The sequence below is a fragment of the Moschus berezovskii genome, chromosome 22 (genome assembly GCF_049115385.1).
Source record: "Moschus berezovskii isolate FMDL1 chromosome 22, NW_MosBer_1.0, whole genome shotgun sequence".
Lineage (NCBI taxonomy): Eukaryota > Metazoa > Chordata > Mammalia > Artiodactyla > Moschidae > Moschus > Moschus berezovskii.
Window position 1 is genome coordinate 37,857,416 of NC_142481.1, and position 113,705 is coordinate 37,971,120.

Consider the following 113,705-nt stretch of genomic DNA (forward strand, 5'->3'; position numbering starts at 1 on the left):
GACTCGGATAATAGCTTTTGAATACACTGCTGAATGGGATAACAGTTTTCTGTTGTTTTGAGCTATTCACGACATAACAGCCACAGACGTGACACACTGCACTGAATGTGCCCTACCACCATTTTCTCCACCACTTCCTTAAGTCTAGCGAGATGATCAACAAAGCAAGAAATCAAGGCCTGATCTGTATTGCAACATGTACAGATTTCCATGGTATAAATACTCCCTCCATGGACCATTTCAAGGTATTGGACTGACCAAAAAGTTTGTCCGGGTGTTTTTCCATGAGCTGTATCACGCTTATGGAACGTGGAACTGGAGGATAGCGCCATGGCTCACTATTCTACGGCATTTCTTTAATGCCAGTGTGATGGATGTCACAAACCACAAGCACACGGATGACTCGCTTGCTAAAGCTGCCGTGACCAAGCACCACGGGCTGAACAGCGGAGATCACAGAAACGGGTTGTCACACAGTACTGGAACCTGCGAGTCCAAGATCAAGGTGTCCGCAGGGCTGGTCCCTTCTGCTGGCTGTGAGAAAGGGCCCGTTCTAAACCTTTCTCCTCGCTTCTGGTGGCTCACTGGCTATCTTTGGTGTTTCTTGGTCTGTCGAAGCATCACCCTGATTTCTGTGTTCATCTTTCTATGACATTCTGTCTGTGTGTGTCTGCATCCAAATGTCTCCCTTTTATAAAAACACCAGGGATGGGGGAGCCTGGTGGGCTTCCGTCTATGGGGTCACACAGAGTCGGACATGACTGAAGTGACTTAGCAGTAGCAGCAGCAGCCAAAGAACTAGTCTCTGCCCTGATTAGGTCAAGGCCGTTGATTAAGGCTGGGTCAAGGATCAAGGGTCCTGCAGGGTCAAGCAGGAACTGTGCAGAAGTCCCCCAAGGCAGAGGGCAGGGCAGCCTCCCACCCCATCCAGGAGGGAGACACTGAGTCTGGTTCATCCACAGTAGCTAGTTCCCGCAGAGCTGGAAGGCTGGCATCTGTTCATCCATCAGGTAGTCTCCTGTCCATCCATCAGGCAGTCTCTCTGTCTATCGGGTTAGGGCCCACCCTCACGACCTCATATTAACTTGTATCCCTCCCTAAAGGTCCCCATCTATAAATAAGGTCACATTCTGAAGTCCTGAAGGTGAGGAATCCCACATAAGAATCGAGGGGAAGGATACAATTCGGCCCATAACCATAGATAATAGCAAAATGTGGCATAGTAATTAGAAAATAGTGTATTTTGTGGAGACGGCAGTGGCAGCCCACTCCCGTGTTCTTGCCTGGAGAGACCCAGGGGCGGAGGAGCCTGGTGGGCTGCCGTCTATGGTGTTGCACAGAGCTGGACACGACTGAAGCGACTTAGCAGCAGCAGCAGCAGTGTATTTTGAGCATTTAATACCATTTTGATTATAGTTTAATTGTAAGTTTATGTGATTTAATGCTTAACAAGGACTGTTTCATAACCAACAACTGGCTCTTGCAGGCCAGTATGAACAGGCATCTAACACATCGGAGGCCCTCGCCTCCTTCAGCCCTGTCCCAAGTCCTGGACTGACCTCCCTGCAGGCTCAGATGACGGACAGGTCAGAAAAGCTTGGGGTAAGTCCCGAACATCTCCTCTGAGGATCCCTGATAGCCCAGTCTCTTCTTACCAGGAAAGGGTCCTGAGGGAAGGATGCTCCAGTGACAAGCTGTGGTCACAGGGCTTCCCGACCTGACTAGCCAAGAGCTGGAAACAGTCCAAGTGCTCAGCGCCAGGAAGTGGCTCAGAAAGCACAGCCCAGCTCATCCCACTAGGGTGACCAACCATCTCTATTTGTCCCAGACTGTCCCTGCTTTCAGCCCTGGATGTTCTGGGTTCCAGGAAATGCCTGAGTACTGGGCAACCGGGACAGTTGGCCATCCCCACCTTATGGTCAACCTCCCCAAAACTGCTTATAAATACTAAATTCAGTGAAAACAGAGCTTCCCTAGTGGTCCAGTGGTGGACAGTCTGCCTGCTAATGCAGAGGACACAGGTTTGATCCCTGGTCCAGGAGGATCCCCCATGCCACGGGGCAGCTGGACTCATTCATCACAACTACTGAGCTTCCACCTTAGAGCCCACCAGCCACAACAAGAGAGGCCCACCACGATAGGAAAACCATGCACTGCAACTAGAAGAAAGAAAGAAAGAAAGTGAAGTCGCTCAGTTGTATCCGACTCTTTGTGACCCCATAGACTGTAGCCTACCAGGCTCCTCTGTCCATGGAATTTTCCAGGCAAGAATACTGGAGTGGGTTTCCATTCCCTTCTCCAGGGGATCATCCCGACCCAGGGATCGAACCCAGGTCTCCGGCATTGCAGGCAGACACTTTACCATCTGAGACACCAGGGAAGCCCATGCACCACACCTAGAGAGTAGCCCAAGTGCAGCAACAAAAATGTAGCCAAAAATAAATAATAAAATAAATTTAAAAAAATTTTTAATAAAATAAATTCAGTGAAAATAAGCAGAAAACAAATGTGGCATCTCTATCCATCCCGAGGACCTTTTTGTCTGCTCTGAGGTGAGGCTGGTACCCAGAGTCTACTCAGAAATGCTCTGCAAAGCCAGTGGTGTCAAATCTGTGTCTCTGGGTCCAGCTTCAAATAGCAGAGATGTGGGGAAAGGAGACCCGACCCTAAGGAGTGGGTAAATGTGGGACCCTGGGGCCCATTCAATCCCAGTTCTATCACACACTTGCTGGGTGACCTTGGGGAGGTGATCTGACAGCTCTGCACCTCAGTGTCTCCATCTGTAAACTGTTCCTACCACCTTGGGAGGTTGTGCAGCTTCAGCAAGATCGATCACAGAAGGCATAGTGCCTGGCATGCAGCCGGCACTTAAACAACGCTGTATGTATGGTAGCAGCTCAGTCATGTCCGACTCTTTGCAATCCCACAGATTGTAGTCCGCCAGGCTCCTCTGTCCGTGGGATTCTCCAGGCAAAATTACTGGAGTGGGTTGCCATCTCTTTCTCCAAGGGATCTTCCCGACCCGGGGATCGAACCCTGGTCTCCTGCATTGCAGGTGGATTCTTTACAGTCTGAGCCACCAGGAAAGCCCGAAACAATGCTACCAGGAAGCAAAGCCAATTGGAAGGATTGTGGGTGTTTCTTTCCATTTTAGAATTATTTCCATTATGGCTGTTCTAAAATTGTTTTGCACAACACAATCAAAGTAAAACAAAAACTGGAGGTATCTATGTACCTGGGTGGATATAAATAGAGCCTGAAACCAAATGTTACACTGTGGTGAGGGGGTATGATGGAGGGCTGCTCCCCAGACACTGCGGCTGGCCCCAAAGCGTGCCGTTCCTGGAGGTGTATCTTTAGAACAGCTGACAGAAGATGCAGCTGGCTGGTTGCTCTCTGAGGTTATGCTAACCCATGTCAGGACTAAAAACCTGAGCAGACTGAGGAAATCGGAGGCGGGCAGGCGCAGCTCCTGAGTCAGAGAGGGTGTCTGTTGTTGCTGGGGAAGCCCAGCACAGGCGCATCTTGGGCCCACCTCCACAGCTGACACAGGTTCCATTCCCCTCAGCACTCACCGCGCCTTGCAGAGATCGGCCTCGGCAACTTGGGGAGCCGCCTTGGTCCCCAAGGCAGGAAAGTCTGCCCCCACCCCATCCCTGTTCATAGACAGGGCAGCTATCTCTCCTCCCAATCTTCTTTCTCCCTGGTCTCTGAGCTCCTGTCCTGATATTAGATTTGCTAGTGCAGGGTGGGGCAGGGGGTAGGGGAAGGGGCAGTTCAGGTCCAGAACGTAGGGAGGTGCTCACCGCCAGGAGCCCAGGACTCAGCACTTTCACTAGAATATGCCTCGGACTCTGCGAGGCAGGCTTTCTTATTATCTCATCTCAAAGTCAAAACAAAACAAAAAGCACAAGCCCCAGACAGCATAAGGTGAATCACCCTGGAAAGCAGCAGGGTCAAGATCTGAACCCAGGCTTGCCAGGCTCCAGTGTCCACTGGCTTAACCACTGAGCCATTCTCCCCGCTCCCTCCACCCCGACCCCAGACCTCCCCAGGCACGTGGACACCTGCCTGCACCTCAAGCGTGGCAGAAACAAGCCCAAGCTGAGTTTGCAGGTTGGAGTTGGGGGCCCGACTCTGCCCAGGCCTACCCGGTGACCCTTGATCAAGTCCCTTTGTTTCTCTGTGTCTCAGCTACACTGTCTGAATCTGATGGAGCAGGAGGTACAAACTGCAGTGGCCGCCAAGGGCCGGGCAGGCAAAGCTGATGAGAGCAGGAGGGAGAGGAGAATGGGTGGGGGAGCCCTGGGTGAACTGTAAGGGCCGTCTTGGGGAGTGCTGACCAGCTCCAACCAAATGTCACTTGAAAGGGTTTGGGCCCCGTGTGGCCTGATCCTTCAGTTCTTTTGAGAAAAGCTAGAACTTTTAGTTTGGACTTTGCCTTCCAGTGCAGAGGGTGCAGGTTCGATCCCTGGTCAAGGAGATAAGATTCACGTGCCTCACAGCCAAAACACCAAAATATAAAAAAACAGAAGCAGCACTGTAGCAAATTCAATAAAGACTTTAAAATTGGTCCACATTTTTTTTTTAATGGAAGTCATTTTATTAAGTCCAAGTTAATTGTGAAATGGTCCACATTTTTAAAAATTCTTTAAAAAAAAAAAAGGTTGAGATTGATTTCAAATGGATTTAAAGCCCTTTGAGAGTCAAAGCCTATACACAGGGCCAGATACCGCCATGGGCCTCTCACTGACAGCAATGTAGACCCCATGTCAGAGCCTTGGGGTGTTCCCCGATGTCCATGTGCCCCTTTAGTGGAATGGAACCTCACACTTTTGGCAGGGCTCACAGCTCTCCAGAATAAAGACATTACTTCCGAGTTTCCCTGGCAGTTAAACATGGCCACGTGACCGAGTGCACCCGTCTGCCCCACCGGGAGATCACAAAGGCTGACACTGATATGGAACACCTGCAGCTGTCAACATGTTGCTGCATTAACCTCTTCGTGCTCACAGCAGCCCCACGGCAGATACTATTTTGTCCTCTTTTTTCAGGTGAGGAAAATGAAGTGCAGACGCCCAAGTTCACACAACCCAAGAGGAACAAACCCAGGATTCTCCCCAGACAAGCATCTCTATGGGTCTTGCGATCTCTGTGGGTCTTGTCGCTCCAGAAGAGTGTAGGCATGGCAATGGCAGGGATGGGGTTCAAGACAAGGGCACACGTCCTGTAGCTCCCAGCACAGAGTCTGGCCTGGCTGAGGAGCCCCGTCTCCACAGAGGGGAGCAGAAGGGCGCAGTGGACAAGAGTCCACTTGGAGCCCCCAAGATAAGAGGTCCCTCCTGGATAAGCCTCCCGTGTCTCAGTGTCCTCATCTCTAAAATGGGCACATCAGGAGCTTATGGCTGGTGGGAATAAAGGTACATGCAAAGCGCTGAGCCCAGGGTCCTGCAGAGTCTGAGGAGAGTGAGGATCTAGGACTGTTCTAGTCCAGCCGAGCCCCCAGGGAACCAGAGAGAGTTTGGGGCGTGAGGGGCCTGCAGGGGGTGGGGATATTTCAGCCCACCTGTGCCAGGGCAGGTACCGGGCAGGGGTCAGAAAATGTGTATCTCGTGCTCCTTCCTTCAGCAGCCCCAACCTGACCCCCAAATCTGCAGGGCTCCCCAGAGACCCCAAGGAACTTCTGATGGGTAAGAGGACCAGACTGGCAGAGGGCAAGCCTGGGGAGGCTGGGGCCCATCCAGGACCCCACCCCACTTGAGAGCCCCTCATTGCCAGCCCTGCCCTGCCCTACCCTCGTTTGCCATCTGCCTGGCCCCCGGGGTTCTGGTCCCCCCAGCTGCTGGGTTTGCTCATGTGATGCCCCAGCTGCTGTGAGTCAGAATACAGAGTCATAGGGCCATCCCAGGGTCAGAGTTGGGGGTGCTGACCCTACAGTTCAAGAGGAGGAGGAGGCAGCGGGGTTTGGGACTGAGGGGGGCCACATTTCTCCCATCCCGTAACCTGCACCCCCAAAATCCCACTGCCTCCTCCGTGTTCTCTCTCAGAGCCCTGCCATGTAGAAAAGCCCACTTGCATCCCTGAAAGGGGTGCAGCCCCACCACCCACCATCCACACACGGCTCTTGCTGAGGATGCAGTGACCCGGGGCTTGGTTTGGCTGGATCACCGTCCATGTGGCCCCCTTCATGGCTGTCCCTGCCCTGCCTCTCCTGTTCTGTCATGCGGGACCTGGCTAGGAAGGCCACCCACACTGCACACAGACCCGGCTGTCGTGGCAGTCTGAATAGAGTATCGCAGAAAAGAGTGAGTTTATTAAGAACAAAGAGCAAAGATAATGCGGCCACTGTGAGCACAGTGGGCCGGCATACTGACAAACTAGGGAGAATCAGCTGGACAGTGTTAGAACAGCAGGCCGACTCGAGGGAGAGTCAAGGCTTTTCGTGGGTTAGTGGCCAATTTTTATATCCTCAAGAGAAAGAAAATTCCTGCTGGAAGGGTGGCATTAGATGACCGGTTAGGGCGGTATAGGCTGAGGACCGGGGTGGGCATTTTTGCCTAATTTGGGGTCAGGGAGCTGGCCTGTAAGGACCAGGGGCTTTTGGCAATGGTTACAAAGGGGCTTCCCAGGTGGTGCTAATGGTAAAGAACTCACTTGCCAATGCAGGAGACACAAGAGATGCAGGTTCGATCCCAGGGTTGGGAAGATCCCCTGGAGAGGGAAATGGCAACCCACTCCAATATTCTTGCCTGGGAAATCCCAGGGACAGAGGAGCCTGGCGGGCTACAGTCCATAGGGTCACAAAGAGTCAGTCATGACTGAAGCACACCCACGCACAAAGAGTCAGTGCCGGAGGTGACCTTGGTTCTGGGACTCCACTTCTGTGGCCTTAGGGGCAGGATTCCATACAGGCCACAGCCCTGCCTGCTCTTTCACCTGCCCTTCCGGGTGGCCACCTCCACCTCTGCCCCAGCCCTGCATTTCCTCAATGACCCCACTCAGCCAGCTTCTCTCCAGACTGAAGCGGCCTTCAAGACTAGACTCCTATGTACTCGTCCGGCAGCAGCTGTGTGGCCTCTGGCCAATCACTGCCCTCTCTGGGCTCCTCTCCAGCCAGACTCAAGGCCTCCTGCCGCAGGGATTCTGCATTATTTGATTTTGGATAATGCCTGTGCATGCTAAATTGCTTCAGTTGTTTCTGACTCTTTGTGACCCTATGGACTGCAGCCCTCCAGGCCCTTCAGTCCATGGGATTCTCCAGGCAAGAATGCTGGAGTGGGTTGCCATTTCCTCCTCCAGGTGATCTTCCTGAGCCAGGGATCGAACCTGCATCTCCTGTGACTCCTGCATTGCAGACGGATTCTTTACTACTGAGCCACTGGGCAAGCCCTGGATAATGCCCAACATTAGTCATTTATTTTCAAGCCTCTCCTACCAAGTGACTTCATGTCAGCTAAGGGGGAGGATGGTATTTTCTTCCAGAGAATCTTGGGTATCAGGTTACCATTTCTCACTGGCTCGGCCTTTCCCCAGGAGATACAGGGTACATAGGGATAAGGATCTGAAAGGTAGAGGCCCCAGAAGGTCAAAGTCTGCGCCCATCAGAAGTAGAGAATGAAACCCTTGCTGGCCAAACACCCAGAGGCTGCACCTGCTGCTCCGCAAACATTCCTCTGAACAGCAGGAGGCCTGAGGCCAGGCTCCCGCAGGCACATAACCAGGGCCACCCTACCCCAGCCGTGCTGAGCCTCTACCAGAGCACAAGAGGCTGCTATGAGCCAGGAATATACCACAGTCACCTGTGGGGTGGGCCACAGGATGTCACAGAAACAGCCCGGTCCTGGAGACATGCAGACCTGGGGTCCTGTCCCCCCTCCATCACTGACTCACACTGACTTTGGGCACAGCCCTTTCAACTCAGCCTCAGTGGGCCTAATCCTAGCAACAATACGGTAAATGAAGTGCCCAGCCCAGGATCCAGCCTAGAGTTAGAGCAGAAAACCGCACCATAACAGGAAGAGGGGGGAAAAAAGATAAACTGAATTTTCTTTTTTCCAGTGCTTACGGAAGTCAATAAAAAATGTCCAAGGCTAATAAATCAAAAAATAGCAGTATAAGCATGCTATTTATTCCCCTGGAGGTAACCACGACATAAATTAAAACTGCTAAGTGGTGGACTCTGAGGAGGGGGTTGGCAGGAAATCGGGCCTTTTGATAAGTACTATTTACCAGTTCATGTTTTAAAATATCTATCTCTTAAAAGTATTTGTCAAAAAGGGACTCAGCCCTTCCAGTGTTGTTTTGGGAGGTCGTAACTCTTGTAAAGAATCCCCATGCCAATGCAGGAGATGCAGGAGACCTGGGTTCAGTCCCTGGATGGGGGAGACCTCCTGGAGGAGAAAATGGCTACTCGCTCCAGTTTTCTTGCCTGAAGAATCCCATGGACAGAGGGCCCTTGCAGGCTACAGTCCACAGGGATTGCAAAGAGTTGGACATGATCGAGCGACTGAGCACACACGCACACACACACACACGCAACTCTTAACAAAAGTATTTGGGGCCTATGAAGCCAAAATAATGTCAAGTGCTCAAGTTATGGAATCAGGTTGCTAAGATTCAAATCCTTGCTTTGCAACTGGCTAGCTGTGCCTCTTTGGGCAAGTTATCTAACCACTCTGTAGCTCAGTTTCCTCATCTATTGGACAGGAATAATAATAGCTCCATGCTGCTGGCATATAATTGTGAGTCTTTATTATTATTAAAGTAGGCAGAGAGCCGAAGTATTGAGGCTTTTGAACTGTGGTGCTGGAGAAGACTCTTGAGAGTCCCTTGGACTGCAAGACGATAAAACCAGTCAATCTTAAAAAAATCAATCCTGAATACTCATTGGAAAGACTGATGCTGAAGCTGAAACTCCAATACTTTGGCCACCTGATGCGAAGAGCTGACTTATTAGAAAAGACCCTAAAGCTGGGAAAGATTGAAGGCAGGAAGAGAAGGAGATGACAGAGGATGAGATGGTTGGATGGCATCACCGACTTGATGGACATGAGTTTGAGCAAACTCTGGGGACTGGTGATGGACAGGGAAGCCTCCTGTGCTGCAGTCCATGGGATCGCAAAGAGTTGGACACGACTTGGCTAATGAACAACAACATCTATGATTCATAAATGCAATTGGTTTATAAAAATAGTGTTATTATGCTACACATAGTTTTTTGTAACTTGCTTTCTCTTCTCTTGCCAAGATATAATGGACATTATTCCAGACCAATACCAACAGTTCTATTTCATTCTTTCTAACTGATACAAGAATTCTATTGCATACAATATAAAATGTATTTAGCCATAACCCCCTCTTGAAGGAAATTTAGGCAGTTTTCAAGTTTTAGTAAATATGCTTGGCAGCAATGAACATATATTTTGGGCACATGTGTGGCTATTTCTGAAGAGTAGATTCCTAAGAGGGGAATCGCTGGGTCAGAGTTTGTGCAGTTAAAACTTTTATAGATACTGTTAAATTGCCCTCCTTAAAAAGTAGTACCAATTTAGATTTCCAGAACTCTGTGAAAGTGTCCGTTTTCCCATACTCTTACCACTGTTTTATGCCAGTCTGGAGGGGGCTGATGCCATTGGGTCTTGGGGGAGAGGGTTTGTTTGTTTAATTTTATTTTTATTTATTTTTTGGCTGCACTGGTTTTTTATTGCTGTGAGCAGGCTTTCTCTAGTTGTGGAGCACAGGCTCTAGGGCATGTGGGCTTCAGTGGTTATAGCACATGAGCTTATTTGCTCTGGGGCATGTGGAATCTTCCTGGGCCAGGGATTGAACTCATGTCTCCTGCACTGGCAGGGATTCTTAACCACTGAACCATCAGGGATGTTCTGATGCCATTGTTTTAATGTGCCTATCTATAATTGTGAAGGAGTCTGAACATCTTCTCATAACTTTATTTTTCATTTTTATTTCTTCTTGTGTGAAGCAAATGCATATATCCTTCACCCATTTTTAATGGGGTTTTTTGCCACTAATTTATTTTCTTACTAATTTACAGGACCCCTTTTCATGCTAAAAGTTTTAATTCTTTAATATATATGAGGCAATATTTTCCAGTGGTCTACTGCATGCCTTTTAGCTAAATTCTCAGTATCTTTGGTCATAGGATGTTTTACATTATTATATAGTCAAACATAGGGCTTCCCTAGTTGCTCAGCCGTAAAGTATCTGCCTGCAATGTAGGTGACTCAAGAGATGTGGATTCGATCCCTGGGTCGGGAAGATCCCCTGGAGGAGAAAATGGCAACCCACTCCAGTATTCTTGCCTGGAAAATCCCAAGGACAGAGGAGCCTGGTGGGCGACAGTCCATAGGGTCACAAAGAGTCGGACATGACTGAAGCCACTGAACACGTAGTCAAACATAATGTTCTTTTATGAATTTTGGCCCTCATGTCTTAGCTCCTATTGGCTGGACCTTATTAAAAGTATTCTTCTAGGGCTTCCCAGGTGGCTCAGTGAGTGGTAAAGAATCCACCTGCCAGTGCAGAAGACATGGGTTTGATCCCTGATCTGGGAAGATCCCACATGCTGCAGAGCAACTAAGCCTGAAGCACCAAAGCTAGAGAGTAGCCCCCACTCACCACAACTTGAGGAAAGCCCATGCAGCAAGCAACAAACACTTAGCACAGCCAAAAATAAATAAAATTATAAAAAATAACCTTCTATATTTTATTTTAATACTTCTATAGTTTTTTAATAACATTTAATCCGTTCATCTTTAATCTATCTGGAGTGTTTGTATGTGTGCATATGGTGTGAGGTAGGGATCTGATTTTATTTCCTTCTAAATGGAGAGCCTGGAGAATCCCAGGGACGGGGGAGCCTGGTGGGCTTCCGTCTGTGGGGTCGCACAGAGTCGGACACAACTGAAGTGACTTAGCAGCAGCAGCAGCAAATGGAGAGCCAATTGTCCCAACAATCACTTGTGATGTCCCTTTACCAAATATAACTAACTCTCTGACTGTCTAAACACCTTTGTTGTGATCAGCACATGGCAGAACACTGTAAATGCTGATTTGGGGGAGCAACCAAAATAACAGCTAAATGAGACTAGCATATTCTATCAGGCAGCAAAGCACAGGTCTCAGAATTTAGAACTAGCATTGAATACAAGGGGCTCCCAATATAAGTGAATACTTGTGGCTTTGGTTTTTATTGTTTTCAAATTGGCTTTATCTCCCTGCAGAAAATCTCCACGTTTTAAGTGTACAAGTCAATTACTCGACAAGCGTTCCCACTTGTGTAGTAAACACCTCAATCAAGATACAGAGTATTTTCATCTTTCTAGAAACTTCCTTCATGCTCCTTTGCAGTCAACCTCCCCGCCACTTCCACCCCAGGCAACCATGATGCTAAACTGTGTGTGTGTGTGTAGCACATTGATAACATTTTTAGAGAAGTAAATAACCTGGCTGCAGCACGAGTCTGTTGGCTGAGGAAGAAAGCCAACTTCCCCTCGAGGAAAGGACTACCCTCTTGAGACTGACAAATACCTCCCTGGACCTGTTTGGTTAAGAAGGGGGCAGGGGTATCCCAGGCTAGGTATCCCCAACTCAGGAAGGCAAGTTTGTTCTCACAGTTTTTTCCAAGTCCAGAAATTAAATCTGCCAATTTTTTACTTAATATTTTAGATCTATGGATCTTTTTAAACTTAATTCAAATGATTGCTTTTAAAAGAAAACACAATACCCTGTGTTAAATGACCAGGGTCACATGCCTTAATTAATGAAAAGCTATTCATTAGACTAATATTAAAAATTAATCTCCCTTGGAACTTTCCTGGTGGTCCAGTTAAGAATTCTGCCAATGCAAGGGACATGGGTTTGATCCCTAGTCCGGGAGGATCCTGTGTGCCATGAGGCAACTAAACCTTGTGCCACAACTACTGAACCTGCGTTCTAGAACATGCGAGCTGCAACTACTGATCCCACACAACTACTAAAGCCCTCATGCCTAGAGCCTGTGATCCACAAGAGAAGCCACTGCTGAGAGAGGCCCGTGTACCTCAATGAAGAGGAGTCCATTCACCACAACTAGAGAAAGCCCACATGAAGCAACAAAGACCCAGTGCAGCCAAAAACAAATATAAAAAAATAATTTCCCTGTGCCATCTAAAATTCCATTCCAATTGCATCTTATGGAGAGAGCTGCAGACACAGAATAGGTAAGTGAGCTGCAGAGGAAGAATCCAGATCTCAAGGATGGAGGCTGGTGGTTTGGGGGTCGGAGAGTGGCTGGTGGGGGAGGGGACAAGCCAGGCTCAGCGTGTTTCAGAACCTAAGGGTTCCTTTTGCACTGAAACAGTGGAATTGCTTTAGGAAAAGACCCGAGTCCACATACCCACTTCCTGCAAGCCTGTGACAGTTTCTTAGCTCACAGGTTCTGAGACCTTCCATTCATAAAAGGAAACATGTATTTTAGGGACCACTCAAGGAGAAAATACTTTTGGAATCAGACAGACTGGGATCCATTTGTACTTATTAATAGTTACGTGTCCTTGGAGAAGAGAATCATCTTTCAGAGCTTCAATTTTCCCATCTGTAAAATGGGCATAATAATAATACCTTATTCAGGTGGTTCTAGTGGTAAAGAACCCACATGCCAATGCAGAAGATATGAGATATGGGTTCAGTCCCTGAGCCAGGAAGATCCCTTGGAGGAAGGCACAGCAACCCACTTCAGTATTCTTGCCTAGAGAATCCTAAAGACAGAGGAGCCTGGCAGGCTATAGTCCATGGGGTTGCAAAGAGTCAGACATGACTGAATGACTAACACTTTCATACTGTAAGGACCGAATCTGGTGGGATTTGCAAAGCACACCGTTTGGCACAGAGCAGGTTCTCTATAAATGAGAAGCAGTTATTCTATATCTGCCCCCCGCAAGGATCTTGGAGGATGCAAACCACTGATATCATCAGCCTTTGGCTGAGTGATGAATTGGTTAATGAAATCAGTCCTTCCTGAAAGAAGCAGCTCTGGGAGTCACCAGTTTTATTAATGAATTGCTCACTAAAGTTCTTCCTGTTTTGCTGATAGGCGCAATTAACTGCCTGCAGGCTGGTGGCCCTAACTAAATGATAACCAGTTTGGGGGTTGGCCTGGAGGCAGGATATGGGTGTGTGGGAGCCCAGCCCTCTGGAGTAGGGGTTGTAGCACCTGCTTCAAAATCACCACAGCCAAGGCCTCTTCCCAGGTCTGGCTCCCTCTGGGCGTGGAGGCCTGGGGCCTGCGAGGGCTGGGGAGCTGCCTCTAGCTCCTGAGGCCCGGTGGCAGGGGATGTCGGGGAGTGGGAATTACTTTTTGCACTGACAGCTGCATCAAGCCCTGGGTTTATCTCGGGGAGTCCTCCCAGCCCTGTCATGCTGGTGTTGCCACTTTCCTCGTGCCCAGGTGAGGAGCCCTGAGGCTCAGAGAGGTCAGACAGTAGGCAGTCAGGGCACTCAGCGCTGCCTTTCCCCTGTGGTGGGGCCGGGTGGAGGTCCTAGGGTCCACACATTAGGAGGGACAGTCACACTTTTGCCTGATGGTCAGATCACGTGGGGCCTTGGAGACGTATCTGTGCTGTCTCTGGTCCCATTTCACTGATGGGAGACTGAGGCCCAGAGAGAGATAGGGACTGGCTTGAACCAGAGTCAGAAGCCAGAGCCTAGATGTCCTGCCCCAGCTTAGGGTAGACAAGACTGAGTAGGGCTCTGTGCCTGCCTGGGGCCCCCCAGCCAGAAAGCTGCTGTGAATTCTCACCCCTCACTGCTGTCTGTCCCTTCCCCCACACCCCTCTCCTTCCCCCCACCCACCCCCTGACCCGTGGGAAGCTACTTACCCAAGTCTGTGTCTGGGTAACACCTTCCTAAGTGCTATAAGTGGTAGATGCAGCTGGTTTGAGGCTGCAAGTTCTCAAGCTTCTGGGTTCCTGGAAGGCAGCTCTCATGACCCACTGCACATCCTCCCAGCCCGCTTGGATCCTTGAATCACTTCGGCAATTGCAATCCCCCAAAATCTCCCAGAACAAACCATGGGGCTTGGTCAGAACATCCTTCGCTGGTCAGATGGAGCTGGAGGCAGAGGGATGACTGGCCTTTCCTCCTGGCTCACCAATGGGGAAGCCAAAGCCCAGAGAGGGAACAGACCAGGCCACAGTCACACAGCCAGTCCAAGGTAGCAGAGGTGGAGCTGGGACCCTGCGTGGCCCTCTCCAGGTTAGGGAGATGGTGGTCTGCTGGGCTGCTTTGTGGAATCCCTGCCCTCTAAACTGAAGGGTGGCTAGAGATTAAAAGAGCAAATGCAACAGTAATATTGTGTTTATTATTACAGTTGACCTGGAGAGGTACGTGAGACCTCATCCCATTTTTAAAAGATTTTATAGAGCCTACTATGTTGCAGGCACTCTCTCAAGGGGCATTGCAATTATTGGCTAGTTAATTCTCCTATCAGCTCTATAAGCTGGTTGCTATTATGACCATCCCATATTGCAGATCTGGCAACTCAGGCCAGGAGAGGTTAGGTCGCTTCCCGGGTTGTATAACTTGTATGGGAGGCAGCTGCGACTTCTGCCCAGGGGGTAGTGTCCTCAGGCACAGCACTGCACTCATTCCACCAACCATCCACGGAGGAGGCGGCAGGAGGTCCTTACAGTGGCAGTGTGGGGACAAGAGGGCCGAGGTGAGGTCACTGAGAGACGTGCCAGGAATTGAGGAGTCAGGCTCCACTTTCCTGCCTCCATGAGGCATCTGACCTTTCGCTGAGTTCTGCCGGCCATATCTGACTCACTTCTGTCACTCTGTCTCAGAGGATGCCAGCACCCTGGCAATGGTACCCTCCAGTGCAGACAAGCTGTAGGCTGGATGTGTGCAGACACTGGCATCATTGTAAGAGAAGATTTGCTTTGATGTAACCCAACGCAAAACGTCCCCTCAGACCCTCCAACACATTAGATCTAAAAGTGATCTTGAAATTTTTGTTTGCAGCGACAGCAGACTTCCTTTTACCCCTGAACACAGTTTAAAATGCTGAGTTAAAAACATTTTTTTTAATTGAAGAGCTAGAAAGATCGTGGGGAAGCAGCAGGCTAAATCTGAGGAGAAAATATCACCCCAGAGAGGTAAACAACATGACAGAAACACCAAAGCCACTTCCGTACGAAGGGTATTGACAGATGCCACCCATTGGGGCTTCAGTCTGGGGGCCTTCAGAGTAAGCAGGACAGAAGTCAGGGCCAAAGACCAGTCCAGGGAGGGAAGATGTAAAGCAGACCCTTCCCATGTAGGTTGGGACCCACCCGTCCTCAAGAAAAAGGTAAACCAGACCTAATTCATGCCCCTCCCCTTGGCCCCAGAAAGCAATTTGGGATTGAGAAGAGCAGAAGCAAGGGAAGAGGCCCACTCTGAGAACTCCAGCTGTAGACTGGCAGGCATGCACTTCATCACCCCGAGTTCAACAGACAGGGGCAGACAGGGGGCCTCAAGCTGTGAACGTGTCTGACATTTTTCCATCTGTAAGTGTCCCAACTGCCTATCAGAGACAAATGCAAGCAGGGGAAGGTGGTTGGGAAGGGATGGAGTGGGAGGTTGGGGTTAGCAGATGCAAGCTATTAAATACAGAATGGAAAAACAACAAGGTCCTGCTGTGTAGTGGAGAGCACTATATTCAAGACCCTGTGATAAACCATAATGGAAAAGAATTTTTAAAAAGGATGTATACATATGTATAACTGGATCACTTTGTTGTACAGCAGAAATTAATACAACACTGTAAATCAACTATGATAGGGCCCACATGGGGTCTCACTGAGAGATGGCTCATTATGTCAACCTCGCAAATAAAGAATAAAATCACGGTGATCCGCTTGACTGACCAAACTGCCCAAATCGCATCCTGTTTTTTCACTGGCATCTATCCTCTCAAAGCTGCGAGCCTACCAGGTTCCAGACCTCAGGCTCCGTGACCATCCCTTCAGAGAGTTTTTCATTGGTGGAGTATAAGAAGGACCCACCCCATCAGAAAGGAAGGACGCTTGGTCTCCTTAAGAGCCAGTCACCCTCTCTTTTCCCTCTAATAAATTTCCCTTTTCTTGCCTGACTGCCCAGCTCACTCTCTTTTTCTCTGCACTCGCCTTACAAACTAAATTTTTTTTAAATATTAATAATTAAAAAAAGAAAAAAATACAAGGCTGGAGGGGAACACATCCATTCCTTGGGGGAAGTCCCACAATAATTTTTCGAATCCAACGGCCATACCCTGGTCAAAGATGACAGACTACACAAAGGGGAGTGTAAGTCAGAATCAGCAGGAGCAGATCCACGGTTACTGCAGGTATTGTAATAACCAGATAAAGAGGATTAAACAACTATTCCTACTATATTCTACAAAAATGAACAACAATCTGAAAATAGCTTCAGGGAATAGTAGAGTCAAAGGAAACTTCTAGAAACTTTAAGATGGATCAGAGGAAATTATTGAGAATGTACTCCATAAAGACAAAAAGATGGAGGATACTGATAAGATGGTAAGAAACACGGAGGATATAGTGAGAGAAAAACATAGTGTATATTTTATCAGAATCCCAAGGAGAGAGGAGGAAATATTTAAAGAGATGGTGGTTGAATATTTTGAGTATTTTTTCAGAATTGATGCAAGGTACAAGTGGCCATGGGGTCGCAAAGAGTCGGACAGGACTGAGCGACTGAACTGAACTGAACTGAACAAGTGGCCCTGAAACCCCAATACTTTGGCCACCTCATGCGAAGAGTTGACTCACTGGAAAAGACTCTGATGCTGGGAGGGATTGGGGGCAGGAAGAGAAGGGGACGACAGAGAATGAGATGGCTGGATGGCATCATCGACTCGATGGATATGAGTTTGAGTGAACTCCGGGAGTTGGTGATAGACAGGGAGGCCTGGCGTGCTGTGATTCATGAGGTTGCAAAGAGTTGGACATGACTGAGCGATTGAACTGAACTGAACTGAACTGAACTGAACAAGTGGCCCAGCCACAGATACAAGTGGCCCAGAAAATCTCAAACAGAACAAATACAAAAAAATTTATATTTAACAGAAATAGAAAAATAAGGAGAAAATATTAAAAACTAGCCAGAGAAAAAAGACCATTTACTTTCAAAGCAATGGCGATTAGACTTACAAATCATTCTCAACAGCAATGAAGGAAACCATAGAAAAGTGGAATGAATGAAATCCTTAATGTGATGAAGCAGAATAACTGCCAACCTAGACTCTATACTCAGCTAAAATATCTTTCAAGAATGAAGGCCAAATAAAGACATTTTCTTTTAAACAAAAACTGAGAGTCCATCACCAGCAAACCCTCACTAAAGAAAAATTTAAAACATGTACTTGAGGCAGAAGGAAAATTATCTAGATGGGAGGGTTCAGTTCAGTTCAGTTCAGTCGCTCAGTCGTGTCCGACTACAAAGAGATCCAACCAGTCCATTCTAAGGGAGATCGATCCTGGGTGTTCATTGGAAGGACTGATGCTAAAGCTGAAACTGCAATACTTTGGCCACCTCATGCAAAGAGTTGACTCACTGGAAAAGACTCTGATGCTGGGAGGGATTGGGGGCAGGAGGAGAAGGGGACGACAGAGAATGAGATGGCTGGATGGCATCACCGACTCTGTGGATATGAGTTTGAGTGAACTCTGGGAGTTGGTGATGGACAGGGAGGCCTGGCGTGCTGTGATTCATGGGGTCGCGGAGAGATGGGAGGGTAGAGGATATAAAAAAAGAATAGGGACTAAAGATAGTGGCTAAAAGAATACAGACAAAGGACATCCCTGGTGTCCAGTGGTTGAGAGGCTGGCTGCCAATGCTAGGATCACGGGTTCGACCCCTGGTCCAGGAAGATCCCACATGCTGCAAGGCAACTAAGCTGGTGCAGCACACCTACTGAAGCCCATGTGCCCTAGAGCCTGTGCTCCGAAACAAGAGAAGCCACTGAGAGGAGAATGCCGCACACCGCAGCGAGGGAGTAGCCCCCGCTTGCCTCACCGGAGAAAGCCCACGCAGCTATGAAGACTGAGCGCAGCCATAAGTAAATAAATAAAATACGGGCAAATGTACAAAATATTGTATGGAATAGTAATCATAAAGTCTAATGGAATTTAAAATGAAATGAAAATATCAAACAATCTAACATAAATTGGGAGTGGGAAACAAATTGTATCAAAATGTTATAGTATCAATGGGGTATTCAGGCGAATGATAAAGGTTTGATTAATTTCAGGCTTTAATAAATTAAGTGTGCATGTTACAATATCTAGGGTAAACACTCAGGCCTCCCTATCCATCACCAACTCCTGGAGTTCACTCAAACTCATGTCCACAGAGTCGATGATGCCATCCAGCCATCTCATTCTCGGTCATCCCCTTCTCCTCCCGCCCCCAACCTTTCCCAGCGTCAGAGTCTTTTCCAGTGAGTCAACTCGCCGCATGAGGTGGCCAAAGTATTGCAGTTTCAGCTTTAGCATCAGTCCTTCCAATGAACACCCAGGATCGATCTCCCTTAGAATGGACTGGTTGGATCTCCTTGCGGTACAAGGGACTCTCAAGAGTCCTCTCCAACACCACAGTTCAAAAGCATCAATTCTTCGGCGATCAGCTTTCCTCACAGTCCAACTCTCACATCCATACATGACCACAGGAAAAATCATAGCCTTGACTAGACGGACCTTTGTTGGCAAAGTAATGTCTCTGCTTTTTAACATACTATCAAGGTTGGTCATAACTTTCCTTCCAAGGAGTAAGCGTCTTTTAATTTCATGGCTGCAATCAGCATCTGCAGTGATTTTGGAGCCCCAAAAAATAAAGTCTGACACTGTTTCCACTGTTTTTCCATCTATTTCGCATGAAGTGATGGGACCAGATACCATGATCTTTGTTTTCTGAATGTTGAGCTTCAAGCCAACCTTTTCACTCTCCTCTTTCACTTTCATCAAAAGGCTTTTGAGTTCCTCTTCACTTTCTGCCATAAGGGTAGTGTCATCTGCATATCTGAGATTATTGATATTTCTCCCAGCAATCTTGATTCCAGCTTGTGCTTCTTCCAGCTCAGCATTCCTCATGATGTACTCTGCATATAAGTTAAATAAGCAAGGTGACAATATACAGCCTTGACGCACTCCTTTTCCTATTTGGAACCAGTCTGTTGTTCCATGTCCAGTTCTAACTGTTGCTTCCTGACCTGCATACAGGTTTCTCAAGAGGCAGGTCGGGTGGTCTGGTATTTCCATCTCTTTCAGAATTTTCCACAATTTATTGTGATCCACACAGTCAAAGGCTTTGGCATAGTCAATGAAGCAGAAATAGATGTTTTACTGGAACTCTCTTGCTTTCTCCATGATCCAGCGGATGTTGGCAATTTGATCTCTGGTGCCTCTCCCTTTTCTAAAACCTGCTTGAACATCTGGGAGTTCACGGTTCACATATTGCTGAAGCCTGGCTTGGAGAATTTTGAGCATGACTTTACTATCGTGTGAGATGAGTGCAATTGTGCGGTAGTTTGAGCATTCTTTGGCATTGCCTTTCTTTGGGATTGGAATGAAGACTGACCTTTTCCAGTCCTGTGGCCACTGCTGAGTTTTCCAAATTTCGCCTGCCAAATAAGAATGGTTTCCACATATGAAAAGGGCTATAAAAATCCAATCAGAGAAGAATCTATGACAGACTATCAGTGGCACGCAAAGCCTAAAATATTTACCATCGGGCTTTTTACAGAAAAAAGTTACCAGCTCCTGCACTAAAGGAATAGAAAAAGAGTATATCATTTCAAACTTATTAACAGAGTAAATGATATGAGTTATAAGATAAAACATATACAGACAATTCTTTCAAGGCCAGAAAGAAATGAAAAAAATAGGATGAGTAAGATAAGTACCACAAAGTAAGATAGTAGATTTAATTCTAAATGTTTACAGTAGATGTACATTACATTTACATTTACCTATACACAGTCATTAATTATAAATGGACGAAATGCTCCAGTTAAAAGGCAAAAATTTCAGCCTGGATGGGGGGAAATTTATGTTATTCAACAATGAACAAACACATCTAAAACATAAGAATAGAGAACATTTTAAGGCAATAAAATAAAAAAACTAGTTTTCAAAAAGCTAGTATAACTTTATTTGTAAAAGACAAAGTAGACTTTAAGGCAAAATGCATTACTAGAGGTAAAGATAATAATAAAACTTAATTTCACTGACTCAATGAACATGAGTCTGAGCAAACTCTGGGAGGCAGGCTGCAGGACATGACTTAGCAACTGAATAACAACAAAATTCTAATGATCATTGCAAAGTATGAAAAAGAGATGTTTGACAAAATTCAATATCCATTCATGGTTTTTAAAAAAAAATCTTAGGAAACTAGAAATATAAGGAACTTCCTAAATCTGATAAAGGGTACATACTGAACAAAACCTTACAGCAAATATTATACTTCAGGGTGAAACTGTCAAAAACTTTCCCTTTGAGTTTGGTAGCAAGATAAGGAAGCTTGCTATTACTATATTCTGTATTGCTCTGTAAAGACCTAGCCTGTGCAATAAGAAAAGGAAGTGAGATAAGACAGACAAACATCGAAAACAAACAAACCTCACCATTCATAGATGTGACGATGAGTATATTTTAAAAAATTGAAAAACTATTTTAAAAAATTGACAATCTATTAGAATTAACAAGAGAGTTCAGTAAGTTTTCAGGATACAAAAACCAATGTTAATACATCATTATGTAATACTATATAGTAGCCACAATTGGAAAATACAATTTTTAAAAGGTCACAGTAACAGGTTCTATTTATTATATGATGGTCCAAAATGATTCTGGCCTCCTGCTAGTCATGCCTCTGTGTAATCCCCTCCTCTTGTGTGGGCTGCACTTAGCAACTTCAGTTGCTCAGTTGTGTCCGACTCTTGGTGACCCCACGGACTACAGCATGCCAGGCTCCCCTGTCCTTCACCATCTCCTGGAATTTGCTCAGAATTATGTCCACTGAGTCAGTGATGCCATCCAACCATCTCATCCTCTGTCATCCCCTTCTCCTCCTGCCTTCAATTTTTCCCAACATCAGGATCTTTCCCAATGAGTCAGCTCTTCGCATCAGGTGGCCAAAGGATTGGAGCTTCAGCTTCAGCATCAGTCCTTCCAATGAGTATTCAGGGTTGATTTTTTTTTTTTTAAAGATCGACTGGTTTGATCTCCTTGCTTTCCAAGAGACTCTCAAGAGTTTTCTCCAACACCACAGTTCAAAAGCATCAATTCTTCAGTGCTCATCTTTCTTTATGATCTACATTCTAATGAATAGAACATAGCAGAAATCATGACATGTCATTTCTGATATTAGGTTATTAAAAGGCTGTGGCTCCCATCTTGGGTGTTCTCTCTCCCTCTCAAATTACTTCCCTCCTGGGGAAGCCAGCTGTCATGTCATGAGGCAGCCCTACAGGTCCCCTTCACAAGTCAAGCTGAGGTAGGAGGTAGATTGGCCCCAGGCTGAGCAGCTGTAGCTGATCTCCTGCTGACATTTCAAAATGGGATACCTGTGGGAGTATTGGGTCTCAATTGGATGCATTCTTGTGGATTTCCCAGCCTGACGCATGCACAGAGAAGGCCTTCAGTCTGGGGGAAGGATGAAAGGATGAGGAAGACCCCTGCCGGAATCCATCTAGCTGAGAGATGCATGTCCACACCAGGACCAAATATGGAGACGATTGACTAGGAAATCAAACAAACAGAAACTACCCCTATACAAGCAACCTAAGCTGCCTCTATTGGGCTGCTCACCTCGAGGTCACCTCTCTGCCTTTGCACACATGTATTGTTTTTTCCACACATACTTTACTTCTTCCACACAAGCAATGCTTCTAACTTTTTCACAATATTGGTCTCTTTGCTGAATTCTTTCTTCAAAGAAGACAAGAACCGAGCCTCTTCCACCAGCTTTTCATCATGGGAATCAAAGCCTTTAGATAAGACCACAGTCCTAGTACATGGACTTATAATATGACTTTGCAATTTCAATCCTAGGTATACACTCAAAAGAACTGAAAATGTATATTCACACAAAAACTTGTACATGAGTACCCACAGCAGCATTATTTAAAATGGGGAAGAAAAGCAAAATACTTACCAACAGATTAAAGAATAAATAAAAGTGTGGTGGGTCCACACAATGACATGTTATTCATTAATAAAAAGGAATACATGCTACAATACGGAAAAACCTTGAAAATGTACTAGGTGAAAGAAACCAGTTATAAAGGCCACATATTGCATAAGTCCATTTCTATGAAATGTACTGAACAGGCAAATTTATACAGACAGAAAGTAGATTAATGGTTGCTTGATGCTGGAAGCTTGGGTGAAACGGAAATGAGGTAATGGGTATGAGGTTTCTTTCTTGGGGTAATGAACATATTCTAAAATTGACTGTGGTGATGGCTGCACAATTCTGCACAACCAGATCTTATGGAAATAACCCAAATGAACTTTTGGGCCCACCCAATACTAGAAACTATTGAAATTGTACACTTAAAAAAGTAAGACCACAGCCCTAGCTATCAACTTGACTGCAACCTCATAAAAGACCTTAAGGCAGAGCCACCAGCTAGGTGCATAACCCACAAAAACTAAAAATGATAAATACTTGAGGCTTTGCCACCGAGTTTGGGGATAATTTGGTACATGTTAATAGAAAACTAATACAACCGCCACCATTTACAACACTTCAAAAATAGATCAAATGCCTAGAAATAAATTTAACCAGAAATGCACACAATTCAGATAAAATTCTAAAATTTAATTGGGACATGCAGAAATAGACCGGAGCACTCACCAACAGTTCCACACATAATGTGGCTGCCTGATTTACAACAGAGCTGGCATTTCTGAGCATCGAGGAAAGGCTGGAGTTTATACGAATGGGGTTCCGACAGCTGGGTATTCATATGGGGCAAAAACAAAAACAAAATTCAACCCTAACACATACAAGCCACGAATATCAATTGCAGGTAAATTTAAAGACCTGACAGTGAAAAGCTACAAAACTTCTTGGCAATGATATAGAAAGATATCTTCCTGACTTTGAGTCAGCGAAGAATTTAACACAAAAAGCACTGGCCATCAGGTAAATATTTAATCACCTAGAACATAATAAACGGAAGAGTTTCTGTTCCTCAAAAGATGATGGGTGGGGTGGGGGGTTGGGGCTTCCCTGGTGGCTTAGTGATAAGGAATCCACCTGCCATTGCAGGAGACACAGGTCTGATCCCTGATCCTATATGCCACGGAGCAACTAAGCCCATGTGCCACAACTCCGGAGTCTGAGCTCTAGAGCCCAGGAACCATAATAAGAGAAGTCACCACAATGAGACCCTGTGCACCCCAGCTAGAGAGCGTCCCCACTCTCTGCAGCTAGAGGAAAGACCATGCAGCCATGAAGACCCAGCACAGCCAAAAGTAATTATTTAAAAAAAAAAAAAGACTGTAGGGGAAAAAAGTGAATAAGATCACAGAGTGGGAGAGTATGATTGCAATAATATAACCAACAAAGAAGTCATATCCAGAATATACAAATATCCCCTCAAAATCAATAAGAAGTAGAGGAGAAGGGAGTCTGAGACAAGGTGTCTGGAAGATGGTGCTCAAGGCGGGAGTGAGGGGTACAGAGAGTGAGACAGGGCAGGTAGACATCCCAATACCAGGATGCTATCAAGGTCACTGCTGTAGGCGGTGGGACCTCCAGGACTCCTGAGACAGTCAAGAGCTGTCTCCGTGAAGGTCAGGAGCTGGGGCGCCCGTCCATCAGCTATCATGCTCCCATTCCAGTCTTTTCCACAGTGTCGGAAAAGACCCTGGATAGAACCTTGACAGACTGGCTCTCTAGCAGTGGAAGCTTTGTACCCTGCACAATGGCCAAAATCAGAGTGATGCTGGCACCAGGGGCATATGTTACAAACAACCCAATAGAAAATAGGCAAAAGATTTAAACAGATGCTTTTAAAAGGGGGAGGGACGAATCCGACCAGCCAATAAATATATGAAGAGATGCTCTACCTCATTAAATTGCCTTGGAAATGCAACTTACAGTAACAATGAGATACCACTACACACCCAGCAGATTAAGCAAGGGCTTCCCAGGTGGTGCCCGTGGTAAAGAAACCACCTGCCAATGCAAGAGACCCAGGTTCAATTGCTGGATCAGGAAGATCCCCTGGAAGAGGGCATGGCAACCCACTCCAGGTTTCATGCCTAGAGAATCTCATGGACAGAGGAGCCTGGTGGGTTACAATCCATAGATAAGATCACAAAGAGTCGGACACAATTGAAGTGACTTAGCAGGCACGCACGTGTGGCACCAGAGAGCCACGGGGATACTCATCAGAGCAGAGTGGAACTGAAAATTTGTTCAACCACTTCAGAAGACTGGCATAGTCTAGTAAAGTTGAAGACACATATGACCTGTAGTCCAGAAATTCCACTCCTAGATACATAGCTTGGAGCAACACAAACATGAACACGCACCTCTGTGTACATAGAAGAACATTCATCGCTTACCATACCTCAACCTGCAAGCATCCCAAATATCTGTCCACAGGAGAAAGGATTCAGAGCTGTAGCGTGGTCCCGTGCTGGAATAGCATATAGCAATGAAATTGAATAAAACGTATTTACATACAACAACACAGATGAATCCCACAAATTTAATGGTAAGTTGAAGAGACGTGGATTTTGTTTATATAAACTTCCAAAATAAGAAAAACCAGAACTATGTCATTCAGAGATGCAGATACAGGTGTTAAAACGGTCAGTACAAGTAAGGAAGTGATGCCTCTAGACATCAGGATGTTTTCCTGCCCCTTGCAGGAAGGTGTGGGGTGGAGAAAGGAGGATGGAGGTTTCAGGGCGTGGAGGAGGGGCGTCACATGGCGATTTGCTCTATAATTTTGGCTAAATTGTGTGTGTATCCTGTGAACTCTCTATAGTTCACAATCAATAAAGGATTACATCAACAAAACTGATGCACACACACCACCTGCTCTCCCTTTGTGAGTTCCGCACCGCAGTTACAGACAGGCCACCCCACCATTCAGGACCCAACTATCAGACTTGATGACTCCCGCCCAGCTGGTGGCCAGTCAAGCTTTCCATCCTATGGGTTCCCCCTCCCGACGCCCCATTGAGCCTCGCCCCTCCCTCCATTCCTGCTGTCAGCACAACTCTGGATGTATTTCAGGTCCACCCAAGGACAACCAGTCAGCTGTGTCTCCCTGGATGTCCTTCCAACCTGTCTCTACCCACAGCCAGTGACCGTTTGGAAACACCACTCAGATGGGGGACTCACCTGGTCAAAGAGCTTCAATGTCTCCCCACTGCCCAAGCTGCATAATGGGGCCCCTTCTTCTCCCTCTGGTTTCTTTCTTGCCTCTCCTATCTTCCCCCCCAAGCCCACATGTCTGCACACTCTCTCTCTCTCTTCCTTTTACCCCCAAACCTCCCCCTCCCCCTGTCCTACTCTATTCAGCTAGAAGCCCTCTCTCATAAGAAACCTTCCTGATGGACTTCTCTGGTGGTCCAGTGCTTAAGAATCTACCTGCCAATGCAGGGGACACGGGTTCGGTTTCTGGTCTGGGAAGATTCCACACGCCGCAGAGCAACTAAGCCCCTGGGCCACAACTACTGAAGCCCGTGCGCCTAGAGTCCGTGCTCTGCAACAAAGAATAGCCCCCGCTCACTGCAACTAGAGAAAGCTCACATGCAGCAACAAAGACCCAGGGCAACCAAAAATAAAAATAAATTATAAAAAAGAAAGAAGCCTTCCTGCCACCCTGGGTTACACTCCTCACCCTCCCCTAACACCCCGCCAAAGGAAGCAGCCCAGCCCACAGGCTCCAGGCTCTGAGTTGGTTTGTGTTCCTGAAGCCTGGGTTCCTGGGGTGAGAGAGCGAAGCCAGGACCCGCCTGAGATCAGAGGTTCCCATTGCTGGAGAGGAAGGTCTGGGATGTCTTTCAACAGGTAACTCCTCATCAAAGTATTCCAGCAAACCCTGGGGAGGAGCAGGGAGCCAGCTGACTAAGAGACCCCATAGGCTCCAATACAAGAACATCAAAGTAGTAACTATGAGGCTGAAGTTGAACCAGAGGCCCTTTCCCCATTTTCCTTCAACAAGCAACATAAGCCTCTCATTTTTGTTTAATTCATAGGCCTTCTCCACCAAAGGCAATCCCCATGCAGAAGGTGGGAAAACCTTGGAGTCTAATGTGATATTAAAATTAATAATGAAATGTGACATTTTTGCTACCCCAATTTTGTCCACACACATCATGTTATGTTATCATTGCCTGGTATATCCCTGGTCCCACCAGATGGTGAGCCTGGGGGAGAGGGGTGGTGGGAGCAGCAGCTGGGCCTCCTCCCTGCATGGGGAACCCCAGGTTGAGCAAGCCTGCCTCAACATAGTCTCTCTGTGTGTGGGATAGATAGAGGGCAGATAGACAGAGGTTGGGTATTGGGCGGAGGGAAGGATGAATGGATGGATGGTCAGGTGAATGGCTGGATAAAAGGACAGATAAGTGTCTTCATGAACAAATGAAATGGGAAATAAAGGAATAATGAACAGATGGACAGACGGAAGGATGAATGGATGGACAGATGAGTGAATGAACAGAGACAGATGGGTGGATAAAAGAACAGCAGACATTCCCACAGAAGGATGGGAAAATCTACCAGTTTTCTTCTTTAACAGAGGTGGGAAAGCCAGGTCAGGGCCTCAGATGCACTCTTGCTGGAAATGTTCCCATCTTGCAGTTGGCAGGAATGTCGGGGTCCCCCCAGGTCCTCTGCAGGCTGCCTCTGGGCTCTGGGACCAGGCAGAAAGGCAGGAGTGGTCAACCGCGACCCCTGGTGGTCACGATAGGAATGACCGCCCCAGGGCCTGGCTTGGCAGCTCTGGCCATCCTGGCCCTGCTAAGGAGCCTACCTTCACCCTAATTCCAGGCGCTGACCTTCTGACCCGTCGGCTGAGGTTCCCATCTAAATGTCCTCAGACAGCTCACAGCACCAATGGTGTGCGAGGCAGCAGGCCAGGCATTCACTCACACTCTGAAGGGCCTTCTCCTGACCAAGTCACACTTATCTCTCCCTGACCCCTCAGAGCAGCCTTGGAAATAGCTCCATTTTACAGGTGAGAAACCTGTTTCAGAGGGGCCTCAAGAGGCTTGCCAAGGTCTACGGTGAGTGAGTCGCAGAGCCAGGACTTGAACTCAGACTGTCTCAGATTCCCTTCTAGGCTAGCTCCCTGCCTCCCTGCAGATCCTGCTGGGACAATCGCGGCTGACTCTCTGAGCATCCCCGGTGGGTCCACAGTGCAAATACACACAGCCCCTGGCTCCATGGAACTCGCCGTCTGGTAGGCTTGTTCCCACCCCTTCACAATCTGATAAGGAATCAGAGGCTGATTTGAACCTCAGCTCAGGCACTGGGGAGCTGTGCGGCCTTGGGCAAGTCACTTAAGCTTTCTGTGCTTCAGTTTCTTCACAGGTGGAATGAGTCTGATAATAATCAAACTTACATCACAGGGTTGTTGTGAAAATTAAGTGAGCTAATATATGTAGGAAGTATCGGGTACATAGTAAGTGTCCCCTCTCACCATTATGAGCAAGAGAATGGGGCTCTGAGGAAGAAAAGCCTGAAAATTCACAAGAGCAGCAAAGCCATGCTTACTTTCATTGTTTTTCAGAAGCAAGATGGAGACGAGGCTGGGCAGCAGAATGGGGAAGTTGGCAGCTGCGGGCTCTGTGGTGATGGTGGCAGTGGAGTACGTCTTCCAGAAGCTTTTCTGCTTCTACCTACAGAGCCGCCCCGGGGACCACAGCCCTGGGAGGGGACATGGACTTCCCGCCAGCTCACATCCACGGCACAGGGCCTGGTGCCCACAAGGTGGTCAAATCTCAGCTAAATGTGTCCCCAGTCAGCGACCACAGCGCCTACAGAGCAAGACTTCAGCCAGTCAGCAAGTGGCGAGCCTTTGGACTGCAAGGCTAGCTTGGATTTCTTTTTATCCCACACCCCTTCTTCCCAGGTTACCAGCGGCACTGCACAAAACCCTGCCTTAAGTCAGCGGTCCCCAACCTCCTTGGCACCAGGGACTGGTTTCATGGAGGACAAATTTTCCACAGACCAGCATGGGGAGGTATGGTTTGGAGATGATTCAAGCAGTGAAAAAGTGAAATTGTTAGTCACTCAGTCGTGTCCAACTCTTTGTGAACCCATGGGCTATAGCCCACCAGGCTCCTCTGTGAACTTCTCCAGGCCAGAATAGTGGAGTACTTCCTTCTCCAGGGGATCATCCCAACTCAGGGATCGAACCCAGGCCTCCCGCATTGCGGGCAGATTCTTTACCACTGAGCCACCAGGGTACATAACATTTATTGTGCACATTATTTCAATTATTATTACATCAGCAGCCCCCCCGCCCCAAGATCATCAGATGTTAGATCCCAGAGGTTGGGGACCCCTGCTTAAGTTATATTCCCAGAAGCCTAATGTATGTAACCTGGACAAACATATGACTAAGGAAGAGACCCAAGATTTGTGGGACCATAGCAAAGAGTTTCTAAGGTATAAAGAAGTGAGTAAATGGAGATCTCAAAGTTTATTAGAGAAAATGCATTAAGTGACCCTAGGCTACCATTACTTTAATGACCTGACTTCAACCTGACTTTCCTTTCAGAGTAAGTGGCTGCTGCCTATGTATTTCAGGGTTTTTGAGCTGGAGCCTTGGCATGTTATCTGGCCAGAGCTCTTTCAATTTTTTGGAAATGCCAGTTCATGGTTTTTGCTCATTTTTCTCCTAAGTTGTTTATCTTTTCTTACTGATCCGTTCCGTTCCGTTCAGTCGCTCAGTCGTGTCAGACTCTTTGCGACCCCGTGGACTGTAGCCTACCAGGCTTCTCCGTCCATGGGATTCTCCAGGCAAGAATACTGGAGTGGGTTACCATTTCCTTCTCCAGGGGATCTTCCCGAACCAGGGATCGAACCCGGGCCTCCTGCATTGGAGGAAGACGCTTTAACCTCTGAGCCACCAGGGAAGCCCTCTTACTGATCCATAGGGTCTCAATACCAACTCTGTGCTACATCTTTTCCCAAATATGGCTTGTCTTTTCATTTCCTTTAAGGTGTATTTTGGGAAATAGAATTTTTTATTGGAGTATAGTTGATTTTAAATGTTGTGCTAATTTCTGCTGTACAGCAAAGTGATCAGCTGTACATATACATACGTGTGCGTGCTCAGTCACTTCAGTCGTGCCCAACTCTTTGAGACCCCATGGACTGTAGCCCGCCAGGCTCCTCTGTCCATAGCGATTCTCCAGGCAAGAATGCTGCCATGCCCTCCTCCAGGGGATCTTCCCAACCCAGGGATCGAACCCAAGTTTCTTGTGTCTCCTGCGTTGGCAAGTGGATTCTTTACCACTAGCACTACCTGGGAAGCCCACGTATATATATACCCACTCCTTTTTTAGATTCTTTCCCCATATAGGTCATTACAGAATATTGAGACGAGTTCCCTGTGCTTTACAGTAGATCCTTATTCGTTATATTTAATCTATATAGTAGTGTGTGTATGTCAATCCAGTCTCCCAGTTTATCCCTCCCCTGCCTTTCCCTCTGGTAACCATGTTTGTTTTCTACATCTGTGACTCTGTCTCAAACACCAATTAGCGTGTGGTCAATTGTATCCATCTTTTCATCATGGTTAACACTTTTTTGATGTTTTCTTTAAGGGTTCTTTCCCCATCTTGAAGTCAGGAAGATGTTAATCTATATTTTCTTCAAACAGGATTAAAGTTGGACTTTTGACATGTAAACCCTTAATTCATCTAGAGCTAATTCTTGTTTTTTGGGTTTTTTTAGTGGTTTTTTTTTTTTTTTAGATTTTTGGCCACTCCGCAAGGCATGTGGGATCTTAGTTCCCCAACCAGAGACTGAACCTGCGCCCCCTGCAGTGATACCTGAGTTTTAACCACTGGGCCACCAGGGAAGTCCCTAGAGCTGATTCTTGAGTCCACTGTAGGCAGAGATTCAAGTGGACTTCTTTGCCACACGTGTCTCCCGCTCCACATGGTCTCTCCCCTTCCCTGGTCTGCAGCTTCCACTGCCATATGCGAGTCCCCCAATCCCTTCTCCTGTTTCCAGGCTCTCCTTTCCATTCCTTTGGTCAATTTGTTTATCCCAGTGACAAATTTCCAAACACGTGGGGATTTTTAAATTATATTTTTGTTATTACTAGCTCCACTTCATCAAAATCAAAGAATGTGGTCTAATAGCAATTCTTTGCCATTTTTTTTTTGAAGCTTGCTTTCTAATCTAGTCTACTGTCAGTTTTTAAAAATAACCCTTAAGTGCTTAAGGAGAATCTGACTATGGGAGACAAAATTCAATTAATGTCCATTACATCAAATCTGTTTCTTATGTCGTTCAGATCTTCTGTATCTTGGCTAGTTTGTTCAGCTTTGCCATCCGTAATTAAGAGAAGCATCTGAGGGACTTCCCTGATGGTCCAGTGGCTAAGACTCCGTGTTCCCAATGCCAGGGATCCCAGTTCGATCCCTGGTTAGGTAATTAGATCCCATGTGCTCCAACTAAGACCCAGCAAAGCCAAATAAAATAATATATATTGTTTTTAATAAAAGAGAGAGAGAGAAGCATTTGAAACATCCCATGTCACTGGAGGATTTGTCAGCTTCTCCCTAGTCTATCAATTTTTAAAAGTCAGATTGGTTGAAGTAAACTTGCAGATGATAAAATTCACTTTTTAAGTGATATGGATATCCACAACTACTGTCATAAGGGAAGGGCAAAGGCTGTGGAGCCAAGAGAAGGCCCCATCCTAGCTTTTGAGGTAGGAGATAGATGTGGCCCCTGGGCTGGACAGCTGGTGTTTGTCAAGTGGAGTAAAACTGAAGCTTTGTTCTCACCCAGACACTACAAGGACAAAGCTAGTTGCAAAAGCTGAGCTCTGCTAAAGTAAAGAGATAAGGTGCCTGCTCCTGAGGTCAGGAAAACTTTCCTGTCTGCACACGTGCATGTGTGTAATGTCCAGGAAGGACACTGGGGAGCAGGAAGGGGCAGGAAGGCTCCCTAGGGATAAAAAAGGAGAGGGGCACCCTCCATAATAAGCATGGAATGCACCTTTGGAGAAGGAAATGGCAACCCACTCCAGTGTTCTTGCCTGGAGAATCCCAGGGACGGGGGAGCCTGGTGGGCTTCCATCTATGGGGTCACACAGAGTCGGACACGACTGAAGTGACTTAGCAGCAGCAGCAGCACCCACAGGCCTCTGCTGTAGGACCCATCTTAGCAAATAGTTGCACATGCATCCTGGGGAGGGTGTTAGGACCAGTCAGGTATAAAGAAAAAATGAAATAACTGGCCAAATGTAAACAAAGACCCAGAAGGACTATCTTATAGAAGTGATCTGAGTCATCTCTTTACCACGCCCTGCATTCAGGACGCCAGGACTCCTCTCTAGGTGTGTGTCTCTGCCTTGCTTCTGTCTTAAATAAACAAACTGCTTCTATGTGCACTCCACACCTTATGCTGTGTCTCTAATAATAAACTTTGTATCTGTTTTTACAGTTTTTGTCTTCTTGAAACATTCTTGCTCTCAAATGGGGGGAAAGAGCCAGGGTCCCTTTGCTTCTCACCTTCACCCCTGGGGACTAGGATTCCTGGTTTTCATCCAGGGTTACCTAGGTTCTATTCCTGGGCAGGGAACTAAGATCTCTCTTCAGGCCCGCTCACTGCTATCTCTCCAAAATCAGCTTTACCGGTCAAGGGCAGCTTCCTGGTCCAGGCAGAGAAATCGGGAGAGGCTGCCAGACTGAGATCATTAGGGTGTGTTGTCCTCTTTCTGCAAATGAAAGACCTGAGGGATAGTGTTCCAGGAAGCTTGTACAAGGCCTGGAGGTGAGAAAGGACCTGTTCAGAGAATGTGAAGTAGTTGAGTATGGCAGGAGCAAGGAGGGCAAGCAAGGAATGGCGGGAGACGTGAGCACAGGTGGGACCCCCAGGGCCTTTTGAGCTCCAGTGGGAAGTTTGACTACAAGGAGGGGGAGCGTATGGAAGGGTGTCAGCAGAGAAGAACATGTCAGCTTACAGGATGAAAAATTCCCTCTGGCTTCTGAGTAAAGCTCAGACTGGGAGCAGGAAGCCAGGGCGGGCTGTGGAGAGGAGGCTGGAGGCCGGGTCTGGACCACAGTTGGTGGGAGGGGCACAGAAGGCGGAGCCCTCAAGCATCCTGGTGGCAACCTTGACTGGCAAGGGGAGCCCAGGAAGAGAAGCCTTGAGTGGAGCTCAGGACTCACCCAGGGGGCAGAGGGTTCCCCAGCTGGCACACAGAGAATAGATGTGAAGGGTAAAGCCTGCATGCCCCAGACCTCCGAGCCACTGCTCCTTCCTAAGCAACATAAACTAAGCCGGTATGCCACTACTGCTGAGCCCCCATGCAACAGCTAACTACTGAAGCCTGGGAGCTCCAGAGCCCATGCTCCGCAGCAGAAGTCGCCACAGTGAGAAGCCCACGCACTGCAACTAGTACTGCTGCTGCTAAGTCGCTTCAGTCGTGTCCGACTCTGTGCGACCCCAGAGACAGCAGCCCACCAGGCTCCCCTGTCCCTGGGATTCTCCAGGCAAGAACACTGGAGTGGGATGCCATTTCCTTCTCCAATGCATGAAAGTGAAAAGTGAAAGTGAAGTCGCTCAGTCGTGTCCGACCCTTAGCGACCCCGTGGACTGCAGCCCACCAGGCTCCTCCATCCATGGGATTTCCCAGGCAAGAGTACTGGAGTGGGGTGCCATTGCCTTCTCCGACAACCAGTACTAGCGTCCCGCAACTAGTGTGCACAGTAGCGAAGACCCAGAGCAGTCAAAAATTATTCTTAGAAAAAAAAAAAGCGCGTTGCCAGGCTTAGCAAAAGAACTAAAGAAAAAATAAGCAGATGGAGATCTATAGGATGAAATTTGAATTTCAGATAAACAGTGAACTTTTTTTGTATCTGTCCGCCAAATCGAGCATCTTGTGTTTTATTGGGCAACCCTCATCCAACACTCCTCCCCCCGTACACACACTATGCCTTTCTGAAAAAAACAGCAGCAAAGCAACACAGAAACTGCTAGTCTGTGGCCTTTCTGGCTTGTCATCCCTCACCAAGTGCCTCCTCGGAGTCTCTGGCCCTGAGCAGCGGCCCTGCCCAGACACCACCCGCGCCATCTTCCTGCTGAGTTCGTAAGCCCCTGAGAGCTAGGCCCGGTGTGGAGTCAGGGCGAGGGGAGGACCCTGCTGGGAGTAAGAGGAAGGCACAGAGGCCCGGCAAGGGCGCCCTCATCCCTGCCCCCACACCCAGCCAGGGCATTTCCAGGAAGCGGTCCCTGCACAGAGCATGAACCCCACCCGGGCTCAGGGCCACATGCCTGGGGCCGTTTCCTAGAATTACTAGCCCCATTCCGTGTCACTGTGGCCACATCCTCTGTTGGGCAGCCCAGGCTTGGTAGGATCTAACAGGCCAGGTCTGGGCTGGGGTGGGGATGGGGGAGGGAGTTCCCAGGCAAGGCCCTGCTTTACTGGGCTGAGAAGTCAGCCTGGGACACCACTCCCTGGAGCTGCCCAAGAGAGGGGCTGGAGATCCCCATGATCCTCAGGATCCTCATTGGAATGGGGACCTATTCCAAGGCCTGGGGAGCCTGGTACAAACCAGAGCTGGCCAAACCAGGGGAGCTCGGATAGGGGTTCACATCACCCTGATAGAGGCAGGGGGACACTCTGCCTAGAGTCAGAGTGGGAGAGAGACCTTCTCTGTGGGAAAATTGAAGCAATTTCATGGGAGACACGATAACTGAGCCACTGAGAATTTCACTAGATCAGAGAATTGGGAGACGGAGGGATAGGGTGATCGGTGGCAATGGCCTGGAGGCTGTGCCGCATGGAGAATGTTTCTAAAATGACCAAAGGCCAGCAAGGCTGGGGCAGAGGCAGCTCTGGGGAAAGTGGCAAAGCCAAGGGACACAGGATGTACCCAGAGAGGAGCTGGACCTGTGAGGACGAGCAGACCTGGACCTTAGATGGATTGGCCTCTGAAACTCAGGTGGCACTGCTAACAATAATAATAAAATATGAATGATAGCAGTAACCATTCACTGAGCACTTACCTTCTGCTAAGCCTCTTTATATGGGTCATTTTATTTAACCTTCTAAATAGGTACTACTATTACCCCATCTTACAGATGGGAAAGCTCAGGCTCAGACAGGTGGAATGGTTTGTCCATGGTCACACAGCTGACCAATGATAGGGCTGGCATTTGAGCCCAGGCCGTCTAGCTCTGGAATTGAACCATTCACCACCTAGTGAAAGGCTATTCATGTAAGAAATGAACAGAGGGCAGAAGGTCCCCCTGGGAGAAAAGGGATCTGGCTCCAGTTCCCGCCCTGTGATGTTCAAAGTCACCAAAATCTGATGGCCCGGAGCCAGTCCCTGAGAACCTGTCCCCACCCACTGCTCTAGTGCCAGATATGCCCAGACCACAAGACACCAAGAGCCAGAGCGGGCGGCTGTGTTGGGAAAGAGAAACGGCTCCGTAGGCAGGACTGGCATCCCTCCTGCTGGTCACTCAGCACGCACAGTCCTGGAGGCAGGGCCCCTCCATCCGGTGCGCCATGTCCACAGACAGGCGACCACAGCGTCTCCACTGGTTTTGGACCCAGCGGCTTCTGATGCGGGCCAACATCGCCCCCTGGTGGGCAGCCTGGGAAATGCTCTGGCTTCATGAGTGGTCTACTCCGTCTATCAGGACAGGTCAAGGGCAATGGTGATTCTCTACAACAGTGCCAGCTAACATAGCAAACAAGAAGAAAACAAGAATGTGCAGCATGACAAAGACTTGCATAATTTATACCAATTTATAAATACTGAAGGTGCTTCCCAGCTCCAAGAGTATAGACCAACAAATGTGAGATTTAGAACACACATCCTCATACCTACCAGGGGAAATTCAAACCTGCCCAGTCATCAAAATGCCTGGCCACTGGAGCTCAGATGGAGGGGAACGAGGCACTCCCCTCCCATCTCCAGGAAGTCCTATGGCCCCAGTCACTAGTCTAAATGGCCTATAGGGGCCTGGGGAGCACTGGAGGAGGAGCCCCAGGGAAGGACAGGATTTTCTGATCTTCGTGAAAGGTGGGCTTGGAGTTAGTCCACATAATCTGGGAGCAAAAGGAAAAGAAACTTCGGACACAGGCTGATGAGTTCTCAAACACTAGGTGGGTCTCTAAGCACTGGGCTGGGGACTCCCGGAATGGGATGACCCTCTCCCCAGGGAAGGAAGCAGGTCCCAGCAGGCCCTTCCAGGACAGGCTGATCAAGACCCTGCCCCCAGCTGCCCGAGGCCAGCTGCCCCACCCCACTATGGCCTCTTCCTCCCTGGTCTCATTCAATCTGCATTGAGCTCTGGGACAGGGCAGACCAGAGCCATCTGTCCCCATGTTACAGATGTGGAAACTGAGGATCAGTAAGAAATGACAGGTCCAAGGTCAGACAGTGAGACTCAGAGCCAGAAGCTGAAATATGACCTTTTGGCTCCGCGACCAGTGCTCTGGTCACAGGCCTGGCCAGCGGGGCCCAGGCACCAGGGGCGAGTTGGCTGCCCCCAGGTGGGGTTGACCTGCCTTGGAGCAGAATGCCAGAGAAGGTAGAACAACATCCTGCCTTCTGGGCCTGGGGAAGCCATGGAGGTGGCAAAGGCCCCCAGGAGATGACAGTGGCCTCTGGCCTCCAGCAGCTGGCCTGCCATCTTCTCTTCTGCAGGCAGCCAGAGAGGCTGGGAGCTCCAGGCCAGAAAGTCCAGGTAGTCCAGACTACTGCACCATCTGGGAGGAGGTGAACGCCTCCATCTCTGCCTCTGCCTCTGCCTCTGAGCGGCACCTCTGAGAGCAGAACCACAGGAAGAGGAAGAAACCTGAAGGCAAAAAACTGGTCAGTGGGAGCATCACGGGGCAGCGTGGGGTCGCCCGCCAAACCCACCACCCAGCCGCCAGGGGTTTCCTCCAGGCCGTCCACAAGCCCTACCGTAGAGCGAGTTGAGGATGGTGAAGAGGAAGAGCTGGGGCAGCAGGAAGACACTGAAGGAGAAGAAGGCCAAGGCCCAGGTGGTGCCCAGCAGCACGGTGAGGCCCAGCACAGTGACGGTGTCCTGGCAGGCCCGGGCGCCCGGCGCCTTCTCCTGTGCCCGCAGTTTGTTCAGGACCCTCAGCGCCCAGGCCAGCACCACCAGGTTGAAAAGGGACGTGAGGCCACCGTAGCCCATGACCAGGACACTGTGCACCCAGGAGTTCTGCACCCAGCATCTGCAGGGGAGGGGTAAGCACCGGGGTGGGTATGGCTCCCAAGGCCCGAGGCGGGGAAGCCACGGTCTCCTAGGCCTCTGGACTGTCTCCTGAATCCTGTCCCCATCATTTCTTGCCTGACCGCACACATGGCAAAATCCTGAACCTGGCTTTCCAGCCATGCCACAGGGGTTGGGGGTGGGGGGGTGGGGAGTGAAAAATGGGTGAAGTGGGTCAAAGGTACAAAATTCCAGTTATAAAATAAATAAGTCTTGGGGATCTGATTTACAGTATGAAGACTATCGTTAATAATACTGCATTGCAGGGGAATTCCCTCGCAGTCCAGCCATTAAGGGTCTTTCTTGGAAAAGACCCTGATGCTGGGAAAGACTGAGGGCAGAAGGAGAAGGGGTGACAGAGGATGAGATGGTTGGATGGCATCATTGACTCAATGGACATGAGTCTTAGCAAACTCCCAGAGATAGTGAAGGACAGGAAAGCCTGGCGTGCCACAGTCCATGGGGTTGCAAAGAGCTGGACATGACTGGGCAACTGAACACTAACAACCACCAGCGGTTAAGACTCCACGCTTCCACTGCAGGGGGCACAGGTTCAATCCCTGGTCCGTGAACTAAGATCCCACATGCTGTGAAGTACAGCCAAAAAGTTAAAAATAAAACAATAATAAATAATAACACTGCATGGCATATTTGAAAGTTGCTAAGAGAGTAGAGTTCTTACCACAGAAAAATAATTCTATAACTATATGTGGTGAGAGATGTTAACTACACATATTGCAATGGCCATTTTGTAATATATATATAAATATCAAATCATTATGCTGTGTACCTGTAATTAACATAGTGTTATATGTCCAGTGTTATATGGGCTTTCCTGATAGCTCAGTTGGTAAAGAATCTGCCTGCAATGCAGGAGACCCCGATTCTATTTCTGCGTTAGGAAGATCCATTGGAGAAGCGATAGGCTACCCACTCCAGGATTCTTGGGCTTCCCTTGCGGTTCAGCGGTAAAGAATCCACCTGCAATGTGGCAGACTTGGGTTTGATCCCTGGGTTGGGAAGATCTCCTGGAGAAGGGAAAGACTACCCACTCCAGTATTCTGGCCTAGAAAATTCCATGGATTTTATAGTTCATGATTGTAGCAGACAACTGAGCGACTTTCACTTTCACTATATGTCAATCATACTTCAACTTAAAAAAAAAAAACATGTAAAAAAATTTGTAAAGAATACATACATATGTAATAAGGGTTTTTTTTAATGCAGGTGAATGAAAGTAGCAAAATCCAGGGTGAGAGGAGAGGGGGAGAGGTGAGGAAGACTCAGGAGGGGCCAGTTCTTAGTGGGGGGTTCACTAACACCTCTGCATTGACCCACTTCCTGTCCTATGAAAGTGTCACTTCAGTTATTTTGCCCATGTCAGCAAATTATATAATAAAACACACATTCAAAGAGTCCTAAGTCACACTTCCTCAGAGAAACCACTCGACCCTCACAGTGAGAGGAATTAACCTCAACTCAGCCCCACTCTCAAACGTCCTCTTCAACACCACAGTTCAAAAGCATCAATTCTTCGGCATTCAGCTTTTTTTTGAACTGTGGTGTTGGAGAAGACTCTTGAGAGTCCCTTAGACTGCAAGGAGATCCAACCAGTCCATCCTAAAGGAAATCAGTCCGGAATATTCATTGGAAGGACTGATGCTGAAGCTCCAATACTCTGAAGACCCCGATGCTGGGAAGAAATGAAGGCAGGAGGAGAAGGGACAACAGAGGATGGGATGGTTGGATGGCATCACCGACACCATGGACATGAGTTTGAGTAAACTCCAGGAGTTGGTGATGGACAGGCGTGCAGCATTCCCTGGGGCCACAAAGAGTCGGACACGACTGAGCCACTGAATTGAATTGAAAAGCCCCACACTGTGCCTAGGACCCTCACTACCCAGAGGCTGGGGTGGGCAGAGGTTGGGGACCAGGGAGTCAGCCTGCCTGTGACCAAGTCCCACCTCTGCCTGCCCCCGCTGGGTTTCCCTAGGCAAGGCTCCTCAGCTGCCTGTGCCTCGGTTTCCCTGACAGTAAACAAGAGCTGACAATAGGACCTGCTCCCGCTGTGAGGCTCAGTCAGCCCTGAGCAGGCCTGAGCTGATCTCAGTCAGGAGAGGGGAAAAGGCCACATGGCCATCTGCTGGTGATGGGTCTACAGGGGGTTATTAAGCTGTTCCTTCTATGTCGCCTGTTAGAAACATTTCATCACAAGGAAAAGATTAATGTCCTAGGACACAGGAAGGAGGGGTAGAGTCTGTCCCTCAGAAACCCCCAGAGACCCCCTTCCCCCCACATACGCTGTGCCCGGTCCCTGGGATGTTCCAGGCCCCCATAACACTCTCTTCTCCGACCAGGAGGGTTTGAGGGCTGGCGGTGCCATCCTACGCACAGGTCGGGGGTGGGGAGAAGCCAAGAGAGTGAGTGAAGCAAGGTGATGAGGAGAAAGGAGAGTCAGGTACAAGCTGAGCTCCACAGCAGAGCATGAGAGCCGGAGCGGGTCTGGCCAACAGCTGCCAGGAGGCAGGTGCTTCCTACAGTTAGCTAGCGGCGATGTAGTAACTCATCCAGCAGACCTTGGGGATCCAGCGGAAGGGGCGTGGCAAAGCCCCCTGGAAACCACGCCCTCTGGAAGCCGCAGCCAGCGCCCCGCCCACAGGACGCCCCATCTAGAGCCCCAGGACCTAGTGACCCTGCTGCCAGAGCCAGGGAGCCTGCCGCAGCCTTGAGTGCACTCACATGGACATGGGCTTGAAGCCCGTGCTGTTTCCCTGGCTGTCGGAGAGTCGGATGCTGCAGGGTCCGTAAACGGAGCTCTTGACGGCAAGAAGGAGCAGCACTAGGAAGGCCGGGAGTCCTGAGGAGTGGGACAGCGGCTCAGTGTCTTGTCAGGAGATCCCAGAGATACACTGCTATAACAGTTCTACTGGCCAAGTAGTGGGGAAGGAAAGGGACTGCTCTGAGCCCCCAACCGCTGTCAGTGTGGTCCAGACTGAGAGGAATTAGCCCGCCTAATGGTCTTAAAGAAGGCGATCTTCCCAGGTAGTGCAGTGGTAAAGAATCTGTCTGCCAATGCAAGCGACGTGGGTTCGATCCCCGGGTCGGGAAGATCCCCTGGAGAAGGAAATGGCAACCCACTCTAGTATCCTCGCCTGGGAAATCCCACAGACAGAGGAGCCTGGTGGGCTAAATAGTACATGGACTCGCAAAAGAGTCAGACACAACTGAGCGCCCTTGCTCATACACACGCTTAGAGAAGGTTGATATGAGTGAGGGCTCTAGGGCGGGATTATAGCTGTAGCAGTAGTGGTCCTGCTGGGAGGTAATTGGAGAGAGGATTTGGGAACTGGTTAGGGATGCTGATGACGGTGGTACGAGAGATGGTGGTGAACACGAGGATGGTAGTGGTGATGGAGGTGGAGGTGATTGATGATGGTACGGAGATGGTAATGAGAGTCGTTCTGGAGGTGGAAGTGGAGATAAGAATAGTCATGTAGGAAGCAGTGGTGGGTGTTGGCAGGGATGGTGACCATGGTCATGGCAATGGAGGAGAAAGAAAAGGACAGAGGGAACAGACACCCAAGACCTGAGGGAAGCCTCGGGAAGCAAGAGGGCAGGGAGACCGTGCTTACCCCAGCCCACGGCACAGAGCTTGAGCACGTATCGGCGGATGTAGATGTTGTAGACGCGCCCGAGTAGGAGGTAGAGGTTGAAGCCTTCGATGGCCATCCAGGTGAGGCAGCTGAGCAGCGCGTAGTGCAGGGTGGCGGCCAGCACCACGCATGCTGCCCCGGGCACTGGGGGCGTGGCCAGCACAGGGCTCAGCAGGAAGGCGATGTTGAGGAGCAGCACGGAGGCGTGCAGGTTCATGTGGATGCGTGTCACGGAGTCACTCTGCTTCCTGCGGGTGGGAGCATGGCCTTCCGCGACCTGGATGTCACCAGGCAGCGCCACCCCCTGGGCTCATAGACACATAATGACCGGGACACAGGTCAAGAGGGGCAGGGACCCAACAGCAGGCACACACAATGAGGCTGGTCTCCTGACTCCACCCCCACCCGGCCTTCCGCCTTCCGGGAAAGCCCACCTGACTCTCGCCGGGCCAAGTAGAAAAGAAGGAGGCATTCTGGGCAGCAGTGGGTGGGCAAGCCCAGCATGAGGGCAGGGGAATACCTGGCCTGGAGGTGCAGCAAGACAGTGAGCAGCGAGGCCACGATGGAGATGCTGCAACCCACCAGTGAGATGTAGGTGAGAGGCGCCAGCAGCTCTGCAGGGACAGGGGCCTGGGAGAGTTGCTGTGGGGAAAAGGCAGGGGCAGAAGCATGGAAATGCCGTCCCCTGCCTGAATCCAAGACCTGCCGAGATTTCAGCTCCAAGCCCCCGTCCCCCACAATCCCACCCGCGCTCCTGACTTGAAGACAGCTGTGGCAGACACAGTGGCTTTTCTGTCTCTCAACTCCCATCTCTCCTTCCTCCCCACCTTCACTCTCTTAGGCACTGGGGTAGACCCTCCCCTGCTCCTGCTATGTGCAGTCCGGTGCACCAGGCCTGGCCTATCAGAGCCCGCCCTCCTTCTGCCCACAGTGATTGGTTAAGGGATGGACACGTGACACACTCTAGGCCTATGGGATACAGTCCCAAGATTTTGGCTGGCAGAATTGGTAAGAAACCCGAACCCCAGTAGGACCTACAACAGGAAACACTAGCAGCCGTATCATTATTCCGTGGGAAGAGCCTATCTGAGAACTAAGCTAGCACAAAGCAAGCACAGTGGAGAGACAGAGTCCTGTCTTGGTAATATTGAGTCCCTGGATCAAGCCATGCCTGAAGCCTAACCCAACCTTTTAGGGAACATGAACTCATAAGTTTCTTTGTTTTTACCCCCCCTCCTTAAGTCCCTTTGAGTTGGATTTCTGTCCCTTGCACCAACTTTTACCTTTCTGCTCTGTCCTAGATATGGGGCCCTCTGCAGCTCTGACCACCCTCATCCAGACTGGATGCACACATACCATAAGAACAGCAAAGTAGGTGAGGTGGTCGCAGCGGCAAAGCACCTGGGAAGTTGAGGGCCGCTCTGTGCGACAGCCCTCAGGGCTCCAGGCCCCCCAGTGGTGCTCGCTGGCTCTCTCCTTCCAGAAGACACAGGTCACTGTGTAGCCTTCCTAAGGGGAAATGCTGGAGTTGGGTGCATCAAGGGGTGGAGGGGAAGGCCATAGATCAGGGTCTGGAAATTGTAGGAGACAATTGCTGCACCCTTGTCAACATTTTACCAGGCACCAGCTGTGCTTTGGCATCAGACAGACCCAGATTCAAGCCCCACCTCCACCCTGGACTCTGAGAGGGACCTGGGAAAGTCATAGAGGTTCTCTGAGCCTCAGTTTATTTATCTGCAAAATGGGATCATTTATACTCAAGATACGGGCTTCCCAGATGGTGTTAGTGGCTAATGCAGGAGACGTAAAAGATGCAGGTTTGATCCCTGGGTCAGGAAGATCCCCTAGAGGTGGGCATGGCAACCCACTCCAGTATTCTTGCCTGGAAAATCCCATGGACAGAGGAACCTGGCAGGCTACAGTCCATAGAGTTGCAAAGAGTGGGACATGACTGAAGCAACTTAGCACACATTCTCAAGTTACACGGATGGTGGAATCATCAAAGACAATGAGGAATCTTGAGTACCCAGCTCTGGCCGATACAGCAGGTGCTCTATGATCAACTCTCCCGTTACCCTCCTCCCCATGGGGAACGATGATGGTCCAGACCCATCCCAGTGAGGGAGAGAGTCATTTACAGACAACCCCGATGCCAAGCCGTGTGGTTGGAGAGGTGAGGGAAATGAAACAGGCACGCCATGGAAAGCCGTGGAGGGAGGGATGAAGGAGTCCTGAGAAGGGAAGGGACAATTGGGGGACTAATGCCTTAAAGAACACATCAGATTTTCTCTAAGTGGAGCAAGGACATACCAGGTGGAGGGAACTTCAGGGGCAAAAGCTCAGAAGAATTAAATTAATTGATGATGGAGAAATTGGGAATGCAGAGCAGTTCTGATGAGACTGAGTGAAGATAGGGCCAGAGTGTAGAAGCTCTGGGCTTTTCAGGAATGCCATCAGGGCTTGTGCCATCCAGCAGCCCTTCTTCCTTCTTTTGGTATCAACATGTGTACTTTCCTTGAGGACCCACCCCTCTCCCAATGACAGGTCATATAAATCCAGTCTAGTCCCTGGGCCATGTGACCACAGCCTGGCCAGTCCACATGTTCCATCCCCCTGGGAACAGTGATGGTTCAGGGATGGACACATGATCCAACTGGACCTTTAGGATCTGTTATGGGATCCTGATTTGCACTGGCAAGAAAGAGCCCCCTGAGAAGAGGGGAAGGAGGTCCAGCACTTCAGCTGCCATCTTGCCACAGAATGGAAAGCCAAGGCAGGAAACCACTGCTGAGAAATGGAAACTGAGCCATTATGGCATCATATCAGCTCCTGGATCCAGCTGTACCTGAAGCAGTCATGGACATTTCATGTACAGGAGGCAATAAATTCCCTTTTGTGTTCAAGCTGGCTTGAGCTGGTTTTCTATCATTTGTGATTCAAAGAATCGTGACCAATGTAGTGACTAAAAGCTTCTCTCTCATTTCTTTGGCAGGAATTTTCAAAACACTTCAAAATTTAAAGCAGTTTGTTTCTAAGATAGTTCCACAGGGTTGGGTTTGCTCAAACCAATATTCAACAGGATAGCTACAAGAGGGTAGGGATGGGGTGGAAATGGGGGTGCCCCCCAACAATACCAGGCTTTGGTTGTGCCAGAAGCTGATGTTCACTGGTTCACTGAGGTTGCTCACGTGTCCATGGCTCAGCTGGGCCCCCAGAACATAGTTATTGAGCAGAGATGAGTTGATGTCTTTCTGGAAGGGAAAGAGGAGAAGGGCTGACTGGAGGGACCACAAGGAGACCCTGGATGAGGTCCAAGAGCCCCTTCTCCTGCCCCTCCTCCCTGGACGGGAGCACGCAGCATGGCTCTCATGTGCAGAGCTGTGCCAACCTCCTAGGCTTTGCACACGCTGCCCCTTTCACCTGGAGCCCTGTCTCCTCACCACCTCTACCCTCACTTCCCATTTGTTAAGTGGATTTCAGCCTTGTACCTTCCACCTCACCCTACCCCAGCCAAGCTTAAAAGGCACCTCCTCTGGAAGCCCTCCTGGACTGCCCACTGGGAACCATCCTGACCCCTCCCTGACTCATTCATCCCTTTGAATCTCTATGATTATACTTAACCTTGAGCTAAAATTAAGTCTCTAAGGTCCTGGTCTAATTGTTGAGATAGAGAGTTCTCTGAGGACAAAGATCTTGTGACCTACTTGTCTGCCTCCCGTTTAGGGACAGGTGCACACACAGAAGATTTCTTAAGTCTCATTTTGCCCATTATAATGGTGCCTTCCTACTATTCTGCTCAAACGGAGGCCCAGAAAGGGGCGCTGACTGGCTGAGGTTGCAGAAGGCCAGGAGGAGACATGGATGCCTGCAATGCCCCCAGTAAGGGGCAAGCACCCACCCTGCATGGCCCACCAGCAGGGGCTGACCTGGAAAAAGCGGGTGCTGGAGAAGTAGATACAAATGAGACGAAGATCCCCAGAGCGGGTCCTGCAGGCATTCCGGGTCAGCTCGGCTGGGAACTGCATGGCGTGTTGGGGATGGGCCTGCAGAGGGCCAGAGACAGGTTGGGCCCTGTGTCCACAGTCCTCCAGACCCACCACAACACCTTCACTGTTCCCCACTCCCTGGGGAACCCTCCCGGCCTTGCCCCTAAGCATTTCCTTTCTTGGAGCCTCCACCCACAGAACCCTGTCCTGCCTGGCTGCGCCTCCACCCAAACTTTCCAAAATCCTAGGCCTTCCCTTCAGGCTGTTCTGGTCTTGAGCTGGGGTCTTTTCTCCCACTCAAGTGGTGCCCTGAGGATGGAACATCAACACCCAACACCCAGGCATTCAGCAGGAATCACACCAGAGCCCTCAAAGGGGTCCAGTGCCGCTGGCCTCTCCCCAGGCTACCTCACCCCAGGAGCCTGTAAAAGCAGGAAATCAACCCTGAATATTCATTGGAAGGACTGATGCTGAAGCTGAAGCTCCAGTATTTTGGCCACCTGGTGTGAAGAACCGATTCATTGGAAAAGACCCTGATGCTAGGAAAGATTGAAGGCAGGAAGAGAAGGGGATGAGAGGACAAGATGGTTGGATGGCATCACTGACTCAAGGGACATGAATCTGAGCAAACTCTGGGAGACAGTGAAGGACAGGGAAGCCTGGTGTGCTGCAGTCCATAGGGTCACAAAGAGTTGGACATGACTGGGCGACTGAACAACAACTCACAGCTATTAAGGCAGAGTCCGGAGCCCGGACTGGTGGGGAGGTGGGTGATGGACCCTGGGGAAAGTCCAGACCTTCAACCCTTGGAGCATTTCTGGGGTAGAGGCTCTGGGCATCAATCCCTGGGCATCTCTGACCTGGGGGACCTTCTCCAGAGCAGCACTGCTCAGAGAGAGGCCAGCAAAGTTGCAGTTCAGCTTGAAGGCCAGTGCCTGGATGTTGCGCGTCTGCAAGGTGAGGTTGTGGCCCCAGAAGCTGGCATTGAACAGCTTTAACTCTAGGCCATGAATGAGCCTGAGGGTGAGAGAAATGGTCAGAGCCCCGGGGTAAGGATAGAAGAAAGAGGGACCCTCCACAGCCTCCCCGATCCCACACCCCTGTCACTCCCATCTCCAAACACCTGCACACATAGTGTTCCTGGCATACCCTTACCTCTCCACCCCACCCATCTCCTTCTCTCATTAACTCTTGCTTGGATCCCAGTTTATTGCCACCTCCTCCAAGAAGCCTTCCTGGCTGCTCCCCACTGGTTGAAGTGCCCCACAGTCCCTACACTTCCCTGTTAAGTCATCAGCATTGGCTTGTCACCCGGAGCACTTAGGGTTTTGAGTCAGAGACCTTGGAGAGCTCAGCCCATTCTTGGAGCCCCTTCCCAGAAAAATGCACAGAGACCCATGATTCTGCACTGGTTTCATGGCACCCATGGCTAAGGGCCCCCAACCAGACAGTAAACTCAATGAGAACAGGGGTGCGCCCATCCCACATCTCCAGAGCTTGGTGCCGGGCACACAGTAGGTACTCAGTAAATGAGTGTTGAATAAATGAATGAGCAGTCTACACTGGAGTGACCCTGGGCCACCGGGTCAAGATACAGGCTGGGGGTGGAGGCACAGCGGACTCTGGGCAGGCGAGGAGGGACGTCCGACTCACTCAGCAGAAGACATGCTGCTCCTGCCCCTGGCTGCCACCTCCATTTTCTCCATCCAGTTCAGGGTCTCCTGGGACGCCTCTGTGAGGAGCGAGTCCAACAACCGCCTCAGCCTCTGTCCGCAGCTGTGCCCCCAGCATCCCCCACCCCTGGCCATCCCATGGCCTCTGGCTCTTCTGCCCCAGGCTGCTGCCCCAGGGCAGAAGTGCCCTCTTTTCAATCTCCCTTGGTTTGAGGCCACCCCCGCTTCACATCAAAGTCAGGGGTCCGGGCTAGGATGGCTCTTGCAGCTCAGGGAAGCCCTCTTACCTGCCATCCTGCTCTGAGACGCCAAGAGGCACAGGCAGAGGAAAGGGGCCCAGCAGCAATCCATGTCGTGTATCAAATCTCCTCCAGAAACTGGCTCCCACCCTGGAAAACGTGCATGTCTCTGTGACCACGGTAAACGAGCCTCCTCTCACCCTAGGCATCTGGCCTGTCCCTAGATTAGTAGGGCAGCATCTTACCTGATCCTCACACTCCTGCATTCCACAGATGCAGAAACCGTGGCTCACAGAGCAAGGGGCTTGCTTCGAGTGAGGCTGCCTGAAGCCAGATCTCCTTGAAACCCAAATCCTGGACCATTTTTACCAAATCCTGCCATTTGCAGTTCTGTCTGAGTCACTCCCTCCTCCCAAAAAATGGTCTCTCTGGGGGCCTCCCCAGGACTCTGACCTCACTCATGGGAAAGTTGGGATTGCTTGTCATTAACCCTGTCCAGCCCTGTCATTCACCCACCATGTGACTTTGGGAAGGAATCTGTCCCTCTCTGATGAAACTGCCAGCAGCAGCTGCTGTGGGGAATTGGAAAGTTAGAAGGGAAAAAATAAGAATGAAGAGTTTTGGGAGAAGGATAGTTTTGATGATAATCATGGATGGTCAGAGGCCACCAAGAACCACGACAGCTGGAGGACAACAGGAAAACCACTGCCTTTGTCCACAAAGAATTCCCCCAATGCCCATTTTAAAGTAGATCATGATTCGAACATATTGTTAAGTACTGTATTCAACATTTGCTTTGAAACCTCATCTTCCTTTTCACCTATTTTTGTGACTGCCAGAAACCACAGCAGCTGCTAGTTATGAATTAAGATGTCAGGCTCAAATTTGTGAAAATAAATCCAATAATTTGGAGACGCGAGAGACGCCCGGCTCCCGGCGGCGCAGACGCGAGAGACGCCCGGCTCCCGGCGGCGCAGACGCGAGAGACGCCCGGCTCCCGGCGGCGCAGACGCGAGAGACGCCCGGCTCCCGGCGGCGCAGACGCGAGAGACGCCCGGCTCCCGGCGGCGCAGACGCGAGAGACGCCCGGCTCCCGGCGGCGCAGACGCGAGAGACGCCCGGCTCCCGGCGGCGCAGACGCGAGAGACGCCCGGCTCCCGGCGGCGCAGACGCGAGAGACGCCCGGCTCCCGGCGGCGCAGACGCGAGAGACGCCCGGCTCCCGGCGGCGCAGACGCGAGAGACGCCCGGCTCCCGGCGGCGCAGACGCGAGAGACGCCCGGCTCCCGGCGGCGCAGACGCGAGAGACGCCCGGCTCCCGGCGGCGCAGACGCGAGAGACGCCCGGCTCCCGGCGGCGCAGACGCGAGAGACGCCCGGCTCCCGGCGGCGCAGACGCGAGAGACGCCCGGCTCCCGGCGGCGCAGACGCGAGAGACGCCCGGCTCCCGGCGCAACCGACCACGTGCAGAATCGTGGCTGAGAGGAGCTGCCCCGCGCCCAGAGTTAGGGCGGTGGCCGAGAGGAGCTGTACCACGTCCAGGAGGCGGTGGCTGCTTGGGCACTGGAGGGCCGGGAGGAGCTGATCCACATTCAAAGCAGGAGGGGCGGCCTTGAGGAGATACCCCTCGTCCAAGGTAAGCTGCAGCGGCTGCGCCTTGCTGGAGCAGCTGGGAAGAGATACTCCACGACCAAGTGGAATATAAGAATCCAGTGTTCTGGGGAGGAAGGAACAAGACGGCGAGACCACTTTCTTCCCCACAAATTCATCAGAAGAACATTTGAACGTGGAGTAAAGTCCACAAAACAACTTCTGAATACTGGCAGAGGACATCAGGCTCCCAGAAAAGTAGCCCATTATCTTCTAAAGGAAAGAGAAGAAATCCAGCTCCACCCACCAGAACACTGACACATGCTTCCCTAACCAGGGAACCCGGACAAGTCACCTGTCCAACCCCACACACAGCGAAGAAACTACATAATAAAGAGAACTCCACAAACTGCAAGAAGAGGGAAAGGACACCCCAAGCAACACAATATAAGCAAGTTGAAGAGGCAGAGAAATACCCAGCAAGTAAAGGAACAAGATAATTGCCCACCAACACAAACAAAAGAAGAAGATATAGGGAATCTACCTGATAAAGAATTTCAAATTTTGATGGTGAAAATGATTCAAAATCTTGAAAGTAAAATGGAGTTACAGATAAATAACCTGGAGAAAAGGATTGAGAAGATGGAAGAAAGATTTAATAAGGACTTAGAGGAAATAAAAAAGAGTCAATATACAATGAATAATGCAATAGATGAGATCAGAAACACTCTGGAGGGAACAAACAGTAGAATAACAGAGGCAGAAGACAGGATAAGCGAACTAGAAGATAGAATTGTAGAAATAAATGAAACAGAGAGGAAAAAAGAAAAACGAATTAAAAGAAATGAGGACAATATTAGAGACCTCTGGGACAATGTTAAACGCTCCAACATTCAAATCATAGGAGTCCCAGAAGAAGAAGACAAAAAGAAAGACCATGAGAGAATACTTGAGGAGATAATAGTTGAAAACTTCCCTAAAATAGGGAAAGAAATAATCACCCAAGTCCAAGAAATCCAGAGAGTCCCCAACAGGATAAACCCAAGGCGAAATACTCCAAGACACATATTAATCAAATTAACAAAGATCAAACACAAAGAACAAATATTAAAAGCAGCAAGGGAAAAGCAGCAAATAACACTCAAGGGGATTCCCATAAGGATAACAGCTGATCTTTCAACAGAGACTCTTCAGGCCAGAAGGGAGTGGCAAGATATACTTAAAGTGATGAAAGAAAATAACCTACAGCCCAGATTACTATACCCAGCAAGGATCTCATTCAAATATGAAGGAGAAATCAAAAGCTTTACAGACAAGCAAAAGCTGAGGGAATTCAGCATCACCAAACCAGCTCTCCAACAAATGCTAAAGGATCTTCTATAGACAGGAATCACAGAAAGAGTGTATAAACTTGAACCCAAAGCAATAAAGAAAATGGCTACGGGATCCTACTTTTCAATAATTACCTTAAATGTAAATGGGTTGAATGCCCCAACCAAAAGACAAAGGCTGGCTGAATGGATACAAAAACAAAACCCCCATATATGTTGTCTACAAGAGACCCACCTCAAAACGAGGGACGCATACAGACTGAAAGTGAAGGGCTGGAAAAAGATAGTCCATGCAAATAGAGACCAAAAGAAAGCAGGAGTAGCAATACTCATATCAGATAAAATAGACTTTAAAACAAAGGCTGTGAAACGAGACAAAGAAGGAAACTACATAATGATCAAAGGATCAATCCAAGAAGAAGATATAACAATTATAAATATTTATGCACCTAACATAGGAGCACCGCAATATGTAAGACAATTACTAACAAGTATGAAAGGGGAAATTAACAATAACACAATAATAGTGGGAGATTTTAACACCCCACTTACATCTATGGATAGATCAACTAAACAGAAAATTAACAAGGAAACACAATCTTTAAATGATATAATAGAAGAGTTAGACCTAATAGATATCTATAGGACATTTCATCCCAAAACAATGAATTTCACCTTTTTCTCAAGCGCACACGGAAACTTTTCCAGGATAGATCACATCCTGGGACATAAATCTAGCCTTGGTAAATTCAAAAAAATTGAAATCATTCCAAGCATCTTTTCTGACCACAATGCAGTAAGATTAGATCTCAATTACAGGAGAATAACTGTTAAAAGTGCCAACATATGGAGACTGAACAACACGCTGCTGAATAATGAACTAATCATAGAAGAAATCAAAAGAGACATCAAAATATGCATAGAAATGAATGAAAATGAAAACACAACAACCCAAAACCTCTGGGACACTGTAAAAGCAGTGCTAAGGGGGAAGTTCATAACAATACAGGCATACCTCAAGAAACAAGAAAAAAGTCAACTAAATAACCTAACTCTACATCTAAAGCAACTAGAAAAGGAAGAAATGAAGAACCCCAGGGTCAGTAGAAGGAAAGAAATCATAAAAATTAGGGCAGAGATAAATGCAAAAGAAACAAAAGAGACCATAGCAAAAATCAACAAAGCCAAAAGCTGGTTCTTTGAGAAGGTGAATAAAATTGACAAACCACTAGCCAGACTCATCAAGAAACAAAGGGAGAAGAACCAAATCAATAAAATTAGAAATGAAAATGGAGAGATCACAACTGACAACACAGAAATACAAAGGATTATTAGAGAATACTATCAGCAATTATATGGCAATAAAATGAATAACCTGGAAGAAATGGACAAATTCCTAGAAAAGTACAACTTTCCAAAACTGAACCAGGAAGAAATAGAAAATCTGAACAAACCCATCACAAGCACGGAAATTGAAACTGTAATCAAAAATCTCCCAGCAAACAAAAGCCCAGGTCCAGACGGCTTCACAGCTGAATTCTACCAAAAATTTAGAGAAGAGCTAACACCTATTCTACTCAAACTCTTCCAGAAAATAGCTGAGGAAGGGAAACTTCCAAACTCATTCTATGAGGCCACCATCACCCTAATCCCAAAACCTGGTAAAGACCCCACAAAAAAAGAAAACTATAGGCCAATATCACTGATGAACATAGATGCAAAAATCCTTAACAAAATTCTAGCAATCAGAATCCAGCAACACATTAAGAAGATCATACATCATGACCAAGTGGGCTTTATCCCAGGAATGCAAGGATTCTTCAATATACGCAAATCAATCAACGTAATACACCACATTAACAAACTGAAAAATAAAAATCATATGATTATCTCAATAGATGCAGAAAAAGCCTTCGACAAAATTCAACATCCATTTTTGATAAAAACTCTCCAGAAAGTGGGAATTGAAGGGACATACCTCAACATAATAAAAGCTATATATGACAAACCCACAGCAAACATTATCCTCAATGGTGAAAAACTGAAAGCATTTCCCCTAAAGTCAGGAACAAGACAAGGGTGCCCACTCTCACCACTACTATTCAACATAGTTCTGGAAGTTTTGGCCACAGCAATCAGAGCAGAAAAAGACATAAAAGGAATACAAATTGGAAAAGAAGAAGTAAAGCTTTCACTGTTCGCTGATGACATGATCCTCTACACAGAAAACCCTAAAGATTCTACCAGAAAACTACTAGAGCTAATCAATGATTACAGCAAAGTTGCAGGATATAAAATCAACACACAGAAATCCCTTGCATTCCTATACACTAATAATGAGAAAATAGAAAGAGAAATTAAGGAAACTATTCCATTCACTGTTGCAATGAAAACAATTAAATACTTAGGAATATATCTACCTAAGGAAACAAAAGACTTGTACATAGAAAACTATAAAACACTAGTGAAAGTAATCAAAGAGGACATGAATAGATGGAGAAATATACCGTGTTCGTGGATTGGAAGAATAAATATTGTAAAAATGAGTATACTACCCAAAGTAATTTATACATTCAATGCAATCCCTATCAAGCTACCAACAATATTTTTCACAGAACTAGAACAAATAATCTCACAATTTGTATGGAAATACAAAAAACCTCGAATAGCCAAAGCAATCTTGAGGAAGAAGAATGGAACTGGGGGAATTAACCTGCCGGACTTCAGGCTCTATTACAAAGCCACAGTCATCAAGACAGTATGGTACTGGCATAAAGACAGAAATATAGATCAATGGAACAAAATAGAAAGCCCAGAGATAAACCCACGCTCCTATGGACACCTTATCTTCGACAAAGGAGGCAAGAATATAAAATGGAGAAAAGACTCTTTAACAAGTGGTGCTGGGAAAACTGGTCAGCCACTTGTAAAAGAATGAAACTAGAATACTTCCTAACACCATACACCAAAATAAACTCAAAATGGATTAAAGATCTAAATGTAAGACCAGAAACTATAAAACTCCTAGAGGAGAACGTAGGCAAAACACTCTCCGACATAAATCACAGCAGGATCCTCCAAGATCCACCTCCCAGAATATTGGAAATAAAAGCAAAAATAAACAAATGGGACCTAATTAAAATCAAAAGCTTCTGCACAGCAAAGGAAACTCTAAGCAAGGTGAGAAGACAGCCTTCAGAATGGGAGAGAATAATAGCAAATGAAGCAACTGATAAAGGATTAATCTCCAAATTATACAAGCAGCTCCTGCAGCTTAATTCCAGAAAACTAAGTGACCCAATCAAAAAATGGGCCAAAGAACTAAACAGACATTTCTCCAAAGAAGACATAAAGATGGCTAATAAACACATGAAAAAATGCTCAACATCCCTCATCATCAGAGAAATGCAAATCAAAACCACAATGAGATACCATTTCACACCAGTCAGAATGGCTGCTATCCAAAAGTCTACATGCAATAAGTGCTGGAGAGGGTGTGGAGAGAAGGGAACCCTCTTACACTGTTGGTGGGAATGCAAACTAGTACAGCCACTATGGAGAACAGTGTGGAGATTCCTCAGAAAACTGGAAATAGAACTGCCATATGATCCAGCAATCGCACTCCTGGGCATACACACCAAGGAAACCAGAATTGAAAGAGACACATGTACTCCAATGTTCACTGCAGCACTGTTTATAATAGCCAGGACATGGAAGCAACCTAGATGTCCATCTGCAGATGAATGGATAAGAAAGCTTTGGTACATATACACAATAGAGTATTTCTCAGCCATCAAAAAGAATGCATTTGAATCAGTTTTAATGAGGTGGATGAAATTGGAGCCAATTATACAGAGTGAAGTAAGCCAGAAAGAAGAACATCAATACCGTATATTAACGCATATGTATGGAATTTAGAAAAATGGTAACCTGAACCCTGTATAAGAGACTGCAAAAGAGACATAGGCATTTAGAACAGTCTTTGGGACTCTGTGGGAGAGGGTGAAGGTGGAATGATTGGAGAGAATGGAATTGTAGCATGTATATTATCATAAGTGACCAGTCCAGGTTCGACGCATAAATTTTCCTCTGTTCATTTCTTTGCATTTGTGCTTTTTTAATAAAATTCTTTTTTAGAAATAAAAATAATAAAAATAAAAATAAAACTTTGTTAGCAAAAAAAAAAAAAATCCAATAATTTGGTGTTTTTTAAAAAAGGATCCTGTCCCTTTCTGCCCTAACTTCCCTCAGTTTTAAAATGAATGGACCAATTTCTGCTTAAACATAGCAAATTTACGTCTGCCCCTGAAACTCCACTAAAATGAGACTGAATGGGACATCCTTGGTGGTCTAGTGGCTGAGACTCTGTGCTTCCAGTGCAGGGGACATGAGTTCAATCCCTGATAGGGAACCAAGATTCCACACGTTGTACAGTGAGGCCGAACATTTGTTTTAATTAAGAAAAAAAAAGAAAAATTTCTAAAAACTAAAAAAAAACCAAAATGAGAGTGAATGAATAAAACAGACACAAAGCCACGAAAGACCGAACAATGGGAAAGAAGACAGCAGCAGATGGGAGAGATCAGTAAGACTTTGGCACTTGCAAAGCGGGTGGCCACCTGGTTTTAAAAAAATAAAAGCAGACCATGAAATGTTGAACCTGAGTGCTTGCGTCAGGGAGAAGTGAGTACAGGGGGTGTGGGATCAGTGAGGGACAGGGAGAAGGCAGCAAGGTCAAGCCTCCCAACTATGGGGAAACTTAGGAACTAGAGGCTTTGGAACCTCTGAAGGCAGGATGGAGGGTGAGGCTAAAAATGGGGGTGGGGTGGGGGTTGTTGGTTGTGAATCTTTAAAATGACCAGCTGGGTCTCCATATCTCCTCTGTCACCTGGAACATCCAGGAGCCTTCCTCACCACCCTCCCCTCCCCAACACTGTCCCAACTCAAAGTGCACCAGAGAGAATCGGAAGGGTCCCATTCTGTGGGGTGCCATTCTGGTACAGGAAAATGAAGCCATATCCCCTCTCCACTGCCTCCTCCAGTCAGCTTCCGGAAGACTGCAGCAGCCAGGTAATGATGCTCCAAGGCAGGAGAAAATTTTTCTCTGAAGAACCAATCATGCCAAGAAAATTATTCTCTAGTTACTGACATTTTGGTGCTCCTTAATAAAACGGCCAAGACCAAACTTAAGGTGAAGCTTCACCAGTCACCAGGACCTACCAGGCAATTAAGTTTTTAGTGATCAACCAAGAATCCCTAGGTATTTTAAATATAAACCTTTCTCAGAAAGCTGCTGGAGGATGTGCTCCAACAAAATGAGAGAGTAAATCATGAAAGAACACATAGGGTACAGGAAAACCCACCAGAAGAGACGTGAAGCTACTCCCCAGAAAATGCATGAAAAGAAGGCCCAGGCTGATGGCTGGACAGCAGGCCTAGGGCACATCTTGTCCAGACGAAGCAGAAGACAGTAAGTTTCCAGGAGGGAGGTCTCAATGTGTAAAAGAAAGTGGTGAATATACAGATTGTCTAACAGGTCTGAATACATAGAAGGATTATTTTGAGAAATGTCTTACAGAAAGCTTGCAAATGAAAAATAAAAAGCAATTAACTTCAGGAAAACCAAGTTGTACAGAAAAGGAAACATAATCTTGCTACACAAATTGATGTAAAGTATAAGATGTTTATAGCATTATAAAAACATTTTTTTTTTGGCTCTGTCACTCTGCATACCGGATCTTAGTTCCGTGACCAAGGATTGAACACCAGGCCCTAGCAGGGAAAGTGCCAAGTCTTAACCACTGAACTGCCAGGGAATTCCCTATATTTTAAAAATTGTATAAAAACCATATAAAAATGATTTGACTTCCATTTATGATGTAGAGTCACAAGAGAACATCACTCCCATCTTGACAATAGAAAAGGCCAAATGATGTACAAAACTGGTTTTTTGAGCCTGTTAGAGAACTGGAGTCACAAAATAATCAGATAAACTGGTTTCCAATGGTTGATAAGCCCTTCAAGGATGAGGTGTTTCTCCTCGGTGGTTGCCAAAAAAGCAGATGAGAACAACTGATACCGTAATGGATTCCTTTTTAACTTGTTATTTTATACTGGAGTATTGCCAATTAACAGTGTTGTAATAGATTCAGGAAAGGGACTCAGCTATACATATACATGTGTCCATTCTCCCCTAAACTTCCCTCCCATCCAGGCTGCCACATAACACTGAGCAGAGTTCCCTGTGCTATACAGTAGGTCCTTGTTGGTTATCCATTTTATTTTTTCAATCATTCAGAAACATTGTTTAATAATATTCTCATCAAAACAAAACTTATAGAAAAGTTCACAGATCATGCATCTTGGTGAATTATCGCTTGGGTTTCCTGGTGGCTCAGGCAGTAAAGAATCTGCCTGCAATGCAGGAAACCTAGGCTTGATCTTTGGGTCAGGAAGATCCCCTGGCAAAGGGAATGGCAACCCACTCCAGTATTCTCACTAGAGAATTCCATGGACAGAGGAGCCTGGTGGGCTACAGTCCATGGGGTTGCAAAGAGTTGGACATGACTGAGCAGTTAACACACTTTATCCATTTCAAATACAGCAGTGTGTAGGTGTCCGTCTCAAACTCCCTAACTAGCCCTTTTCTGCTTCCTTCCCCTCTGGTAACCACAAGTTCGTTCCCTAACCTGTGAGTCTGTTTCTGGTTTGTAAGTAAATTCATTTGTATAATTTCTTTTTAGATTCTGAATATAAGGGATAGCATATGATCTTAGTGGATTCTTAAAGGCTGAGTGTGAATGAGAATGCCAGTTTAAAACCACTGAGAGCCCCAGACACAAGGAGAGTCTTGACCATTTCTTCCCACAGTCCTCTGCTGGTGCTCATGAGAATGACTGGGGGTGGGGCAGGGACCTGAGAGAGCCCCTGTGGTGGCATGGGCACGCTGAGGTTTGAGGGTGAAGCCTATATGAGCTCCAGGCCATGTGTGAGTATGTGATGCTGACGGACTGCTGCGAGAGACAGACATCTGCGCCCTGGCCTTGCCGTGATGAGACCCTCCTCCATAGGTCCCTGGCTTGTTATAAGGAAAAGGTCTGCTGCCTCTGACGGAGAAGTGAAAAAAAAACCCAACAAGAGACTTCCCTGGTGGTCCAGTGGTTAAGACTCCACACTTGCAATGCAGGGGACACAAGTTTGACCCCTGGTCAGGAAACTGAGATTCCACATGCAGCACAGTGCAGCCAAGTAAAAACCACCTACCCCAGACCCTGCACGGACACTAGGCAAAAGCTACCTGCCACTGGCATGGAGTGGCCAAAGCCACTAGTGCCCAGGATTTTGCACTGTTATAAGACAAGGGGCTGCTGCTGCTGCTGTGAGAAAGGCAGGAACTTCATTCACACCTAAGACCCCTTCACCAATGAATGGCAGGGTTTGGGCTCCGTGAGCGTGAAGGAGAAGAAGTCAGCCAGCACTGAAGAGGCAGAAGTTGCCACTCGCTGAATGAGAAGCAGGAAAGCCAAGAAAGCCCCGGTCGTGGGGCTCAGGCACAAGTCTACCTAAGACCGAAACTTAGAGCAAGAGGACCAGCAATCTACTGCTTCCATCAAAAATGTTGCACCAAGTAATAAGCAGCAGCTGTCCAGCACTGGCAAAGGGCCCAGAACACAAAGAAAGAGTCCCTCTGTGTTGCATGCGTGCAAGGATGAGAGTGGAGTAGGATTACTGAGAAAATCCATGTGGGACTCAAGGGCTCACACTAAGCACAGAGTAATGTCCGTCCATCACTGGAGAAATGTGATGCTTATGCTGCAGAGAAGGTACCTGCAATGACAAAACGGTAACCCAAATCGACCACAGACTAGACTGACTCAATGAACGCCCTCTACTTACACCGTGACGTAAGAAATATGCCCACTTCTAGGCATAATTATCATTTACTTCACTGCTGTGCTTTCACACAATGCCTTGGTATTCAGTCAAAGCACACACAAAAAATCAAGAAAAAAGAAAACACTCTTTGTCAGAAGATAAAAGAGACAAGAGAAGCAGAGCCAGAGGTGACCAAAATGTTAAAACAATCAGATAGGGACTTAAAGATATGTGAGTATGGGAAAGCAGGCGGTGGAAAGGTATGCTCCTAAGGACAGACAGGAAATTTCAGGAATGCAGTGGAAACTATTAAGGACAGTCAGGTAGAAATGAAATACTATCATTGATAAAGAATGCCTTCAATTGTGAAGTGAAAAAAAGTGAAAGTGTTAGTTGCTCAGTTGTGTCCAACTCTTTGTGACCTCATGAACTGTAGCCTGCTAGGCTCCTCTGTCCATGGAATTCTTCAGGCAAGAATTCTGGAGTGGATTGCCATTCCCTTTTTCAGGGGATCTTCCCAACCCAGGGATGGAACCCAGGTCTCCTGCATTGCAGGAAGATTCTTTGCCATCTGAGCCATTGAAGGCCTATTAATCAGCAAACCAGACACAGCAAAGTAATCAATGAATTTGAAGATAGAACAATATAAGTAATCTGAATTGAAACACAAAGAGTAAGAAGAGTCAAAATAAAACTCAAAACGGTAAGACAAGAGCAGATGGTCTAATAAACATGTAATTTGAGTCCCCAAAGGAAGAGAAAGAACATAGAAGAAATACTTGAAGACAGAACGGCTGAAATATTTTCCAAAATTAGTGAAAGACAACATACTACAGATTTAAGAAGCTCTACAAAACTCAGAGGTATAAATATAAAGAAACCACACCTAGACATATCATAGTCAAACTGATGCAAAACCAAAGATTAAAAAAATCTTGAAAGCAGAGTGAAAAAGAAACAATAGATACCGAAGATAAGAAATAAGAACAAGAGACTTCTCAAGAAACTATACAAACCAGAAGATAACACAACTACATATTGTAAGAAAAACGTGTAAACCTAGAATTTGATGCCCAGTAGAAATATCTTTCAAAATGAAAACCAAATAATGACTATTTCAGATGAGCAATGGCTTAAAAAATTAATTTCCAGCAGCTGTGCTGTGCTTAGTCGCTCAATCGTGTCCAACTCTTTGCAACCCCATGGACTGTAGCCCACCAGCCTTCTCTGTCCATTGGGATTCTCCAGGCAAGAGTACTGGACTGGAATGCCATGCCCTCCTCCAGCAGATCTTCCCAACCCAGGGATCAAATTCAGGTCTCCTGCATTGCGGGTGGATTCTTTACCATCTGAGCCACCAGGGAAGCTCAAGGATACTGGAGTTGGTAGCTTCTCCCTTCTCCAAGGGACCTTCCCAACCCAGGAATTGAGCCAGGGTCTCCTGCATTGCAGGTGGATTCTTAACCAGGTGAGCTACCAAAAAGCCCCATTTCCAGCAGACCTGCACTAAAAGAAATATTAAAGGAAATTCTTTTGGCAGAAGAAAATTTATACCAGGTGAAAACATGGACCTACACAAAGAAATGGAGAGTGTTGAAACTGATAAAAATATGTCAAATACAGAATGGATTTTCTCAATTTTAACATCTGTCTAATGTAAAAATGGCAACACTATATTGTGAGGCCTCATAATATATGCAGAAATTTTAATGTACCACAAAACATAGCCCTATGGGCAGAAACAACACCAAAAAATCACCTATATAAGGAAAAAGTGGATAGCTTGAATTTCATCAAAAATTAAAACTTCTAATCTTTGAAGATCGTTGCTAAGAGAGTGAGAATACAAATTATAGACTGAGAGGAAATATTTGAAAACACAAATTTGAAAAAAATGTGCATCTGGACTATATTGAGAATTCATAAAACTAAACAAGAAGACAAATAACCCAATTAGAAATGGCAAAAGATTTAAACAGTCACTCAGCCAAAGAAGAAACATAGATGGCAAACAAGCACATGAAAAGATATTCAGTATCATTAGTCATTCAGTTCAGTTCAGTTCAGTCGCTCAGTCGTGTCCGACTCTTTGCGACCCCATGAATCACAGCATGCCAGGCCTCCCTGTCCATCACCAACACCCGGAGTTCACTCAAACTCACGTCCATCGAGTCGGTGATGCCATCCAGCCATCTCATTCTCTGTCGTCCCTGTCTCCTCCCACCCCCAATCCCTCCCAGGATCAGACTCTTTTCCAGTGAGTCAACTCGTCGCATGAGGTGGCCAAAGTATTGGAGTTTCAGCTTTAGCATCAGTCCTTCCAATGAACACCCAGGATTGATCTCCTCTAGAATTAGGGAAAGGCAAATAAAACCACAAAGAGAGGTCACTACACACCTTCTGATGTAGCTAAAATCAAAATGACTGGTTATATCTTGTATTACTGAGAATATACAACAGCTGAATTCTCATGCATTGAGGGAAGGAATGTAGAATGGGACAACTACTTTGAAAAGGGCTTCCCTGGTGGCCCAGCAGTAGAGAATCTGCTGCAATGTAGGAGTCAGGAGACACGGGTTCAGTCCCTGGTTTGGGAAGATCCCCTGGAGGAGGGCATGGCAACCCACTCCAGTATTCTTGCTAGAAAATCCCATGGAGAGAGGAGCTTGGCAAGCTACAGTCCATGGGGTCACAAAGGGTTGGACATGACTGAAGCAACTTAGCACGCACGCAGGCAGGCACTTTGAAAAATCTGAAAACAATACCAACTTACTTCCATCAAGAGAATTCCCTGGTGATCCAGTGGTTAGGACTCGGTGTTTTTACTGTCAAGGGCATGGGTTCAATCCTGGTTGGGAAACTAAGATCCTACAAGCTGCACAACACAGCCAAAAAAAAATTACATCCAATGGTGAAAGATAAACAAACTGGTTTATCCATGCTATGGAATATTACTCAGCAATAAAAAAGAATGAGCTGCTGACATAGGCAACAAATGGCTGTCTCAAAATCATTACGATAGGTGAAAGAAGCCAGACAAAAAGGATTATGTATTTTATGATTCCACTTATATGATCTTCCAGAAAAGTAAAAACTTTGTGTTAGAGAACACACCCATAGTTTCCATGGGGTGGGAAAAAGGTAACTGACTATAAAGGAGCCAAAGCAACTTTTCAGGGGGATGTGCTTTACTCAATGGCTCAGTCATGTCCAACTCTTTGTGACCCCATGGACTAAAACCCACCAGGCTCTTCTGTCTCTGGAATTCTCTAGGCAAGAATACTGGAGTGGGCATCCATTCCCTTCTCCAGAGGATCTTCCTGACCCAGGGATTGAACCTGAGTCTCCTGCATCTCCTGCCTTGGCAAGCAGGCTCTTTACCACTGAGCTACCTGGAAAGTGGGGATGGAAATACTCTATATCTGGATTGTGTTAGACATGTATGTAGGACTCTATGTGTTTGTCAAAACCCATCAAACTACTCTCCAAAAGTGTGAGTTTAATAAAATAATCAACTAAACAAATAGAAAACTGTAGTAGGTGAAGCATCCATCTATAAACCAAATTTTTGAGAGTCAAGCCCAAAATATAGTGAGAATATAGGGAAGAGGAAGTGGAAAGGCATGGAGAGGATAAGAAAGCTAACCTTCCTCCTTCATGGAGGGAGAAAGTCACCAGAAAAGCCCCACAGAGTTCCAGGAAGGGAGAACCACAGAACTCAAACACCTGTTTGATGGTAATGGCAGAGAGAAGTAGTTAAAAGCATGACCTTTAATTTTGTTTTCTTTCTTTTTTAAATCTTTTGGCCATACCACTTGGCCTGTGGGATCCTAGTTCCCCAGGGATCAAACCTGTGCACCCTGATGGAAGTGCAGTCTTAACCACTGGATGGCCAGGGACGTCCCCATGACCTATAATTTTTCCACCATTGGATTTGCAAATATGGTATCACCCAGTGAGAGACAAGCACACCCCCCTCCCTATGAGAGTGTCAAGAGTTCAGCGTTTTCAAGAGAATCATTTGACAACACACACTTTTCATTCTGAATAGCCTCTGATCCAGGAAACTCATTTTTGTGAATTTATCCTACGGAAATAAGAGGGCAAGCCAGGTAAAATACATAGAAAAGTATTTATAATACCATTGTTAATCATAAAAAAGCAAAAACTATGTATATGTTATTCCTCAATAGAGGAATAGTTACAAAAATTACAGTCTAATGCCACTCTGGAAAAGTTTGGTTATATCTTACAAAACTAAACAAGTACCATATGACCCAGAGATCGCACTTTGGGGCATTTAACCCAGAGAAATCAAAACTCATGTTCACACCAAAACCTGCATAGGAGGCCTTATTCGCCATAGCCTCAAACTGGAAGGAATCCCAATGTGCCTTCAATGAGTGAATGGTTAAACAAGCTCAGGTACAACTGTACCATGAACCACAACTCAGCAATTAGAAAAATATATTGACACACAACTTGGATGGGTCTCTAGGCAATCATGCTGGGGTGGGTGGGCAGAAAGCCAGTCTAAAAATTCTGCATATTCTATAATTTGATTTATTTAACATCCTTGAAATAAAAAAATTACAGAGATGGAGAACAGATTAGTAGTTGCCAGTGGTTTAGGGACCGGTGATGTTTCTGTAAAGAGGGAGCGCTAAGAAGACTTGCAGTGATGGGAAGTTTTGTATCTTCGTTATACAAGAATCTACACTTCATAAAATTGCACAGAATTAAACACACATATACACACACACCCCCCGTATATAAAAACTGACGAAATCCTAATAAAGGTTGTGAATTGTACCAAAATCAATTTCCTGGCTCTGATGTTGTGCCTTAGGTATGAAAGATGTTACCATTGAATAAAATTGGCTGAAATGTAGACAAAAATTTTTGTGTCCATTTTTTGCAACTTCTTGCTAATTTATCACTTTTTCAGAATTAAAAGTTAAATAAAGTACAATGGATTGCCATTTCATTGCTAGGAATTATGATGTAAGCTGCCACATGGAAGAGGAGCACAGAGTATCATTGAGTGGAGTGCCACGCCTGCTGCTCAGTTGCATTTGACTCATTTGCAATCCCATGGACTGTAGCCCACCAGGCTCTTCTGTTCATGGAATTGCCCAGGCAAGAATACTGGAGAGGGTTGCCATTTCCTTCTCCTGGGGATCTTCCTAACTCAAGGATTGAACCCCCAACTCCTGTGTCTCCTGCATTGGCAGGCGGATTCTTTACCACTGCACCATCTGCGAAGCCCACTGATTGGAAAGGACAGGTTAAAAATAACTCGTGTGATATAATCACTGTGGTGTTTGAACCGTGGTGTTGAAGAAGACTCTTGAGAGTCCCTTGGACAGCAAGGAGATCCAACCAGTCCATCCTAAAGGAAATCAGTCCTGAATATTCACTGGAAGGACTGATGCTGAGGCTGAAACTCCAATACCTCCAGGTGTTACCAACACCTGCCTTATTTGTGGCGTGTGCAACTTCATTATCTGCCCATTTTTGTATTGGGTTAGACTTTTCCTTATCAACTTCTAAAAACTCTTTACATAATAGGAAAATTAGCTCTTTGTCTATTATATGAGTTGCAAATATCTTTCCTGGTTTGTCATTTGCCTTTTGACATTATATATGCTCTTTTTTGCCAGGTCACTTTCTTTATTTAGTATAACATTTTTATATAATAAAAATTACCAGTGTTTTCTCTTTGAGCTTCTGGATTTTGAGTTTTAGGTAGAAAGACCTTCCCCATTCCAACATCATAAAGGAATTCGCCTAAGATTCTTCTAATACTTTTAAAGTTTCACTTTTTTATATTGGAATCCCCAGTCCATTTGTGTTGATCCTAGAGTACGCAATATGGATTCAAATTTTTTCCTGGTGGTTACCCATTTGTCTTAACACTATTTTTTTGGCTGCACCACGTGACTTGACTTGTATGATCTTAATTCCCCAACCTATGCCCTTGCAGTGGAAGCACAGAGTCCTAACCACTGGACCCCTGGGGAATTCCCTTAATGCTATATATTAATATGTTTATTTTTATTTTAAAAGAAAATAAAGACTATGGAGTCAGAATGTTGGGTTCTTATTTGTTTGGCTATTAGGTTAATATTTGAGCTTTAGGTAGAAAGACCTTCCCCATTCCAACATTATAAAGGAATTCTCCTAAGTTCCTGCTAATACTAATACTTTTAATGTTTCATTTTTTTATTTTCATTTGGGCAATTCACTTACCCTCTCAGAACCTCAGAGACTGAAAGAAATGATTTAGGGGGACAAAGGAAACCACTGAATAAGATCATCTGGAATATTTCTGGTGAGAAAACTGAGAACCCAAGAATGCAGAAAAGACTCCCTTGGGGTACAGATGGGGAAACTGAGGCTCAGCAAGTGGTATAGACTTGACCTCCAGGGTCTGGACCCTAAGACTGGGTCCCCAGGCCCTTGACCATGCTGCTGCTAGACAGACACAGAGGGAAGAGGAGTTTAATCCCCCCACCCAGCTGGGGAAATTAAGGCCAAAGCAGAAGTGATCCCTTCCCCAAACACCCAAATAGAAGCTGTGGTTTCCATCCCCTTTCCCAGGAGCAAACCACAATCTTCACTTCTGCCTGCAACCTCCAACATCCCCTTCCCCATCCTTTCAGAGAGACCACCACTCACCATTACCCCACACCCTCAGCCATATCATCCTCATTCGGCCATCTCAAATAGTGCAATTCACTATTTGAGGCCTTATAGGAAACAGAAGGGGGCTTCCCAGGTGGCACCAGTGGTAAAGAACCCACCTGCCAATGCAGGAGACTCAGGTTCGATCCCTGAGAGGGGAAGATACCCTAGAGGAGGGCATGGCAACCCACTCCAGTATCCTTGCCTGGAGAATCCCATGGACAGAGGAGCCTGCTGGGCTACAGTCTGTAAGTTTGCACAGAGTTAAACACGACTGAAGCGACTGAGCACACAGCACAGGAAACAGGAATCCCTTACCTGACTCCCAAGAAGGTTCCACTTGACCGTAGCAGAACTGAATACCACACAAGAATTTGCCTGGCGTTCTTCAGCAGGCCAGTGGGCAAGCTGAAACACAAACCCAGACTCCAAGTCAAGTGCTCTCCCCCGAGATATGCTGCAGCTTCCGAAAGGTGGCTGGGGGGCTGAGTTGCTACCAGGAAGAACAAAACCATAATCAGGTCAACAGAACATGAGGGGACAAGTGGCACGCAGAACAGAGCCTTTGGGAGATGTAAATTCTATAACTAGTTCCGGTATTCAGCACCTGAACTGTGAAGTTAGGCAAGGAACTTGACCTTTCTGTGCTGCATGTTTTCTCAACTGTAAAACGAGGCCAAGATCATCTATTTCCTAAGGCATGAGTGCTAAGTTGTTTCAGTCGTGTCAACTCTTTGAGACCCTGTGGACTGTAGCCTACCAGGTTTCTCTGTCCACGGGGTTCTCCAGACAAGAATATTGGAGTGGATTGCCTATGCCCGCCTCCAGGGGATCTTTCCAACCCAGGGATTGAACCCACGTCTCTTATGTCTCCTCCATTGGCAAGCAAGTTCTTTACTTCTGGCACCACCTGAGAAGCACATTTCCCAGGAAGAGAGACTCAAACAACCATATCCATGATCCCCACTCCTGGGAATCTGAGGCTCTGGCCAGGAATACACCGAGCAGGAGAACCCCTGCCTTCCTCTCCCTCTCCAGAGCTGGCTGTGTACCCCAAAGGCCACCCTCTCCCCAACAGCACCAGAGCCCACTGAGCCAGTGTGCTCCTGGGTAGGGCCCCACGTGCCCCTCCCAACAGCTGCTCCTGCCAACCACAGACTGGAATGCCCACCTCCGCTTCCCCCACGGCCTGGGTGAAAGTGAACCTGAGGTCTCTGCAGGAAGTCCTGACAGGTGCTATGATTTCCCAACAGGAGGTCCCACGAGGGCCCAACAGGGGGGTCTATGACCCAATCAGATCCCAGAGCCTTTGCCTGGGACACACTGTCCCCAGGCTCCAGTCCAGGGCACTCAGAGGAACTGTGCCTACTCTGATCTGCCCAACATCAACTCTGTGCCAGCCCCTCACCTCTGTCACCTGAGATGCAGGCCACTGGACTAGCCCCATTTTACAGATGAGGAAACTGAGGTCGAGAAAAGCACAGTTTAGTAACTTGCCCCAGGCCACAAAGCGGGTAAGGGGAGTAAAGGTTTGAACCCAGAGCCTAACTGCTCCTTAAATGAAACATAGATCTCAACAACAAGACACTCACGTATAACACAGGGAGCTATATTCAAATTCCTATGATATCGCTTCTCGGCCTTTTGGCTAAGATCAAGTGCAAATTCCTATGATAAACCATCTTGGGGACTTCCCTGATGGTCCGCTGGTTAAGAATCTGCCTGCCAGTGCAGGGGACACAGGTTTGATTCCTGGCCCAGAGAGATCCCACATGCCTCAGGGTCAACTAAGCTGGCATACCGCAACTACTTAAGCCCATGCGTCCTAGAGCCCGTGCTCTCCAACAAGGGAAGCCACCGCAATGAGAAACCCGCGAACCACAACTAGAGAGTAGCCCCTGCTCACTTCAACTAGAGAAAACCCACGCGCAGCCAAAGACGAACTGATCAATTAATTAACTTTAAAAAACCATAATGGAAAAGAATATTTGAAAAAGAAGGCATCTGTACCTGTAATGGAATCACTTTGCTGTACAACAGAAGTTAACATGACATTGTAAATCAAATATACTTCAAGTTAAAAAAAAAAAAAATATGTCCCCACCACCACTGGAAAACAAAAGAAAACCAAAAACATAGATCACTACAGTCCTGAGATTAGGAGTTGCCATCAGAGGCCCAGGAACCGGTGAAGGGAAGGCAGGTGAGCCCCACCTTGCTGCTCCGGGGCTGTCACCAGTCCAACAACCACCCAGGCAGGGGTGCGCCCAGTGCCCGCTGGGGACCCAAGGGTCAGGACAGAGTCTAGGAGGAGTGGGGCATGGAGAGACGTAGACAGAGGGGCTGACCTGTGCGGCTGCTGCTGTCTCACTGCCAGCCCGCTGCCTTCTGCAGGAAGAAGGGGAAGTTGGGAACTTCTGCGCTGCAGGCAGGCGGCCTCTGCTTGTTCACCCCACTCCGGCACAGCACACACTCCCTGCACTTCTTCTTTCACCAGAAGAAACCCGTTTGTTTCATCCGAGCTGATAGCCACGCCCAGCTCACCCCTTGATAGCAACCCCTCCCCAGAGCCTGCAGCACTTCCTGGAGGCAGCTGCACATTTGCAGAGATACTGGGCATCAGTGGAGAGGGAGGAGGCCAATGTCGGGGGCACCCGTCAGGGTTCAAGACCCACTCGGCTCTGAACCCTCAGGCCCGAGATGAGGGCTCTCTGGGTCTCAGTTTCCCCAGGAGTAGGAAAAGGAGAATGATCCCTGCCTGAGCCAAGGATTGATGAGGCAGATGATGGGGCCATGCTGCCTGGGTTCCAACCCCAGGCCCACCACATCCTGGCTGGGTAACTTGGCGCAAGTGATGGAAACTCTCTGAGCCTCAGTTTCCCCTCTGCACAATGAAGACAGTGACAGTACCACTTTGTGGGGTCATGTGGGGCTTATCAAGGGTAGTGCTGCAGAGTCCCTGGAAATGTTCATGAAGCCCTCTGGTTTCACAGAGTGGGGAGTGCCTGGGGCCTGGGGGTGCGGGGGGAGGACAAAGGCCTGACCCAGAGTTACCCAGTCCAGGGCCCTCTGGAGAAAGGCTTCACTGAGAGTACAGCTCAGAAGACGTGGCCAGAACTGGGGGGCTGGGAAGGTAGCCAGCTGCTCCTTGAGCCAGGGGTCTGGACAGCCTGTCTGACATCTGCCGCTTCCTCCGCAGAACCCTGAGCAACAGGAGGAAGTGTCGGTGTGTGTCAGAGGGAAGACAGGGTGCTCTCTCTTGCTGGGGCCCCAGCCGGACTCCCTGGGAAAATTCTGACTCAGGAAAGAGCTTTTCTACCCCCAGGGATGAGATAGGGATGCAGCAACAGAGAGAAACAGGCAGGTCCCAACACGGTCTCCCTCCTCTCTGGCCCCACGAGGGGGCCCCTGCAGCCTCCGCCAAGCACAGCCCACAGGTAGTTCAGGTGGCCTTGGTGGGAGGAAGGAAGGGAGCTGCTTCTTGCAGGACAGGGAGACTTCAGGGAGGCGCATGCCCACGTGTGCAGGCTCCCACCCCAGCTGCAGTGCAGAGACTTTGCAGGGACACCTGTATGCTTGTTCCCTTGGTCACACTCCTGCTGGGTGACTCGGACAAATTCTCACACTCCTCCGCACTTTGGTTTTCTGTGGCCATGACCCAGCCCTTGACCTCTAGGCTCTTCCTTCCTTTCTGAGTTCTCCTGGCCACCTCTAGGGTTGCATCACCAGCAGCTGCTCTCAGGGCCCAGGAGGAAGCCCTGTTCACCCCCAAAAGCCCCTCTATTTTTCATCCTGGATCTGGGCCTGCCTCACTACGCCCTGCCTTTTGGGGGTGCTGGTTAAATAGCCCTGCACTCCAGATTCTGGAACTCACTGCCAAGACACACCCCCAGCTCAAGGAGCCGGCAGTGGCTCCCATTGCCTCCGTGGTTGAACCCCATCCAGTCACTACTTCCACCCAGTTCGGGATGTGTTTGCCATTGTTGCTGTTGTTTAGTCTCTCAGTTGTGTCCAACTCTTTGCAGCCCCATGGACTGCAGCACACCAGGTTTCCCTGTCCTTGCCATCTCCCAGAGTTTGCGCAAACTCGTGTCCATTGAGTTGGTGATGGTATCCAACCATCTCATTCTCTGCTGCCAGCTTCTTCTCCTGCTCACAATCTTTCCCAGCATCAGGGTCTTTTCCAATGAGTTGGCTCTTCACATCAGGTGGCCAAAGTATTGGAGCTTCAGCTTATTCATCCCAGTCTCCCTGCTCTTATCCTGCTATGACACACACATACCTGGGCACACCAGCTCCTCTCCATCCATTAGGGCCCATCTCAAGTCCTGCCTAATCTAGGAAGACTTCCTTGCTTCCAGTTTCCCTATGGAACATTCCAGATGGTTCTACTTTGGGAGGCATGCCCAGCCCTTGTTCTGTCTCCCAGGCAGGGAGGAAGGCAAGCCACCTCCCACTCCCCACCCTGAAAGAGCCATCCCCAGACCTAGGGATGTGTCTCTCACCATGGGGGCTGCTCCCCCCTGGTGATCTGCAAGAGGGCAGTAAGTGGCACCCCTGACAGGACATTAGATAAACTGAATCACACCAGGAAAAAGTAATTTACTTTTCAGTCTTTCTCAATCCCAGTGACATCCAGGAGAAGTGTCCATTTAGAACTAAATTATCTCTAATGCCTTTCTACCACAGCCTTCTGACCTTTTGATTTTAATTCTTCAAACTTTTATTGGACGTAGAAAACAGTATATCTGATTTTTAGTGATTCTGTTATTGTCATAAAAATATACATGAAACTGACCATATTAATCATTTTTAAGTGTACAGTCAGTGGCATTAAGTACATTCATATTGTTACCATCACCACCCTCAAAGCTTTTCACTCTCTGGAAACTGAAACTTTGTACCCATTAAACACTAATTCCCCATTCCCCACCCCCTACAGCCCCAAGGAACCACCAGTCTACTTTCAGTCTCTGTTTGACTACTCTCGGAACCTCCTATCAGTGGAATCACACAATATTTTTCCTGTTGTGTGTGGCTTGTTAACTTAACATGATGTCTTTAAGGTCAATCTATGCTGCTAAACATATATCAGAATTTCCTTTAGCCTCCTCTCAAGGCTGAATAATATTCTTTAGAATGTATAGACCACATTGTTTATCCATTCATCCACCAACACTTAGGTTGCTTCCATCTTTGGGGTATTGTGAATATGCTGCTACGAACATGGGTGTAAAGTTGTATTCCTTTCTTAACAAAGTGAGGATTTCTAGTTTGCTTGAGAATGTTGCTTATTTACGTGACATTTATTTTTATGACTTTCTTCTATTTACAGCAACTGATAACATTTCCTATTTAGCCTAAAATATACATCTGTTCTAAAAAAAAGTGAAATGGTTTAAAGAAAAATGCCAAGTAAATAATAGCAAAAGAGTTATGTGTTGATGGCAAAAAGTGGTGGGAGAGACACAGGACAGAGAACTGCTGATGTGTGGGAAACAGTAACACAAACGTCAATGAAAAACCCTACTGCGCTAAACTGGGGGAAGAAACCCCTAGCGAGGGCACTGGGAAAATAACACCAGATTAACGCTGCATCCAGTAGGCTGCCAGGAGGTGTGGTTTTAGCAACAGGAATGAAATGGTAAAGTTGAAAGTCAGATCTAGGGTTTAAGATCTCCTAGCGTGTGACTGGAGTCTGTCACTTGGCTTCTACTCCCCACTTTTCTCACTGTGAGATGATGGTAACAACACCGGCTAATATGATTATGTATGCATGCTCGCTCAGCCGGTCATGTCCTACTCTTTGCAACCCCATGGACTGTAGCCTATCAGGCTCCCTCGTCCATGGAATTTTCCAGGCAAGAATACTGGAGTGGGTTGCCACCTCCTACGCTAGGCCATCTTCCCGACCCAGGGATCAAACCCAATCTCTTGCCTCCCCTGCATTGGCAGGTGGATTCTTTACCACTAGCACCACCTGGGAAGCCCAGGATGGCTATAACACTGAGCTAATTCATGTGAGCTCCCAAGCCTATGGTCAGCACACATCTTGGTTCTATGAGTGAGTAGCTCTCCCTACCCCAACCCCTGCAACAGACATACCTGAAACAATATTTTTGGTTCTTCTCTTTGAGACAGAGAGCTCTATTGTGATGATTTTATAACTGGAGCTTAGGGGACTTCTTTGGTTGTTCAGTGGTTAAGACTCCGGGCTCCCAAATGCAGGGGGCATGGGTTCAATCCCTTGTCAGTATACTAAGATCCACATGATGTGGCCAATAATAATAACAACAAAATAAGCTGTAAAACAACAATTGGAGCTTAGGTTCACCATCAACTCAGCCTCCTCCATCTTCTTAATCCATATCCCCACCTTCAGAAACTCTAGGAAAGAACTCCGGGATCTTGGTCCACAACTGTCTTACTGGTTGTGAAACTCTGGGTAAGTCTCAGCCAAGAGCCTCAGTGAGCATTTCCCCAAGTTTAAAATCGGGGTATTCCAGCTGTCTGAGCACTCAATATCTGAATCTCACAGGTCCAAAGTACACAATGAGCAAAGGTCAACCACTGCAATATTCACAGGTTAGTTCCCTCTCAAACCCCACAAAGTGCCAGCAAAATCTGTCCCGAGTTGATTGTCAGATGCTATCAACATTCAACCATGCCAAGACAAAGCACATGGTTATGAGTGAAACTACAAATCCTGCAAAAAAGCGTGGGATTTCATGAAGTGGGTGTAAGTGATGCTGTGGAAAAGGAGCAGCCACTGACCACAGAGGAAGAGAGTTCTGCAAAAGAAAAGAGCAAGAACTTGCAGAGAGAACTGTTTGACTGTCACAGGATTCAGTGACCCTGGTGTGAAACCCTCAAATACGTTTGCAAAACTGATCCTCTTGCTGCAAAGAGCCAGTTCTTCATTGATGCGACTGAATGCACGACAGCAACCATAATCTAAACAGAGGTTCTTTACCATCTTGACCATCTGAGCCGCCAGGGAAGCCCCCAAATACAGGCACACCTCGGAGATATTCCCAGCTCAGTTCCAAGCCACCACAGCAAATCAAAACTCACAATGTATTGAGTTACACAAATTTTTTTGGTTTCCCAGTGCAGGTAAAGGTTATGTTTACACTATATTAGTATAGTAAGTGTGTCAACAGCATTATGTCTTCTAAGAAGTACATAAACCTTAATTTAAAAATCTTTATTGCTAAAAAGGGGCTTCCCAGGAGGTAAAGAACCTGTCTGCCAATGTAGGAGACAGAAAAGATGCAGTTTGGAAGAGAAGAGATGAGGTTTGATCCCCAGGTGGGGAAGATCCCCTGGAAGAGGGCATGGCAACCCATTTCAGTATCCTTGCCTGGAGAATCCCATGGACAAAGGAGCCTGGCAGGCTTCAATTCATTGGGTTCCAAAGAGTTGGACATGACTGAAGTGACTTAACACGCATGCACATTGCTACAAAAATGTTATCACTTGCACCATCATCAACTGGTAACCTTTTTGCTAGTGGAAGATCTGAAATATTTTTAGGGTTATCAAAATGTGACACTGAGACACAAAGGGAGCAAATGCTTTTGGTGCCAATAGACTCGCTTTCCACATAAGAGTTGTACAAACCTTCAATTTGTACAAAAAAAGAAAAACAGAAACACAGCATCTTGCGAAGGGCAATAAAAAGATATATGCCTCTATTGTTAATTAGAAATTCAAACTAATTTATCTTCTTTATTTTTAGTTTCTTCTTCCACGGAATGACTCAATATAGCAAGGTTCCCTCCACCACAACTCTGAACCTCTGGTCCTCCTTTAACACGGATTCACCTCATCGGCCTTCCAGGGGACAGGATGTGGTAAGAAGAGGGCTGTCCGGCGACCGCTTCCCCCTCTCTCGAAGTAACCGCAGACACTCACTCTCAAGGGAGGAAGCCCCAAAGTAGCAGGGCGCACGCAATTACCCCTCAAGGTAACTGCCCAGGACCGCCCCACTAGGCAGTCGAGGCGGGCTCTGCGCGGGAAGCACCCTGGCACATCCGAGAAAACCTCCGCCCGGCTCCACCACGTTTCTCAACAAGCGCGAGGCTACTGTGGCCCATCATTCTGCTGTACAAAGGGGAAACCGAGGCCCGATGAGGTGCAGGGACGTGCTGCCCCGCACCCACCCGGTGGCAAAGCTAGCACTGGGAAGAATGTCGGTAACAAAAGCATGCAAGCTTGGCATACAAGCAGCACGTGCTGAGCCGGGGACAGATGGTGCCCACTTCTGCTGCTGGGCACTTAGTACGTCATTGCCGCTCAGGGAAACTTGAGGCGGGAAAGCCGACCCCGCGGGGCCCCCAGACCCGGCCTTCCTTCCCCCTCCTCTAGGCCCGATGCCGGGGTGGGGCCTCCGTCGGGGTCCGGCCCGTTCGGTGGCAATCCCGCCAGCTCGGCCCGCGCCCCTCTCCCCAAAGTTAGGCGCGGGTCCCCCACCCAACCAACTCTGCGGGCCAGGGTCAGAGTGGGGCCGCAAGCCGCAAGGGCCCCACCGCCCCCGCCCCGCCGAATCCTCTCTCTCCCCTCCCCCCGGGAGGGAGGAGGAGACTCCGTGGCCCTCCCTCGGCCCTCCCGGCGGCGGCCGCAGCAAGCCCCGTGCCCGCTCCGCCCAGCCGCGGCGGATCGGACGTCCGGAGCCCGCTGGTCGCCGGCCGAGGTGAGCGGGGGCGGTAGTGCAGGGGGCCGACAGCCACCGCGTCCCGGGAACTCCCTCCAGGCCGCGAACCTTCAGCGGGAGGGAAGGGGTTAAGTTGGGGGGCGTGCTGGAAGAGGAGCAGCGGGAGCTCCCGCGTCCGCAGCAACCCCCAAACTCCGAGCAGAACTTCCTAGCCCCCTCCGCGGGCTCCCCTATCTCCACAGCCAGTCTCAAGAGTGAAGGGGCTTGGGGAGTTGGGGGATGGGGGAGGGCAGGGCCGCCCCCGAAAAGCTGCGGGCCGGGGCCAGACCCGAGGGGGGCTGCGGCGGCGGGCGGGGGCGGAATTTGGACCTCTCCCGGGGGACCCAACGTGGTCACCATGGCGAATGCGGGACGGACGGGCTGCGCGGGCCAATCGGAGCACGGCGCCCCTGGTGGCTGCCAATGGGGGGCCGCGCGGCGGGGTGGGCGGGACCGCGTCTCGCTGGGCCGGGAGACCCTCCTCCCTCATCCCGCCGCTGCTGTGCTGGGGAGGGGGAGAGGAAGTGAGGATTTAGGCGACTCGTGGTAGTGGGAGGGCAGAAAGGGAATTTCTGGAAGGAGTTGGGACAGGTGGAGCGACGGCTCAGTGTCAGGAGATGGGAGTGGGCCTCCGTTGTCCCACTATTACGATTGTGAGAACTGGTGATGTCCTGCAAGCCTCCTTCCCCACTCGGGGCTTCGGTTTCTGTCTTAAGTGTGGGTTATGTAGGGCTGATGGGGAGGTAGGATTACTTCGTGTAGGCACAGATTCTGCCCACTGGTTAAACAAAGCTTTTAGGTATCTTGTTAGTGCCTTTCTCCATCTTACAAGTAAGAAAACAGCATCAGAGAGGGCATGGCCTTGCAGGTATCAAACAGAGTCCCAGAGGTACAGATGGGGCTCCTGAGAAGTCCGCTGTACTGGAGTGAATAGTTCAAGGAGTTGCTCAGAGCCCCGGGTCTGTGGTCCACCCCATGAAAAGTTCCCATCCTCTCCCAGCTGTTCTTGACTTGATGACTGAGGACCCCATGGTGTAGGTGGTCCCAGGGGCACCTTGCCCCTCAGGTGATCAGGACCCAGGAGGGGAGGCATCCATTGCCAGCAATCCAGCCCGCCCCGACCCATCACACACCCAATTTTGCTGCTGGTCCTTGATGTGGACCAATACCTGTACCTCTGGATCTCAGGTGTCTCATTTGTAAAAAAGGAGTGGTCCAGGATATCTTTGGCTTCTCTGTCTGAGATGAAGGTACCTGGGAACAGATTAGGGGTGCCTACCCCCCAGGCTCAGGTTCAGCCTGCAGGCTCAGCTTGTCTCCTCCTCTCCTGGAGGTCCAGTGATGGGAGCATGGGTGACAGGTCAGAGGGACAAGTGCCCACAGTTTGTGGGCTGACCAGCCTTGGGCCCTGCACTTATCCAATCAGGCTGTCCTCTGTGGTTTCCTGCTGGGCTCTGCTCCCTGCCCACAGCCAGGCCTGTGGCTACAGGCCAGCCCCACAGCCCCACCTGAAAGGTTCTGGGAGGTTATAGAGGGTTTCTGAGCTGGAGGGAGGAGTTGGGCCATCCCACCCCAGCATCCCATCCCATCCCATCCCACACCCACCCCAGCCCCTAAGCTGGGCCCCATCTAGGCCTCAGCACTGCTTACTCTTCTCACTAGATATGAGCCATCAAAACACGGTAAGGACAAAATAAACTTGTCCCCCTGTGAGTCAGTTAGACCCCCTCAGGTAAGAGGCCTGATCCTTGACCTGGCCATGAGATGACCTCTGACTCTGACCTTGGCAACAGGCTCTGACACCTACCTGTCTCAGAGCCTGACCCTAAAGAGACTCCTGATCCTTAGAATGGTGCAACCCTCCCTGATTACAGGGAACCCCCTAGCTGTCCATCTTCTACCCATCAGCCTGGGAAGCGTTAATGTAGCATCTGCTGTGTGCTGGGCCCTGTGCTGGCAGCCAGTGAGTCCAGGATGCCCTTGTGGTTTCTCAGTGTGGCCACTGCTGACGAACTAGGAGGTGCCATGTTGGGAGCACTAACATACTCTGTGTATGAGGTTGGGGAAGGCTACCCAGGGAATCGTTACCCAGAGGTAGGTCCTAAAGGATGTGTAGGAGGTACTGCTAGAGAAAGGAGAGAGAACATTCCAAACAGGTCCACTAGAAGCAAGAGCCACTGGTCACTTTGTCTAGACAGGGCTGATGAAGGCCTTGCCTGAGTCAAATATCCAATCAAAACATTCTGCTGGCTGGCCAGCAGCTGCCTGAAGCAGTGAGGATGACTGTGGGACTGGGGTTCAGGAGCTCTTGAGTCCCATGTGGACCTGTGCATGCTTGCTAAGTCACTTCTAAGTTCACTTGCTAAGTAGTGGTGTCCTACTCTTTGCAACCCTATGGGATGTACATAGCCCACCATGCTCCTCTGTCCATGGGACTCTCCAGGCATGAATACTGGAGTGGGTTGCCATGCCCTCCTCCAGGGGATCTTCCCAACCCAGGGATCAAGCCCACGTCTTTTACATCTCCTGCACTGGCAGGTGGGTTCTTTACCACTAGTGCCACATGGGAAGCCCTCCCAGGTAGCTCTGCTACCCAGTTAAGGGGATGTGAAGCCATGATTCTGCTTTCTGCTCTCCACCCCACCAGCCAACTTTGAGCACATCCTGTGTGCAGGGCCTGTGCTAGTGGCTCTGGGTGGCACAAGTGTCCTGCCGGGGTTGAGGGAGGCCTGAACTGCAAGAGGAGAGAGGGCAGCTGGCCAGGTCTGGCTCTGGAAGTTTGTGGGGATATACTCCCCTGGCAGAGTGGGGCTTGGGAGACCAAGGCATTTCCGGGAGGTGGTGGAACTGAGCCTGAAGGATGGGTGGGGTTTCGGAGTCTGAGGGGGGCATCCCGAGTGGGGGATCAGGCTGAGCAGAGATCCTGAGGGTTTGAGCAGGAATAGACCCGTCTGGTTGGTGCTGGGGGTGGGGGTGTGGGCACAGGAGAGGAGAGGGTGAGTGGGAAGGACTTTCTGGGCCTGTGGAGGCTGGTCCCTCCTCTACCTGCTCCATGGGGAGTGGTGACACCCTGCAGGAATCAGGAGGCCACCCCACACACATACTTACACCCCAGGGGAGGAAGACGCTGAGCCTGGTGAGGAAGGGCAGGCGGGGTAGGCAGCGGGAGCTGGTCTCTACAACTGCCAGCTGAACCTCCGTGTTGGGTCTCTCTTGGTGAGTGTGTACGTTACCAGGGCTTGGTGTATGTGTGTGTCTGCCCCCAAGGCTGTGTTATGTCAGTGGGGTGGGGGTAGGGGTGAGGGGAAGCATTGCTAGGCAGAGACAAACTGCTTTTGAGTGTGTAGGCAGGGTTCCTAGTGTGTCCAGGGGTGGGTTTCTCGAGAAAACCAACCTTGGGACCCCCCCACCCACCCCATCCGTTTACAATATGTGTGCACACACACCCTTCAGGGGACCTGGGCCTGCAGGAAGCAAGGCAGGAGGCCCGTCCAGAGCCCCTCTGACCCCCCTCCTCTCCCAGTCCCCCCACCCCTCCCTTGAGCGTGGGTGCCTGGAAGCCATTAGGGGCCTGGGTGGCGCCCGCCCTGGCCCTGCACGACAGGCTTGGGATTCCTGGAAGGAGCGGGCCACCCCTCCCTGCCAAGCCCCATTCAGGCCAGGCAGCTCCCAGAGGCAGAGAGGATGTGGCAGCGGCCCCCTCCCTGCCGCCCTCTCCCCTCTCGGTTTCGGGACTGCAGGCAGAAACCAGCAGACAGGGGCCTGGCCCCAGGGACCCCCCGCCTCACCACCCCCGATTCCCAGCACAGCTCTGGCCTCTAGTGAGGCCACCGGACTGGCACTCAGATTTCCTGCCTCCTTCCCCTCCCCCGCAGGCTCTCACATTGTTTATCTTTTCCAAGAGCTTCTCCATGTGGAGCTGGGCCAGGAAACTGGGGAGAGGAGGACTGCGAGTGTCTGTATATGTGTTCGTGTGTGTGTATATATGTGTGTGTGCATTTGCCTGACTCAGGGATGAGTATGTATCTTTGCATGTCTCTGTGTATATCCATGTGGGCATATGTATGTCTTCAGGTGTGTCTGTGACTCTGTATCTACAAGGAAGCATCTCTCTGAACATGTATATAGTTCCTGTGTGTGCCTATGGGGCCATCTCCGAGTATGTGTTTGCCTGCCCATGTCTTTATCTATATTTACGTGTATGAGATTGCTTGTGTGTCTGGGTGTGAACATGTCTGTGAATGCACGTGGGATCTAGGCCAGTTACCTCATTGCACAGGTGGAAAGACAGAGCCACAGTGGGTACTCAGCCTTCCAGGGGAGTCGGGTGTACAGGGAACTGGAACCTAAGTCCGGAGGGCTGTGTCTGGGGGCGTAACCTAGTCTGTGCAGGTGTTACTGGGGTTGAGATATACATGTTTGTACATATGGAACTATGGGTGGTGACACGGCATCACCATTTATTCAAAGTATCCCACACTTGGATGGTTAAAATGCAAATCCCCATTCCCACACCTTCTGAACATGATTCTCTGAGGAGTGAGGTCCAGGGACTGCCTTCTAAGCAAATGTCCAGGTGAATCTGAAGGACTTCTTGCTCTAGAAGCACTGGCTTCCCTCACCCCTCACTCCAGTTCTACCAGGGAAGAAACAGGCCCAGTATGGGGCATGGTTCACATGAGGTTGATGACAGAGCAGGAGCTAGAGCTGGCGCCGGGTGAAGGGAGACAGACAGTAAGCTCAGGGCAAATGCACTGGAGAAATATCTTGGAATGGCCAAAAGTTTCATTCTGGTTTTTCCATAACATCTTAGGGGAAAAAACTGAAATAAACTTTTTGGTCAGTCCAATACTAGGATCACTGAGCTGTGCTCAGAAACTGTGACTGTAATAGTCATGACTTTAAATGAACACTGGTCCACAGTGGTGTCAAACCTGTGATGCCTGGTCATACGGGTGAAGGCAAGAGCAGGCAGAGCAGTGGAAGCAACCAGAGATGGCATTGCCTGGAGAGACAAGAGCAAGTGAGGCAGCTGGAACACTGAGGGCATTTGGGGGGGTGAGTTTGGGACCATGGCACGTATCAAGGGGAGAAGGGACAGGGCGGGCAGTGGGGACAGTGAACAAGTGGGGGAATCGATGCGTTTTCGGTGTCGGAGCCTTTGAGAGAGTGAGTTTGGAATTGACTGTACAGAGGGGAGTGGTCACAGCTACTGGTAATGACAAAGATGGTGGCCACTAGCATGATCCTGCTGCTGCTAAGTCGCTTCAGTCGTGTCCAACTCTGTGCGACCCCATAGACGGCAGCCGACCAGGCTCCGCCGTCCCTGGGATTCTCCAGGCAAGAACACTGGAGTGGGTTGCCATTTCCTTCTCCAATGTGTGAAAGTGAAGTCGCTCAGTCGTGTCCGACTAGTAGCGACCCCATGGACTGCAGCCCACCCGGCTCCTCTGTCCATGCGATTTTCTAGGCAAGAGTACTGGAGTGGCTTGCCATTGCCTTCTCTGGCATGATCCAGCTTGTGGTTTTAAAAACTCACTCTGGCTGCTGCTCTTGAGGATGGATTTGAAGAAGGCAAAAGGGGGCAGGGGGATGGGACAGGGAGAGTGGGGGCTGCAGTCTCCCCAGTGGGAAATGATGGTGATGGCCTTGACAGATTAATGGTTGAGGACGAAGAAGGTAGGTGAATCCCCGTGATGTGTGGCAGACAGACTGACAGGACTTGGAGGTGGAGAGAAAGCCAATTCCAGGATATTCCCCACAATGGGAAGAAGTAAAGAACCTCTCTTCTCCCAGAGAGGGCATCCAGAAGGAGGCTCCGGTTATGGGGGGAATAGAGACAGGAGGTCCCATTTGACCAAGCTGAGTCTGAGTTGTCTGAGGGACATGTGAGTGGTTCTGAGAGCAGCCCAGGCTGGGAGAGAGACTGGGGGTTACTGCAGACGTGGAGAGATGGCTCAGGCAGGGGCAGCAAGAAAGAAGAAGGTGGCCAGGACTGGGGTGACTCCAGCACTGCAGGGATGAGCCCAGGTTGCCAACCAGGGAGGCTAATGGGGGACCACGGGAGAATAGGAGGAAAACCTGGAGAACATTCTGGGAAGGAGAGGTGCAAGAAAGGAGGGCTGGAAGGTGCCCAGAGCTAGAGAGGGCATACCTGTGAGAGTTGAGACATGCCCAGAGGGTAGGGCAGGGGGGCTGGAGGCCAGGCTGGTAAGGCTTGATGAGAGAGGGCGAGGGAGGTGCACAGGGTGGAGGCAGCAAGTGTGGACCACTCTGGATGGGCCTGGAAAGGGAGGAGACAGGAGAGACTTCAGCAGGGAGCAGGCTCCTTGGAGAGGGATCATTGGTTGGGGTGGGAGAAGCTGGATGGGGGGCCTTTGACCCAAGGAGGGAGAGCCCCCAGTCCTCTTCAGGGCAGAGAGGAGGGGGCTGTGGGGTAAGGGGACGCGGAGGGAGTGCCAGCCTGACAGCTCCTCTTTTCACCACAAACTGTGACATTAGATGTGCTGCCGAGTGGCGGGCTTAGAGGCTGGAAAAGGGTGAGGAAGGGACACAGCCAGACAGTATTGGGACACTCTTCCAGGATGCGGAGAGTCCCACCAGCAGTGCTCTGATGGGTCACCCAGAAAAGGAAGGAACAGCGATCAGGGCAGGTCTTAGGGGCTGCAGTGAGGCTCTGGTCAGGCCCAGCTGAATGGGAAAGGAAGTACAAGATAGCCCAAGGAGCTGTCAGTGGTCAGCATGAAGCCACTCTGAGGGAGAGCGTGGCAGGCTGGGGACAGCGCGGGGCATGTGTCTCACTTATTTTAAAAGGGATGTGGCCAACGAGCAGCAGAGCTCAGTGGTCGCCTTGGGGGGACACCTCATCACACTGCACGGCCTCCCTATCTAGACCCCAGCTCACTTCCATCACACCACCAGTGCGTGCATGTATTCACCAAACCCACGCCAGTATCTGGACTTCTGGATGGTGTATCTGGATCAACTCCAGGGCTTACTTTTGCTGAGTCTCCCTTTCCTCTTCAGTAAATGTCTATAGGTGCCCTCGAGTCTGTTGAGAGGATAGCTCACATAGGCATGGTTCCTGGCCTGTAGTTGGTCCTCCATAAATGTCACTGTTATTGTCGTCATGTGCTAGGACAAAGACCAACAGTCAGCCACCCCCTGCCCTCAGCAAACTCACAGCCTGGGGTGAAGATGGGTGCTCACAGGGACACAGAAAAATAGTACAGTGAGGCTGGCTGGTAGAGACCTGGGCAGGGGCTGACCACCTGGCCTGAAGGGGTCCCGGAAAACCTCTTGGAGAAGACGCTATTTCAGGTAAGTTGTAAGGATGGGAAGAGTCAGCCCAGCACAGGAAGAGGCTGGGAGGGGACTCCTGGCAGCAGGGCCAGCATGGAAGCACATAGCAATCCGGGTGGAGAGCAGTATAAGCCATTCAATGTGTGAGATGGGACCTGAAGGTCAGGGACAGCAGATCAAGTTTTCAGATCAGCGGTGGCTGCTCCAGGGCGAAGGGACTTAAGGGGGTTATCTGGAGGCCAGTGAGGAAGCGGTTGCAGGCCCTGGCTCACCATTCCAGCCTCACGGGGGCTCCTGGAGGCGACCAGTTTCACTCCTTCCACCTTTGCTCATGCTGTTCCTTCTACCGCTTGTGCTGTTCCCTTCGCTTCCCATGGCTGAGCTTAAGGATATGGACGGTTGGTGGCCACCTCCAAATAATGGTTGTGTTCTCCCACAGGTCGGAGGGAGCGTCCCCCTCCCCGTAGCCCGGAGAGCAGCCAGAAGCAGTGGCCATCATGCACAGTGGTACCGCGTCTGCCACGCGTCCCCCGCGCCGCCTCTGAGTCCGGGACTGCCAGCCCAGCGCCCACGAGCCCGCCCGCCCCCGCGGCCACGCCATGAGCCACGGGCCGAGCCCCCGGCTGGCCGAGTCCCCGCAGTTGTCCAAGGGCAGCCTCCTGACCATCTTGGGCAGCCCGTCGCCCGAGCGCATGGGGCCGGCCGACTCGCTTCCGCCCACGCCTCCCAGCGGCACGCCCTCGCCGGGGCCGCCGCCAGCACTGCCTCTGCCGCCGGCGCCCGCGCTGCTGGCCGACGGGGACTGGGAGAGCCGCGAGGAGCTGCGGCTGCGGGAGCTGGAGGAGGCGCGCGCGCGGGCGGCGCAGATGGAGAAGACCATGCGCTGGTGGTCGGACTGCACCGCCAACTGGCGCGAGAAGTGGAGCAAGGTGCGCGCCGAGCGCAACCGCGCGCGCGAGGAGGTGCGCCAGCTGCGCCAGCGCCTCGACGCGCTCACCAAGGAGCTGGCGGGCGCCCGGCGCGAGCGCCAAGAAGCGCAGGGCGAGTGCGAGGCGCGGGGCCGCGAGCTGGCGCGGCTGCGGGGCGCCCGGGGGGGCGCGGACAGGACGCCCGATGGGCCCGAGACGGAGCCGGAAAGCGAACAGGAGCCGGTGCCGGTGCGCGACGTCGGATCCGGATGCGAGAGACCGCAGGGCAGCCAGGTGCGCGGCGAGGGGCGGGGCTGCTGGGCGGGGCCTTCGCGCTGGGGTCCGGAAGTGGGAGGGGCTGATTGGCCCGGGCAGGAGCGCTGGCTGTAGGGCTCAGAAAGGGAAGTAAGGGCCTGGCACGTGGGTAGGTATCACAACTTCTGGGATGCAGGCTCTGCCCTGAAGGGCCCCAGGTTACCTTCCTCCCACAGACCCCAAGGGCAGAGTGTCCCTGATTATGGTGGTCCCGCCGCTCCCACACCTGAGTAATCAACAAAACCAACAAATCATCCTCTCTGAGCAGAAGCAAGTTGTAAGAACTTACCTCAAAGGCATCCATTAGTCACAGAGCTGAATCCATTCATTTATTCAATTTAGAGGAAGGAGTAAACATTTTAACAGGTGTCTATCAAAGCTAAGGGAGAAGGCAATGGCAAGCCACTCCAGTACTCTTGCCTAGAAAATCCCATGGATGGAAGAGCCTGGTAGGCTGCAGTCCGTGGGGTCGCTAAGGGTCGGACACGACTGGGCGACTTCACTTTCACTTTTCACTTTCACACATTGGAGAAGGAAATGGCAACCCACTCCAGTGTTCTTGCCTGGAGAATCCCAGGGACGGGAGGGCCTGGTGGGCTTCCGTCTATGGGGTCACACAGAGTCGGACACGACTGAAGTGACTTAGCAACAGCAGCAGCACCAAAGCTGAGGGGTGGGGGGGTGGGGTGTCAGGGCAATGGGAACACGAAGGAGGTCCCTGAGCCAGGCTCTGAGGAGGGAGCTTCACAGAAACTTTTCTAGAAGCGGTCCCATTTAAGCTGAGATAGGAGAAATTGATGGTGAAAGTGCAAGAATGCATTACAGGTGATGGAAATTCTGTGCAAACAGCGAGAGGCTGAGAGTGCTTGGTAAATCTGGGAAAAGCCTCCATCATTCCATGGGCACCCTTACAGAATGCTAGGCTCTGCATACACACTACCTAGTTAATTCTCAGGACAACCCAGGAAAAACTGGCTTTACAAATGAAAACACTGAGGCGCTGAGAAGTTAATTACCAGTGGCTCCCAGCTGGTAACTGGAGTCGCAGGGAGTTGACTCCAGATGAACTTCTCAGCCCATGGTAATAATAATTAGGCTATCTAGAACATTAATTATATGTACGGAGGGCAATTAAACACTTGCTCCTCTGAACAAGCAAGACTCACCTGAAGGCCATCTCAGGACAGAGTCTAGGCTCAGGTTGCTCCCAGCTCCATCCCCAATCAGGCCAGCTCCTAAGATTTTTAGCTGCCCTCTCCCTTCTCCTGCCTGTGGGCTAGAGTGGGCACTGCTGCCTCCTGGTGGCTGAAGCCCCCTTCCCCGGGGCCTGACTGGTGCTTGCAGGTGACATTCCTTGCTCTTTGGGGCAGAGGATGAGCCTCCGTATACCAGCCAGCCTTGGACACTGTTCCTGTCCTCTCCGTGTTCAGTTATGAGTCACCCCAGGAGGTGGCAGGTACCACGGCAGTAGTTCGGAGGATGCAGCCTGAGTTTGATTTCCAGCCCAGCCATGTCTGTGCTCTGTGACCCTCCATCAATTCCCTTCTTCCCTCTCTGGTTCCTCAGTTGGGAATTGGAGCTTTGGACCAGATGGTCTCAGAGGCCCCCACCCAGACAGTCTGAGATATAAGAGGAGTAGAATTTCACTCCTCAGGCCCACTGTCCTAGTCTGGATAGGGAAACTGAAGGTCAGTCGAGGAAGGGACCAGCCCAGACTCATCTGGAATGACTGTGGGAGGAGCCAGGCTGGGACAGAGGCCATGGGCCTCTTGGGTCTGTGATCAGAGGCAGGTCAGGGGGCAGACAAGGGCAGAGGGGAAAGGAGCCTGGCAGGAAGGAAGAGGGCTCAGGGTTGAGTTAATCAACCCTCACCGCTTTCTGTCTGGGAGCTGGTTCTGCTCTCAGAGGCTGCCTTCCTGTGCATCTTTTATTATTGTGGTTTAGTCGCTCAGTAGTGTCTTACTCTTTTGTGACCCCATGAACTGTAGCCTGCCAGGCTTCTTGTCCATGGGATTTCCTAGGCAAGAATACTAGAGTTGGGTGCTATTGCCTTTTCCAGGGGATCTTCCCAATCCAGGGATTGAACCTGAGCCTCCTGCACTGGCAGGCAAATTCTTTACCACTGAGCCACTAGGGAAGTCCATGCCTCTTTTACCATGTCACTTATCATGTTTCAGGTGATCCCACTGAAAAGTGGGATCTTTGAGCAGGAATCCCTTTTAAGGGAATCTAGTCCTTATTCCTTGTAGGAATCCCTGCTTCTGCATTCATCAGTGTCCCACCAAATATTTGCATACTTCCAGCAGTAGAGAGCTTACCACCTCTTCTGGAGAATCTTCCAGGATTCAGGGATTCTGAGTGGCTGACTCTCTGCAATTATAAGCAACGAAGGAGAGTGTGGCCCTCCTTCTCCAGGGGTGGGGAGACAGGCAGCAGAAGAGGAAACGGGGGTCCAGAGGACTGTGTGACTTGCCCACAGTTACCCACCAAGCTGATGCCAGACCCTGGACCTGGGAGAGGCCATGATGAAGGCCAAGAGGGTGAGGACTCAGCAATCATTAGTCCAACCTCTGCCTGGGTCCTCACAGGAGCTGGAGCTGGTGGAGACCCTGCTGAAGGGCAGACCAGAGGAGCCTGAGGGCTGCTGGGAGGTGCGCAGCGCAGGGGCCGGGGCCCCACGGGGCAGCTCGGGCCGCCAGGAGCGCAGCCGCCTGCCCTGGGAGGACACCGCCGTTGAGGAGGAAGCCTCCAAGCTGACCGCCCTGCGGCTGCGGCTGGATGAGTCCCAGAAGGTGCTGCTCAAGGAACGAGAGTGAGTCCCGGGAGGCAGGCAGGGGCTCGGGGGTGGGCCAGGCCATACCAGGGCCTCCTCGGAATCACAGAAATGAAAGTCCATGTCACAGAAGGTGAGACTCAATGAAAGGGAATGGGACTTCCCCTTTGAGTCCCATTGATTCTTGGGACTTGAGAACAGTGGTACTGTACCCAAGGACCCAATGTGACGGGTTTTTAAAATTAATTCAATTAATATGTGTCAGGGATCTGGGTCAGGCACTGCGCTTGGTGGGGATACAGTTATCCATAAGACCAGCAATCCCTGCCTTCGTGCAGGGAGACTGCTGTGGGCAAAAATCAAAGCAGGGAAGGAGGGATAAGGGGACTGAGGGGTGGAAGCTGGGAGTTTGGTTTTTGGACATGTTGAACTTGATTCAGCAGGAAGGCATTTGGGGACGTGAATGAGTCTATAGAGTTCACGAGACAGGTCTGGGCTAGAGGTAGAAATTCAAGAGTCATCAGCGAATAGATGATGCTGAAAACCATGAGCTGGGGAGAGAGTGCATGGGGCAGAGGTCAAAGGATGGGGCCCTGGAGCCGACCAGCTATAGAATCAGAGGAAGAGGGAGGCAGCAAAGGAAACAGGAGAAGGGAGCCAGTGAGGGGGACGAGGAAGCAGGAGGAACTGTTTCATGGATGAGGGAGCAGTCAGCTGGTCCTGTCGGAAGAGGACTGAGCACTGACCAGTGCATTTAGGACTTGGGGGCCACCAGTGACCTTGATTGGTCATTTTTGCCTGATTATGGTGAATATTTAGTAACACCCCCTTTTCCATCCAGAAATTAAACACAAAGATGGTATAAGATAACTACACACAGAAATCTTTTAAAAATCAACACAGTGCCCTTGTGAAGGTAGAAGAAGAGATCATGGCCATGCTTCTGTAAGCCAAAGAGTACCAGATTTTGCCACCAGAAGCCAGGGAAGAGGTATAGAACAGATTCCCTCTCACAACCCTCACGTGGAGCCAACCCCTTAGTCTTGGAGCCTCCAGAACTGAGACAATGCATTTCTGTTTAAGCACAGTGAACAAAAATCAACCTGTTGTACTAACTGAAATGTAAAGTAATACTAAACTTTCAGAATGGGAAGCCAGCGTGGTGTGGGTTTGGTCATGAAACACTGCATATGGCCAAATACCCACGGCGCCTCCTTCACTTTCAGGGCAGAGTGAAGGGTGAGGGTCATGAGAGCAGTTTATGGGACTCCCACCCAGTGATGGTGAAAAGAAGGGACTCCTCCTTCAGAGAATCACTGGACAGTGTTTTCCAGCTTTTCCGACTGCAGAGCTATGTGTTCACACCAAGTCAGCATAAAACAGATCAGGGGTGTGGGGGTATTATTTGATGGATGAGCCCAGGGCCTGGTGCCCTAGAGAACCAGTCACTCCCCACAGCGGGGGCTGGACTGTCGTAGTTGTATGGAGGGAGAGTTGTGTGGGAACTCCAGGAGAATTGCACAACCAGGTTGCCTGCCACAGAGTGGGGTGCCAAGGCCTAGAATACGCAGTAAACCACCAGAAGCCAGGGAAGAGGCATAGAACAGATTACCTCTCATGACACCTTGGTCTTGGACTTGGAAGGGACTGGAGGACTATGCAGGAGGACTCAGCAGAGAGCCCCAGTGGGCTCACCCCCACGTCTCCCCTCCCCAGGGATAAAATGGCACTGAGCAGGAACATCGAGAAGCTGGAGGGAGAGCTCAGCCAGTGGAAGATCAAGTACGAGGAACTGAGCAAGACCAAGCAGGAGATGCTCAAGCAAGTGAGTCTCGGAGACCAGGGTGGGCTTCCTGGAGGAAGCAGTACTGTGTCACTGAATTTCAGCAGTGGGAATGGGAGAAAGAGGGGAATTCAATCATTCACTGTCAAGCACCAGCCCTATGCCATGCAGTGATCTGGGGACTGGGGCAGGAGGTGGAGGAGGGGTTGTGGGGAGGAGACCAACAGTAACCAGGTAGATAAATTCAGAAACTTTGAAATTCAAAAGACAGTCAGAGAGATGAGGTGGTGGGTCATAGAGAGGTCTCTCTAAGGGGGTTACATTCAAGGCAAGACCTAAAATGATTAGAAGAAGCCACCGTTGAGAAGAGATGGGGGCAGAGTTCCTGGCAGAGGGCACAGCAAATGCAAAGGTCCTGAGGCCAGGACAAGCCTAGTGTGTTCAAGAAATAGAGGCCAGTGTGGCTGGAGGGTAGTCAGTGAGAGATGAGATTGCAAGGGGATCCCACTGGCCTTGTAGACCAAGACAAAGGGAAGGAGTCTGGATGTTCACTGGGGACATAGTGGGTATGAGATCTTGCTAGAGCCTCACAGCAGTCAAGGAAACACACTTGGTGTCCCCATCTTACAGATGAGGAAACTGAGACTGTAGCTGGCAGAGAGGAAATTCCACCCCTACAGTTTGGGAACTCCTGCATGCTGGTGTCAGGCTGGGCTTCCCTTACTGCTTCCAGTGCAAACTCTGATGGCCACCAGGGGGCGCAGCCACCCTGCTTTTCCAAAAGGCGGGCGGCTCACAGACCCCAGAGCCTGAAACTGCCCTGGAAGGTTGGTCCAAGTAGAATCTCTTTAAGAAATCTCCTAAAATAAAGCTTCCCAGACCGTGCCCTCACTCTCCTGAGTCAGCATCTTTGGGGTCCAGGAATCTGTCTTTTTAACCTTTTCAAATTGTGTAATCATTTGAAGAAATTTGAGACCCAACTGTGCAGTTTTACAGATATATAACTATAAAGAGTCTCATTTGTATCTGGGGTTTTTTTCCATCAACACTGCATATTTATGGTTCATTCATGCCATTGCAAAGAGCATTCCTCTGACAATTTTCCCTGCTCTACAACAGGGACTCTGTACTATTTCAAATCACCCCAGGCAATTCTGATGTGATCAGCCCCACACCCACAGGCAGACCTGCATTCAGATCCCCTGGGTGTGTTCAGCTAGTGTTCACTGAGGGTGCCCAGGCCATACACGGATATGAAGGTGGGCAGACAGACATGCTGTCTCCTGGGCTCACATTCTTGAGGAGGTGGGGGGATGGAGAAGCACCCCTTCTAGGCAGGGAGGACAGGAGAGCCTCCCTGAGGAGAGGGCATTTAGGCCAAGACCTGAGAATGAGAAAAGTCAGCCCTTCCAGATACCTTGGAAAGAGGGAAGCGAGCAGAGGGAACCACAAGTGTGAAGCCTGCAATGCACAGGAACTTGTGTATTCAAGGACTAGAGAGGAGACTCTAGGGAGAGGGGTGGGCGATGCGGTTGAGGGGAGATGGTTTTGTGGGACCATAGGGAGAGGTCGGTTCTTAGGGAACCTGGGGTTGGGGATATAATTGGCTGCATCTTTTTTCAATTGGTTTATTTTTTGGCTGCACAGAGTGGCTTACTTATGGCTTCTTAGTTCCCCAACCAGGGATGGAACCTGTGCCCCCTGCAGTGGAAGCTCAGAGTCCTTACCACTGGACCACCAGGGAATTCCCCTGGGTTTATCTTTTCTAAAAAGATACTAAAAAGGGCTACTGTTGTGGAAAATGGGTTGATGAGAAAAGGTCAGGGGGCAGGAGGAGGGCACCCAAGAATGGACACTGGGAGGCTGGATGATAATCAGGGAGACGGTGAGAGATGTCGGAGGAGGCAAATGCATTCAGATTCAGGGTCTGTTCTGGATATTCCGTGGCCCACTTGGGCACCACGTGAGGCTCCTTGCTGAGCCCTCCGGCACCAGCACCCACCCCTCCCTGGAGCTGGTGGTCCTCACCTAACCAGCCTGTGCTGTATCACACAGCTCAGCATACTGAAGGAGGCCCACCAGGACGAGCTAGGCCGCATGTCTGAAGACCTGGAGGATGAGCTGGGTGCACGTTCCAGCATGGACAGGAAGTTGGCGGAGCTGAGGGGCGAGGTGAGGCCTCCAGCCGGGCCCTGGGTCTGGGGGGTCCTGGGGGGCCCTGCCTCCATCGGTCATTCACTCACAGGAGGACAGGAACCAGCCACAGCCCTGGGTGCTCCAGTCTGCAGGGGTTGGGCCTCTCTCGCTCACAGAGACTAGAAGCTCGCTCACACCCTGAGTGCCGTGAAATAAGCCTGGGTTAATTATAGCTGCTGCAGCTGGACTTGCTTCCTGGAGCCAAAAACAACTGCCGGAGGAGGTGGGGAGTGGGGAGCCTCCCGCTCAGGCCGTGCTGTGCCCCCTCCCCCTGCCCTGCCCTGTTGCAGATGGAGCGGCTACAGGCGGAGAACGCTGCCGAGTGGGGTCGCCGGGAGCGGCTGGAGACGGAGAAACTGGGCCTGGAGCGGGAGAACAAGAAGCTGCGGGCACAGGTCGGGGACCTGGAGGAGGCACTGGCCCGGCGACGGCGGCAGACGGCCAGCGCGCTGGACTGCGACCTGCGGGCCAGCCAGGCCGCGCTCTTCGAGAAGAGCAAGGTGGGGCAGTGCGGGGCCTCAGCCAGGGCCGGGGCAGACCACCTCCTGGGCAGCCAGCCCCAGACCACAGTGGGCCAGAGACCCCTGAAGCAATGACTACAGACCGAGGAGGTGATTGTCTGGCAGTGGCTCCTCCTGGGCACCCGCCGTGGGCCAGGCTCAGTGATACCACCATCATAGCTGGGTTTGCGTGGCACCACTGTGGGCCAGGCTCCGTGCTGCTGCTTTTTGCCCGTGCTATGGAGAGTACTTGGTGGCGTAGTGGTAAAGAATCCACCTGCCAAGCAGGAGATGCAGGTTTGATCCTTGGGTTGGGAAGATCCCCTGGAAAAAGGAAAGGCAACCCACTCCAGTATTCTTCCTGGGAAATACTATGGACAGAGGAGCCTGGCAGGGTACAGTCCATGGGATCACAAAGAGTCAGACACAACTGAGCAACTAAACACAGCAACATCACTTAATCCTTGCAACAGCCCTTTTATTGGTAAAACAAATGTTTGTTGAGCTCCAGCTGTGGGTAGGCCTTGTTCGAGGTGGGGGGGACATGGCCCTGAACAGGCAGGAGGGACGTGGCCTCCCCTCGTGGAGCTGATAGCTGAGGGGGATATAGACACTGCTCCCTCTGTCACACACGTATGCTGGACACACAGCTCCGTGGCTGTGACAGGGAGAGAGAGGAGGGGATGCCCTCCTAGCTGAGGCCCAGGTCCTGGGGAGGCTTTCCTGAGGCAGTGACGTTTAAGCCCAGGTCTCCAGGGAGAGCAGATGTTGACTGGCGGTGGACTGATTCCAGGAGGAGATTTGGAAAAGGATGTGAATGAATGTCCCGTGGTGACAGGGGCCTGGAGCTTTGGAGGAACAAGGGAGGCTGGTGTTGGCTGGAGGGGACCAGGCAAGAGGGATGTGGTAGGTGAGGCAGGAGACCTGAACCACCTGTGAACAGTGAGAGGTGGGTGTAAGCCAGTGTGGCTCTGAGCGCCCCCTGGCTGCTGTGTGGAAGACAGGCGAGAAGGCAAGCGGATGGGGAGTCTGGGCCATTTCTGGGGGTCAGCGGGAGCCGATGGAGGCCAGGACCAGGCTGAGGTTGGTGGAAATGGAACAAAGAATGGATTCAAGAGGCCATTTCACAGATGTGAAGACTGAGGGCTCAGAGAGCTCCCAGAGCTCAGGTGTGGACAGCGCCTCTCCTGGCTGCTCATCTTCTTCCCAGCCACTCTGGCTTCAGATCTCTTTGCTTCCAAAACGCGCTCCTCAGCTGACCCAGAGCTTTAATGCCATTTATACATCAAAGGGTCCTGACTTTATCCCTCCCCAGAAAACGAGATTCAGCTCACCTACTGCACACCTCATGTCATTTCCAGCAGGCACCCCAGAGTTCCATGTCCAGAATGGAGCCAGCAATGCCACCCGCCTCTCCCCTCATCATCCCCAGGCCTTCTCACCTCACTGGATGGCACCTCTAGCCTCCAGCTCCTCACCCAACTCTAGTGCTGGCATTTCAGAGAGGTTCCGGGGAGAAGGGACCCCAGTACCCCCAGAACCACCTGACCTTGTGGACTTCCCGGCATGAGCCCTCCTCCATCTCCGCTCTCCGGCAGGAGCTGGCTGACCTAAAGCATGTGCATAGCAAACTGAAGAAGCAGTTCCAGGAGAAGGTGGCAGAGCTGGCCCACGCCAACCGGCGGGTAGAGCAGCACGAGGCCGAGGTGAAGAAGCTACGGCTGCGAGTGGAAGAGCTCAAGAAGGAGCTGGCCCAGGCTGAGGACGAGGTGAGCACCCGCAGGGGCCCAGAGTGCAGCCTGCAGACCTTGGCTGGGGTCGGTGGGAGTGCAGCTGCAGGGCCCTCCTGTGTCGCTCCGTGCTGGGTCCCCGGTGCCTGGTACAAGCCTGACTCTCGGGAGGCACTCAGGAGAGAGTGGGTGGGTGACAGGTGGTGTGGGGGCAGGAAGATGGGAAGAGAAATGGACAGATAACGTCGATGAGTGGTTGAGTAGATTAATGAATGGATGGGTGGGTGGATGTGGAGTTGGTTTAAGGGACGGAAGGATAACTCCATGGATGGATGGACAGATGGATGAGGGGATAGATGGACAGATGGCTGGGGGAGATTAGAGATGAATGAGACGTAGCCACAGATGTCTGATGGGTGGTTGGCTGGATGGATGAAGGGGTGGGTAGATAGATGGATGAATGGGTATGTGGAAAGATGGATGACTGAGTGGACGGTGGAAAGGTGGACAACTGACTGTCAGTGGGAGGAAGAGCGAATGGACCGAAGGAAAGAAGGGCAGAAGGGTGGGTGAATGGGAAGACGGGTTTGGAAGAGTGGAAGGACATGAGGGTAGTGTGAATGAGTGGCCGAATAGATCAATGGATGGTGAGTGGGTCGGTGGGTGTCTCCCTAGGCAGATGGGTATCTCCGTGGATGAATGGTCAGATGGACAGATTCATAGGAATATATGGGTAGGTGGGTTGATGGATGGATCAGCAGCTTGGGGCATTGGAGGATGGGTAGATTTGGAAGGGAGAGGCAACAGGCAAGAAGAGGCAAAAAAGGAATGTTCTCCTGGAGGGGCTGGACCTCAGGCTAGGCCTCAAAGGAGAGACAGGAATTGCTCTCGAGGAGGATCATTCTCACAGAGGAATGGCAGGAGACAGCAGGGCAGGCTGGTCCAACCCAAGGTGACTCCTATGCTCTCGGCCCCGTTCACCCCCACAGTTGGACGAGGCCCATAACCAGGCGCGGAAGCTGCAGCGGTCGCTGGATGAGCAGACGGAGCAGAGCGAGAACCTGCAAGTGCAGCTGGAACATGTGCAGTCCAGGTGGGCCCAGAGTGCCGCCCCAGGGGAGAGGATTCCCGGCCGGGGCACGCACAAACGGCAGAGGCGCTTCTAGCCCAGGGAAGCCCAGGGTCAGGGGTCAGGGCTGGAGCCCCGAATGGGCCTAGAGGGGAAGACAGGGAAGGAAGAGATCTGGACGTCCTGGGGCCAGTCCCCTCCAAGCAGGAAGGGCCAGGGCTCGGAAACCAGGGAAGGGAGTGCAGGAAGTAAGACCAGCTGGGAGCCTTGGAGTTGTGTCCTGCAGCCAGCAGATATAGAGGGAGCAGCCAAAGAGGTCAGGCCCAACGTGGGGCAGCAGGGAGGGCAGGTGAATCTGGGCAGTCTCTGAGGAGAAGGACAAGCAGCCTGCAAGGTCCTCAGGCTGGGGTGACTCTGGACCAGCTGGGCTCTGTGGGATCCTGGCCCTGATGGCAGCTGCAGACCCCTCAGCTGCAGACAGGACCCATCACCCTCAGTGAGGGAGGACCAGGAGGTCTGGGGGCCCACCCAGCATGCTCTGTCCTCCCACCCCATCCCAACACCCCAAGAGTGGCTCTCTCCCCCGGACTCCCCTTAGAGCTGGGATATATCAGAGAACATCTAGTCCAAGCCCCGCCCCATTTCACAAGCTCCCCACTGAGACTGATTTCCTGTGCCAGGCCAAGCCCTTACTTCCATCCTATTTCATGGAATAGACAGCACCTAGTCTCTGCTGCCAAGACTGCCTGGGTGGTGGGAACTCTGGCTCTGCACTAAGTAGCTGTGTCATTTTGGGCCACTTACTTAACCTCTTTTTTTTTTTTTCTTCAGAGTTTCCTCATCTGTAAAATGGGATTGATAACCATTTTTATTACTTCTTGATTGTGGGAATTAAATGAGCTGATCTGTGCTTATAAAAGTACCAGGCCCATGATAAATGCTGAATAGTAGCAGAGCTTTAGTATTGGGGTCAGATATTGTGCCATGGTTGGATAGCATCACCATCTCAATGGACATGAATCTGAGCAAACTCGGAGATAGTGAAGGACAGGGAAAGCTGGCATGCTGCAGTCCATGGGGTCGCAAAGAGTCAGAAACGACTTAACTACTGATCAACAACATTGTGCTTTAAGAACCATGCTCCCAGGAGAGACAGGAAGGAAAATTTTTTTCTCCCCTCTAGGGGGCTGGCAAAGGAGGAAACTAAGGCACAAGTCCTTTCACTGCCACACAGGTGGTGGGTGGTCAGGTCAGATTGCCCCCCCCATCCGCCACCTGAGCCCTTATTTACAGAGCATGTACTGTTATATATGTGCTGAATGGCTGTGGCTAAGAGCACAGACTGTGGAGCCAGACCTGATAGCTGTGTGACCCGGGGAGCCAAGGCTCAGTTTCCCCAGATGCTTGGGATGTTGCCTCTGAAGTGCAGGAGCCCAGTCATGAGTGCAAGTCAGGCTCCCGCTTTGCCCACCCCACCCCCTCCCCATCTCCTCCCCCACCCCCCACCCTGTCCCCCCCCCCAACCGCAGCCCCCACTCCAGCACATACCCCTCACAAGGCTGCCTAGCCTCAGGGCCTTCCCGCAGTCTTGGCCACATTCTTTGGGAGCCATAAACTCCCAAAATGGGCAGGCAGGCTGGCTCTGCCCAGGCTCTCAAGTGCTTCCATGGGGAGGGCGGGGCTGCCCAGGACCGCTGCCTCATCTAATTTCCCAACTTTTTGTGCTTTAATGTTCCGGGGACAGCTCACTAAATCACCATGCAGTAATGGAGGCCCCCGCCCGCGCCCCTCCCCACCTTGTTAATAATTCATGCCTTCCAGTAAGATGCAGCCAGGCGGCTACTCCACTGGGGGTGGGCTCGGGGAGCCGGGAGGAGGGGGGGATGGGCATTTCCTCCACTGGCTCTTCTTAGAGGCAAGTCTGCCTCGTAAATTTTGGCTTTAGGAATTTTAATGTGGGGAAGAACTAGGGTGGAGGGCTTTCTCACTGACATTAGGGATGTAGGAGACTCAGATCCTCCACCCCTGGACTTTCTTCCTATGGTCTTTGGAGCCTGGCTTGGGTTCAAATCCCAGCCGCTGTTACCTTGAGCCGGCTGCTTTACCTCTTCAAGCCGTCCCCCCTACTCCCCCACCTACTCCAGAGCCAGCCATCCAGTTCAGAACCCAGCCCCTGTTCGCTGCCGTCTGTGGGACTTAGTGCCTCAGTTTCCCTATCTGTAAAATGGGAGTGACAGGAGCACTTCCCTCACTTTGGGGGCTTCTGGAAGAATGAAGTGAGATGAGGTAATGTTTGTGGAAGGCCCAGTCTGGTGCCTGGCAGTGGGAAGCGCTAGGGGAGGCTTAGCTGCTGTCAGCACCAGCGGATCGAGCTCTCTGACCCGCCTGTCACCCGACCCCACAGGCTCCGCCGGCAGCAGCAGAACGCCCCCCTCTTTGGGAAGATCCGCAGCACTCGCTTTGGTGCCGAGGAGGCAGGGGATGGAGCCAGCGACCTGGACGAGGACGAGGACCTGCAGATCCAGGTGGCTTAGAGCTGCCAGCGCTGGGCAGGACTGGGCGCCACGCCCCCAACCTGGGTGCCCAGGCTGACCAGCCAGTCGAACTGATGCAGCCGTCTGCTCACTCTGGGAGCAGACCCCAGTCCCTGCCACAGACAACTTCCTTCTCTCCCGTGGTGGGCGTTGGTGGTCCTACCTTACCGACACTCCATGGAAGGGAAGCCGTGGCCTACGTTTTCTATATATATATATTATATATATATATATGTCATATATATATTAGTATATATGCCTGGGGTCCTTGGACTTATTTGGTTTTATAGACACAGGACCACTCCAAGGCCCAGTCAGATGCCCCCACCCACCCATGCCTTTCTTGCTGTGGGAGGTGGTGTCAAAGGAGAGCTGTTAGGGGCCTCCATCCAGGCTGCCTCTCTGGACCTTGGAGGTCTGGCAGGGGCTGTGGCTGTTCATAGTACAATGTGATAACCCAGTCTTTTGTAATAAATGGAGTTCATGTTCTCAGGTGGAGTCCTGAGTGTGTGGCAGATGCAGGCACGCGTGTGGGGGACAGACAGGATCAGCCTGCCCCGGCACCAAACCTGAGCGCGGGAATATTGATATGAAGTCACTTGAGTAACTTAATAAATGAGTGACTGTGGGGAAGAAAGAATGGATGACAGCGGTACTGATGAATGGCCTGGAATCCAGCTCCTGTGAGGGGAACGAGGAGGGGTGGTGCATGTTTAATCTGCAGGAGACTTCAGTTCTGACTCCAGATGAATTCAGGTATCTGCTCTGGCCCTTACTGTGCTTGAAAGGGAAGTTACTTGCCCTCTCTGAGCCTCAGATTCTCCATCTGTAAACTGTCTCATAGAGTCATCAGGAGAATTAGATGAGTTCACCTGGAGCTCAGTAAAGGTGAATTATAATCGAAATACTTGAAGGTGTGCCCTGGAGAGGAGGGATTTGCCAGCTGGGTTTGGCCATAAGGGATGACGTTCGGGCAACTGACTGGTGGACGTTTACCCAGAGCTGGGTATGAACACAGCCTGTAACCCTTTCATCATCCTCTTAGCCCTGCTCTAGGCAGTGACATTATAGATTTTATGTTTTGATTCTTAATTCCTAAACCTTCTATAACCAGCCAGTGTATATTAAATCTGGTAGGAAAGGTTATTCAAAGCATGGTAGCATACATTGTTGAATCTTCGCAAGCTGAGGTGGCGTTTGAGTCACCTGCTGTTGATGAGAGTTTGACATGAACTCTTAGCACCAGGGCCTGCTTTCTGCAGGAGCAGGCCGGCACTCTCAGAACTGTCCTAGCCCACAGGCCATGGCGAGTTGCCTGTGTTCAGAGGTGAGCATGGAGAGGCTGGGCTCAGAGCAAGGGCCTGGCACCCAGGAGAAGTTAAATTCAGTTGATTGAGGTGGGGGCTCCCTGCCTTGGGGTGGGCAGCTGCAATTAAGGACTTCTGTCTCGTTGTGGCCCAGTCTAGAGGCCCCTTCGGGCTATGGTGCTAGGACTCACGGCTGCCTCAGGCCCTGGGGGCTGAGAGGAGGCGCCAAGCAGGCCCAGGAGCCCCACAGGGGATAATAAATAGGTCCCCTGTTGCCAAGACTGAACTGACCATGCTGGCAAGGTGGGGTTTGCTGTCATGCCCCAGGTCCCCTCCTGGGCTCCGGTGGGGGAGAGAAGAGTGGGGGAAACCCTACATGGATCCCCCCACATGGGCCTTTCCTCACAAGCCAGAGCCAGCAGAAAAGAGAAAAGGCTCTGCGGGAAGAGGAACATTTCCTGCGGGGAGTCTTGCTGTTTTCTCTCCCAAACAGGAAGTGGGCCCCAGAAAAGGCTGAAAGCGCTGCCCTTTGACCTCCGGGAGCCAGGCACTCACAGACAGCAGTGCTGAGAGCCGCCCCCCAGGCACCCAGGCGGACCTGCCATTCCCAGACACAGAGCAGACCGTCCAGCCCGGCGGGCTCCCCCAGACTCCCCGGCACCTCTGGAGAGATAGCATGGGGCAGGGGCCCCATTATAGCCCCTGTCTGCAGGCGGGGCCACTCCTGAGAACCTCAGAGAGGAGAGGGTCTGGCTTCCCACCTCCCGTGTACAAGGGAGCCGGGAAGTCTTGGGAGGGAAGCGCAGCCACAGACAGGGCTGGAAGGTTCTCTGGCCCTGGAACTTGCACTGCCTCCTTGCTCAGAGCCCTTGCATCCTGGGGGTCGTGGCAGCAACATCTGCCAAACAGAAGCATCAACTTTGGCTCACATCGTGCTTGAAAAATATTTATTGCATTGCTGATGTTAATAATGGGAAGTTTCCTCATAAAAAATGTGGGTTTCCCCCTCTTGAGACCTCAGCACTTCAGACCACACTGGGCTCACACTCCTGCATGGCCGCAGCTGTGGCAGTGAGAGGTAGGTGCTCCCTGGAGGGGCACACAGGCACCCACGAACCACAGTCCCCACCGCTCCCTGCAACCTCACCTGCACCCTCCTTGCCTCTATCACCGCCTGGTCCCCAGAAGCAGGCACGTGTCCTGCCCCTGGCCTAGTCCAGTCTGTCTTTGAACAAGTGAGGAACGTGGGTGACCGAGTTGGGGTGGTGGCTGAAGACAGTGTGAAGCACAGCCAGGCCAAGTTCACACGTCACTCTCCCTCTGAGAACTCCTGCAGGCTCCTTGTCACCATGGGCGGGATTGCCAAGAGCAGTTAACATGTATTGAGCCACGCCGTGTGATTCATGACCCTGTGAGGCAGGGCGTCCCAGCGTCATCTCACTTTGCACCAAGGATGCAGGGACTCAGAGGGAGCAAGTAACTGTCCCAAAGCCAGGGGGCTTCCCTAGTGGCTCAGTGGTAAAGCGTCCACCTGCCAATGCACGAGACACAAGTTCGATCCCGGGTCTGGGAAGATTCCACATGCCATGGAGCAACTAAACCCATGCACCACAACCATTGAGCCCACACGGTAGAGCTCAGGAACTGCAACTACTGCGCCCACATGTTGCAACTACTGAAGCTCATGCCCTGGAGCCCGTGCTCTGCACCAAGAGAAGCCCCAGCAATGAGAAGCCTACGCAGCAACAAAGATCAGCCCTCGCTTGCTGCAACCAGAGAAAATCTCATGCAGCAATGAAGACCCAGCACAGCCAAAAAATCAACATTTTTAGAAATTATTAAAAAAAAAAAAAAGAAATAGGAACTATCCCAAAGCCACACATCTACTTAGTGGTGACCCTGGCCTTCCAGGTCAGGCAGTCTGAGGCGAGAGCCCACACTCCTGATGATGACCCCCTTCCCCCACCCCTCCAAGGCCAGGCCCCATGTGGTACAGACCCTGCCCTCTGCAGTCCCACCCTACTCCACAGACCCTGCAGCTTGAGCCATGTTGAACCCCCTTCCTGCCATTCAGATTTGCCCCTTCCCTGTCAAAGTCCCACCAGCCTCTCAAAGCTCAGTCTACTTGGTTCATTTGGGCTGTGTATTTGTCTGCTTCTTCCGCCCCACCAGATGCTCCTGGAGGGCAGAGAAACCTTCCAGCAGTCAGCACAGTGCCCTGGGCCTAGTGAGCATCTTTAAAAGAGGGAAAGAAGGAAGGATGGCTGGCTGGATGAATGAGATGGTAGAAGGTTGAAGCCAGAACCACCACCACCACCACCGCTCCCCCCAACCCCACCGCCACCCACCGACTCCGACTCCAGCTTCATTGCAAGACTTGCAGGACCGGTCCCAGATGACTTTCTACTGGTCGTCTGAGAAGTCTCCCAGTCACTGAAAGCTGCAGCAACCTGGGGGCAGCAGTGCCAGGGCCTCTTCTCCCAGACCTGGAGTGCCCGGACAAGCTGCAGAACCTGACAGGCCAGACACTGCCCCGCCCGGCCCCTCCTTCCCCTGCAGCGTGAGGCTGGGGGCCTTGGCGTCTGTCCTCCCCTTGCTCTCCAGTCAAGTTCGTGTTGCCCCAACCAGGCAGCCTCTAGGGGTCCCTGCCTTGAGATTTATGCCCAGGAGTGAGTCCCCACATCCCAGCCCTCCAGGCGATCTTGAGTTCTGGATCCAGATACTTTCTGTTTGGCTGTGTGTCTTCTGGCCCGCTCCTGCCCCTCTCTGGGCTTTTGTTTACTTGTCTGTGAAAGGCAGACAGTAGCAACTGAATTCTCCCAACAGAAGATGGCTTCACTCTTGGTGTTATTTTTCTGGCTTTCCTTATGCTCTCCATCCCCTCCCGAGACCCTAGCTCCCGGTCAGCCTGGGGTCCACCAGCCACCCTGGGAACCCCTCTGGGACAGTGGGTGCTGAACTGGAGACAGAGGCAGCTCCCAGTAACCAGCTACAGCTCTCAGCCCACTCCCTGCCTCCCCCACCACCACTCAGCTCCTCTGTCTACTAATTGTAGGGTTGCAAGCAGCCAGCTGCCTCCCAGGCCCCAGGCGGGTGCCTCCCAGTGGATCAAGGGCTCCCTGGAGAGCCTCCCAGCTCTCCACCAGCCCCACAGACCCAGATGCATAGGGGCGGTCTCCATGGTGCTCAGACTCCCCTCTCCTGCTCTGGGAGGGGGCCAGGAGAGGTGTAAACGTGAAGCCTTTCTCAGCCTTTCTCATTTCTCAGGCTCCCCCCACGTCAGAGAGGCACATCCTGGGCCCCCACCCCTACTCAAGAACTAGCCATGGGGTTCAGTGAGTGGGAGGGAATTTGCCTGCCAATGCAGGAGACAGGGGTCCAATCCCTGACCTGGGAAGATCCCACATGCCCAGCAACTAAGCCCCTGCTCCACAAATGCTGAGCCTTTGCTCTAGAGCCCAGGAGGCATGACTTCTAAGCCCACAACTAGAGAAAAGCCCAAGCAGCGATGAAGACCCAGCACAGCCAAAAATAAATAAAATTATTTTAAAAAGAAAAAGAACTAGCCATGGCTCTCCACTGCTGGACAGATAAAGTCTCACTCCACATCCTGACCCGTGGGGGGGGAGGTTCAGATGTGCCCTTAAGCGCATTCCCCAGCGGCCTTGGTCTCACGACCCTGTTGCTCCAGGATAAAGTCCTGACAGGCCCTCTTTTCTGTCCCCACTGGCTTCCACAGCGTCCTCTCCATAGCTGCCCCACGGCTGGAGTGCTGATGGTACGGTCAGACAGGTTGACAGCTCCTCAGTGGCTGCAGTAGTCTGCTCGCACCGGGACCTCGAGCTCTGAAGGCCGGGGCCCTGCCTGTGGAAATCTGCATCTCCCACCCGTCTCCCCCAGGAAAGGAGGGTGAGTATCATCCGAAGCACAAGCATCACCTCCAGAAGCAGACAATGGCAAGATGAGGAAACCGAGGCCCAGAGAGGGAAGGAACCAGCCAGTAAATCACAGAGCCAGGATTCGAATCCAGGCAGCTCCAAAGACCAGGTATTCTCGACTAACAGTCCTCAGCCCAGATCTGGGCCTAGTTCAAAGCAGAGGCTCTGTGCATGTTCGGGGGGCAGAGGGCAGTGGGGGAGTGTAAGATAAAAATGGTGTGACTGCTGTCACCAAGCCCTCTCCGCTTTCAATCACTCAAGACTCTTTCTCCTCTAGCACCTGACTTAACTCAGGCCAGTCAGATGGGGACCTCATTACACAGATGAGTTAAACTGAGGTCCAGAGAGCCAAGCGGTGTATGCAAGGGAACCCAGCAACTGTGTCCTGGGAATCTCCAGGTTATTGTGATAGGGTCATAATCCTTCCCTGGTGGCTCAGCTGGTAAAGAATCCGTCTGCAATGTGGGAGACCTAGGTTCGATCCCTGAGTTGGGAAGATCCCCTGGAGAAGGGAAAGGCTACCCACTCCAGTATGCTGGCCTGGAGAATTCCATGGACTATACAGTCTACAGGGTTGCAAAGAGTCTGACATGACGGAGTGACTTTCACACATTAACCTCTGTTATAATAAGAAAGCAGTCAAGGGGCTTCCTTGGTGGCTTAGTGGTAAAGAATCTACCTGCTAACGTAGAAGACATGGGTTCAGTCCCTGGTCTGGGAAGATCCCACGTGTGGGGCGTCTAAGCCCGTGCGTTGCAACTACTGAGCCCTCGCATCTAGAGCCTGGGATCCATGGCAAGAGAAGCTGCCATGGTGAGAAGCCCGAGCACCTCAATGAAGAGCAGCCCCGACTCCCAGCAAACACAGAAGAGGCTACACAACAATGAGGACCCAGCTCAGTCAAAAATGAACAAATAAAATAATTTTTAACAAAAGAAAGCAGTCAATGAGATGTGGATTCACCTATACCACTAATAAGCACCACCTACCTGAACCTCAGTTTCCACGTATGTCATACGGAGGGGGAGTTAGAAAGGGGTTAGAAAGGACGCTTGTCAAGCCCCAGCATGGGCTTTGGGATCCAGCGGTGTTGCTGTTTGTCCACCTTTGTCCAAGGACTCCCACCACCGTATCTGTGTGGGAGACCAGTTGTCCGGGCAGGAAAAGTGAGTGTATTTATGCACATTGGGGTGGGAATCTCTGTCCAAGACCCATCCCTGCCTTTCTGCACCACCCCACCCAGCCACACTCAGTTGTCTCTGCTCTCCATTGCATCTCAGAAACCTCCACCTGGTCACCCACCCAGTTGCTCTGTTGCCCAAGGTATCTTAATTCCAGGATGGAATGGGTTTTGAGCAGTAGTGCTGAGAGAACAAAGGCACCTTTGTCTGCTCTTGGACCGCCACCTACTCCCCACCAACCCACTCCCTGGGTCGATAAGCTGGAGTTAGGAGTGTAACAAAATTCCTTGGGAATTTGTCTGGTGGGAGTCCCTTATCAGATAAAATTAATCTGATCGCCCAATCCCCAAGGGGTAAACTGAGGAAGCTACCAAGCTAAGGGGAAGGGTTAGAAAAAAGAGAAGCCACACCAGGCATTCTGCCTCTATTACTTCTTTCGATGCTCATGACAGCCCAGTGAGGGGACCACCAGTATCATCCCACCTTACAGGTGAGGAAAACCGAGGTTGAGACCCCTGGTGGCTTCCTGAATCCAGGCCACCGCTGTCTAGCAAGGATGCCACTTACTACTGTGCCAGCAGCTCCTGGTGTACTTTAAATATTGCTCAGGTTCCCTGGCTTCCAGGGCTTCTGCAAGTCAGGCTGGCGTCTGTCTGCGCAGCTTTCTCTACTGCCCTCTCCCCCTTGCTCACCATCCCAGCCCACACTAGCCTCCTTTCTACTCCTCCAAAATCCCAAGTTCATTCCTGCCCCGGGACCTCCAGGTGTGCTCCTCCTTCTGCCTTGACATCCTCCCCTGGCTTCACTAGCTACACAGACAGTCCCTCTGCTGTGCCCATTAACCTCCTTCTCAGTCCCACGACATTGATTTTTCCAGATGGCTTCTCCTTCTGTAATTACCGATTTACTCACCTGGCTGGTGCTGACTTGCTAGCCTGTGAGCTCCCTAAGGGCTAGGATCTGGTTCTTATGAGTCACTTTGGTGCCGCCAGCACCTATGCCTGCCGCAGAGCAGGAGCTCGTTGAGCCTTTGGTGAAGGAGTGAATGGGTGAAGAGATCAGTGAATGACCATCCACGCTCCCTCCCAGGCTCCTGCTCTGGGCTCCCCAAGGCCAGTCCCAGAGGTTCAGGCCAGTCAAAGTCAGCAAAGAGAGGAAGTTATAAACCAGGGCTGGCAAACGAGCTGTGCAAAGTTTTTTGAGAGGAAACTCAGAGATGCAGTGCTATTAAAAATTGATATTTCAATGAGATAATCCCTCTCTTAGGCTTTTAATTGATTGTCTAAAAAGCCTTCCTCTGTTGTTGTGCTTCTTTATTTGTAGGGACCGTTTATTTTTTTATGGACGATCAAACCCGGATACAGTGGAAGGGCCACCACATGGCTGATTCAGAAACAGTAACCAAGGTACCAGGGACACACATCTGGAGGTCAACTGGGAGAGGCGACGTGGCCGTGGAGCTGGCCTCGGTTCTGGATTTGTGGCGGGGGTAGAGGGGGAGAGGAAGCTCCTGCATGTCTGAGACACAGAAACACACACACACCTGCCCAGGCCCCCAGGCGCAGGAGACAGGCTAAGTGGAGGGAGGTAAGGACCCCAAGGGCAGGGGCAATGGTTATGAGGGGAAGCCTTGTTCTGGGAGTTGGGACCCTTAGTGGGTGGCCAGTTCCCCACCACTCCAGGCCTCTGTTCTCCCATATGTCCCTCAGGACAAGTAACAGTAGGTGAGTGGAAGTTGGAACCTCTTACTTATGCTGCTTAATATCTCTGGGCCTCTGTTTCCTCATCTGTCCAGTACAGGTGTTGCTGGCACCAGGTTTGAGGTAGGGGCACTGAGGAAGGGCCATTGGTGCTCACATTGTTGTTAATATCTCTTAAAAAATGTTTTTTCTAAATTATTTTTATTATGCCAGGTCTTAGTTGCTGCACACAGAGTCTTTAGTTGCAGCATGTGGGATCTAGTTCCCTGACCAGGGATCGAACCTGGGACCCCTGCATTGGGAGCACAGAGTCTTAGCTGCTGGACCACCAGGGAAGTCCCTGTTGTTAATCTCAGCATCCTTCTCCTGGCCCTCAAATCCCTCCCCTTCATCCCTGAGGGAAACCTTGCCTACCTCCTTCCTCTTCCCCCTGGGATGGCTTTGAATCAGCCTCCCTGCTCTGCTGCAAGGCTTGAGGCTGCAGAGGTGTTCTGTGCACGCCTGTCTACAAGGCCTCTGGCTGCATCTGTTTCTCTCCAGACCCCATCCATCCACTCCCTCAGCCTGACAGGCAACCTCAATGAGGTCCCAGAGGATCCCCCGCTGGAGCTGCCACAAGCCAAGGATGGGCTGGGCTGGGCTGGCCCCTGGCCCTTTTTTAACTGCCCTGCCCACAAGATGGCCTCGCTTACTTCCTCTCTGCTGCTCCATGCCCCTGGCACCTCTTTTGGAAAAGAGAGGCTGGCCACGTAGGGTCAGATTCCTGGGCATGTGGCCTGTGCAGTCACACAGGGCCCCGTACTTTGAAGGACCCCATGCTTGATTTAATGCTCTGTGTCACTGTCTTGAAATTACTCATAATTTTGCAAGGAGTCCCACATTTTCATTTTGCACCATGCCCCAAAGTTATGTAGCCAGCGTTGCTCAGACCTGCTTCAGGAAGTAGCCAGAGGGTGGGTCCTCAGGGACCCTAGAGCCCCTGCCTCTAGCCATCCCCAGCACCCCCTCATCTTCCCCTCCCCACTTTCCCTAGATCCTCCAGCTCAGTGGCTCCCATCTCCTCACTGCAGGGGTTCTGAGTAGGGAATGACTTCTCCAGCCATTTCTCTGGGAGGGGTCTTGGCAGAAAGCAAAGTCTTCCTCAAATCCTTATGTTCCCCTTCCCACTCCCCCAAGACTGGTACCACTTTTAAGTGGAAGCGCAGAGGCCACAGGATAGATGAGACACAAATTCATTTCAACGATCTGTGGAATTCATAATAGCTTTCACTCAATATGGTCTTCTTTTTTTTTTCCCCAGGCAGCGGATATTAAAGGTACAACTGCTTTGACCTTCTAGGCGTCGGTGAGGTTTCCTCCAGCAATGTGCATCCTCAGATGGTCAAAGGGTAGAAATCCCCACAGAGCAAATGCTGGCCAAATGATGCTAAAACAAAGACAGGTCATTTTTTAGAAACCTCGCCTAAGGAAGGCTGTAAGTATGTGTAATATAGAAGCATGGGTACAAATATTTAGCCACAGAGCTCTCATTGTGGCATTGTTTACAAAAGCAAAAATAGAGACAACTAAACAGCCAGAGGGTCAGGGGCTGGGGAAGTAAATGATAGTCCTTTTCTCCAGGGGCATGCTAGACAGTCAGCAAGGTGAAGCTTGTTAAAGAAGAGGGAGTGAGTAAAAAATCAGATTTGAAGACCCTGATGCTGGGAAAGATTGAAGGCAGGAGGAGAAGACAACAGAGGATGAGATGGTTAGGTAGCATCATGGACTCAATGGGCATGAATCTGAGCAAACTCCAGGAGATGATGAAGGACAGGAAAGCCTGGTGTGCTGCAGTCCACGGGGTTGAAAAGAGTTGGACATGACTGAGCGACTGAACAACAGCAGCAAAATACACTGCGGTCTTGGTTTTCTCTCTGTTTGTGTAGAAGAATCAAAACCACAACGTTAGTGCTGTTGTTTTTCTTTTTTACCCCTGATTCTCCTGGTTCCTGGTGGCCAGTCACCAAGGAATCAGATTATCCCAGACCTTCTGAGGATGTCTTGGGTTGGTCCCTTGCCACCACCTCTCTTACTACCCAAGCCAGATCACCTTTCTCCTTCACAACTTTGCCTTCACTTTCTGTCCTGCTCCCCACGATTCCTTTGACTCCCCCTCCATGGCTTCTCTAAGAGCAATCAGGACTTTTCCAAAATGCAAATTGGATCCTATCCTGTTCTCTGTTTAAAACCTTTGACTATCTCCTCGTTACTGTCATTTTTGAGGAACCTCAATACTGTTTTCCAGATGTGTGTGTACTAAGTCGCTTCAGTTGTGTCTAACTCTTTTCGACCCCATGGACTATAGCCTGCCAGGCTCCTCTGTCCATGGAATTTTCCAGGCAAGAGTACTGGAGAGGGTTACCATGCCCTCCTCCAGGGGATCGTCCCAACCCAGGGATCAAACCCAAGTCTCCTGCGTTGCAGGCAGATTCTTTACTACTAGGGCCACCTGGGAAGCCCCGTTTTCCATAGTAACTATATCATCTTACACTCCTGCCAATGTAGGGTTGTTTTTTTTTTATTCTTCACATCCTTGCTGACACTTGTTTTCTTTTGACTTTTAATAACGTTTGTTCTTTTTTTAAAATTTATTTTTGACTGCACCCTATAGCGTGTGGGATCTTAGTTCTCCCACCAGGGATCAAACCCACACCCCTAGCATTGAAAGGCAGAGTCTTAACCACTGGACCACCAGGGAAGTCTTTCCCCACTACTCTTAAAATGGAGACCAAACCCTTGAACTGGCCGTTAAGACTCTGCACACAGCCAGCCTCATTGAGCAACATGTGTCCCCATCTCCCTGGGCATTCCAGCCACCCGGGTGTCCTCCCACGCACCTAGACAGGGCAGGCTGTCTTCTGCCACAGGGCCTTTGCACATGCCATCCCCCCAGCTCAGAACACGCTGCCATCCCTCTCCATCTAGAGAACTCACCCTTTTGCTTTCACCTTAAGAATCGCCTCATCTGTTCAAAGCCTCCCCAGGCAGGTCAGGAGCTCACCATAGGTTTTCCAGCACCATAGTCCCTTTTCTCCCACTGTCTCCTCGTAACTTGCACCTGCAACTGTGGAGTCTTAGATCGATGCCTACCACTTAAAAAAAAAAATCAATTCACTTGGTTGCACCAAGTCTCGGTTGTGACATGCAGGATTCTTTAGTGGCAGCACATAACTCTTAGTTGCAGAGTGCAGGCTCTAGTTCTCCAAGCAGGGGTTGAACTCAGGCCCCCTGCATTGGGAGTGCAGAGTCTTAGCCACTGGACCACCAAGGAAGTCCCAGCTCCTGTCACTTTTCCTAGACTATGAACTCCTCAGAGGCAGGCTGTTCTTGTTGACCACAGTGTCCCCATTGCCCAGTGCCTGGCACAGAGTTAAGTGCTCAGATGTTTGTTGAATGAATCAGTGAATCAGTGAGGGAGGGGAACCTGGGCTGAGCCTGCAGCCTCCTTTTACTGCTGGCTGGCATGCCTGTCCAGAGTATAGCATGTCAGTCCTGATAGTAGCATATGACATGTGTGCTCAGGAAGGCAGCCCAGAGAGAGCTGTCTTGGAGAGGGCCTCACAATGGGAGGTGGGGCTGGAATGTCATCTTCCTAAAAGCGGCTCTCTGCATCCATCGGAAATGGCCCCTGGCCCAGTCTCCTTGGGAGGAAGCAGAGGGAGCAGGGAGGCCCCATCTCCTTCCTCTCCACCCCCTCCTGGCTTGTCCCCTTTGATGTGAAGGTTCCTGGGGAGGCTGGTTTGTGTCACTGACCAGCGGGGGGAGGGAGACTGTTCAGGGCCTTGTCTTGAGTGGCAAACTGGCCCAGATCTCAGTGCTCCAGCCAGCACAGGGGCCGGGACTCTTACAAACGCCAGCCACTCACCAACAACATCTGAAAAGAACTCACCAATCTGATGGCTGCCATGAGGTTGCCTGAGGTTCTGGGGCCTCCTCCCAACTCCAGATTACTTCTTCTCTGGTTCTGCCTTTGGCTCTGTCAAACCCGCCCTTTTCCCAGGAGCAGAACTGGGGGTGTGGGAGGAGTGAAGATTTTGCTAGAGGTTCCTCGGGAAACTAGCATGGACAAGGATCCCCATCCTTCTAGGTTATGTCAAGGCCCCAAGATACAGAGACTACACGGCCTCTCGTTCAAGTCCTGCCATGGCCGTGTCATCTTAGACAAATTCATTTGGGTCTCAGTTTTTCTACCTGTGAAATGGGGACTGTGATATCCACTCAGGATTGTTGCAGTGAGGTTCAACAAGCTCCCGGAGTGGACTCACACCACCATGGCAAGTAGAATGGTGGCAGTGACACCCCACAAAACACCCCTAACCACCCTGGGATCATGCTACACAGAAACGATTCTCAGTTCATTGTTTTTTTTTTTTATTCTCTGCCCGTTTCAAGGAGGAGGTTTCAGACAGGTGGTAGCGTGGGTTACCACTTCTCTCACATTTGCTAAACTCCTTTAACAAAAGCCTTGGAGCTAGCTTTCCAGGCAGGTGAGGTTAGCCAGCACACGTTGAATGCATTTGTTTTATTTTCCAGGTATTTCATTTATGTAGTTTGCTCTTGAAGCAAAGAGAAAATTGTGAGGTGATTGAAAGAAAGGCATTGAGCAAATAATAGCACAGGAGACACTTGAATCTGGGAAAAATCACAAAGTGGCTGGAGTGGCTGAGGTTTGGGAAATACTGTTCTAGCAGGGTGAAAGCACTTTAGGTGAAAATGCTTCAAAAACTCTCAAGTGATATACAAACAAGGGGTGTGGGCGAGAGACCAGAAGAGTCAACACCAGAGAAGGGCTTTGAGTTTCCTGGGAGTAAATCTCAGGCCTGAGTATATGATTCTGTTCTGTTCCGTCGCTCAGTCGTGTCCGACTCTTTGTGACCCCGTGGACTGTAGCCTAACCAGGCTTCTCCGTCCATGGGATTCTCAAGGCAAGAATACTGGAGTGGGTTACTGTTTCCTTCTCCAGGGGATCTTCCCGACCCAGGGATCGAACCCGGGTCTCCCGCATTGGAGGCAGACACGTTAACCTCTGAGCCACCAGGGAAGCCCGAGTATATGATTACTGATTCAGAAACAGGAGCATGTGGCCCTCCTCCACTCTGTACACCAAGCACTCAGGAAGATGTTTCCACTGATGTGATTTTATCTAATTCTCATTGTTCCCATTTCCAGGGGAGGAAATTGAGGCTCCAAATCATGAAGGGTCTTGCAGCTCAGCTAGGAGTTCCCATGCTTCCCAGTTTCTGTCCTGAGTGAGGAGTTTCAAGAACTGGCTCCCAGCGGCACTGGGTGAGGTCCTGAAGTCTGGGCTGCACCCAGGAGGCAATATATACCTGGTGTGTGTTTAGTCACTCAGTCATATCCGACTCTTTTGCAGGGCCATGGACTGTAGACCACCAGGCTCCTCTGTCCATGGGGTGCTCCAGGCAAGAATACTAGAATGGGTTTCCATTTCCTGCTCCAGGGGATCTTCCCAACCCAGGGATCTAACTGCATCTCCGGTGTGGTTGTCTAGAGGCAGCTTGAGGGTGCCAGGCCGCGCCCTTGCTGTCCTCTTTCCTGGGAAAGCAGGCCCCACCCCTGGCCCGCCCGGCCAGCTCTGCCTGGCTGCTCTCTGCTGGCGGCAGCGACCCCTGGGGCAGAGGAAGATGCGCCCTTCCCGAGCACGGTCTCTGTTTCTGAGCCTTGCCTGCTCCTGCTGTTTCACTCTTGATTCAGTGAGTGGCCTGTGTGCCTGACCCTCATCCCCACCCCTGTGTGTGTCCAGCGTGGGGCCACATGGCTTTGGATCAACCTCTTGGGGCTTCAAATAACCCTCTTCTCTTCAAATGTTGGGAGAGTCAGGGAAATGCAAAATTCAGTCTATGGCTCAAAACAGAGCTTTCCTGTAGCCAAAAATTTGGGCCCTGTAGAAAACTTAGGAAAAAAATTTTCCCCCTGTAGAAAATTTAGGAAACAGGCAAAAAGAAAGAAAGAAATGCTGTGGATTACTAACCAGCCCATTTGGGGTACACCCCACAGGCAGGGTCCTCTTCCAGGAACTCCGAATATATTTCCTCACAGCTCATCGCCCCCACTTTACAGATGATAAAACAGAGGCACAGAGAGGTTAGGTAAGTTGCCCAACTGGTGAAACCAGGGCTTGAACCAGGTGGTTTGGTTCTAGAGCCTACGTGCTTATTTGTCTGCCTGGAGCCCTCCTGTCTTTAGGAGGACAGCCTGTCGGATGGGCCAGAGGGAAGTGGAGGAACAAAGCTGAATTCACACAGCTGACTCCTTGTCCCTTATTCATGGTCTCAGTTTGCCCAGACAGCGTATCCTTACTGGAGGAACTGACTGCCGGTCTTCATCATTCTTTCATTCCCTCCCAGCTGAGACGTCTGGGAGGGAGCTGGGGCCAGGGTGTGTAAAGGAAGGCAACAGGAATGCTGGTGCCTGTGTTTGGACCCTGTGCACACAGGTGTTGCTATCACAACTCTTGGACTTAACCATTTGCTGCCCAGAGAATGCCCAGCTTTTACTCCATCATGCTCCATTGCCACTGTTTGGGATCACATCCCTCCCCCTAGACAAATCAGTCATGAGTCTGTGCCCAGAGCAACTGAAAGCCCAGAGTGTGCTCAAGTGAGAAGCAAAGCCAGTCTACCTACCTACAAAGTGTGTTGGCTATAGAAAGAAAATGTAAGAAAATAAAATCGGCCTGCCCAGTGGGGCTGAGTGGCGCCACTGCTCAGCAGGCTTGAGCCTCAAGGACTTGATAAAGCAAATACAGCCAGAGACCAGGAGACTCCCCCAACCCCATCTTGGGCCTCTCAGGCCCAGCATCAATGCTGGATTGAAACTGGGGCTGGGAACCCCGGGCCATGAGCTGGAGAGCCAAACCCACTTGGCACCATTCTCATTTAACCTCCTCTAGCCGGTGCTGGAAGATGAGGGGCCATTCACCTGTAAATTGGGGGGCATTCCTTGTCCCACTCATGATTTTAAAAGGCGAGTGGTGGGATTTCTCTAGGGGTCCAGTGGCTAAGACTCTGGGCTCCCAATGCAGGGGTCCCAGGTTCAATCCCCTGTAGGGGAACTAGATCCCACATGCTGCAAATAAGACCTGGTGCAGCCAAATAAATAAATAAAATGAGTGTGCTGAGGGTCTGGGAGGGGAAATAATTTGCCGGTAGCCTCACAGACATCTCCAGTCTCCACTGAAGGTTTTCCTGGTAATCCACAGCACCTTAACCTCTCCTGTGCTGTGCTGTTCTTAGTTGCGCAGTTGTGTCTGACTCTTTGCAGCCCTGTGGACTGTAGCCTACCAGGTTCCTCTGTCCATGGGATTCTCCAGGCAAGAACACTGGAGTTGGTTACCATGCCCTCCTCCGGGGGATGTTCCCAACCCAGGGATCAAGCCCAGGTCTCCCGAATTGCAGGTGGATTCTTTCCCATCTGAGCCACAAGGGAAGCCCAAGAATACTAGAGTAGGTAGCCTACCCCTTCTCCAGAGGAGCTTCCCGATCCAGGAATCAAAGCGGGGTCTCCTGCATTGCAGGCGAATTCTTTGCCAGCTGAGCTACCAGGAAAGCCCTAACTTCTCCTATCCCCAATTATACCTGGGAGTTGAATGAAGACATACTGTTGGCAGCCTCTGAGTTCAAATTTGGAAACTGGCTCTTAGGAAGACTTTTCAGAGTAGTGTTTTATGCAGACTTGATTTTAGGTAGCACATGAATGAAATAGTTCCATGCTTTAAGATATAGTGTATATGTATGTATAAAATATTGGAAAAGACCCTGATGCTGGGAGGGATTGGGGGCAGGGGGAGAAGGGGACGACAGAGGATGAGATGTATGGATGGCATCACCGACTCGATGCACATGAGTTTGGGTGAACTCCAGGAGTTGGTGAGGGACAGGGAGGCCTGGCGTGATGCAGTTTGTGGGGTTGCAAAGAGTCGGACACAACTGAGCGACTGAACTGAACTGATATATAAAATATGTTATATTGTGGGGGAAGTGTATGTGTATGAAATCATATAATATGTACTCCTTAATTCTGGTTTCATTTATTTTCACTCAGTGTAATTGTTTTGAGATTCATCCATGTTGTTGCATATAGAATATTTCTTTAATTGTTGTTGTATTTCACCGTATGTATTTAGCTGCACAATTAGTAAAAAATGCAAGCTAATATATAGTAACAGAAATCAAAGCAGTGATTGTCCACGGACTGATGAGGGTGGGGGAGGGGTAAAGGAGACACGAGAGGGAAGGAGAAACTATGTTGAGGATGTTCACTATCAGGGTTGTTCTGGTAGCTGTACCTGCATAAACCCTCGTCACACTGTACATTTTAAAATAATTGTATTATTTATTTATTTGGGCTGTGCTGGGTCTTCTTTGCTGCATGGGCTTTTCTCTCCTTGTGGCAAGCAGGCCTCCTATCTAGTTGTTGGGCATGGGTTTTTAACTGCGGTGGCTTCTCTTGTTGCAGAGCACGGGCTCTAGGGCACAGGCTCAATAGCTGTGGCTTAGTTGCTCCGTGTGGCATGTGCGATCTTCCCCAACCAGGGATCTTAGCTGTGTCTCCCGCATTGGGAGGCAGACTCCTATCCACTGAACCACCAAGGAAGCCCCACACTCTACATTTTAAATATGGATTGGAAGACTCAACATAGTAAAAAAGTCAGTTCTCCCCAAACTGATCAACAAGTTTGAAGGCAACTTCTGTCAGAGTCCTAGCAAGATTTTCTGTAGCTATAGATAAGACTGAGCTTCCCTGGTGGCTCAGATTCAGTAAAGAATCTGCCTGCCAATGCAGGAGACCCAGGTTCAGTCTCTGGGTCAGGAAGATTCCCTGGAGAAGGGAAACACTACCCACTTCAGTATTCTTGCCTGGGAAATCCCATGAACAGAGGAGCCTACGGGGCTACAGTCCATGGGGTCACAAAGAATTGGACATGACTGAGCAACTAATGCTTTCACTTTCATAGATAAGATTATTCTAAAAAATATATATGTAAAGGCAAAGGAGATAAAATAGCTAAAACAGTTTTCAAAAAGAATAAAGTGAGAGGACTCAGTTTATCTGGGTCTCAAGACTTATTGTGCAGCTTCAGTAATCAAGCCTGTGTGCTATTAGCCAAGAGATAGACACATAAATCAACAGAACAGAACAGAGAACTCACAATGGATCCAACTGATTTTTTATAAAGTTGTAAAAAGAATTCAATGGCATAAAGAGGAGACTTTTCAGCAAACGGTACTGGGACAACTGGACATTCGTGGGTCAAAGGGAGTGGGGAAACACCACACCAACCCAAGTCTCATATGTTCTACAAAATTTAACTCAAAATGGATCACAGACTTAAAGGTAAAACATAAAATGATCTAACTTTTAGAGTAAAACATAGGAAAAAGTCTTTATGATCAAGGGCTAAGTGAAAAGTTCTTAGACTTGGCACTGAAAGCACAATTTACAAAAGGAAAAACTGATAATTTGGACATCATTGAAATTAAATTTTACTTTGTGAAAGACCGTTTTAAGTGGATGAAAAGACATGCTACAGACCGGGAGAAAATAATTGTAGACCACATATTTACAAATATGTGAACAAGGGCTAGTATCTAGAATATATAAAGAACTCTCAGAACTCAACATTAAAGAAGCAAATTTTCAAATTAGAACAATGGGCAAAAGATACGAAGGAAGATTTCAGTGAAGAAGATACACAGATGGCAAATAAGCACATGAAAATAGTTTCAACATTAGTCAGTAGAGAAATGCAAATTAAAACCACAATAAGATATCCCTATACACTTATCAGAATGACTTGAAAAGAAAAAAAAGTGATAGCAACAAATGCTGGCAAGGATGTGAAGAGATGAGGTCATCAAATTATACATTACTAGTGGGGATGGCAACCCACTCCAGTATTCTTGCCTGGAGAATCCCAGGGACAGAAGAGCCTGTTGGGCTGCTGTCTATGGGGTCGCACAGAGTTGGACATGACTGATGCGACTTAGCAGCAGCAGCAGCAGCAGCAGTGGGGATGTAAAATGGTACAGCCACTCTGGAAAAACGTGCAGCAGTTTAAATTAAACATACAATTGCCATAAGACTCAGTAGTTGTGCTCCTAGGCATTTGTCCCAGAGCAGTAAAGATTTATATTCACACAAAAACCTATACATGAATGATTATAGCAACTTTATTCATCACAGTCAAAAACTGGACCAGACATCCTTCAGTGGGTGTACAAACAAATGAACTGTAGCACATCCATACCGTGGAATATTATTTGGCAATGAAAAAGACAAAGTATTAATACAGGAAACAGCCTGGGTGGTTCCCCAAAGAATTACACTGAGTGAAAAAAAAAAAAAACCAATCCCCAAAGATTACATACTTACAATTCTGATTTTACAACATTCTGGAAAGGACCAACGTATAGAAATAGAGAACAGATTAGTGGTTGCCAGGGTTAAAGGGGGCAAGGTGGGAAGGGAAGTGGGTTTGGCTGTAAAAGCCCAACAGGGGGGATCTTGTGTGATGAAAATGTTCTGTACCTTGAACATGCTAGTTGTGATACTGTTCTCAGTTTTGCAAGATATCATGAAACTAGGTAAAGCCACATGGATTCTCTCCATAACTTATAACTGCATGTGAATCTTCAAATATCTCAAAATAAAAAAGTTTAATTTAAAAAAAAATAGGTGACAGTACTGCAGACAGAGAGTGGATTGGGGAAAAATTAAGAGAATGAGAGAAGGAAGAAGTTTGAGAAACCCTAGTCTAGAAAAGATGCCTTTTTATTATGAAAACTCTCTTGATGGTTATTGCTGGCCAAAACTCCTCCAAAGGTTTTTTGTTGTTTAGTCGCTCAGTTGTATTTGACCCTTGTGACCCCATGGACTCCTCCAGTCTCCTCTGTCCACGGGATTTCCCAGACAAGAATACTGGAGTGGGTTGCCATTTCCTTCTCCAGGGGATCTTCCCAACCCAGGGGTCGAACCCACATCTCTTGCATTGGCAGGTTCTTAACCATTGAGCCACCAGGGAAGGCCCCTCCAAAGGTTACTGGTGGTAAAAAGAGTTTGCCGTGATGAATCAAGTGCTGGAAGCTTTACGAGCTGTGGTTTGAAGCAAAGCAGGTGGGGTCAAGTTTGAAAGACGCATATGGAGGTCAGGAGGAGGTCGAGACCCAGGCCAGCTTAGCCAGCAAGGACAAGATGAGCGTGGTCCCCTCCTCCCCCTGGCAGCATGGGACTGGTTAGCTCCTGACCAGGGTGGAGGCTGCTAGGAGCCCTTGGGGCTCCCTTGGTGGCCACTGGCATGAGAGTGACCACCCTACAAGGTATTCAGGGGAAGGGAAGCAGCCCCCTAAGAAGTCCCATGGGCCAGATTTAGACTGAGGCCCAGTGATTAGAAGGCAGGGGCATGGGATCCATGAGTGAGCGCTGTGGTTCTTGGACCCTCAATGCCTTGGGCTCTCCGCTCAGAGAAAACCTGGTCAAGGGTTAGACTGGGAAGCATTTTCATGTTTAAGGATTTCAGCTGTTCAGGTGTGGCCTCTTGTTTTGTTTTGTGTACTTGGTGTAAAGCAGTGTTTAACGTGCATCCGAGTCACCTAGGGGCTTGTTAAAACGCAGATTTCTGGGCACTAAGCCTAGAGATCCTGATTTCACAGGTCTGGGCTGGGGTAGGGAATTTGCTTTTCGAACAAGTTTCAAAGTGATGTTGATGCTGACCCTTCACTCTGCAAACCACTGGTGTTAAAGGGTGCAGACCAGAAAATCAGAGGGGTGACAGAGTTCCACCTGTGGGGAGGCCCTAGGCGACCTCTGCATGCTTGCCTGGCACAGCTTATGGAGGCCTGCGGTTTGTGATTCCAACAGGGCAGTGATAAGACTGACGAGCTGTGAGGTGAGTGCTGCGGGGTGATGGCGGGCCATAGGATTTGGAAAAGTCTCAGGGGGATGCAAGATGGAAGTATTGGGTGATTTGAGGGTGGTGAGGAGGCTGGGAGGAAGAAGCTGGCCGACTGCTGGGGGAGCTGACAATCTGGGAGAGAGGCGCTGATGCAGGTACTCGATTGTGCGGGGTGCGGTGGAGAGTGCTGGAGAAGGGCGACAGGGAGTCCCTGGGGGTGGGGGTCCTCCGGAAGGCTAGACTGAGAAGGGTCCAAGGAGTCCTCTAGGGGACAGGGGAGCAAGGGAT

General features: G+C 49.9%; 2 protein-coding genes and 1 long non-coding RNA gene across 6 annotated transcripts; 1 reads left to right on the plus strand and 2 right to left on the minus strand.

Moving 5' to 3' along the window:
* Nucleotides 1-18,924: 18,924 nt before the first annotated feature.
* Nucleotides 18,925-26,930, minus strand: LOC148774399 (uncharacterized). The gene is made up of 3 exons (XR_016035906.1): nt 25,408-26,930; nt 24,626-24,694; nt 18,925-22,999 (listed from the first exon to the last, which is right to left on the minus strand). It is a non-coding gene; the product is annotated as an uncharacterized LOC148774399 (long non-coding RNA).
* Nucleotides 26,931-32,802: 5,872 nt separating this feature from the next.
* ADGRG5 (adhesion G protein-coupled receptor G5) lies at nt 32,803-66,015 on the minus strand. Of its 3 annotated transcripts, none has more exons than XM_088830465.1 (13): nt 65,882-66,012; nt 63,852-63,941; nt 46,101-46,202; nt 45,794-45,872; nt 45,001-45,157; nt 44,081-44,197; nt 43,289-43,405; nt 41,511-41,663; nt 40,675-40,796; nt 40,134-40,402; nt 39,241-39,358; nt 36,183-36,460; nt 32,803-36,072 (listed from the first exon to the last, which is right to left on the minus strand). In XM_088830465.1, exons 3-13 carry the CDS (start codon nt 46,162-46,164, stop codon nt 35,972-35,974), a joined length of 1,575 nt encoding a protein of 524 aa, XP_088686591.1. In that variant the 5' UTR covers nt 46,165-46,202; nt 63,852-63,941; nt 65,882-66,012; the 3' UTR covers nt 32,803-35,971. The 3 variants fall into 3 exon arrangements, with proteins under 3 accessions (XP_088686591.1, XP_088686592.1, XP_055268655.2); XM_088830466.1 differs by having other exon boundaries at nt 63,852-64,026; nt 65,882-65,993; XM_055412680.2 differs by lacking the exon at nt 63,852-63,941 and having other exon boundaries at nt 65,882-66,015.
* A 6,119-nt stretch (nt 66,016-72,134) lies between these two features.
* On the plus strand, nt 72,135-93,830 carry CCDC102A (coiled-coil domain containing 102A). 2 transcript variants are annotated; one of them, XM_055412678.2, is made up of 9 exons: nt 72,135-72,228; nt 79,970-80,732; nt 83,342-83,565; nt 85,243-85,351; nt 87,365-87,481; nt 87,796-88,005; nt 89,604-89,774; nt 90,725-90,828; nt 93,209-93,830. In XM_055412678.2, the coding sequence occupies exons 2-9, from the start codon at nt 80,130-80,132 to the stop codon at nt 93,336-93,338; spliced, it is 1,668 nt and encodes a 555-aa protein (XP_055268653.2). In that variant the 5' UTR covers nt 72,135-72,228; nt 79,970-80,129; the 3' UTR covers nt 93,339-93,830. The 2 variants fall into 2 exon arrangements, with proteins under 2 accessions (XP_055268653.2, XP_055268652.2); XM_055412677.2 differs by lacking the exon at nt 72,135-72,228 and adding an exon at nt 79,190-79,548.
* The last annotated feature ends 19,875 nt before the right edge of the window (nt 93,831-113,705 follow it).

What these genes read in the sequence shown, in the direction of transcription:
- CCDC102A (XM_055412678.2), top strand. Translation starts at nt 80,130, where the DNA reads ATGAGCCACGGGCCGAGCCCCCGGCTGGCCGAGTCCCCGCAGTTGTCC. An exon ending in AGAGACCGCAGGGCAGCCAG is followed by an intron (nt 80,733 to 83,341) that starts GTGCGCGGCGAG and finishes GGGTCCTCACAG; the next exon opens with GAGCTGGAGCTGGTGGAGAC. An exon ending in TGGCGGAGCTGAGGGGCGAG is followed by an intron (nt 87,482 to 87,795) that starts GTGAGGCCTCCA and finishes GCCCTGTTGCAG; the next exon opens with ATGGAGCGGCTACAGGCGGA.
- ADGRG5 (XM_055412680.2), bottom strand. Translation starts at nt 46,164, where the DNA reads ATGGATTGCTGCTGGGCCCCTTTCCTCTGCCTGTGCCTCTTGGCGTCT. An exon ending in CTCTGGAGAAGGTCCCCCAG is followed by an intron (nt 44,198 to 45,000) that starts GTCAGAGATGCC and finishes GGCCCTCTGCAG; the next exon opens with GCCCATCCCCAACACGCCAT. An exon ending in CCAGCACCCGCTTTTTCCAG is followed by an intron (nt 43,406 to 44,080) that starts GTCAGCCCCTGC and finishes TTTCCCTTCCAG; the next exon opens with AAAGACATCAACTCATCTCT.